Source organism: Coregonus clupeaformis, chromosome 17, assembly GCF_020615455.1.
Source record: "Coregonus clupeaformis isolate EN_2021a chromosome 17, ASM2061545v1, whole genome shotgun sequence".
Classification (NCBI taxonomy): domain Eukaryota; kingdom Metazoa; phylum Chordata; class Actinopteri; order Salmoniformes; family Salmonidae; genus Coregonus; species Coregonus clupeaformis.
In genome coordinates, this window is record NC_059208.1 from 9,967,291 (window position 1) to 10,106,727 (window position 139,437).

General features: G+C 44.1%; 3 protein-coding genes across 6 annotated transcripts; 2 read left to right on the forward strand and 1 right to left on the reverse strand.

Moving 5' to 3' along the window:
• Positions 1–13,785: 13,785 nt before the first annotated feature.
• LOC121585619 (replication protein A 14 kDa subunit) lies at positions 13,786–16,783 on the reverse strand. The gene is made up of 4 exons (XM_041901943.2): positions 16,567–16,783; positions 16,331–16,405; positions 14,373–14,484; positions 13,786–14,027 (listed from the first exon to the last, which is right to left on the reverse strand). The coding sequence occupies exons 1-4, from the start codon at positions 16,660–16,662 to the stop codon at positions 13,945–13,947; spliced, it is 366 nt and encodes a 121-aa protein (XP_041757877.1). The 5' UTR covers positions 16,663–16,783; the 3' UTR covers positions 13,786–13,944.
• Positions 16,784–17,592: 809 nt separating this feature from the next.
• LOC121586570 (UBAP1-MVB12-associated (UMA)-domain containing protein 1) lies at positions 17,593–26,916 on the forward strand. 2 transcript variants are annotated; one of them, XM_041903355.1, is made up of 6 exons: positions 17,593–17,723; positions 17,885–17,913; positions 18,011–18,113; positions 21,324–21,344; positions 24,233–24,318; positions 25,872–26,916. In XM_041903355.1, the coding sequence occupies exons 3-6, from the start codon at positions 18,029–18,031 to the stop codon at positions 26,175–26,177; spliced, it is 498 nt and encodes a 165-aa protein (XP_041759289.1). In that variant the 5' UTR covers positions 17,593–17,723; positions 17,885–17,913; positions 18,011–18,028; the 3' UTR covers positions 26,178–26,916. The 2 variants fall into 2 exon arrangements, with proteins under 2 accessions (XP_041759289.1, XP_041759290.1); XM_041903356.1 differs by lacking the exon at positions 21,324–21,344.
• A 4,799-nt stretch (positions 26,917–31,715) lies between these two features.
• Positions 31,716–83,792, forward strand: LOC121586571 (glucocorticoid-induced transcript 1 protein-like). Of its 3 annotated transcripts, none has more exons than XM_041903357.2 (8): positions 31,716–32,575; positions 49,755–49,909; positions 63,054–63,143; positions 79,589–79,726; positions 81,694–81,843; positions 82,290–82,506; positions 82,715–82,835; positions 82,982–83,792. In XM_041903357.2, the coding sequence occupies exons 1-8, from the start codon at positions 32,173–32,175 to the stop codon at positions 83,310–83,312; spliced, it is 1,605 nt and encodes a 534-aa protein (XP_041759291.1). In that variant the 5' UTR covers positions 31,716–32,172; the 3' UTR covers positions 83,313–83,792. The 3 variants fall into 3 exon arrangements, with proteins under 3 accessions (XP_041759291.1, XP_041759292.1, XP_041759293.1); XM_041903358.2 differs by having other exon boundaries at positions 79,592–79,726; XM_041903359.2 differs by having other exon boundaries at positions 49,758–49,909.
• Positions 83,793–139,437: the final 55,645 nt, after the last annotated feature.

Below are 139,437 nucleotides of genomic sequence, written 5' to 3' on the forward strand. Positions count from 1 at the left end.
TGGCCAGAATTGAAGTCCTGTGTTGCTCAGTTGGTAAGAGCAGGACACTAGCTAAATCCAAGGTTGTGGCTTCTATTCCCACAGGGATTACAAAGGCCTACACTTACTAAAAATGTATGCACTGTACTGTGCTGTAAGTCGATTTGGATGAAAGTGTCTGCTCAGTGGCGTGTGGTGTTATTATTATTCAGTGTAGTGCTGTGAAAGCCATGCACTGTGAATGAGTACTGGGTCGGTGTCTGGGCTCAGTCTGGGTGTCTGGGCCAGGCTGTTAAACCAGCAGAGCCTGGCGGCAGGACCGATGCCAGCCCCGCCTCCACCGGCCAGGGAGTTTGGAGGGCGGCTTCCTGCCGTCTCTCCTGGTGCAGCGACTAAACATGCGACTGAGATAATGAAAGTCAAACAACATTAGACCGTATAGAAAACAACTCCACAGAGGCAGCAGGCTCTGATGGAGAGAAGAGGAATCTAACACAGGTTGTCTTGTCTCTCCATCAGTTGGGAGTCTGTCATCCAAGAGGCCAAAACACCAAATAGTGTTGTGACTAGACATGGGGGTGTGCTGTTCAACAGGGTCCAATGGTCCGAGTGTTGCTGCGGATATAAATATGGCAACATTTTAAAGGTTCCATGTTCTATCAGACACATTCTAAAGGTTCCATGTTCTATCGGCAACATTCTAAAGGTCTGTGTTCTCTCCGCAACATTCTAAATGTGCCATGTTCTATCTGCAAAATTCTAAAGGTTCCATGTTCTATCTGCAAGATTCTAAATGTTCTAATGAATAAGCCCTTGATAGGACTCGCAGTAGCATCCATGGTATTGCACTAGATAAATTCCACAGAGATCTTCCGCCAAGGCCTGTCATTTAGTGAGATGTGAAGCTGCAGAGAAGCCGGTGTGTGACATTTATTAATTATTTTTTTTACAGCATTTGCCTTGCAGTTTGTGTACAAGCACCACCGAGGCTTGGTTTTAAAACTGTAAAACTAAATTCAGCCGGCCTGAACTCTGGGTGTTCAGTATAATAAAAAAGAAGTGCTCAAAATGTACGGAATGTGACTTCAAAGTGTCACATATATCTGCAGCAGCAGCAGCAAGAAGAACTCAGGAGAGACAGTTTTACGCCCTTGGGTGCTCATACATGAGTGGCCTGAGGGTGTGTAGTTTTCCAGAACCCGCCATACTTGGATCATTTGTTAAACATGTGGCAATTTCAGCTTCAACTCCCTGTGGCAGTTTTCAGCTTCAACTTTGACTAGTTTGAGGGCTTCATGTGGTTGTATCAAACCTTTCAGATGGGTACCTGATAGGCATGATGCTGGGATAGATATGTGAAACTGGGGAAGAGGTTGTTTTAAACATAGTTCATATTGTATGATGGAGAGTCGTTACATTCATGGGAAAGAGCAACATGAAGTTAATAGAAGAAATGTCCACCTTGGTATGTAAACTATTAGCCTTTTTATTTAAAAAAAATAAAAATAAAGAGTTAGTCAGTCTCTCTATCTCTCTCTCTCACAGACTGTCTCTGACTGGGAAAAGCGATATCTAGTAAAAGTGATAGGCTATCAACTTAACAATCATGTATGTATCTACACTACCGGTCAAAAGTTTTAGAACACCTACTCATTCAAGGGTTTTTCTTTATTTTTACTATTTTCTACGTTGTAGAATAGTAGTGAAGACATCAAAACTATGAAATAACACATATGGAATCATGTAGTAACCAAAAAAGTGTTTAACAAATGAAAATATATTTTATATTTGAGATTCTTCAAATAGCCACCCTTTTCCTTGATGACAGCTTTGCACACTCTTGGCATTCTCTCAACCAGCTTCACCTGGAATGCTTTTCCAACAGTCTTGAAGTAGTTCCCACGTATGCTGAGCACTTGTTGGCTGCTTTTCCTTCACTCTGCGGTCCGACTCATCCTAAACCATCTCTATTTGGTTGAGGTCGGGGGATTGTGGAGGCCAGGTCATCTGATGCAGCACTCCATCACTCTCCTTCTTGGTAAAACAGCCTGGAGGTGTGTTGGGTCATTGTCCTGTTGAAAAACAAATTATAGTCCCACTAAGCCCAAACCAGTTGGGATGGCGTATCGCTGCAGAATGCTGTGGTAGTCATGCTGGTTAAGTGTGCATTGAATTCTAAATAAATCACAGACAGTGTCACCAGCAAAGCACCCCCACACCATAACACCTCCTCCTCCATGCTTTAGGGTGGGAAATACACATGCAGAGATTATCCGTTCACCCACACCGCGTCTCACAAAGACACGGCGGTTGGAACCAAAAATCTCAAATGTGGACTCCAGACCAAAGAACAAATTTCCACAGGTCTAATGTCCATTGCTCATGTTTCTTGGCCCAAGCAAATCTCTTCTTATTATTGGTGTCCTTTAGTAGTGGTTTCTTTTCAGTAATTCGACCATGAAGGCCTGATTCACGCAGTCTCCTCTGAACAGTTGATGTTGAGATGTGTCTGTTACTTGAACTCTGTGAAGCATTTATTTGGCCTGCAATTTCTGAGGCTGGTAACTCTAATGAACTTGTCCTCTGCAGCAGAGGTAACTCTGGGTCTTCTTTTCCTGTGGCGGTCCTCATGAGAGCCAGTTTCATCGTAGCACTTGATGGTTTTGGCAACTGCACTTGAAGAAACTTTAAAAGTTCTTGAAATTTCCAGATTGACTGACCTTCATGTCTTAAAGTAATGATGGACTGTTGTTTCTCTTTGCTTATTTGAGCTGTTCTTGAATGAGTATGTGTGTCCCCTGTAGCTCAGTTGGTAGAGCATGGCGCTTGCAATGCCAGGGTTGTGGGTTAGTTTCCCACGGGGGGCCAGTGTGAAAATGTATGCACTCACTAACTGGAAGTCGCTCTGGATAAGAGCGTCTGCTAAATGACTAAAAATGTAAATGTAAAATGTGTGTCCAAACTTTTGACTGGTACTGTATATCCATTTGGAAGTCCCCATTTGACATATCCATTGTAAATCTTCCATTCCTGTGGCGGTCCTCATGAGAGCCAGTTTCATCATAGCGCTTGATGGTTTTGCGACTGCACTTGAAGAAACTTTCAAAGTTCTTGACATTTTCCGTATTGACTGACCTTCATGTCTTAAAGTAATGATGGAATGTCATTTCTCTTTGCTTATTTGAGCTGTCCTTGCCATAATATGGACTTGGTCTTTTACCAAATAGGTATATCTTCTGTACACCTCCCCCTACCTTGTCACACACAACTGATTGGCTCAAACGCATTAAGAAGGAAAGAAATTCCACAAATTAACTTTTAAGAATGCACACCTGTTAATTGAAATGCATTCCAGGTGATTACCTCATGAAGCTGGTTGAGAGAATGCCAAGAGTGTGCAAAGCTGTCATCAAGGCAAAGGGTGGCTATTTGAAGAATCTCAAATATAAAATATATTTTGATTTGTTTAACACTTTTTTGGTTACTACATGATTCCATATGTGTTATTTAATAGTTTTGATGTCTTCACTATTATTCTACAATGTAGAAAATAGTAAAAATAAAGAAAAACCCTTGAATGAGTAGGTGTTCTAAAACTTTTGACCGGTAGTGTACAGTATGTCTGAACATGCCACAATATGCAGCTGTCCTGCCTTCCCCTAGGCTACTCCTCTCCTTTCCCACCCATCAAGAAGAAGAATATAGCAAGCAGCATATCGAATAATAGTACCACTATCAGACAATCATTACAGCTCTTGTGCCATTAAGCAATATTTTATTAATTTTTCATTTCAAAATCGAATACAATTTTATTTGTCACATGCTTTGTGAAATGCGTACTTACGGGCCCTTCCCAACAATGAAGACAGAGAAAATAGAGAAATAATAGAAAAGTAATAACACGTAATAATAAAAGTAATAATAAATACACAATGAGTAACGATAACCTGGCTATACACGGGGTATAGGTACCGAGTCGATGTGCAGGAGTACGAAGTAATTGAGGTAGATATGTACATATAACTAGGAATAAAGTGACTAGGATAGATAATAAACAGTAGCAACAGCGTATGTGATGAGTCAAAAAAGTTAGTGCAAAAAGGGTCAATGCAGATAGTCCGGGTAGCTATTTGGTTAACTATTTAACTAACTATTTAGCAGTCTTATGGCTTGGGGATAGAAACTGTTCAGGGTCCTCTTGGTTCCAGATTTGGTGCATCGGTACCGCTTGACGTGCGGTAGCAGAGAGAACAGTCTATGACTATGCTTCTACATCTGCATTGCTTGCTGTTTGGGGTTTTAGGCTGGGTTTCTGTATAGCACTTTGTGACATCTGCTGATGTAAAAAGGGTTTTATAAATAAAATGTGATTGATTGATTTATGACTTGGGTGGCTGGAGTCTGACCATTTTTAGGCCCTTCCTCTGACCACGCCTTGCATAGAGGTCCTGGATGGCAGGGAGTTCGGTCCCAGTGACGTACTGGGCCGTACGCACTATCCTTTGTAGCGCCTTGTGGTCAAATGCCAAGCAGTTGCCATACCAAGCCAGTCAAGATGCTCTCAATGGTGCAGCTGTATAACTTTTTGAGTATCTGAGGTCCCATGCCAAATCTTTTCAGCCTGAGGGGGAAGAGGCGTTGTCATGCCCTCTTCATGATTGTGTTGGTGTGTGGACCATGATAGATCCTTAGTGATGTGGACACCGAGGAACTTTAAGCTCTCGACCCACTCCACTACAGCCCCAAAAACAGGTATTCTATATGATGACTCGATTGAGAAATGAAACTCCATTGAGAAAAGCACAAACTGTATGGGGGAAGTGGAGGCTCCTCAGAGGAGGAAGGGGAGGACCATCCTCCTCAGTGAATTTCATACAAATTAAAATTGTAAAACATTTTTTTAAAGTTATCCTTTTTAGATAAAACCATACTAAATATATTCACATCACCAAATAATTTATTAAATCACACTGTTTTGCAATGAAGGTCTACAGTAGCCTCAACAGCACTCTGTAGTGTAGCACCATGGTGTAGCCAGAGGACAGCTAGCTTCCATTCTCCTCTGAGTACATCGACTTCAATACAACACCTAGGAGGCTCATGGTTCTCACCCCCTTCCATAGACTTACACAGTAATTATGACAACTTCCAGAGGATGTCCTCCAAACTATCAGAGCTCTTGCAGCATGAACTGACATGTTGTCCATTCAATCAAAGGATCAGAGAATTAATCTAGGACTGAAAGCATAAGCTACAGCTAGCTAACACTGCAGTGCATAAACTGCTGTGAGTAGTTAACTTAAAAGAGAGAAAGACAATAGTTGAACAGTTTTTAACAAATTAATTTCCTCCAAAATGAAGGAGAAACAAGAGAGATTTCATCATTTTTTTTCACTTTCAGTTTCACTTACTTAGCTAGAAAATGCAGCTAGCTAGTTTAGCCTACTCAAACACCCTGCTCAAACAGAGGGATGCTTTGTTAGCCTGCTGGCTATGACTATCCAACACAACACTGGAACTCTTCCAAGTCAAGGTAAGCTTTTGGTTTTACAAATGTATTGCCACCGGGGCCCACCGGTGTAATTGCTAAACTGCTAACTGACTATACAGTGAGGGAAAAAAGTATTTGATCCCCTGCTGATTTTGTACGTTTGCCCAATGACAAAGACATGATCAGTCTATAATTTTAATGGTAGGTTTATTTGAACAGTGAGAGACAGAATAACAACAACAAAATCCAGAATAACGCATGTCAAAAATGTTATAAATTGATTTGCATTTTAATGAGGGAAATAAGTATTTGACCCCCTCTCAATCAGAAAGATTTCTGGCTCCCAGGTGTCTTTTATACAGGTAACGAGCTGAGATTAGGAGCACACTCTTAAAGGGAGTGCTCCTAATCTCAGCTTGTTACCTGTATAAAAGATACCTGTCCACAGAAGCAATCAATCAATCAGATTCCAAACACTCCACCATGGCCAAGACCAAAGAGCTCTCCAATGATGTCAGGGACAAGATTGTAGACCTACACAAGGCTGGAATGGGCTACAAGACCATCGCCAAGCAGCTTGGTGAGAAGGTGACAACAGTTGGTGTGATTATTCGCAAATGGAAGAAACACAAAAGAACTGTCAATCTCCCTCGGCCTGGGGCTCCATGCAAGATCTCACCTTGTGGAGTTGCAATGATCATGAGAACGGTGAGGAATCAGCCCAGAACTACACAGGAGGATCTTGTCAATGATCTCAAGGCAGCTGGGACCATAGTCACCAAGAAAACAATTGGTAACACACTATGCCGTGAAGGACTGAAATCCTGCAGCGCCCGCAAGGTCCCCCTGTTCAAGAAAGCACATATATAGGGCCGTCTGAAGTTTGCCAATGAACATCTGAATGATTCAGAGGAGAACTTGTTAGGCCTACTGCTGCTAGGTAGCTCTCTCTCTGCTCTCCCCCTCCCCTCTGTCTGTCCTTGATTGCAGGAGTGAAGTCTGGTGTGCGGGAGTCAGGGTTCCAGCTGCAGTTCATTCACCATAATCACCTCAGCCTTTAAGACCCGGTCAAACTTTCCACTCATCGTCAGATCATAGTCAAGACGACCATATATTTGGAACCTGACTCCTGCCTCCGCTTCACTCCTGCCACCACCATCCTGCTCTCCATTACCGGACCTCTCTTTTGGACTCACCACGGACACTAGGACATTACGGTACCACACCTGCCCTGATCTGGATCTGTTACCCCTCCCTGTACCTGGACTTGCTCTTCCCATATATTTGGAAACCTGGACTTTGAACATTGTAAATAAACCTGTTAAAACTTCTCTGGCTTGGTGTACTTGTCTGCATTTGGGTTCTTATCCAGTTAAATCATAACAGTATGATCTGACCAACATGAACCCAGCAGACAGTAGCTCGGATACCACCCCAGAGTGCACTCAAATTTGGACTGCCATAGCCAATCAGGGCATTTTACTTGGCCAACATGATACCCTGTTTAAAACGATTGCTGAGGACAGTCAGGTGCTGCTTAATCAGGTTCAATTACTCTCCAATCAAGTATCTGCCCTTACTACCCCCTTCAGCCCAGATCAGAGAGCCTTTTGTTCCTGCTCCAGAGCGCTATGACGGGAACATGGGAACCTGTGGCGATTTTTTGACTCAATGCTCGTTAGTGTTTGAACAACAGCCCCTCACCTACGCCTCAGAAAGAGCCCGTATTGCCTACCTTATCAACTCTACTAGCGGTTCCGCTCGTGCCTGGGGATCCGCCGGTCTGGGAGAGTCAGTCGGACATTTGCAACGCTTACGTTGCCTTCACCACGGAGATGAGGAAGGTTTTTGACCACCCCGTACGAGGCAAGGAGGCTGCGAAACGGCTGTTTCTCTTCGGCAGGGGGCTCGTAGTGTGGCGGAGATGGCAGTGGAGTTTCGGACTTTAGCAGCAGTGAGTGGTTGGAATGACGAGGCATTACAAGGAGTGTTCATCAATGCTTTGTCTGAGACCTTAAAAGATGAATTGGTGTCATATGATGAATCGCCTACGCTGGATAATCTTATTTCACTCACTATCAGGTTGGATAATCGGATTCGGGAGCGCCGCCGGGAGAGGAGTGTTAGTTCCAAGCAACCTGTCTGTCATCAACAAACTCCTCCCTGCATCGTCCCTACGGAGAGAGCCGTGTCTTCCCGAGTCGATACGAGGAGGACTGAACCCGAAGCCATGGAGGTGGGTGGGTACGGTTGTCCTCAGAGGAGCGTGCACGTCGTATTCAGGCTCGGGTCTGCCTGTATTGTGGAGAAGCTGGTCATTTCGTTCCTTCCTGCCCAGTTCGTCCGGGGAAAAGGGCCGGCTCATCATTTATGGGAGAAGTTTTGGTGAGCCGAGCAGCGGATTCTTCCTCTTCTCCCCGCATTCTGCTCCAGGCATCCCTCCAGTGGCAGTCCCAGAATTTCTCTGTTAGTGCGCTGATTGACTCTGGTGCCGACGAAAGCTTTTGGATAGAGTGGGCTCAACAAATGGATTTGGAGACTGTTCCTATGGACTGTCCGCTGCAGGCTAAGGGTCTAAATGGACAATTGTTGACCCGCATTACCCATCAGACTGTTCCTGTTTGTCTTAGAGTGTCGGGAAATCATCAGGAGAACATTCAATTCCATATTATCGACTGCCCACAGACTCCCCTGGTCCTTGGTATCCCCTGGCTCATAAAACACAATCCACACATTGATTGGGTGACAGGTAGCATTGTTTCATGGAGCACTTTTTGTCATGTGAATTGTTTGTGTTCTGCTCAGACTCCTGCCAGTACTGTGCCTCAACCTCCACTGGAGTCCATGGATCTTTCCGCTGTTCCTGACGTGTATCATGACCTGGCATCCGTTTCTGCAAACACAGAGCTACTTCTCTTCCTCCTCACCGGCCTTACGACTGCGCCATTGACCTCCAGCCAGGAGCCCCGCTCCCCAGCAGTCGCCTGTACAATCTCTCCCGGCCGGAGACGGAGGCTATGGAGAACTACATTCGGGACTCCTTGGCGGCAGGTATTATGCGTCCTTCCTCGTCACCTGTAGGAGCGGGATTCTTTTTTGTTGCTAAGAAGGATAAGACCCTCAGACCCTGTATTGATTACCGTGGACTTAACAACATCACCATTAAGAACAAGTATTCTCTGCCTTTGATTAATTCTGCTTTTCCCCTCCTTCATGGTGCTACCATCTTTACGAAACTGGATCTACGAAATGCGTATCACCTGGTGCGCATTCGTAAGGGTGATGAATGGAAGACTGCCTTCAACACACCCTTGGGACATTTTGAGTATCGGGTTATGCCTTTTGGGTTGTCTAATGCCCCTGCTGTTTTTCAGGCACTAGTCAATGATGTCCTTCGGGACATGTTGAATCGGTTTGTTTTTGTCTATCTGGATGATATCTTGATTTTCTCAGAGTCCTCCCAGGAACATGAACTGCATGTGCGCCAGGTGTTGCAAAGGTTGTTGGAGAACAAACTGTTTGTGAAGATGGAGAAATGTGAATTTCATGTGTCTGAGACCTCTTTTTTGGGTTACATCATAGCTCAGGGGGAGCTGCGGATGGACCCAGCTAAGATCTCTGCTGTCACGGACTGGCCAGCTCCCTCTACCCGCAAACAACTTCAACGATTCCTGGGGTTTGCGAACTTCTATAGGAGGTTCATCAAGGACTACAGCCGCATTGCGGCGCCACTCACCGCTCTCACACTCCATCTCACGACCGTTCGCTTGGAATGAAGGGGCCGAATCAGCGTTCGAAGAACTGAAACATCGCTTCGCCTCGGCTCCCATTCTGATGCAGCCGGACCCCGACCGCCAGTTTGTCGTGGAGGTGGATGCATCCGACACTGGGGTAGGTGCAGTGTTGTCACAACGTTCTCCTGAAGATAACAAACTGCATCCCTGTGCTTTTCTCTCAAGGAAACTTTCTCAGGCAGAGAGGAATTATGATGTTGGAAATGTCGTGAACTGCTCTGCCGTTAAGCTGGCTCTCGAGGAGTGGCGACATTGGTTGGAGGGGCGGAACAACCCTTCATCGTTTGGACGGATCATAAGAATCTGGCTTACCTCCAGTCAGCGAAGCAGCTCAACCCCCGTCAAGCCAGGTGGGCACTATTTTTGGGAGATTCAATTTTTCTCTGTCTTACCGTCCTGGGTCACGCAACGTCAAGCCTGACGCCCTGTCTCGTGTTCATTCGGCTGTTGATACTGGTAGTAACCCTGAACCCATTTTGCCTCCTACCTGCAGTATTGCAGTCATCACATGTGACATCGAGGGGATTGTTAGACAGGCTCAACATCAGCAAGCTGACCCTGGGAGGGGTCCTCCTAACCGGATGTTTGTCCCTGAGTCTGCTCGCTCCCAGGTACTTCAGTGGGCTCACTCGTCTCCCCTTACCTGTCACCCTGGAGTTTCGCGGACCCTTGACTTTGTGCGACGGAAGTTCTGGTGGGCCACGATGGAGGCGGACACTCGAGCCTTCATTGCTGCTTGTACGGTATGTGCACGGGCAGTAAAAACTCCACCCAGGCCAGCGCTGGTCATCTACGACCTCTACCTATACCCAGCCGGCCCTGGTCGCATATCGCTATGGATTTTGTCACTGGACTTCCCCCCTCATCTGGTAAGACTGTCATTCTTACGGTGATTGATCGATTTTCTAAGTTCGCTCATTTTTTGGCCCTACCTAAACTGCCCACTGCCAGAGAGACGGCTGATATTTTGGTTGAACATGTGTTCCGCTCTCATGGTCTACCCACGGATATTGTCTCTGACAGGGTCCCCAGTTTGTCTCCCAGGTGTGGAAAGCTTTCTGTAAAGCTTTGGGCATTACATCCAGCCTGTCCTCTGGATATCACCCCCAGACCAACGGGCAAGCCGAGAGAGCGAACCAGGAGATGGAGACCGCTCTTCGCTGTGTCACTGGGTCTAACCCTGGGTCATGGAGCTCCATGCTCCCCTGGGTGGAATATGCTCATAACACCTTGACTAACGCTTCCTCTGGTTTGTCTCCTTTTCTGTGTGCTCTGGGTTATCAACCTCCCCTGTTCCCTTCCCAAGAGAGGGAACTTGCGGTACTCTCGGTGCAGTCCCACATGCGCCGCTGCTTCAAGGTCTGGAGGAAGGCCAGGGTAGCTCTGTCCCGAGCTTCCGCGTACATGCAGAGGCAAGCCAACCGTCACCGGTCCCAGGCTCCCGGTTACTCTCCTGGTCAAGAGGTATGGCTGAAGTCACGGGACCTTCCATTGAAGGTGGAGTCTAAGAAGATGGCGCCTCGTTTTATAGGACCGTTCAAGATACTGTCTATTGTTAACCCCTGCGCGGTTGAGCTACAGCTTCCTGCCTCCCCTACGGGTTCATTCCACCTTTCATGTTTCCCCAGATTAAGCCTGTGTCGGTTAGCCCTTTGTGCCCGCCCTCTCGTCCCCCCTCCTCCGCCCAAGATCGTGGGTGGGGGTCCGGTCTACACTGTCCGGCGACTTCTGGATGTTCGCCGCCGAGGTCGTGGTTTCCAGTACCTGGTGGATTGGGAGGGTTATGGTCCCGAGGAACGTTCCTGGGTGCCCAGGAGCTTCATTGTGGATCCTGATCTGGTCCGAGAGTTTCATAGGTTACATCCCGATAAACCCGTCGGCCGCCAGGTGGCGTCCGTAGAGGGGTACTGTTAGGCCTACTGCTGCTAGGTAGCTCTCTCTCGCTCTCCCCTCCCCTCTGTCTGTCCTTGATTGCAGGAGTGAAGTCTGGTGTGCGGGAGTCAGGGTTCCAGCTGCAGCTCATTCACCATAATCACCTCAGCCTTTAAGACCCGGTCAAACTTTCCACTCATCGTCAGATCATAGTCAAGACGACCATATATTTGGAACCTGACTCCTGCCTCCGCTTCACTCCTGCCACCACCATCCTGCTCTCCATTACGGACCTCTCTTTTGGACTCACCACGGACACTAGGACATTACGGTACCACACCTGCCCTGATCTGGATCTGTTACCCTCCCTGTACCTGGACTTGCTCTTCCCATATATTTGGAAACCTGGACTTTGAACATTGTAAATAAACCTGTTAAAACTTCTCTGGCTTGGTGTACTTGTCTGCATTTGGGTTCTTATCCAGTTAAATCATAACAGAACTGGGTGAAAGTGTTGTGGTCAGATGAGACCAAAATGGAGCTCTTTGCCATCAAATCAACTCGCCGTGTTTGGAGGAGGAGGAATGCTGCCTATGACCCCAAGAACACCATCCCCACCATCAAACATGGAGGTGGAAACATTATGCTTTGGGGGTGTTTTTTTGCTAAGGGGACAGGACAACTTCACCACATCAAAGGGACAATGGACGGGGCCATGTACCGTCAAATCTTGGGTGAGAACCTCCTTCCCTCAGCCAGGTTATTGAAAATGGGTGGTGGATGGGTATTCCAGCATGACAATGACCCAAAACACACGGCCAAGGCAACAAAGGAGTGGCTCAAGAAGAAGCACATTAAGGTCCTGGAGTAGCCTAGCCAGTCTCCAGACCTTAATCCCATAGAAAATCTGTGGAGGGAGCTGAAGGTTCGAGTTGCCAAACGTCAGCCTCGAAACCTTAATGACTTGGAGAAGATCTGCAAAGAGGAGTGGGACAAAATCCCTCCTGAGATGTGTGCAAACCTGGTGGCCAACTACAAGAAACGTCTGACCTCTGTGATTGCCAACAAGGGTTTTGCCACCAAGTACTAAGTCATGTTTTGCAGAGGGGTCAAATACTTATTTTCCCTCATTAAAATGCAAATCTATTTATAACATTTTTGACATGCATTTTTCTGGATTTTTTTATTGTTATTCTGTCTCTCACTGTTCAAATAAACCTACCATTAAAATTATAGACTGATCATGTCTTTGTCAGTGGGCAAACGTACAAAATCAGCAGGGGATCAAATACTTTTTTCCCTCACTGTATACATATTAAAGTTACTGCATGATTGTATTGGGTTTACAAACTTGTTACTAGTAGTTATATTAGCTATGTTGACTATGACGTTACTTTAACTAATATGGTGACAACTATGTAGGCTGTGTGTAGCAGTGATGATATGGTTTGGCTAGGAAAGGTTTCTTCACCTGGTCACATACAGCTGATGTGTTGTGCATTGAAGTCCACAAATGAAGGGAAAAGGTGAGAGGAGAGCACATAGATGCGAGAAGGAATACAACGTGGCTGCTATGAACGTGAACTGTGTTTAAGAGTGACCAGGGGTGTTTTCATTCCACCGATTCTGTTGAAAAACAATTCCTAAACAGAACAAAACAGGGATAAACATACCTGAATTTGTCTAATAGAAACTATATTTTTCAACTGTTGGACTAATGATTACACCCTATTTCAGCTAGATGCAGGCAAGAGTGTGCAAGGCGGTCCATGTGTCACTGTCTGTCACCTAATTTTCTCTCGACCTGTGTGCACCTACATTGTAATCTTTCATTCATAGGCTAGGTTGTAGCAACCTCATGATGGGTATAGGGAACATTTGAGTAACATGTAGTAGCCTAAACCTATCTATGTTACATTGAACTCGTTGAATGGAATATGAATGACAGTCATCCAATATGCTGTAATAGAAATAAGGCCATGCTCATTAAAAAAATTAATCGTCCTCCCTCGTCTTAAACGGCACTGACGGGCAGATCCTATAGACGAGAACATTACAATAACAATCTGAATATTACACTAGTGTTCACTGTCAATTGTGTATCTCAGATTTCAAGTCAAGAATGTGAACCATGCATTGATGTCATATTAAGAGAGCATTTGTCAAAAACAATGTGACGACCACAATCAAATCAAATCCCAACTCAATCCATGAATACGTTCCTGGGATACAATGAAACAGCAGCAACACAAAGTCTTGATGAAAGTTAACGTTCAGTTTATTGTGTGTGGGGAAACTTAACTTTTTGCTGATAAGTAGTGTGTTGCTGATGCTTATTTTAGTCCCTCCCTCACCACTTGGTAGCAGGGTAGAGGTGTGGTTACAGCAGTACAGTAGCTTGTGTTTAACATTCGTACCAACAGAGGGTACTGTGCTATAACACAGCCACACATGCAGTAGTAGAAAGCATTTCAATTCAGATTTGAAATACAGTATATATCAAATATCCTGAGAACGTAACTTGGTTGAGTTGAGATGTCAATAAAGTACAATTTAGTTGATGCTGATAATCTCAAACTCTGTATCATAGGTCATTTTGTGAGACTGGTGGTTTTATTTATGAAGATTGTTGTAATGACTAAACACAGACAAGTTAAAAGGCTTTTATTTTCTAAACGAAGAAAAATATAAAAAACTGTACATATCTATTTAGAACTCATATCGGGGTATATAAATAAAAAAAAGGCAAGACAAATGAGGTTCACGTTGACAATGATCTTTAGGAAGGAATGAATAAGTGCAAAGTGCTCATCCACTGGTGGCTATTTCAAATTGATAGTGCTGGGGGAAATCGTGGATGACTTTCAGGGCTTCATTGTACAGCTCCAGGTCTGGAAAGGACATAAAAAAGAACAAAATTATATTAGCTAAACCATTATAGATAGATCTGTAAAAAAAAAATGAAGTGACGTCAAACCAGCTAAACAGTCTTTGGCACGTTTAAAAGAACACTCTAGAGACACCATCATCAACAACAATAATTCAAATATTCCAAGACTACCACTACAGTTTCTCCCAAATCTGTGCTCTCCCTTGAGGTACACTGCCCACATTGGGAAGAAAGCATATTTGGTTGATTTTGTTGCAGGAAGTCACCCTGCTGTGTATAATGATGTCATTTTGAGTGTACCTTTGAGAACACATTCCCTTTTCCATAGGAGAGATTATGTACTTACCGAAAGGCATGCCTTTGTCTTCTCTGAGCATGTTGTATGCAGAGGCCATTATTGCCCCTTTGTTGGACACCACACCAACTACCTCCACCACCCCACTCAGCTCCTCATCAAGCTGGGAAAGAGAAACAATGTTACATCAGGCAATGCGCTAATGGACATACAGTGCATTGGGAAAGTACTCAGACTCATTGACTTTTTCCACATTTTGTTACATTACAGCCTTATTCTAAAATGGATTAAATAAATAAAAATCCTCAGCAATCTACACACAATACCCCATAATGACAAAGTGAAAACAGGTTTTTAGAAATGTTTGCAAATGTATTAAAATAAAACAGAAAAACCTTATTTACATAAATATTCAGACCCTTTGTTATGAGACTCGAAATTGAGCTCAGGTGCATCCTGTTTTCATTGATTATCCTTGAGACGTTTCTACAACTTCATTGGAGTCCACCTGTGGTAAATTCAATAGGTTGGACATGATTTGGAAAGGCATACACCTGTCTATATAAGGTCCCACAGTTGACAGTGCATGTCAGAGCAAAAACCAAGCCATGAGGTCGACGGAATTGTCCGTAGACCTTCGAGACAGGATTGTGTCGAGGCACAGATCTGGGAAGGGTACCAAAAAATGTCTGCAGCATTCAAGATCCCCAAGAACACAGTGGCCTCTAGCATTCTTAAATGGAAGAAGTTTGTAACCACCAATACTTTGTATTTATTTTATCCCAGCCACCGTCTCCGCAGGAGGCCTTTTGGTAGGCCGTCATTGTAAATAACTATTTGTTCTTAACTGACTTGCCTAGTTAAATCAAAAAATTTTTAAATTAAAAAACTCGGGGGAGAAGGGCCTTGGTCAGGGAGGTGACCAAGAACCCGATGGTCACTCTGACAAAGCTCCTGAGTTCCTCTGTGGAGATGGGAGAACCTTCGAGAAGGACAACGATCTCTGCAGCACTCTACCAATCAGGCCTTCATGGTAGAGTGGCCAGACGGAAGCCAATCCTCAGTAAAAGGCACGACAGCCCGCTTGGAGTTTGCCAAAAGGCACCTAAAGACTCTCAGACCATGAAAAACAAGATTCTCTGGTCTGATGAAACCAAGATTGAACTCATTGGCCTGAATGCCAAGCGTCATGTCTGGAGGAAACCTGGCACCATCCCTACGGTGAAGCATGGTGGTGCCAGCACCATGCTGTGGGGATGTTTTTCAGCGGCAGGGACTGGGAGACTAATCAGGATCGAGGCAAAGATGAATGGAGCAAAGTACAGAGATCCTTCATGAAAGTTTGCTCAGGACCTCAGACTGTAGCGACGGTTCACCTTCCAACAGGACAACAACTCTAAGCACACAGCCAAGACAACGCAGGAGTGGCTTCGGGACAAGTCTCTGAATGTCCTTGAGTGGTCCAGCCAGAGCCCGGACTGGAACCCGATCAAATGTCTGGAGAGACCTGAAAATAGCTGTGCAGCAACGCTCCCCATCATACATGACAGAGCTTGAGAGGATCTGCAGAGAGGAATGGGAGAAACTCCCCAAATACAGGTGTAACCAAGCTTGTAGCATCATACCCAAGAAGACTTGATGCTGTAATCGCTGCCAAAGGTGCTTCAACAAAGTACTGACTAAAGGGTCTGAATACTTATGTAAATGTTATTTCCGTAAAAAAAAAAAAAAAAATTAGCAAACATTTCTAAAACCTGTTTTTGCTTTGTCATTATGGGGTATTGCATGTAGATTGATGAGGGGGGAAAACAATTTACTCCATTTTAGAATAAGGCTAACATAAAGGGGTCTGAATACTTTCCGAAGGCACTGTGTGCCTTTGAAACTCAAGTACAACGTTCACTTTCAGTTTAATGATATCATGTTGTCATTGTCAGATCTTTTCATTCCTAGAAGATAGCTACTGTTCAACCAGTCTACTGTTAGTTACGTCTTGCAACTTTACTCACGGGCTCGTTGAGTTCCACTGACGCAGACTTCCCTTCTCCGTCCGAAAGAGTGAATGATTTTCCTGTTGGATGGACCTGTTAGACGACAAACAATGAATTGCGATTTTGTCACGCTAACTAACTACTTATCAAAGTAGCGAATTTCATTGCCATTTCTGGCTGTGTACCACCACTGCCATCCAATTTCTAGTGCTGAACTAACGTCGTTAGGCCCAATAAAAACACTAGCACATTACCTTCTCAACACGTCCAACGAAGCAAATCGGCATACTGATATATTGAGACAGCATAGAATAGTTTATTCTGGGTTTTGGTGACTCGAAAACTGCCATATTGAAAGATTTTGCCGTGGGCAACTTCAATTGCACCTACGATTGTGTCAGCCAAGTAAGCGATAGCGCGCGAAATATTTTGTTACAACGAGGTTTCTTCTTCTTCAGTGGGGTTTATCAGCGGTTGGCATCCAACGTTATGGTGCATTACCGCCACCTAATGTACTGTGGGCCAGAGACAGGGAGAAACTAAATCCTACCTGCCAGCCCCGTTGCTCTTAAAAAAGATAAAATATTTGAGACTATTTCTAATGACGTTCTACTCAATATACTCTTTAAACTAATTTCCTGTATCCCCTTCTCCCTCATACTAGATCTCATCCTCTCTCTTTCCTTCTGATACTGCCCACACTGTAGCAATACATGCTCCACGGTCTCTGTTTCCTGACAATAATCACACTTTCCTGTTGGATGCTTTCCTATCACATGTAATGTCTTATTCAACTAGCTGTGTCCCACCCTTAATCTTGTAAAAAATAGCCTCCTCTCTTCTGTCCCTTCCTGCCGTCCTCCCCTCCCCGACGTTCCTCTGTACTTGAAACAAATGCCTTCCCATATTATCTATATTCCACTGCTCCTGCCATCTCTGCACCATCACTGTATATATCCGTTTTTTGGCTCTGCCTTGCTCATTGAAACATCAACATCCCCACTACTAAGTGCTTATTTAGCCAGTACGACGACGTTTCCTCATTGTTCTATGATACATTCTTTCCCCGGACACAAGCTTATGTTAACTATGGTTGAAATGCTACATGAACGGATAATTTCATATAAATTAAACTTCAATCTTTTAAAGTGGAGCATAATAACCAAACACTAGATTCAAAGCGACAGATTGCGGTACAATCATTATAGAACTGATCAGAATTAGATGGTTCTCGATATTGTTTCTACACGGACCATTTACAGAACAGGAATTACCGGAAACACATAAGACAACAGCAACAACACACTTGGCTAACTACACGAAATCGAAGTAAAATTGAATAGATAATCTAACAATAACAAAATTGTATGTTAGTTTACTCGACTTTTTAACGAAACGAAAGACTGGTAGGGTAAGTAATTTTCTTTTGTTTGACGAAAACCTAGTTAACTAGAAGCTAGTAGGTCGTACGTGATATTTGATACTTTGGAAGCTACAAGATATCAAAGTGAAAGTCACTTTGTAACCAACTTGTATTCTGTTCTGATATTGCGATCTGTGATCAACTTTCAGGCATACTCCTAGGTTCTACATACAAAAAGGTAACAACAACATTATTTTTTTATGCATTTTCTCATTCCATGTGTCGTGATGATGTTGCCATATGCTTGCTAACATTTGTTTTTCTCGCCTTTGCAGATCTAGTAAGGAGTCAGTATGTTCAGTTTTTTCGGAAATCGTAATAAAGACTCTAACAAGAAGTCATCGTCAGAGGGAGGTACAGATGGGTTCGTGATAATAGGTGAGAAACAAATAATGAAACGTCAACCTGCTGACTTTTTTAAGAGTCAGAAATGTGTAGCTGCTAGAAACTTTGAGGTTTCAGGTCATCCTATTGCTCAGTAGGCTCTGCTCAGTTCCGAAACTACCACATTTACCCAACATCTAACAAGTTGGGCAGAACACACACATACATAAGGTAATTCTGTGATTGTTATTTAATCCATGAAATGTGTGGATTCCATAATGCTCTACTGGTTGTACCAATCTTGTTTCATAATTAAATGTCTCTAAATGGCCCCTGAGTGGCTGGGCCTCTCCTGGTCGCCTACTGATATCACCCAGAACAATGCTGTGGGGGTTGTGTGTCAGAGTTGCACACAATGACGTGTCAAGTGCTACTGTATTCTAAAATTGTATTTTAAATGTTTCAATGCACTTTTAGTCAATAACATCGGTCTATATTTTTTGTTTATCTTGTTATTTTTTACATTTCTACTAACAATTTTATATCAACAAGACTAAATCCTGAACCTCTACTTTGTAACACTAGTAAATACTATAAGCTTAAAAAACTGTTTCATTCCACATGTAGTTTTAAGTTCGTCACCAGCATTGAATAATGTCTTTCACCACTTCTTTGAGGCTGAGATGAACCTGAAATGAAAATAGGGAGTTGCGCATCATAGTTTCCTCATGCTCATGGGCGTAGTAATACGTCATAACAAGAAATTAGCATATGTTTATCATTTGCTCAAAACGATAATATAGGATTGCTACACGCTTTACTCAGAAATGAAGATAAATCCTGCCAATTTGAAAGGTCCAAGGCCACATAACCTCCTTTAGTACCTTTCAAAATCTAAGCCCCAAATAATGAAAATGTTATTGTTAGTCAGGAAGCTCCCTCATCCCTCTTTCCTCTACCAGTAAAGTGCAGTATAATTGGCTCTTTATCCCGTGGCTTTGATTGGGAGCGCTGCTGGTGGACCTGGGTTCAAATACTACTCCAAATAATTTCAAATACTTTAGCTGGGCTTGATTGCTCTTGCCCGGCTCAATGGAACCAATAAAGTAGTCGCAAAAGTGCAAACGCCGCCCATCGGGCGCTCCAGACAGGCTAAAGCTAACGGCTAAAGTATTTAAAGTGATTTCAAATGGTATTTGAACCCAGGTCTGGCTTTTGGTGAAGCAGTAGACACAGATGGTCAGGAGTTGTATGTTTCTCTTGGCAGACAGAAGAGCGCCAGTCTCAGAGCCAGCGTTTCTTCCCAGATAAAGGAGAAAGAGTCTGACTGAGCTCACAGACGTTTTAGTGTAAACCCAATGACTGTGCTCTGATCAAAGACGCCAATGATTAGAGAGACTGTGTGTTTCCTAAGGAAGGAAGGGCTCAGTCAGATGGCTGATGAAACTATGGAGTTTAAAAGGTGAAGCACCAAAACGGAATTAATAGATTTACTCTAGGTGTAATCAATGTTGATAGGAGTTGTTACAGAGCGCAAATCCAACAATGTAGGACTAGGCTTCAGTCAGAGTTGGGGTAGTGGCTTTCAATTCAAGTACAGTTAGGCTAGTTTGTTTAGTTGCATTGAATGAACATTCAAATATCATTTTCTGTGAGGATTTAAAAATATATAATTTTAAATAGTTTTTACTGTATAAACTGACATAAAATATTAGCTGTAAAGGGTAGCCATTACATTTGCCATCTGCACCACAGCCTCTTTCCACATTACGAGCTTTCCTGGTACTGATGGCTCCAGACCAAAGGGAGCAGATGTTCTTACAAAGCTGATCTGTCTGGGTCCGTATGGCAGGGGGCATATCATGTGCCACTCCACTACCCTTTCACTTCCCCAGCCAGCGGCCTGCCGGTTGGGTAGGTTAAGGCCGGGGCTGTGCTGTGGGAGAGAGCCAGCGGAAAATCCCAGTGGGCAGGGAACTGGGTGGCTGTCAGCCTGATCGTCTGTGGACCTTCTCGCATCCATCCACATTTAGTTATTCAGGCTGAGAGAAGTCCTCCTGGGGAAAGAGCGATAGGGAGAGAGAGCAAGGAGAGAAGGCTTTAAAGGGGCAGTGCAGTAAAAAAATTGTTTTCCTTAAATAAAATGGATATTTCAACACTATTATGTCGAAATAACACTCTGAAATTGTGAAAATGACGATAATGCCTTTTTTGTGAAAGAGCTATTTTTTTTAACACCTGGACTTTCAGCCTGTTCAGGTGAGATGGAAGTTTTTGGCCCACAGTATGATATCACAATCTGATCTGATTATTCTGACCAATGACCAGTCATTTTTTTATTTGCATTTGTATCCTCCCACATTGAAGGGGTAAGCGGGGTAGACTCTTGACATTCCTGTCCGCCAATCAGGGCTGTGTATATAACAATTTGTGTCAACACACCGACACAATCAGACTGAGCATTTCAATGGCAAAAGGATAAATAAATTATAAAAAAATATATTTGGAGTTATTTTCATTAAATAAACACACACAGTATAATTGTATTAGACACACAGTGACGATTTAAAAATAACATTATAAAGACTGCATGGTTGCTTTAAGGGAAAACAATCTGCATAGTCTACCCCTGATGCTAGATGGAGGGATGGTTCACATTTGTCAGGGGGTCATGGAGTCAAATCTCATTCTACCTCAGAAAATTAGCTATTACAATAACGTTTTTTGACAGGGTTTGTAGCATACATCAGGCGAATCTCTCTCCCCAGTCTAAGCTGTTCATTTGCAACACCTAATATTTTCTCCTCCATTCTGTTAGATGGAATCCAATGAGAAAGGATTTGTTTTATGATCTCAGAAGTCATCTCTGTGATCCAAGTCTAGGGCCTTCAGTCCCTCAAAGGCAGGGTGTGTGTGTGTGTGCACCCCTGCCTGCAGCTGACACTCTTGAGGAGTGGGCCTGGTTGACTGCTGAAGTCATGAGCAGCTGCCTGTGCCTCTTCTGGGAGCCCATATCCCTCTCTCACAGGCTCTTAACCCAGCCGACAGACAATAGCCTCACTTGTATTTGGATGGCTGTCAGTGTCTACAGTCTCACGACAGTTCCAAGGAGTCTCTTTCACTGACATCGTGTTCAAAGGCCTACACCCCCACACCACATTCATTTTAACCTTTGTTTTCAGCTGTTGCTTTTCCCTGTCTAAAGTCTTTATTTATTTAGCCAGGATAGTAGTCCACACAGTAACAATTGCCACTGTTTTCCAGGGAGTCCTAAAGTCATTGCAGGTAATGCAAGGATGGGTGTGCATGTGTGCATCATGCATGTGAGTTCATAAGTGTTTTTAGTAATTGATCACTGGTCGCTTAACAGAAGATTGTGACTTAACCCCTCCAGAAAATAAATGTGAGGCTACTAACAGTGTCCAGCATTAGTAGAGCTAGTTTGTTCTAGCCTATCTGTGCTGGCAAAGCTGTTTAAGAGAAGCCTGCTAGCCTGACAAGCTGCATGTCATTGACAATGTCCACGCTCTGAGCAGGTCACACAACTCCAGCACGAATCATGACATAACGTGATGTCATTGACAAGGTCCACACTGCACAGAGCAGGTCGATGCAGAATGTAATGTGCACCTTTTCATTCCTCTTCGCTTGATCAGCTCATGATCCAAGCCAGAACCTTAGGCCTCTCTCCTGACCTGACACTGTTTAGACAAGACTAAAAAATATATATATATACGTGTTTGCCAGTCCAGTTTCCACTGGCAGTTATCCAAACACACGAAGAGGAAGTCTTTTCATGATGTTGAATGTGAAAACATGCAGCCTTACAATAATGTGAAGTCAAGTACAACTGACCTAACCTGTCCTCTGCATCATAAAGCAGAGATTGTGTGTGTGTATATTTTCTTGCTTTAGCCTGGTTATCCCTCTCTCCTTCTGAAGGATTTCGTGAATGGGAGCGATAAACTCCTGCATGCTATTAAGCAGATGACGGATGCATACTCTGTGTTTACTGACTGAGAGAGAGCGGGAAGGAGGGGCCTGTGTCTAACTGACTGAGCCCAGAGACAAGGCCATGCCTGTACAATGCTGACGACACATAAAGAGGAGAATACAGGCTTACTTTACATGGCATTATTTAGATGCCCTTGTTGTCCTAGAGAACTTAAATATTGCACTGCTTGCTGTGGAATAATGTGTGTTCTGTAGGTGAGCAATGCCTACCATGTCAAGAATTCCTTCATAAATGTGGATGGAAATGTGGCCTAAATCTTGTGATGAAATTGTGGGAAGGGCTATTTTTGTACCTGTAGGACTAAGGGGGGCAAATCAAAGCTTTAAATTCAAGGCATAGAAGGAATTTATATTGCATACTTCTATGCCTCAAACATTGATGGAAATATGAATATGATAATAGTAAAGTAAGACAATAGACAAAATATTTTTATTTAAACAACATATTTTTAAGCTGCAATATGTATAACTTTTTGGGTGACCTGACAAAATTCACATTCACAATGTAAGTTCTAGATCTGTCATTCTCATTGAAAGCAAGTCTAAGAAACTGTAGATATGTTCTATGTGCAGTATTTCTATTGTTACATTTGGTTTTGTACACCAGCTTCAAACCGCTAAAAGAAAATACAATATTTTTGGATATCGAAAATGTATTTCACAGTGGTTTAGATGGTACAATTATTCTCTACACTATACTTGCTTGTTTTGTCACATAAACTGCAATTAAGCGAACCATTATCATTTTAGCTACCAGGAAATGACGGAGCGATATCTGCATAGTGCATCTTTTTAAATAAAAATAATCTGAATTTGAGGTTACTGAAGCTGAGAGACATTGTACTACTAGCTGATAGATCCCAAATTGATCCTGTGCAGAGTAACGTAACCTCTGTTTTATCATGGTGCTCTGGGCCTCAGTTCCCTCTCATAGAGATCATTTAACCCTCTATAGAGAGATACATTGGGTGACTGGAGACACACTGAGCTCAGATCAAAGGAATCTGGTGAGATCAGGGAGGATGACTTCATGCTGCAGAGAGAGTTCAGTCCCAGAGGAGAGGGGGAGTGAGGAGTGGAGACGAAAGAGAGGGAGAGAAAACAGGGAGGAGAGAGAGAGAGCGAGGGAGAAGAGGACATTGACAATGTGCAGTTAATTAGTCTAGTTACTAAGGCTCAGTAGTTCTCCCCCAGATGACATGATGCAAGAGGAATGGGTTTGGGAACATAGGCTAGGCTACACCAGAGAGAGGAATGGAGTTGGGAACATACTGTAGGCCATGCTACACCAGAGAGAGGAATGGGGTTGGGAACATACTGTAGGCTAGGCTACACCAGAGAGAGGAATGGGGTTGGGAACATAGGCTAGGCTACACCAGAGAGAGGAATGGGGTTGGGAACATACTGTAGGCTAGGCTACACCAGAGAGAGGAATGGGGTTGGGAACATAGGCTAGGCTACACCAGAGAGAGGAATGGGGTTGGGAACATACTGTAGGCTAGGCTACACCAGAGAGAGGGATGGGGTTGGGAACATACTGTAGGCCATGCTACACCAGAGAGAGGAATGGGGTTGGGAACATACTGTAGGCCATGCTAAACCAGAGAGAGGAATGGGGTTGGGAACATACTGTATGCTAGGCTACACCAGAGAGAGGGATGGGGTTGGGAACATACTGTAGGCTAGGCTACACCAGAGAGAGGAATGGGGTTGGGAACATACTGTAGGCCATGCTACACCAGAGAGAGGAATGGGGTTGGGAACATACTGTAGGCTAGGCTACACCAGAGAGAGGAATGGGGTTGGGAACATAGGCTAGGCTACACCAGAGAGCTGCAGGCATGCTCTGGTCCACATAGTGCTCTGTGGAACAGTATTACTGTGTTACTAACTTTGTTAATGCTGTGTAATCCATGAATGTGATCAGAACGCCACTCCACTCGTTAAACCACATCTAATCACCCAATTGACCTGGTTTTCCTGAAGAAAGAAAAAATACACCAATCGGGCTAATCACTTCTGTTATGAAGACCACGGGGCAAGTAGGCCATTGTAGACGGGGCTAGTAGTGGGTCGCATGCATGTATTTTGATGAAGAATCTAGTCCTAGGCCTGTGGTGTATAATGACAGAATATCTTTTGGGTTTTTTTCTCTCCAGGAGAAACTGTGGAAGAACAGAGGCAGAAGATCCAAAACGTGAACATCAGCAAACCATCATGTAACGTCATTGTGCAACCATCAAAGGTGATAGTATTTTATAACCGGGGGTAGCGCTATGCCGATGGGGTGTCATTTAGGACACAACCTGGGTTGTGTTACTCAAAACTGCCAAGTGGTTCGTCTCGCAAATGTGCTCCTCAGTACCAGGAAACACAACTGTTGTAGACTTAAACAGCAGTGAGACTGACTGACTGTGTTACTAACTGCACAGAGTTTCCTCTACTTCTGTCTGGCCTGGCTCATCCTGTCTTCATATAATCTGCCTACAGTCTGCTGCTGCTGTGTTGGTGACAGATGCTGAGTGGCATGGGTGTGATCCTGTAAACACACACACACACACAAAGGCTTGCGGACCAACGCATGCCACTATCATTCAGCACGCTCCATCGCCGCTACACTGGGTCTGGACTGGAGTCTGGCCATATGGTGGCTGTAGAAAAGCTCTATTATGTTGTTGCTAGTTCTCTGTTTGATCTGGTTGGTCCTACTAGTCCTTGATGTCGCCTGTGGTCATTATTATGGGTTTAATCAAGGCCTGTGTGTGTGTGTGTGTGTGTGTGTGTGTGTGTGTGTGTGTGTGTGTGTGTGTGTGTGTGTGTGTGTGTGTGTGTGTGTGTGTGTGTGTGTGTGTGTGTGTGTGTGTGTGTGTGTGTGTGTGTGTGTGTGTGTTGAAGCGTAAGCTGCATATGGTGACATGGCACTGCAGCTTGGCTCCCATTCAATGAGTGCGAGCTACAGTGCTTTGCCCTCATGTTGCACACACAGGAAGTTCTGACGCACCCTTCACCTAAGTTACAGACCCTTCACCTACATACTGTACAGACTCCTACCTCCACCAATATAAACCTGTCGTGCTTCACACACTCACCAGTGTTATGGGCAATATCTGAAAAACAAGGAGGGACAGATGGCAGGACCACTACCTACAGTTTTCAGTAATGGTTATTACAACCACAATAGTGATTAAGATGTAAGGTTACTTTATATGTGAAGTGCTAGAAGTCATGAAAAAGAAGGAAAACCCCAAACACTGCTTGGTGTTCATGCTCCCAGGTGAGTCCTCGTCACCACCGTGTTTGAGAGAACAAACACTCAGTCATTTAAGGATGTTTCCGTGGTTACGTCCCAACCGAATGCTCTCTTAATTGGAGAGGAATAAGCCATTTCCTGTATTTTCTCTGCATTTAGGCTTTCATTCCAAGGCCCAAAGCACAGCTTAAGTCTCAAATCTAGCACTTTATGTGTACACCAACTCCCTTTGAATCAACGAAGTCAGTTGAAGTGTCAAAATAGCAGGCCTATAATATGGTAGACACAGGAAAGAATAATTGTATTGTGTGATGCTTGTGTTTAGTAGTACACTTGCTGGTTGAGTTGCTAAGGTTACGGTTGGGGACAGCACCCTAGTGACTTCCTTCTGTGGATGTTGAAGAGCTCTGAAACCTCGTCGGCGTCAATCTGTTTTCACGTTTGCCAAAAGTTAGCCACATTTTGTGTTCCTTGTTTTTTTGTGTAGCCTACACTTGTTTCTAAATGCAATGTCTGAAGGTGGACATTTTCTCACCTCTTCTCCTTAGTCCTCCAGTGCGACACCTACCCAGGCCCACCACTCTCCAGCCCCTGCTCCACCTCCCGTGATCGCGCCATCACCAGGGCATATGTGGAAGCCCCCGGCGCCCATCGTGGAGGCCCCCCCGTCTCTCCCAGAGCTTCTAGGAGATGTCCCATTCACCCTGGCCCCCCATGTTCTGGCCAAGCAGACAGGGGGTCCCGGGTTCCCCCTCTTCTCTGAGATGCTGATGTCCCCCCAAGACATCAACCACAACCTGGCCTCCTTCAGCTACGACTTCACCCTGGAGAACTCTGTGCTCTGTGACCATTGACCTGTAGATAGTCTACTTACTGACTGTATGACCGCTGAACTTGTGATCTGTCAACCTCCCCTCCAATACCAGCCCTATGTCAACCCTGGGTCGTGTTCATTAGGCAGCAAACAGAAGAAAACTTACTGAAACAGGGCGGGACTACCTGGGCTTGTCCAATAAGAAAGGCCTGTTTTTGTTTTCCTTTGCAAAGTGTTTAGCTACGTGTGCCCTACTGAACACGACCTTGGACTGTCTTGGCTCGTTACCATTCAGGTTTAGTTTCAGTTCTATGGGGCTCTGTCTGAGAATGGTAGTACTATAATTAATGATAAACCTGGTTATGGTGATGATCAGAGTTAGAAAACAGGTGTGAGTCAGTTGGGGTCAAAACTGCACCTGCCGGCAGTGATGTAGGTTACACACAGTATGTAGCTAGATGAGTACACAGAGTTCCACCATTAAGATTGTAGACTACTAGTTCAGTAAGGTGAGTCACTTGCTGATGCATATGTCATAGTAGTGCTGGTTCACTGTTTTAAGAACTTGCCAGTGTGTGTATTTCAAGAGCGCTAGCTTCACGTCTGATAGGCATGCTTCATCATAGCTGTGGCTTTCGTTGAACAGAGTCTGGGTCTGTAGATTCACCTGTTGTTTCTGTTAGTTTAGAAGTCACTGATTGACCTTTGGGTTTGCACTAATGTACGTACGAGACAGATTTCAGATAGTTTTCTAATCTTATAAAGGAAATTACACATCATATTCTTTATCTGGTTATGTTTTTTACCCTGGTGTCAAATCAAATTGTATTTATAAAGCTCTTTTAACATCCGCAGATGTCACAAAGTGCTATACGGAAACCCAGCCTAAAACCCCAAACAGAAACAATGCAGATGTAGAAGCACGGTGGCTAGGAAAAACTCCCTAGAAAGGCAGAAACCTAGGAAGAAACCTAGAGAGGAACCAGGCTCTGAGGGGTGGCCAGTCCCCTTCTGGCTGTGCCGGGTGGAGATTATAACAGTACATGACCATTAAGGCCAGATTTTTCTCCAAGATGTTCAAACGTTTATAGATGACCAGCAGGGTCAAATAATAATCACTGTGGTTGTAGAGGTTGCAACAGGTTGTCCTCACCTTTGCCAATGAAGTTAAGAATGCTTTAACAAGACATTTCCAAAAACTTTTGTGTAGCATAAGCATTTCTATAGAGAAACTATGTAGCTTTTTGATTACATATTTAAAATGTAAGAATATATATCCCCTATTTTTCAACATTTATTATCAGGACTCACTCGATATGGTTACTCTTATGTGGCCTTCCTCTGTTGATCATCTTCAGCATGGCTCTAATGAATGTATCATCATGTGTTGTAACTTCCCAAACATTGTATTTATTGTTATTTATTCTGTTTTTGAACAAACCAAGTTTCTCCCAGTCTTCATGGCACAGTTCAGATTTGACAGTGTTTCAAGGTATCCTGTCCCGTATACTGCATTGCACACTGGTGAACAAATTATCTTGTGAACACATACACATTCAGTTACCTCTGACTGCTGTACAAATGTGAGAGTGCAAGAAAATACCAATTATATTTAGTTAAAATACTTTTTAGGACTATTATTTAAAGTAAACTCCTTATGAGTTGTTAACTCATAAGACAACCACTCAAGAATCTGAAAAGATGGCTCATAAGTTGCTCTGTTATTTTCAATGCAATGTCGTGGTATTCCACATCATGTGAAATCATCCACAGAGGCTGTGTTTACACACACAGCCAAATTTTATATATATATATATATATTATTTTTTTGATCAGTTCTTTTGCCAATAATTGCGCAAAAAAATCTGAATTTGGCTGCCTGTGTAAACGCAGCCTTAATACTGTATACATTATGAAATGTTTGGGATTTACCCTTTCTGGAAAATCCTTTGCTGTGCATAGCAGGAAACCAAGTTTATTTCTATCCGTTTGTGTTAAACGATACTGTGGATTTTCCCAGGCCTCTTCCTCTCTTTGTAATTCAATCACTGACCTAACCATGCATTTTGTTTTTTTGGTTTCACTGGCGTGGAAGGCTACAGTCGTTTGCTTTGTATTTTGGTGGGGGTTTGAGTAACTTAGTTTGTTTGGTTTACTTGGATGTATTTTGGGGGTTTGTTACGGTGTGGTTCATTTATGTGGTTGTTGTGCATGTTTGCTATTAACAAGATCTTGTTTTTATTTATCTTGTCCTGCTGTTTTTTTGTTAATTTTAACTGAGGGGTTTCTCTAAAGATGGTTGACCTGTAAAAGTATGAGTACTGTATTTGTATTAGTAGTAGCTAGTACATAGGAAATACAGTGTATTTGGAAAGTATTCAGACCCCTTGACTTTTTCCTCATTTTGTTACGTTATAGCCTTATTCACAGAATACCCCATAATGAAAAACGGAAATATCACATTTACATAAGTATTCAGACCTTTTACTCAGTACTTTGTTGAAGCACCTTTGGCAGTGATTACAGCCTCAAGTCTTCTTGGGTATGACGCTACAAGCTTGGCACATCTGTATTTGGGGAGTTTCTCCCATTCTTCTCTGCAGATCCTCAAGCTCTGTCAGGTTGGATGGGGAGCGTCGCTGTACAGCTATTTTCAGGTCTCTCCAGAGATGTTCAATCGGGTTCAAGTCCGGGCTCTGGCTGGGCCACTCAAGGACATTCAGAGACTTGTCCCGAAGCCACTCCTGCGTTGTCTTGGCTGTGTGCTTAGGGTCATTGTCCTGTTGGAAGGTGAACCTTCGCCACAGTCTGAGGTCTTGAGCGCTCTGGGGCAGGTTTTCATCAAGGATCTCTCTGTACTTTTCTCCGTTCATCTTTCCCTCGATCCGGACTAGTCTTCCAGTCCCTGCTGTTGAAAAACATCCCCACAGCATGATGCTGCCACCACCATGCTTCACCGTAGGGATGGTGCCAGGTTTCTTCCAGATGTGACGCTTGGCATTCAGGCAAAAGAGTTCAATCTTGGTTTCATCAGACCAGAGAATCTTGTTTCTCATGGTCAGAGACCTTTAGGTGCCTTTTGGCAAACTCCAAGCGGGCTGTCATGTGCCTTTTACTGAGGATTGGCTTTTGTCTGGCCACTCTACCATAAATGCCTGATTGGTGGAGTGCTGCAGAGATGGTTGTCCTTCTGGAAGGTTCCCCCATCTCCACAGAGGAACTCTGGAGCTCTGTCAGAGTGACCATCAGGTTCTTGGTCACCTTCCTGACCAAGGCCCTTCTCCCCCGATTGCTCAGTTTGGCCAGGCGGCCAACTCTAGGAAGAGTCTTGGTGGTTCCAAATTTCTTCCATTTAAGAATGATGGAGGCCACTGTGTTCTTGGGGACTTTCAATGCTATATAAATTTTTTGGTACCCTTCACCAGATCTGTGCCTCGACACAATCCTGTCTCGGAGCTCTACGGACAATTACTTCGACCTCATGGCTTGGTTTTTGCTCTGAAATGCAGTGTCAACTGTGGGACCTTATATAGACAGGTGTGTGGCTTTCCAAATCATGTCCACTCAATAGAATTTACCACAGGTGGACTCCAATGAAGTTGTAGAAACATCTCAAGGATGATAAATGGAAACAGGATGCACCAGAGCTAAATTTCGAGTCTCATAGCAAAGGGTCTGAATACTTATGTAAATAAGGTATTTCTGTTTTTAACTTTGTATACATTTGCAAGAATATCTAAAAACCTGTTTCTCTTTGTCATTATGGGGTATTGTGGGTAGATTGAGGAAAACAATTCATTTAATCCATTTTAGAATAAGGCTGTAACGTAAGAAAATGTGTAAAAAGTGAAGGGGTCTGAATACTTTCCGAATGCACTGTATGTCGTTATTGGGTTAAAGGATATGTTTTACATGCGATCTCCCCTACTTAACTGCTTCTGTTTTCATAATGCTAGTACCTGAGCATCAGCCAAGTGTTTGCACATTATCCTGATATCAGGTACTCAGTGTTGGGGAAGCTACTCTGAAAATATAGTTTACTTCACATTGGAAGAAGTTAAGTTACACTAAAGCTACCCTTAAAAAATATATTGTTTACTTAACTAAAGTTACTTTCAAAAGTAGTTCACTACATCCAAAGTCCTTTATTATCATATGTAAATCTGAAATGTCATAGACAACAAATTGCAAGAACAGATCACTCTGTAGTCAGATGTTTAAAGAATATGTAATTGATCCTATTAATCACAACAACAACAAAATTCAAGTGAGAATTAGGCAGGTCTTATGCTAAAAAATAAAGGAAATTATTGCCTATTTCACCCATATTTTATTTTTGGAAAAAGAGTAGAGTGTAATTCCAGTAGCTACCTACACAACTAAATGGCAAAAAAGTAATTAACTACTGAAAACACTACCTTGATTTGAATTTAGTTAAAGTACCACCAAGCTACTGCAAAATGTAGTTAAATTACAAGTTGAACTACATGTACAGTACTTCACTACTCCCCAACATTGCAAGTACTGTAAATTCTAATTGATATTAAGAGTTATGGAGGATGTTACATGCAATAGTACATCAGGTAAACCTCTGAACATGCAGTTGTGTGTTCTTTGAAAATGTAGCCTACCTCTGAAGAAGTTTGAATGGCACTTTAAAAGTACACCATTTTACCTTGTGGTATATCTGCCAAGTTTACACACCCTTATTCTGAACCCTGTCTTCAACTTTACTTCCTTTTCAGTCCTTGTCCAATGCCTTTTAACATTTATTTTGGTTCAGTATCCTCTTTGTGTTTCAATTGTATATGCATTTGATTGTGAATCAGCTATGCATAATCTTTTTTGTTTGAATGTGGGTGAAAGAACTGCCTCAAATTTGTACAAAAGCAGACTATTAAAAAAAGATGTAAAATCTATTGTGATGATTCTTGTCTTGTTGTATGGTGAAAGTTTACTACTGTAATAAATGTGTGTGTACAGCAATATGTGGATTTTTAGTATGGATCTAGGTACAATATTTTTTATCTTTAAACTGTGCAGTGGTTGTTTCAATTTACTCAAACGTGTCATTGACGATGACTGGTCTAATGCGGCGTTGAAAACAACTACGAACTCGGGGAAAAAACTAGCTCCGACTGTGAAAAATCGATTTGAACGGTCATCCAACTCGGAATTCCAACTCGAGAACTCGGCATATTTCTAGAGCGCTACATTCTGACCTGAAGATCACTGACGTCATGATTTGACCTAATTTTTCCGAGTTCCCAGTTGTTTTTCACGCGGCATTAGAGTAACATTGCAGTTGTCAACAGAAACCCAGACGACCTTTATTTTTTGCTGAAGATTCTGCACCACCCACTTCTCTGATATTTAACTCTGCATCAATCGCTTGCTCGAGAGCAGTCTACCTTCAATCTTCAGCAAACTTCAATGAATCGATTGCTGGATGCTTAGACTGTGGCCAATGACCTCGACCTTCCAGTATTATATTGACCAATCAGAGCTTTACAGTGAGGGATTTTGCCCCGCCCCGATCTGTCAACCAGTAGTTTTGACAGGAATAACACAGGAAAGGGGGTTGCGTGTTGCAAGACAGACAACACTGAGACAAAACTAGCAAGCTATGTTGTGACTTGCGCTTTTATAAGTAAAGTTCGTGGTTTAAGTAGGTTTGGTTCAATATGAAGGTGTTTAATTGAGAGTTTTTCGAGAATCCATACTTGTTCGAACACTTCAAAATTGACAAGTAGCAGAAAAAGTGCGAAAATGTAGCTAGCTAAGCTAATTGGGAAGCTTACTAACTGAACTCAACTGGACTTTTACAAAAACAAATGTTCTAGCTAACTTTTGGGGGAAAGTTGGTTACCAACTTGCTTTGTCATGTCACATTTATATATTTGAGCAAGCCAACGAAAATACTCTCAGGGAACTTTGAAAATACTTTCAGGTAACTTGAGGCTTATTCAAGATTTGTACTTTGTATTTTTGCCAAGTTTGTCAACTGGAAGAGTTGCACTGTGGCAATCAACATCATGTCAACAGCATCATCAGCAACCAATTCAACCCAACAGCAGCAACAGAGGGTCAAGCGCAGCGGTGACGGCTCCCCAACTATCATCTTTCCAGCCGGCTGCAGCAACGGCAACACCACCACGATCCGGTTGCAGCCTATTCGTGCCACGGTGCCGTACCAGCTCTTGCGTGGAAGTCAGCACAGCCCAACCCGCTCCTGCTCCTCTTTATTCATAGTCGCGAGCAATACAGGACCGACGTCGACGTCCCGTTGCAACAGTCCCGGCAGCCCGACGCAGCTGCTGCTCGAGAATCCGGTTGGAAACGGCTCCGTGGAGGGCAGGCTGGTCGCAAGGCAAAGACGCTCGCCGCCGGACAGCAAGAGCTCACCTGAGCGGTGTCCGAACTCGCCTGTTTTCAAAGGTGCGGTAGTACCCTCTTGTCCATAATTTATTGCATCCAAAGCTAAGTATGCTAGCTGTTGCTATAACTAGCAAGCTAATTGGGTCAAGCTAATATTATTTTGCTCAACATTGTGTGTTTATAAGCCCATATAGCAAATAACATACATTGCTAACCCTGAAAATGCTGTAATTTATTGCGCATGTAGTAGTATGAATGATTATGCACCCAATAGCCAAATGTTGTCATGTTAAAATAATGAATTGGCATCGAGGGGATACTTTGAAACCATACATATGCATATTAACTATGTTGTTTAATTTTCAAACAATTGCTTTGGGCTTTCGATTTATGTCTCCGTGGCTATTATATTATTATGGTGATGATGCAGTTACTGTACCTCCAGCCAGCGCGCGCCAGTTAAGATAAATACGGGTTACATTTCTAGAATACTGGCAACGGCAACCACATATTGGACATGTTAAAATGATTAAATAAATACCGATCATGATTAGTGTGACATGTTCATTTATTTAGGTATTTTCTCAGAAATGTACGCTTGTTGACCGGCGCGAAGGAATGGAAAAAATTACGTTGTTGAGGGAAGGTCGCGCGCTTAAGGCAACACTGGGGCCTAGCAGGAGCGAGCGCATCTCGAGATGTAAACACGATGATTATATTGCAAGTGCTGCTTCTGCTCGTTGCAAATAGGTTTTTCTAAAGCAGCAGTGTTATTTGACACCTTACAGGAGAGTACAATTTACTCCATTTGACAGATGAGTAAATACATCCATCGAAGAGGTGGAATGCTATTAGGGAGTGCTATTCTTTCCCAGCACTTATGATGGCATGGATTCTAGAAGAGGTAGAGACAGGGTATTCCAATGCATTTTTCTAGCCAACAGGTCCACAATATGCTGTCTCTATTCACCCTCTTTCAAAATAGGAGACTCCAATAGCCTAGGTGTGCAATGCAAATTCTGCAGGTCTAGTAGTACTGTCTGCTGGTAGTACTACTGCTTTGACAATGGGATACCATGGCCCAGAACCCCTAGAAAGCCTTGACCCTTGACCTTTCTCTGTGTCAAGCCAGAGATGATGGATGCAATATGGTGAGGTCACTGGTGACCAGAGGTTCTGCATATTTTAGGTGCAGGGCATTGGACAGGGGGCACCACGACTGGGGTTGAATTCCATTCCGCATTTCAGTGCACAGAATGGAAAAGCACCCCTAAATGAGCCGTTTTATCATATAATCTCATATGATATTCAAAAGGCTAGATTTCTCAGCTTGGTAACAGTTTGTCGTCTGTACTGTAGTCATTTTGAATTAGTGGACAGGTCAAACATGTAGGCTCTAGTCTCCTCCAAATAATGACAAGTGACAACCACATGAAATAGTGAAAGTAATTTGATAATATTGATGTCCTCTGTGTTAGTATGCTGCGCTTGTGCAGTCATTGTTGGCAGCCCTATGTGCTATGCAGTCATTAGTACTCATCTATTAACAATATTCTGTTCCTACATTAGCATTGAGGTAGTGCCTTGGGTCCTGTGTGTGTTGGTTATGCAGCATGCACAAGTCTGTGCAAAAATGTTGTTTGTTTGATAATGGGTGACAGGCAGGTCTGTTAGGAGACAGGCTGTTCATTCCTTCCTGCTCACACTGGTTGGTCACTGCTGAAAGTGTTCCGTTGTTCAGGCCATGGCGACATATTCTGACGTTCCATCACATTACCTTTTAAAGTGGAAATTTGAAACTTTTTGGCGACTGACCAAATTCACATAGAAATGTGAGTTATATATCTATCATTCAACTTGAAAGCAAGTCTAAGAAGCGGTAGATCTGCTCTATGTGCGCTATTTCTATGCTTCCCGTTCTTAAGTTTTGTTTTTGTTGTCTTTTCATTTCAGTTTTGTACACCAGCTTCGAACAGTTGAAACAACAATATTTTTGGTTATGGAAAATATACTTCACAGCTGTTTAGATGGTACAGTGATTTTCTACACTATACTTGCTTATTTTGTCACATAAACTGAAATTAAGCGAACTAGTAGAGTTTAAGCTACCAGGAAATGGTGGAGCATTTACTGCATAGTGCAACTTTAAGCATGACGATGATGTCATCTAGCTTATATGAACCAAAAATATAGGAAGGTGTTTAAAACCATCTGTTTGAAGTTGGCTGACACTGTCAGTTCTGTGTTGGAGTAGAGACAGGCCTAACTCTCATTGCTACAGGGGTGTTATGTTGAGGCATTGATTCTGCACTGCTGCAACCTAACTAAAATATGTTAGAGACATGCTGCTTGCATTTCCATAGCATATTGAATCTGGCTCATATCCCATTATGTATAGAAGAATCAATACCTTGTTGTACAAATGGAGGATTCGTGAGACGAGAAGTGGTGAAGCTGTAAAGTTGTGCCGTTATGGTTTCAGGTCTTTAAGCGTATAGCTTGTAAAGCAAGCTTGTAGAGGACTGTAGGCTGGGAGTGATTTAGAATACATAACTCTGGCATGAACAGCTTTAATGGAGAAAATGAAACCGTTTTATCTTCAGGTAGTAAGTGGGGTGGGGGGGGTTCTGTGCCTGTCAAGTTATGAACAGTGGGACAGTGAATATGTTTACGTAGGTGTTATCTAATCTAATATATGTTCCTTTTGACACTTGAAGTCATTAACTACAAGGGACTTCTTGTGAACTCTCTCCAGGTATAACTTCAGAGAGAGAGGGTTGTAAACTACGCTGAAAAGTGTTTGTGTGTGTGACGCATCAGTTAATTAGCCAGTCCACTACGCACTCGTGAAGCTGGAAAACAAAGTCAAGGCAGCTTCCTGTAATAGGCTTGGCATTAAAGGAACACAACACAACAACAACCACCTACTTCCTGATGAAAGGATCCAAACTGCAGATCTGTGAGCTACGTCCTATATTAAGCTAGTGCACTACTTTTGACCAGAGCCACAGGCATCCAAAATGGCACCTAGTTTACTACTTTTGGACAGATCTATAGGGATCTTTCATGTAAAGTGCCTGTTCTGCTAGTGACAGTCTTTCTGTGACCCTGTGCTGAACCATCAGACAGATTTAAAGTGAGAGTGGGATTATGACTGATTGAACAGGTGACATCATCACCTCGAACAGTGAACACAACCGGTCTCTCTTCGAAACTACAATATGGTCAATGTTGCCTTTAAATAGTAAGGGGTTGAATGAAAGAGTTAGTTGTGCAGATAGAGATGGATTGCGTATCTTGTGTGAATGCTGTGCATTCAACCTCTGGCAACACAAAGACTGTGGGTTCAATTCCTGCAGGGATCACATGCAAACTCAAAATATATGAACTCTCTACTGCAGGTGGCTTTGGATAACAGCGTCTGCTAAGTGGCATGTATTATTATATTATTAACCCCCTTTGTAAACCTTTCAACACTGTTCGGATACACAGTAAGAGTGATTTCATCTACACCATTATTTAAGAACTATAATTTTGAATAATCGCATACTTTTCTGTCACAACTGTCAAATAAGTGTCCCATAGCTTCTACATCAAAGGCTAAGCCTATATCTTGGCTAGAGAAGCTTGTATCTGTGACCAGACCCAAATGTTAGGTTATTTCAACTCATTCCTTCTATTGTTTACATCTCAATTTTTGGTCTGGCTGAAAATCATTGAAATCGCCGGAAAGCATATACACACAGGGCATCATTCCAAAGTGGGAATATGTGTTTTTCTTTATTTTTTGTTGGTATGATGATGGGAGCTCTCAATGTAGAGGCAGGAAGTTCAGTTTCCAAAATAGTTGTTTAGCTGAAGTTCTTATCCAGAGCCACTGATTTTATAGCTGGTTTGTATGTATAGGCCAGAGATCGGCAATAATTTCCATGGGAGAGTATCATCAAAACTTTTGGAATGGAGCTATCTTGGCCAGTTTCATTAAATCATTCAATGTTTAGGTTAGTTGTTGTTTTAGTCACATTAAGTCACATGTAAGTAGTCACATAATGTAAACCTGTGAATGGTCATGCTATAGTCAATATGCTATAGAAATTGAGTCCATAACGATATTAGGGTTATTGAATGACCTGAGACTGATGGTTATTGCATGTTTTAGCTGTTGTTTCTGTCACATATGTAACCTAGGCCTAAACCTGTGACATTGTCCTGTTATTACAGGTGTTCCATATGTAAGCATGTGTTCCCTCAAACATTGTTCTGGTATGATGTGGGAGAGTTTCTCTGTCATTCAACACCATTCCTTTCTCTCTGTTTATTCCCCTGGTAATGGTCCATGCCTCACCATTGTTCAGCATCTTAGGGTTAACTGCAAGGTTGCACTGTGCATTTATGAGCGTGTCAAAGGCTATGGTATGGCAATTTGTGTTATTACTGTAGGTGTTAGCCTATGGCCTGAGGAGAAAGTATGTAGGCTTAGAACAGTCTTTGTAACTGTCATGGCTTCATTAGTAGTAGGCCCTGAATAGTACTGTGTTTTTGTAACTGCCATGTGGCTTTATTTAAAAGGATTACTTATAGTAGACCTATTCCATATAGTATCGTATTCTATATTTTCCAGCTCTGTTTAACTATTATTTTTTAAAACTGACTGCAGGTTGGCCTAGCATGGGAACCAAGCAGATTTGACTACGTTTCTATCGTGAGAGCAGCTGTCTGGCTGGCTCTCTATCTAAACCTTGTGAAACCTGACTGTAACCATTAGTCCAATGTAACCATTGGACTTTATTTTGATAAGGTCCCCTGAAGAGCTCAGTTTATATGTTTAGTCTTTGATATCTGACTGGTGCCGTTGGTTTTCTAACCTTCCGCGTGACAGTGTGTCACACTACCTAGCTTTGAAGAAGACATCGCAATGTCTGTTTTGAACATTTGCATATACAGTACCAGTCAAAAGTTTGGGCACACCTACTCATTCCAGGGTTTTTCTTTATTTTTACTATTTTCTACATTGTAGAATAATAGTGAAGACATCAAAACTATGAAATAACACATGGAACCATGTAGTAACCAAAAAAAGTGTTAAACAAATCAAAACATGTAATATTTTATATTCTTCAAAGTAGCCACCCTTTGCTTTGATGACAGCTTTGCACACTCTTGGCATTCTCTCAACCAGCTTCACCTGGAATGCTTCTCCAACAGTCTTGAAGGAGTTCCCATATGTGCTGAGCACTTGTTGGCTGCTTTTCCTTCACTCTGCGGTCCAACCCATCCCAAACCATCTCAATTGGGTTGAGGTCGGGTGATTGTAGAGGCCAGGTCATCTGATGCAGCAATCCATCACTCCTTCTTGATCAAATTGCCCTTACACAGCCTGGAGGTGTGTTGGGTCATTGTCCTGTTGAAAAACAAATGATAGTCCCAGTAAGCGCAAACCAGATGGGATGGTGTATCGCTGCAGAATGCTGTGGTAGCCATGCTGGTTAAGTGTGCCTTGAATTCTAAATAAATCACTGACAGTGTCACCAGCAAAGCACCCCCACACCATCACACCACCTCCTCCATGCTTCATGGTGGGAACCGCACATGCGGAGATCATCCGTTCACCTACTCTGTGTCTCACAAAGACACGGCGGTTGGAACCAAAAATCTCAAATTTGGACAGATTTCCACCGGTCTAATGCCCATAGCGCTTGATGGTTTTTGCGACTGCACTTAAAGAAACTTTGAAAGTTCTTGACATTTTCCGTATTGACTGAACTTCATGTCTTAAAGTAATGATGGACTGTCGTTTCTCTTTGCTTATTTGAGCTGTTCTTGCCATAATATGGACTTGGTCTTTTACCAAGTAGGGCTATTTTCTGTATACCACCCCTACCTTGTCACAACACAACTGATTGGCTCAAACAGATTAAGAAGGAAAGAAATTCCACGAATGAACTTTTAACAAGGCACACCTGTTAATTGAAATGCATTCCAGGTGACTACCTCATGAAGCTGGTTGAGAGAATGCCAAGAGTGTGCAAATCTGTCACCAAGGCAAAGGGTGGCTACTTTGAAGAATCTCAAATATTACATATACAGTTGAAGTCGGAAGTTTACATACACCTTAGCCAAATACATTTAAACTCAGTTTTTCACAATTCCTGACATTTAATCCTAGTAAAAATTCCCTGTTTTAGGTCAGTTAGGATTTTTATTTATTTTATTTCACCTTTATTTAACCAGGTAAGCCAGTTGAGAACAAGTTCTCATTTACAACTGCGACCTGGCCAAGATAAAGCAAAGCAGTGCGATAAAAACAACAACACAGAGTTACATATGGGGTAAAACAAAACATAAAGTCAAAAATACAACATATAATATATATATACAGTGTGTGCAAATGTAGCAAGTTATGGAGGTAAGGCAATAAATGGGCCATAGTGCAAAATAATTACAATTAGTATTAACACTGGAATGATAGATGTGCAAGAGATGATGTGCAAATAGAGATACTGGGGTGCAAATTAGCAAAATAAATAACAATATGGAGATGAGGTAGTTGGGTGGGCTAATTTCAGATGGGCTGTGCAGTGATCGGTAAGGTGCTCTGACATCTGATGCTTAAAGTTAGTGAGGGAGATAAGAGTCTCCAGCTTCAGAGATTTTTGCAGTTCGTTCCAGTCATTGGCAGCAGAGAACTGGAAGGAATGGCGGCCAAAGGAGGTGTTGGCTTTGGGGATGACCAGTGAGATATACCTGCTGGAGCGCATACTACAGGTGGGTGTTGCTATGGTGACCAATGAGCTAAGATAAGGCGGGGATTTGCCTAGCAGTGATTTATAGATGGCCTGAAGCCAGTGGGTTTGGCGACGAATATGTAGTGAGGACCAGCCAACAAGAGCATACAGGTCACAGTGGTGAATAGTATATGGGGCTTTGGTGATAAAACGGATGGCACTGTGATAGACTACATCCAATTTTCTGAGTAGAGTGTTGGAGGCTATTTTGTAAATGACATTGCCGAAGTCAAGGATCGGTAGGATAGTCAGTTTTATGAGGGCATGTTTGGCAGCATGAGTGAAGGAGGCTTTGTTGCGAAATAGGAAGCCGATTCTAGATTTAACTTTGAATTGGAGATGCTCAATGTGAGTCTGGAAGGAGAGTTTACAGTCTAACCAGACACCTAGGTATTTGTAGTTGTCCACATACACTAGGTCAGACCCGTCGAGAGTAGTGATTCTAGTCGGGTGGGCGGGTGCCAGCAGCGTTCAATTGAAGAGCATGCATTTAGTTTTACTAGTGTTTTTAAGAGCAGTTGGAGGCTACGGAAGGAGTGTTGTAAGGCATTGAAGCTTGTTTGGAGGTTTGTTAACACAGTGTCCAATGAAGGATGTATACAAAATGGTGTCGTCTGCGTAGAGGTGGATCTGAGATTCACCAGCAGCATGAGCGACATCATTGATATACACAGAGAATAGAGTCGGCCCAAGAATTTAACCCTGTGGCAACCCCATAGAGACTGCCATAGGTCCAGACAACAGGCCCTCCGATTTGACACAGGATCACCACTTTATTTTAAGAATGTGAAATGTCAGAAAAATAGGAGAGAGTGATTTATTTCAGCTTTTATTTCTTTCATCACATTCCCAGTTGGTCAGAAGTTTACATACACTCAATTAGTATTTGGTAGCATTGCCTTTAAATTGTTTAACTTGGGTCAAACGTTTCGGGTAGCCTTCCACAAGCTTCCCACAATAAGTTGGGTGAATTTTGGCCCATTCCTCCTGACAGAGCTGGTGTAACTGAGTCAGGTTTGTAGGCCTCCTCGCTCGCACACGCTTTTTCAGTTCTGCCCACACATCTTCTATAGGATTGAGGTCAGGGCTTTGTGATGACCACTCCAATACCTTGACTTTGTTGTCCTTAAGCCATTTTGCCACAACTTTGGAAGTTTGCTTGGGGTCATTGTCCATTTGGAAGACCCATTTGCGACCAAGCTTTAACTTCCTGACTGATGTCTTGAGATGTTGCTTCAATATATCCAAATAATTTTCCTTCCTCATGATGCCATCTATTTTGTGAAGTGCACCAGGCCCTCCTGCAGCAAAGCACCCACACAGCATGATGCTGCCACCCCGTACTTCACGGTTGGGATGGTGTTCTTCGGCTTGCAAGCCTTCCCCTTTTTCCTCCAAACATAACGATGGTCATTATGGACAAACAGTTCTATTTTTGTTTCATCAGACCAGAGGACATTTCTCCAAAAAGTACGATCTTTGTCCCCATGTGCAGTTGCAAACCGTAGTCCGGCTTTTTTATGGCGGTTTTGGAGCAGTGGCTTCTTCCTTGCTGAGCGGTCTTTCAGGTTATGTTGATATAGGACTAATTTTTACTGTGGATATAGATAATGTTATACCTGTTTCCTCCAGCATCTTCACAAGGTCATTTGCTGTTGTTCTGGGATTGATTTGCACTTTTCGCACCAAAGTGCGTTCATCTCTAGGAGACAAAACGCGTCTCCTTCCTGAGTGGTATGACGGCTGCGTGGTCCCATGGTGTTTATACTTGCGTACTATTGTTTGTACAGATGAACGTGGTACCTTCAAGCGTTTGGAAATTGCTCCCAAGGGTGAACCAGACTTGTAGAGGTCTACAATTTTCTTGCTGAGGTCTTGGCTAATTTCTTCTGATTTTCCCATGATGTCAAGCAAAGAGGCACTGAGTTTGAAGGTAGGCCTTGAAATATATCCACAGGTTCACCTCCAATTGACTCAAATAATGTCAATTAGCCTATCAGAAGCTTCTAAACCATGACATAATTTTCCTGAATTTTCCAAGCTGTTTAAAGGCACAGTCAACTTCGTGTATGTAAACTTCTGAATTATAAGTGAAGTAATCTGTCTGTAAACAATTGTTGGAAAAATTACTTGTGTCATGCACAAAGTAGATGTCCTAACCGACTTGCCAAAACTATAGTTTGTTAACAAGAAATTTGTGGAGTGGTTGAAAAACGAATTTTAATGACTCCAACCTAAGTGTATGTAAACCTCCGACTTCAACTGTATTTTGATTTGTTTAACACTTTTTTGGTTACTACATGATTCCATATGTGTTATTTCTTAGTTTTGAAGTCTTCACTTTTATTCTACAATGTAGAAAATAGTAAAAATAAATGAGTAGGTGTGTCCAAACTTTTGACTGGTACTGTATATCCATTCCTTTACAGTTTTTCCCCCTTGTTCGACAGGGATTTACACATCGTTGCATCAGATATTATCAAACTGATGTTTGTTTTTCTCGTTCCCTTATGTTGATATTAATGCTTGTTTTGCCAACTATGACAAAAGAGGGAGTGTTTTAGATGACCTTTATTTGTGACAGATGTTTTCAGTTCCCTAGGCCAATGGTAACATGTCTGTGTATGTATGTTCTGTGTAGCTTTTTCCCTATACTATGTCACTTTTTGGAAAAGGTCAAACACACACCTTGTTCTGACCTGGACTGAAAGAACTCTCCTAAGGTGGTTGGTGTAGTTTGTTAGTCATTGAATACCTACGTAACGCAAAGGCCTAGGAATGAGGAGGCACATGCAAACTCATATTTACACACACACACACACACACAGACAGACACATGCGATCTGTGACAGCACCTGGCAGAGTCATGCTCCTCTCTCTCTTTCATCTGCTCTCAGGAAACTGGAAAAATAACTGGGAGCGAAAGGTGTATGTGCCAGGATGCAAGACACCTAATGTTGTAGGTCTATAGGACTAGAAGAAGCCTGTCCAGTAGACCTAATGTTGTGGGTCTACTAGGCCCTAGGACAAGCCTGCACATCTCGGTGGAACACTTTATCCGTTTGGAGCTCAGACCGGTTCCACCTAGCCTCATCATGAGCAATAATCTTCTATGTGTCACTTCCTAGTGTAACTAGGCTAACCATTACAGACACAGCCCGAGGCTGCAGAGCTGGTGTGAGGAAGGCCTACACTCTTAGAAAAAAGGGTGCTATCTAGAAGCGGCTGTCCACATAGGAGAACCCTTTGAAGTAGTGTTGTCACGATACCAGGCCAACTATCATGATACCGCGGTACAAACATTCTGAGTGGCCTAGCGTCCTGTTCGCCCGGTCCCACCGACGCTTGTTCCTGTTTTCTAAATGTTATGTGCATGTGCTACACAAAAAAACATGTCACTGATATTCACACTTCTAACCAGTACAACACATAGAATTTAACTTCACACTGTTCACTGTATAATAGATACTGAATAGAATGGCTGATTTGCTCATATTTGCAAAGGCCTACCTGTGATTTGGCTGGAGGAATGGGAGGAAGGAATATACATGAAGAGTGATCTGCATGTCACTGTGGCAGTAAGGGGAAAACACTGCATGAAACCCTCTTTACTCTTCAGTAAGCACACAAACGCACACACTCTTCCTCACACACTCTCTCTGTTTCCCTCTCATACTTACACCACACTCTCTCTCTCTCTCTCTCTCCCACAAACACATACACACTGCTCCCAACTTTAAAAACGTTAGGCACCAAACATAATTTAAGAAATAAATTGATTTTTGATATAGTTTAGGCCTATATGAATCCTACCTTTGAAGCGCTTGTCATGAGTAGCAGACCGTTTCCCTTTCTTCCTGTGCCAATCAAATTAGCCTAGACCTACTGTCAAGTTACCAGGTGGTTAGCTAGCTAGGTAACATGGCTGAACAACATTGTTTGTTATCAAACCAATAATTAGTGACCCGGGATATATATAATATATATAATTTAAAAGGGCCCGCGACATGGTTTGTGAAATTATATCAAATGTGCTTGAAATCGCGCAGGAAGAAAAAAGGTAGCTCTGGTAATATGAGTCATATATATTTTTTGCCGTTTTGAGCTAGAGACAAGTCGTTTTCATTGCTGTAAAGCTGCAAGCATGCCTGTTGCGAATCTGTTTCCCCTCTCTGGCACTGATGGGTGACAGCGAACTTGCAAAGCCTACTCAGACTGCCCTGTGGTCTTATACCAGGGAGGGAATATACAATGTATCAAACTATGCTCACTCTGCTCCAATGTATAAAATGTACAAAATGTAACAGAAGACTTATCAGGGACTGCATCACCACTCGCCATCACGGCTAAATTATAAATAAAAAACTGATGGAGGAAAAGATGCGCAGGAGGAGTGGAAGGAGAGAAGCAGGTGAGTGATGGGTGGAAGGGGATGCAGCTGGCAGGTTACAGCTGCCACGTGATATGCGCATGAAAGTGAAGTGGACATTATTGGACTGGCGCAAACAAGAGAATAGTTGCTGTTGCTTAAATTTTTTTACTGAATTTATTTAAAAAACTGACTTTATAAACATTTTATAAGATTCGCCAGCTGGTTTTTTAGATCGGTAGGGCTGAAAAATATGGTAGTATCATATGAAACGGTACTATGGTATTCAAAAATGTGGGTATCATAAGGATCATGACGTTTTCGTACTGTGATATTACCGTGGTTCCAATATACCGTGCAACACTACTTTGAATAACCTTTGTTGGTTCCAGGTAGAACCAATTTGGGTTTCATGTAGAACCCTCTGTGGAAAGGGTTCTACATGGAACCCAAAACGGTTCTACTTGGAACCAAAAGGGGTTCTTCAATTCCGGTCCTGGAGGGCCGAAACACCTCTGTTTTTCATCCTCTCCTTCTAATCAGGGGCTAATTCAGACCTGGGACACCAGGTGAGTGCAATTAACTACCAGGTAGAAATAAAAAACAGAAGTGTTTTGGCCCTCCAGGACCGGAATTGAAGAACCCTGTCCTATGGGGACAGCCGAAGAACCCTTTTAGGTTCTAGATAGCACAGTTTTTTTCTAAGAGTGTAGTAGAACAACAAACATTTAAATGATTAAGTTACAACATACAAATCAAATGATGAAAAGTCCAATATGTTTGAAGAGAAGTGTGTTAGGGCTGCACGATATGGGCAAAATATTTGTATAATTTTACTAAATTGCAATTGCGATTTGACTTGCAATATACAGTGCATTCGGAAAGTATTCAGACCCCTTGTCTTTTTCCATATTTTGTTACGTTATAGACTTATTCTAAAATTGATTAAAAATAATGTATTTTCTCATCAATATACACACAATACCCCATAATCACAAAGTGAAAACAGGTTTTTAGAAATTTTAGCAAATGTATTTAAAATAAAAAACATACCTTATTTACATAAGTATTTAGACCCTTTGCTATGAGACTCGAAATTGAGCTCAGGTGCATCCTGGTTCCATTGATCATCCTTGAGATGTTTCTACAACTTGATTGGAGTCCACCTGTGGTAAAATTTAACCCATTTTAGAATAAGGCTGTAACGTAACAAAATGTGGAAAAAGTCAAGGGGTCTGAATACTTTTCGAATGCACTCTATATATCAAAACACTCGGGTGATCTGTTGGAATCATAGAAATATAATTATTTATATTAAAAAGCAAAGTGGAAAGCAGCATCCTTTTTGTTTGGAATAATCTGATCACTGCATTTGACCTAACAGAACAGCATGCAAACGTATAGTGAATCTAACAGCGAGGAGGAGGAACTGCGCTGCTTGATTGACATGCTTGGTGTGTGTGGGAAGCAGCCGCAAGAGGAGCAAAGACTGGAGTAAACTATAAAAATGGACGTTTCACACGGCTGAGTGGAGTTTCAAAATATTGCATGCGATGTGGATCTCTTGCGATATGGATATTGCACATTGTAATATTGCAATTTTGAATGAGAATTAGATTAATTGTGCAACCCTAACATCCAAACAAGTGTTAAAATGCGACAATTCTAAAGCTTCCCAGAGCTTTTGTGTTTAGTCTGAAAAAGACCAAGCCAGACAACCAGATATGCTGATTTAGCTTTCTGAGAAGAAACACAAGCAGCATCTTTTGAGAAGAGCTCTGCGTATTATTTCCTCTTTCTTACTTCCTGTTCTTCTTCAGACTTCTGCCGACCTGATACAGCTAACTGCTGCTTGACATAGTGTGTCAGATCACAGCCAAGGCCTTATTATTAGTTCCCTCAGAATGTACTAGTGTAGTCCAGTGGATTTGCCCCAGGTCACCCTGCCCTGTGCCTTTTCTCAGTGGACTTTGATCCGACTAAGGCCTACAGGGCTTGTCAGTCAGCTCAGGGGCAGGGTAAGGGGGCCCGCCGCCTTAAGCCCACCTAGTACACTTAAGGACAAAACACTGCTGTGCTAGGTTCTTTGAAAAACATGTCAAATGCTTCACTCAAAACCTGCGATCATAGCCGTACATTGAGGTTTTGCAGCACAGAAAAATAAAATATAAACATTTACTCAATATTTCCTAGTTATGAGAGGCTTCAGCATAGATCAAGTCCTCCATAAATCAGAGGTGTTACGGTACACAGCACCAGTCTGTTTCATGTCATACTGGAATGTTGTTCTTAGAAACCTGGCCTGTTTGGTCAACTTTGCTGAAGGCCTATATATACATTAGCTAGTACCGTGTGAGTTGAAGCCTTTTGCTTTTGAAAATTCTAGCCCCATACAAGGCCACAGGGTTAGGAGGGCTTAAATATTGTTGTTTCTATCACACACACACACACACACACACACACACACACACACACATACACACACATACACACACACTACCAGTCAAACGTTTTAGAACACCTACTCATTCAAGGGTTTTTCTTTATTCTTTTTATTTTTTTTTACAATTTTCTACATTGTAGAATAATAGTGAAGACATCAACACTATGAAATAACACATATGGAATCATGTAGTAACCAAAAAAGTGTTAAACAAATCAAACTATATTTTATATTTGAGATTCTTCAAATAGCCACCCTTTGCCTTGATGACAGCTTTGCACACTCTTGGCATTCTCTCAACCAGCTTCATGAGGTAGCCACCTGGAATGCATTTCAATTAACAGGTGTGCCTTCTTAAAATAATGTAGTTCCTTCTTAATGCGTTTGAGCATATCAGTTGTGTTGTGACAAGGTAGGGGGTATTCAGAAGATAGCCCTATTTGGTAAAAGACCAAGTCCATATTATGGCAAGAACAGCTCAAATAAGTAAAGAGAAACAACAGTCCATCATTACTTTAAGACATGATGGTCAGTCAATACGGAACATTTCAAGAACTTTGAAAGTTTCTTCAAGTGCAGTCGCAAAAACCATCAAGCGCTATGATGAAACTGTCTCTCATGAGGACCGCCATGATGAAACTGGCTCTCATGAGGACCGCCACAGGAATTGAAGACCCCGAGTTACCTCTGCTGCAGAGGATAAGTTCATTAGAGTTACCAGCCTCAGAGATTGCAGGCTAAATAAATGCTTCACAGAGTTCAAGTAACAGACTGTTCTCAACATGAACTGTTCAGAGGAGACTGTGAATCAGGCCTTCATGGTTGAATTGCTGCAAAGAAACTACTACTAAAGGACACCAATAAGAAGAAGAGACTTGCTTGGGCCAAGAAACAAGAGCAATGGACATTAGACCGGTGGAAATCTGTCCTTTGGTCTGGAGTCCAAATTTGAGATTTTTGGTTCCAACCGCCGTGTCTTTGTGAGACGCGGTGTGGGTGAACGGATAATCTCTGCATGTGTATTTCCCACCGAAAAGCATGGAGGTGTGGGGGTGCTTTGCTGGTAACACTTTCTGTGATTTTATTTAGAATTCAAGGCACACTTAACCAGCATGGCTACCACAGCATTCTGCATCGATACGCCATCCAATCTGGTTTGGGCTTAGTGGGTCTATCATTTGTTGTTCAACAGGACAATGACATAACACACCTCCAGGCTGTGTAAGGGCTATTTTACCAAGAAGGAGAGTGATGGAGTGCTGCATCAGATGACCTGGCCTCCACAATCCCCACACCTCAACCAAATTCAGATCTTGGGATGAGTCGGACGGCGAGTGAAGGAAAAGCAGCCATCAAGTGCTCAGCATCTGTTGGAACTCCTTCAAGACTGTTGGAAAAGCATTCCAGGTGAATCTGGTTGAGAGAATGCCAAGAGTGTGCAAAGCTATTATCAAGGCAAAGGGTGGCTATTTGAAGAATCTCAAATATTAAATATATGTTGATGTTTTTTTAACACTATTTTGGTTACTACATGATTCCATATGTGTTATTTCATAGTTTTGATGTCTTCACTATTATTCTATAATGTAGAACATAGTAAAAATAAAGAAAAACCCTTGAATGAGTAGGTGTTATAAAACTTTTGACCAGTAGTGTACAGTCGTGGTCAAATGTTTTGAGAATGACACAAGTAAGTATTGGTCTTCACAAAGTTCGCTGCTTCAGTGTTATGAGATATTTTTGTCAGATGTTACTATGGTATACTGAAGTATAATTGCAAGCATTCCATTAAGTGTTAAAGGCTTTTATTGACAATTACATTAAGTTTATGCAAATAGTCATTATTTGCAGTGTTGAATCTTCTTTTTCAAGACCTCTGCAATCAGCCCTGGCATGCTGTCAATTAACTTCTGGGCCACATCCTGACTGTTGGCAGCCCAGTCTTGCATAATCAATGCTTGGAGTTTGTCAAAATTTGTGTGTTTTTGTTTGTCCACCCGCCTCTTGAGGATTGACCACAAGTTCTCAATGGGATTAAGGTCTGGGGAGTTTCCTGGCCATGGACCCATAATGTCGATGTTTTGTTCCCCGAGCCACTTAGTTATCACTTTTGCCTTATGGCAAGGTGCTCCATCATGCTGGAAAAGGCAATGGTCGTCACCAAACTGTTCTTGGAAGGTTGGGAGAAGTTGCTCTCGGAGGATGTGTTGGTACCATTCTTTATTCATGTCTGTGTTCTTAGGCAAAATTGTGAGTGATCCCACTCCCTTGGCTGAGAAGCAACCCCACACATGAATGGTCTCAGGATGCTTTACTGTTGGCATGACACAGGACTGATGGTAGCGCTCACCTTGTCTTTTCCAGACAAGGTGTTTTCCAGATGCCCCAAACAATCGGATAGGGGATTTATCAAAGAAAATGACTTTACCCCAGTCCTCAGCAGTCCAATCCCTGTACCTTTTGCAGAATATCAGTCTGTCCCTGCTGTTTTTCCTGGGAGAGAAGTGGCTTCTTTGCTGCCCTTCTTGACACCAGGCCATCCTCCAAAAGTCTTCGCCTCACTGTGCGTGCAGATGCACTCACACCTGCCTGCTGCCATTCCTGAGCAAGCTCTGCACTGGTGGTGCCCCGATCCCACAGCTGAATCAACTTTAGGAGACTGTCCTGGCGCTTGCTGGACTTTCTTGGGTGCCCTGACGCCTTCTTCACAACAATTGAACCTCTCTCCTTGAAGTTCTTGATGATCCGATAAATGGTTGATTTAGGTGCAATCTTACTAGCAGCAATATCCTTGCCTGTGAAGCCCTTTTTGTGCAAAGCAATGATGACTGCACGTGTTTCCTTGCAGGTAACCATGGTTAACAGAGGAAGAACAATGATTTCAATCACCACCCTCCTTTTAAAGCTTCCAGTCTGTTATTCTAACTCAATCAGCATTACAGAGTGATCTCCAGCCTTGTCCTCGTCAACACTCACACCTGTATTAACGAGAGAATCACTGACATGACGGCAGCTGGTCCTTTTGTGGCAGGGCTGAAATGCAGTGGAAATGTTTTTTGGGGATTTAATTCATTTTCATGGCAAAGAGGGACTTTGCAAGTAATTTCAATTTATCTGCTCACTCTTCATGACATTCTGGAGTATATGCAAATTGCCATCATCAAAACTGAGGCAGCCGACTTTGTGAAAATTAGTATTTGTGTCATTCTCAAAACTTTTGACCACGACTGTACACACACACCAGACAGTGTTGCTAGACCAAACACACAGCCCTTGACCCAGATCCTCAGGTCCCAGTGAGCCTGGAGAGAGCCTTGTGTGTGTGTGTGTGTGTGAGGTATTTTTATCAGGTTTTGCCTCACCGTGAGGGAGGACTGGCTGGGCTTCTCCAAGGGTAACCAAGTCAACCTGCAGTCTCTGACAACAACACAGTGACATTGTTGTCTCAGTCTGCATCCTCACAAATTGCCTCTAGAAAAGAGATTGTGGGGATTGCTTCTGACTGTACAGAATGTGAAGGTGGATTGGCATAGTAATCTGATCAGTTGTGAATAGATTATAAAGCACAAACGTATTGGACTGGATCAGGCATTGTCTTTTGAGAGCCTCCTCAATTAAAATGTCTCTCTCTCCCCCCTCCAGTAGAGAGGTCCAAACCCCAGCTGCAGGTGCGTAACTCGGGAGCCATCCGGCGGACTTCCTCCCTGGGTACCATCACTGGCCCCTACCTCACTGGCCAGTGGCCTCGCAACCACCATGTGCACTACCCCTCGTGCATGAAAGATAAATCAACTCAGGTAGGGGCCTCCTCACTTCCAGTCCCCCTACCCTACCCTTCATGTTTCACGCTTTGTTCGGTCCCCCTACAGAGATTAATGCATGTGGCATTTAATTCAACAAGAAAGAACTGACGATATTCCAGCTAGAAGAAACTAGATTTTTTGTTATCTCTGGTTTATTGATTGCTCTGGTTTGCTGATCTGCAGAGTTTGATCTGCAAAGCATGCTAGTTTTGAACTAGCACACTGAGGTGAAGGACAGGTAGGATCTTAATTTTACATACTGTGCCTTCGGAAAGTATTAACACCCCTTGACTTTTTCCACATTTTGTTAGGTTACAGACTTATTCAAACATTTATTAAATAGTTTTTTCCCCTCATCAATCTACACACTATTTTCAGGTCTCTCCAGAGATGTTAGATTGGGTTCAAGTCCGGGCTCTGGCTGGGCCACTCAAGGACATTCAGTCTGAGGTCCTGAGTGCTCTGGAGCAGGTTTTCATCAAGGATCTCTCTGTACTTGGCTCCGTTCATCTTTGCCTCGATCCTGCCGCTGAAAAACACCCCCACAGCATGATGCTGCCACCACCATGCGTCACCATAGGAATGGTGCCAGGTTTCCTCCAGACGTGATGATGCTTGGTATTCAGGCCAAAGCGTTAAATCTTGGTTTCATCAGACCAGAGAATCTTGTTTCTCATGGTCTGAGAGTCCTTTAGGTGCCTTTTGGCAATCTCCAAGTGGGCCGTCATGTGCCTTTTACTGAGGAATGGCTTCCATCTGGCCACTCTACCATAAAGGCCTGATTGGTGGAGTGCTGCAGAGATGGTTGTCCTTCTGGAAGGTTCTCCAATCTCCACAGAGGAACTCTAGAGCTATGTGAGAGTGACCATCAGGTTCTTGGTCACTTCCCTGACCAAGGCCCTTCTCCCCCGATTGCTTAGTTTGGCCGGGCAGCCAGCTCTAGGAAGAGTCTTGGTGGTTCCAAACCTCTTCCATTTAAGAATGATGGAGGCCACTGTGTTCTTGGGGACCTTCAATGCTGCAGAATTTTTTTGGTACCCTTCCCCAGATCTGTGCCTCGACACAATTATGTCTCGGCGCTCTACAGACAATTCCTTCGACCTTTGTTTGTGCTCTGACATGCACTGTCAACTGTGGGACCTTGTATAGACAGGTGTGTGCCTTTCCAAATCATGTCCAATCAATTGAATTTAATACTGGTGGACTCCAATCAAGTTGTAGAAACATTTTAAGGGTGATCAATGGAAAGAGGATGCACCTGAACTCAATTTAGAGTCTCATAGCAAAGGGTCTGAATACTTATGTAAATAAGGTATTTCTGTTTTTTATATTTTTATAAATGTGCCAACATTTCTATAAAAAACTGTTTTCTATTTTAGAATAAGGCTGTAACGTAACAAAATGTGGAAAAAGTCAAGGGGTCTGAATACTTTCCGAAGGCACTTTATATTGTCACAGCAAAATAATCCTGCAGCAACAGGATTTGAACATTTAGACCACAATGTTTATTAATCTGTGGTTAGGCTATGAGCTTGCCGGAAATTTCGCAGCAACAAAAGTGATCAAATTAACATCACCGTAGGGAAGTGGGCTCTTTCAAGTTACTAGTGGCAGTCCAGTTTGTACAGTACTCAGTCACTGATTCACTTACCCACACAGATATGAATTAGCCTCTGTTGCCCTCTTTCACTGGTCTACACACCCTGTTTCCACCAGTCACTTTGACGTTTACCACCTACGCATCTGTGGGCCTGTCTAGCCTTACTATAGATTAACTAGCCTGGCTCTCTGTATTAACCTGCCTGACATTCTTTGTATTGACCAAGTAGGCCCTGGGCGTCATGGCAGCACATAGGTGTCATTGTGGAGAACATGTGAGCGCCTGTCTGTCTGTGTGACACACTGCTTCTGCTTGTCAGAGGAAGTCAACTGTTTGTACTGTACCACGTTGCTGCCAATCCAGCTGCGGCTGGAATTTTCCCTTCCTCCTCCTTGTCATTCTCCTCCTCCTCTTTCTCCTTCTTCCACTCCTCAACTTTTCCTCGTTCTATTCTGTAATTCTCACCCATTGGGTCTGTGACCTAGAATGTTCTCCTCCTCCCCCTTGTCTTCCTCCTCGACTTCCTGGTCCTATTCTGTACCGTGCTGTGACCTGCAACCCCCACACCATCCTTCCACGTTATGACAGACATGCCCAAACACATAGCACTAAGATTATGCCGAGAGCAAGAAGTATTTGTATTTATTATGGATCCCCATTAGTTGCTGCCAAGGCAGCAGCAACTCTTCCTGGGGTCCAGCAAATTTAAGGCAGTTATACATTTTAAAAGCATTACAATACATTCATAACAGATTTCACAACATATTAAGTTTGTGCCCTCAGGCCTCTACTCTACTACCACATATCTATAACACAAAATCCATGTGTGTATAGTGCGTATGTTATTGTGTGTTTGTATGCATGTGTCTATGTTTGTGTTGCTTCACAGTCCCCGCTGTTCCATAGGGTGTATTTGTATCTGTTTTTAAATCAAATTTTACTGCTGGCATGAGTTACTTGATGTGGAATAGAGTTCCATGTAGTCATGGCTCTATGTAGTACTGTGCGCCTCCCATAATCTGTTCTTGACTTGGGGACTGTGAAGAGACCTCTGATGGCATGTCTTGTGGGGTATGAATCGGTTCATTCAACATGTCAATACCTCTCATATACAAGTAGTGATGAAGTCAATCTCTCCTCCACTTTGAGCCAGGAGAGATTGACATGCATATTATTAATGTTAGCTCTCTGTGTACATCCAAGGGCCAGCCGTGATGCCCTGTTCTGAGCCAATTGCAATTTTCTTAAGTCCCTCTTTGTGGCACCTGACCACACGACTAAACAGTAGTCCAGGTGCGACAAAACTAGGGCCTGTAGGACCTGCCTTGTTGATAGTGCTGTTAAGAATGCAGAGCAGCGCTTTATTATAGACAGACTTCTCCCCATCCTAGCTACTGTTGTATCAATATATTTTGACCATGACAGATTACAATCCAGGGTTACTACAACATTTACATTTACATTTACGTCATTTAGCAGACGCTCTTATCCAAAGCAGTTTAGTCTCCTCAAATTAATCAATTACCATATTATTCATTACAAGATTTAGTTGAGGTTTAGGGTTTAGTGAATAATTTGTCCCAAATACAATGTTTTTAGTTTTTGAAATATTTAGCACTAACTTATTCCTTGCCACCCATTCTGAAACTAACTGCAGCTCTTTGTTAAGTGTTGCTGTCATTTCAGTCACTGTGGTAGCTGACGCGTATAGTGTTGTCATCCGCATACATAGACACACTGCCAGTGGCATGTCGTTAGTAAAGATTGAAAAAAGTAAGGGGCCTAGACAGCTGCCCTGGGGAATTCCTTATTCTACATGGAAATTGTTATAGAACACCCTCTGTGTTCTGTTAGACAGGTAATAGACTATGATCGACAATGTCCAAAGCCGCACTGAAGTCTAACAAAACAGCCTCCACAATCTTTTTATCATCAATTTCTCTCAGCCAATCATCAGTCATTTGTGTCAAGTGCTGTGCTTGTTGAATGTCCTTCCCTATAAGCGTGCTGAAAGTCTGTTGTCAATGGATCTGGTCAAACACCATTTTTTCCAAAAGTTTACAAATGTTTGGTAACAGGCTGATTGGTCGGCTATTTGAGCCAGTAAAGGGGGCTTTATTATCAGGTAGGGGAATAACTTTTGCTTCCCTCCAGGCCTGAGGGCAGACACTTTCTAGTAGGCTTAAATTGAAGATATTGCAAATAGGATTGCTCAGTAATTTTCCATCCAAGTTGTCACACCCCAGTGGCTTGTCATTGTTGATAGACAACAATAATTTTTTCACCTCTTCCACACTTACTTTACGGAATTCAAAATTACAATGCTTGTCTTTCATAATTTGATCAGATATACTTGGATGTGTAGTGTCAGCGTTTGTTGCTGGCAGGTCATGCCTAAGTTTTATAATCTTGCCAATGAAAAAATCATTAAAGTACTTGGCAATATCAGTGGGTTTTATTATGAATGAGCCATCTGATTCAATGCATGATGGAGCAGCGTTTGCCTTTTTGTCCAAAATTTAATTTAAGGTGCTCCAAAGCTTTTTACTATCATTCTTTGTACAGCCAGACCTATTTGCTATTTATTTTGCTTCATCCCTCTCAACCATACAGTTTTTCAATTCCTCATCAATCCACAGGGATTTAACAGTTTTTACAGTCATTTTCTTAATGTTAGTGCAGGGTGAGCTGCACACAGTGGACTTCCTGCTAGGGCACACCACCTCAGTGCTAACAGTATAACTCTGGTTCATAGGCATATGATTACTGCATACAATAGCTGTAGGATCAGCAGAGGCATTCAGGGAAGTAAGAGGGACATAAATTAGGTTACTTACATTGTGTCTTCCAATGCCCCTGGGATAATGTATATTTGCTGAAGCATTATGACTCAGCGACACAATGGTAGGGATTAAATGAGCTGGTCTTGGGTCATTGATAAGTCAGTGTCTCAATGCAGCCTTATAATGCTGTGAAAGGATCCTGGAACCCAAATGATTTGGGTGGATCCCATCCTCCTTATAATACAAGCTTTGTTTCCAGAAGGTATAAAATGGTCAATAAATGTTACACCCACAGAGCTGCAATAGTCTTGTAGTCAGTTATGGAGGGCTAAAAGTCTGCTGAACCGTTAAATTCCACGATTTAGGGAGGGCAGAAGGCCAGATATTAGGGGGCATTTGTTGGTGTCAAGTAGTGACCCAATCAGTTCTTTAAAATCCATCTTTAGCTGTTCCGAGCTGCCCTTCATAATGTCATTCGACCTCACATGAACCATGACAGTATCAGCCCCCGATGACCTCCTACATCCTGTTTTTACTGCTCGGCAACCAGGGCCTAATAACCTCCTCAGCCCATCCAAACGCCATATTGCTAGATCATCTCAAAAACCATATTACTGCGGAGTCAACCTGACAGCCGGTTTACTGTATGAATCAACCTGACAGCCGGTTTACTGTATGAATCAACCTGACAGCCGGTTTACTGTATGAATCAACCTGACAGCCGGTTTACTGTATGAATCAACCTGACAGCCGGTTTACTGAATGAATCAACCTGACAGCCGGTTTACTGTATGAATCAACCTGACAGCCGGTTTACTGTATGAATCAACCTGACAGCCGGTTTACTGTATGAATCAACCTGACAGCCGGTTTACTGAATGAATCAACCTGACAGCCGGTTTACTGTATGAATCAACCTGACAGCCGGTTTACTGTATGAATCAACCTGACAGCCGGTTTACTGTATGAATCAACCTGACAGCCGGTTTACTGTATGAATCAACCCGTCCATTCCACTTTTCCTTCACTTCAGCTCTTTGTCCACATGCATGGAAAAATCTGCCATATCCACATGTGCAGTACGGACCTGCTCTCGTCCTCGGCATCGGATCAAGGTTTATCCATGGCTTGTGCCATAAAGACACCTTTCATATGCCGAACAGTCCGAACCCTAACCAACGGAAAACCTGGAATTTCCCTTTGGAGTGTTTGTTCATTGACAGAACACATGCAGGGCAGGGATCGGTATGCGGTCACACATGGTCCATTGTAAGAGGAGAGGATATGGTGTGTCTGTGTGCGTGTGTGTGTGTAACTCTCTCTGTGTGTGTACTCCCCCTCCTCTTCTCTTTAAAGAGGAGATGAAAAAGGCTATGTTCAAAGCTTTCTCTCTCTATTTCCTGCCTGGCTTGGTGATGGTGTTGAACTGATTACAGAAGACAACCTTTGAAATGTGAAGTCTCCACAGATTAATAGAATAACTCAGCTCACCATTTTACAATATTTACTACCGCTTCCAGCTACAGCACTGGCCTAGCACTTCCATTGGCCCTTACAGTGTATATTCTCGGATGCTTTGATGAAGGCATAACTGCCAAAAATAAAAAGGTGAAATGAGGTGACGTATTCTACACAAAAAAACAAACCATTTTGGAGAGCCGCCATTTCCCAATGTTCTTGAACTTGGGATTTCATTCTGTCTCTCTCGCTCTGTCTTTCTTTATTCCCTCTCTCTTTCTTTATTCACTCTCTTTGCCCTCTTGAAAGCAGACACACAGAGCTAGGACTATTCTTTGTCACAGCACACACTCTATTTAATCCCTGTCTGATGCCTGCCATGTGTTGAAAGAGCCTGGCAATATACAAGATGGCACTGACAGACATGGTCGCCCTGTTTCTAGCTCCTAGCCAACTTTGCAGTATATATGTTTTTTGTGTTATTTCTTACATTATTAGCTCCGAACATTTCTTGCATTATTACATAACATCCGAAAATAACTTTGGGATATTACGTCCACAGTCACTCATCAGAAATTCGACTTCCCTGCCTCGAGGCAGTTCCATTCATCCCGGGGGCTGCTCCAAGACACCGTCGCCTGAGAAGAGGAGTGGGCTCCTAGTCAGACTCAGGATGCGTGCATACCATCCACCGCTTCCAAGTATATTACTCGCTAACGTTCAGTCCCTGGACAATAGACAAGCTCAGGGCGAGGATCTCATTCCAGCGAGACATCAGGGACTGCAACATACTCTGTTTTATGGAATCATGGCTCTCTCCGGATATACTGTCCCCATTCATTCAGCCAGCAGGGTTCTTCACGCATTGCGTGGACAGGAAGAAATAACTCTCTGGGAAAAAGAAAGGTGGAGTTGTATCTTTCATAATTAGCTACTCATGGTGTGATTGTGGTAACGTACAGGAACTCAAGTCCTTTTGTTCTCCCGATCTGAAATACCTCACCATCAAATGCCGACCGCATTACCTCCTGAGAGGTAATCATCGTCACAGCCATGTATATTCCCCCCAAGCCTACACCGTGACGTCTCTCAAGGAACTACACTGAAATTTGTGCAAACTGGAAACTGCATATCCTGAGGCTGCATTTATTGTAGCTGGGTACTTTATTAAGGCAAACGCTACCGAAGTTCTACACTACATGACCAAAAGTATGTGGACACTTGCTCGTCGAACATTTCATTCCAAAATCATTGACATTAATATGGAGTTGGTCCCCCCTTTGCTGCTATAACAGCCTCCAATCGTCTGGGAAGGCTTTCCACTAGATGTTGGAACATTGATGCGGGGACTTGCTTCCATTCAGCCACGAGCATTAGTGAGGTCGGGCACTGATGTTGGGCGATTAGGCCTGGCTCGCAGTCAGTGTTCCAATTCATCCCAAAGGTGTTAGATGGGGTTGAGGTCAGGGCTCTGTGCAGGCCAGTCAAGTTATTCCACACCGATCTCGACAAACCATTTCTGTATGGACCTCGCTTTGTGCACAGGAGCATTGTCATACTGAAACAGGAAAGGGCCTTCCCCAAACTGTTGCCACAAAGTTGGAAGCACAGAATCATCTAGAATGTCATTGTATGCTGTAACGTTAAGATTTCCCTTCACTGGAACTAAGGGGCCTAGCCCGAACCATGAAAAACCTCCCCAGATAATTATTGCTCCTCCACCAAACTTTACAGTTGGTACTATGCATTTGGGCAGGTAGCGTTGTCCTGGCATCCGCCAAACCCAGATTTGTCCAGATGGTGAAGCGTGATTCATCACTCGAGAACGTGTTTCCACTGCTCCAGAGTCCAATGGCGGCGAGCTTTACACCACTCCAGCATACGCTTGGCATAGTGCTTGGTGATCTTAGGCTTGTGTGCAGCTGCTCGGCCATGGAAACCCATTTCATGAAGCTCCCGACGAACAGTTATTGTGCTGACGTTGCTTCAAGAGGCAGTTTGAAACTCAGTAGTGCGTGTGGCCACTGAGGACAGACGATTTTTACGTGCTATGCACATCAGCATTCGGCGGTCCCGATCTGTGAGCTTGTGTGGCCTACCACTTTGCGGCTAAGCCGTTGTTGCTCCTAGACGTTTCTACTTCACAATAACAGCAGTTGACCGGGGCAGCTATAGCAGGGCAGAAATTTGATGAACTGACTTGATAGAAAAGTGGCATCCTATGACGGTGCCACATTAAAAGTCACTGAGCTCTTCAGTAAGGCCATTCTACTGCCAATGTTTGGCTATGGAGATTGCATGGCTGTGTGCTCGATTTTATACACCTGTCAGCAAAGGGTGTGGCTGAAATAGCCGAATCCACTAATTTGAAGGAGTGTCCACCTACTTTTGGATCTATAGTGTATCAACAGATCTCCTGTGCTACTCGCGCATCGAGCACTCTTGACCATTGCTACTCCCCCTTCCAAGACGGCTACAAGGCCCTCCCCTGCCCTCCCTTAGGCAAATCAGATCACACCTCAATTTTGCTCCTCCCCTCCTGTAGGCAGAAACTTAAACAGAAAGTACCCGTGGTAAGGACTGTTCAACATTGGTCTGACCAATCGGAATCTATGCTTCAAGATTGTTTTGATCACGCGTACTAGGAAATAGTCTGAGTTGCCTCTGAGAATAGTATCAACGTATACATTGACTCAGTGACTGAGTTCATCAGGAAGTGCATGAAGGATGTTGTTCCCACTGTGATGATTAGAACTTATCCAAACAAAAAAAACGTGGATTCGTGCAAACCTGAAAGCGTGAACCACCGCATTTAACCACGGCAATGTGACTGGGAACATGGACATGAGACGTATGTGGCAGGGACTCCAGACAATCACGGATTATAAAAGGAAAGCCAGCCATGTCGCGGACACCAACGTCTTGCTCCCGGACACGCTAAACACATTCTTTGCCCGCTTCGAGGAAAACACTGAGCCGCCGACGCGGGCCACCGCCGCTCACGAGGACTGTGAGCTCTCATTCTCCGTGGCATTGTAAGACATTTAAGCGTTTTAACCGTCGCAAGGCTGCCGGCCCAGATGGCATCCCAAGCCGCATCCTCAGAGCATGTGCAGTCCAGCTGGCTGGAGTGTTTACAGACATATTCTATCTCTCCATATCTCAGTCTGTTGTCCCCACTTGCTTCAATATGTCCACCATTGTTCCTGTACCCAAGAAAGCGAAGGTAATTGAAATAAATGACTATCTTTCCGTAGAAGTCACTTCTGTTATCATGAAGTGCTTTGAGGGGCTAGTTAAGGATCATATCACCTCCATCTGTCCTCGACACCCTAGACCAGGATTCCCCAACTGTTGGCCCGTGGATGGTTTTATTTGGCCCCCCAAGTTTTATGAGCAAAAAATAAATACAATTCCCACTCTATGTATGCATGTACAGTTGAAGTCGGAAGTTTACATACACTTAGGTTGGAGTCATTAAAACTCGTTTTTCAACCACTCCACAAATTTAGTTTTAACAAACTATAGTTTTGGCAAGTCGGTTAGAACATCTACTTTGTGCATGACACAAGTAATTCTTCCAACAATTGTTTACAGAAAGATTATTTCACTTATAATTCACTGTATCACAATTCCAGTGGGTCAGAAGTTTACATACACTAAGTTGACGGTGCCTTTAAACAGCTTGGTAAATTCCAGAAAATGATGTCATGGCTTTAGAAGCTTCTGATAGGCTAATTGACATAATTTGAGTCAATTGGAGGTGTACTTGTGGATGTATTTCAAGGCCTACCTTCAAACTCGTGCCTCTTTGCTTGACATCATGGGAAAATCCAAAGAAATCAGCCAAGACCTCAGAAAAAGAATTGTAGACCTCCGCAAGTCTGGTTCATCTTTGGGAGCAATTTCCAAACGCCTGAAGGTACCACGTTCATCTGTACAAACAATAGTACGCAAGTATAAACACCATGGGACCACGCAGCCGTGATAACGCTCAGGAAGGAGACGCGTTCTGTCTCCTAGAGATGAACGTACTTTGATGCGAAAAGTGCAAATCAATCCCAGAACAACTGCAAAGGACCTTGTGAAGATGCTGGAGGAAACAAGTACAAAAGTATCTATATCCACAGTAAAACGAGTCCTATATCGACATAACCTGAAAGGCCACTCAGCAAGGAAGAAGCCACTGCTCCAAAACCGCCATAAAAAAAACAGACTACGGTTTGCAACTACACATGGGGTAGAGCACGGCGCTTGTAATGCCAAGGTAGTGGGTTCGATCCCCGGGACCACCCATACACAAAAAAAAATTTATGCACGCATGACTGTAAGTCGCTTTGGATAAAAGCGTCTGCTAAATGGCATATTATTATTATTATTAAAGATCGTACTTTTTGGAGAAATGTCCTCTGGTCTGATGAAACAAAAATAGAACTATTTGGCCATAATGACCATCGTTATGTTTGAAGTATCTATATCCACAGTAAAACTAGTCCTATATCGACATAACCTGAAAGGCCGCTCAGCAAGGAAGAAGCCACTGCTCCAAAACCGCCATAAAAATGCCAAGACTACGGTTTGCAACTGCACATGGGGACAAAGATCGTACTTTTTGGAGAAATGTCCTCTGGTCTGATGAAACAAAAATAGAACTGTTTGGCCATAATGACCATCGTTATGTTTGAAGGAAAAAGGGGGTTGCTTGCAAGCCGAAGAACACCATCCCAACCGTGAAGCACGGGGGTGGCAGCATCATGCTGTGGGGGTGCTTTGCTGCAGGAGGGACTGGTGCACTTCACAAAATAGATGGCATCATGAGGAAGGAAAATTATGTGGATATATTGAAGCAACATCTCAAGACATCAGTCAGGAAGTTAAAGCTTGGTCACAAATGGGTCTTCTAAATGGACAATGACCCCAAGCATACTTCCAAAGTTGTGGCAAAATGGCTTAAGGACAACAAAGTCAAGGTATTGGAGTTGCCATCACAAAGCCCTGACCTCAGTTACACCAGTTCTGTCAGGAGGAATGGGCCAAAATTCACCCAAATTATTGTGGGAAGCTTATGGAAGGCTACTTGAAACGTTTGACCCAAGTTAAACAATTTAAAGACAATGCTACCAAATACTAATTGAGTGTATGTAAACTTCTGACCCACTGAGAATGTGATGAAATAAATAAAAGCTGAAATAAATAATTCTCTCTACTATTATTCTGACATCTTAAAATAAAGTGGTGATCCTAACTGACCTAAGACAGGTAATTTATACTAGGATTAAATGTCAGGAATTGTGATAAACTGAGTTTAAATGTATTTGGCTAAGGTGTATGTAAACTTCCGACTTCAACTGTATGTATGTATGTATGTATGTATGTACACTACCGTTCAAAAGTTTGGGGTCACTTAGAAATGTCCTTGATTTCGAAAGAAAAGCTAATTTTTTGTCCATTAAAATAATATCAAATTGTTCAGAAATACAGTGTAGACATTGTTAATGTTGTAAATGGCTATTGTAGCTGGAAACTATTGATTTTTAATGGAATATCTACATAGGCGTACAGAGGCCCATTATCAGCAACCATCAGTCCTGTGTTCCAATGACACGTTGTGTTTGCTAATCCAAGTTTATCATTTTAAAAGGCTAATTGATCATTAGAAAACCCTTTTGCAATTATGTTAGCACAGCTGAAAACTGTTGTGCTGATTTAAAGAAGCAATACAACTGGCCTTCTTGAGACTAGTTGAGTATCTGGAGCATCAGCAATTGTGGGTTCGATTACAGGCTCAAAATGGCCAGAAACAAAGAACTTTCTTCTGAAACTCATCAGTCTATTCTTGTTCTGAGAAATGAAGGCTATTCCATGCGAGAAATTGCCAAGAAACTGAAGATCTCGTACAACGCTGTGTACTACTCCCTTCACAGAACAGCGCAAACTGGCTCTAACCAGAATAGAAAGAGGAGTGGGAGTCCCCGGTGCACAACTAAGCAAGAGGACAAATATATTAGAGTGTCTAGTTTGAGAAACAGATGCCTCACAGGTCCTCAACTGGCAGCTTCATTAAATAGTACCTGCAAAACACCAGTCTCAACGTCAACAGTGAAGAGGCGACTCTACTCTTGTCTCTATTATAAGTGGGAATATTTGAGAACAAAGATTTCCAAAAATAAAAATTACTTAGCTGATATCCTGGTGTTTTTACAGTCTTTTATGACCAACAATAATACAAAATAATAGTAATATATAACTTTTTTTGGGTGAATTTTCTTTGTTGCACCTGAGCTCAATTTCGAGTCTCATAGCGAAGGGTCTGAATACTTATGTAAATAAGTTATTTCTGTTTTTTTATTTTTAACACATTTCTAAACATTTCTAAAAACCTGTTTGTGCATTCTCATTATGGGGTATTGTGTGTAGATTGATGTAAAAAATAAATAATTTAATCCATTTAAGAATAAGGCTGTAACGTAACTGTGGAAAAAGTAAAGGGGTCTGAATACTTTCCCAATGCACTAGTCAAGGCTCTTCCTATATAAGTACTGCTGTACACACCTTTTCTATTCATATACTGTTCATTCTGTCTATTTCACACCATTTTATATATATTCCAGACTCTGACATTGCTCGTTCTGATAATTCTTATTTCTTTCTTTTTATTTTGGGGATTTGTGTGTGGCGTTAGGTATTACTGCACTGTTGGAGCTAGAAACATAAGCATTTCGCTGCACCCGCGATAACATATGTGTATGCGACCAGTAACGTTTGAATTACTTTCTTCTCATTTCCTTTTACGCTTGTCTTCCTCCTCCTCTTGTCTTTCTCCTTTTTTCTCTCAGCTCCAGTAGCAGACCAGGGGTAACCAAGGGATGAAACGAGGGCTTCTCTCTCTCTCTCGTTGATATAATTTATTAATCACAGTAGCTGAGCCTGCAGCATTTAGAGGCCTCTCCTTGTTCTATTATGCACTGACACACTCAACAGAGCACTTGTGGCTAGTTGAAGCTCAATTTTAGATATTGTTATACATGATGTATGCACAGCAAGTCATTCATGTCAAACCTACCACTACTGCATGGTAGAGAGACCAAGTTCACATAACTGTCTGAGGTTTTGTGTCGCAATGGCGAATCTGAAATGGCATAGTAGTGCACTGCTTAGGCTGGGGCCAAGGCCCCCTCTCCCAGGCTGCAGTCTTTTATTCTCTACCATGATGATGTTGATGATTGACATGGCGAATGAGAATAAGAGGTTGGTAATTAGATAATGATATTATTGGTTGTTTCCTTGTTGTTTTCAGACACCTGGATGTTGGAGTGAAGAAACAGGAGAGAAGAAGAGCAGACACCAGCGCTCGGCATCTTGGGGCAGCGCCGACCAGCTCAAAGAGGTAAACACTCACTCACGCTTGCGTATGCATGCACGACACACACACACCACACTAATACATGTCATAAGAAACCTTAACCATTCGTAAGAAACTTGCAGCACTTTCCTAATGACCATTGGACCGAGGTGTTCTCAAATCAACAATGACAACATACTGTACAGTAGGCCTCCATGTAAAACTCATTCAATCTGTTATCCTAGCACACTGTGCGTCAGTATCTTGCTGTCATCCTCCTTTAACCCAGACCTAGATTCTGCCAGGTTGAGATGACTTGAAGTTGACATGACAACTAGAATGTCATCAGTCAATGGGAAACTGCCTACGATCTGCCATGACATGCCATCTCGCTCTCGCTCTCGCTCCACACGGTGCCACCTTCTATATATAACGTCCTGAATGACTTCTGCATGCTCAGGGCTTGTCTGTTCTAATGCTGGGTGTCAGAGCCGTAGCGTAGTACCGGGCCGGGCGGTCGTTGTCTTATCATCCCCTCTCCGCTCCACCCTGGTGCTATATGGCCACAGGCAGGGAGGAGGCAAATAATACTATCTATCTCACCCTCAACTAACCAGAAACTTCTCCTCACAGCAACCAACCGCCAGTCCAGCCATAACCCAACAGGCACTTTATTGACAGGAAAGACAGCCAGGCAGACCTGAGATTCCTCTATCTTTCAGCCTCTCTCTTTCTCTGCCCTTTCTGTCTCTGTCTATCGCCCTGTCTCCTCTCTCTCTCTCTCTCTCTCTCTCTCTCTCTCTCTCTCTCTCTCTCTCTCTCTCTCTCTCTCTCTCTCTCTCTCTCTCTCTCTCTCTCTCTCTCTCTCTCTCTCTCTCTCTCTCTCTCTCTCTCTCTCTCTCTCTCTCTCTCTCTACAATTCATAGGGCTTTATTGGCATGGTAAACATATGTTTACATTGCCAAAGCAAGTGAAATATACAATCCAAAATGAACAGTAAACATTACACTCACAAAAGTTTCAAAGGAATAGAGACATTTCAAATGTCATATGGCTATGTACAGTGTTATAACAATGTGCAAATAGTTTAAGTACAAAAGGGAAAATGAATAAACATAAATATGGGTTGTATTTACAATGGTGTTTGTACTTCACTGGTTGCCCTTTTCTGGAGGCAACAGGTCACAAATCTTGCTGCTGTGATGGCACACTGTGGTATTTCACCCAGTAGATATGGGAGTTTATCAAAATTGGATTTGTTTTCGAATTCTTTGTGGGTCTGTGTAATCTGAGGGAAATATGTGTTTCTAATATGGTCAAACATTTGGCAGGAGGTTAGGAAGTGCAGCTCAGTTTCCACCTCATTTTGTGGGCAGTATGCACAGCCTGTCTTCTCTTGAGAGCCAGGTCTGCCTAGAGCGGCCTCTCTCAATAGCAAGGCTATGCTCACTGAGTCTGTACAGTCGTGGTCGAAAGTTTTGAGAATGACACAAGTATTGGTCTTCACAAAGTTCGCTGCATCAGTGTTATGATATATTTTTGTCAGATGTTACTATGGTGTAATTAAAAGCATTCCATAAGTGTCAAAGGCTTTTATTGACAATTACATTAAGTTTATGCAAAGAGTCAATATTTGCAGTGTTGACCCTTCTTTTTCAAGACCTCTGCAATCCGCCCTGGCATGCTATCAATTAACTTCTGGGCCACATCCCGACTAATGGCAGCCCATTCTTGCATAATCAACGCTTGGAGTTTGTCAGAATTTGTAGGTTTTTGTTTGTCCACCCGCCTCTTGAGGATTGACCACAAGTTCTCAATGGGATTAAGGTCTGGGGAGTTTCCTGGCCATGGACCCATAATGTCGATGTTTTGTTCCCCGAGCCACTTAGTTATCACTTTTGCCTGATGGCAAGGTGCTCCATCATGCTGGAAAAGGCATTGTTCATCACCAAACTGTTCTTGGATGGTTGGGAGAAGTTGCTCTCGGAGGATGTGTTGGAACCATTCTTTATTCATGGCTGTGTTCTTAAGCAAAATTGTGAGTGATCCCACTCCCTTGGCTGAGAAGCAACCCCACACATGAATGGTCTCAGGATGCTTTACTGTTGGCATGACACAGGACTGATGGTAGCGCTCACCTTGTCTTCTCCGGACAAGGTGTTTTCCGGATGCCCCAAACAATCGGAAAGGGGATTCATCAGAGAAAATGACTTTACCCCAGTCCTCAGCAGTCCAATCCCTGTACCTTTTGCAGAATATCAGTCTGTCCCTGATGTTTTTCCTGGAGAGAAGTGGCTTCCTCGCTGCCCTTCTTGACACCAGGCCATCCTCCAAAAGTCTTCGCCTCACTGTGTGTGCAGATGCACTCACACCTGCCTGCTGCCATTCCTGAGCAAGCTCTGCACTGGTGGTGCCCCGATCCCGCAGCTGAATCAACTTTAGGAGACGGTCCTGGCGCTAGCTGGACTTTCTTGGGCGCCCTGAAGCCTTCTTCACAACAATTGAACTTCTCTCCTTGAAGTTCTTGATGATCCGATAAATGGTTGATTTAGGTGCAATCTTACTAGCAGCAATATCCTTGCCTGTGAAGCACTTTTTGTGCAAAGCAATGATGATGGCAAGTGTTTCCTTGCAGGTAACCATGGTTAACAGAGGAAGAACAATGATTTCAAGCACCACCCTCCTTTTAAAGCTTCCAGTCTGTTATTCTAACTAAATCAGCATGACAGAGTGATCTCCAGCCTTGTCCTCGTCAACACTCTCACCTGTGTTAACAAGAGAATCACTGACATGTGTCAGTAGGTGCTGTAGGTGGGTGTGGTGCTGGAATCAGGCGCAGGACGCAGAAAATAAGTCCAAAAGACTTTAGTGAAGGCACAAACAAATACACGAGCCAAAAGCCCTGAGGCGAGAAACTCCGCACGCAGGCGTAAACAAAAGGGCGCACTAAACATGTGCGATAAATACTCTCCTTACAGAGGAGGAAAGCTACAAAGAGCAAACGGTATACTGTAGAGCACAAGCACGACAGCGAAACAATCACACACAACACCTGACTAACACAACGAGAACTTATAGGACACTAATGACGCTAAACGACAACAGGTGTACAATTCCAGACAAGACCAAACGAACATAGAAACATACAACGGTGGCAGCTAGTATTCCGGAGACGACGAACGCCGAAGCCTGCCCGAGCAAGGAAGAGAGGCAGCCTCGGCCGAAACCGTGACAGTACCCCCCCTTGACGCGCGGCTCCAGACGTGTGCCGACTCCGGCCTCGGGGACGACCAGGAGGACGCGGAGCAGGGCGCGTCGGGTGACTACGATGGAATTCTGTCAGGAGAGACGGGTCCAAAATGTCTCTCCTCGGCACCCAGCACCGTTCCTCCGGGCCGTACCCCTCCCACTCCACCAGATATTGGAGACCCCCCATCCGACGTCTCGAATCCAAGATGGACCGCACGGAGTACGCCGGTGCCCCCTCGATGTCCAATGGGGGCGGAGGAGTCTCCTTGATCTCATTTTCCTGGAGTGGGCCAGCTACCACCGGCCTGAGAAGAGACACATGGAACGAGGGGTTAATACTTTTATACTCAACAGGTAGTTGTAATCTGTAACACACCTCGTTCAATCTTCTCAGGACTTTAAACGGCCCCACAAACCGCCGACCCAGTTTCCGACAGGGCAGGCGGAGGGGCAGGTTTCTGGTAGAGAGCCAGACTCGATCACCAGGTGCGTACACCGGTCCCTCACTGCGGTGGAGATCGGCGCTCGCCTTTTGACGACGGAGGGCCCGCTGCAGGTGGACGTGTGCAGCGTTCCACGTCTCCTCCGAGCGCCGCACCCACTCATCCACCGCAGGAGCCTCGATCTGGCTCTGCTGCCAAGGTGCCAGAACCGGCTGGTAACCTAACACACATTGGAAAGGGGTTAGGTTAGTGGAGGAATGGCGTAGGGAATTCTGGGCCATTTCTGCCCAGGAACGTACCGTGCCCACTCCTCCGGCCGGTCCTGGCAGTATGATCTAAGAAACCTACCCACATCCTGGTTCACACGTTCCACCTGCCCATTACTCTCCGGATGGTAACCCGAGGTGAGGCTCACCGAGACCCCCAACCGCTCCATAAAGGCTCTCCAGACTCTGGAGGTAAATTGGGGACCTCGATCAGACACAATATCCTTGGGTACCCCGTAGTGCCGGAAAACATGGGTGAATAGCGCTCGGCGGTCTGTAGGGCAGTAGGAAGGCCCGGCATAGGGAGCAAACGACAGGCCTTAGAGAACCGGTCCACAACGACCAGTATAGTAGTATTCCCCTGTGAGGGAGGAAGGTCAGTGATGAAGTCCACCGAGAGGTGAGACCATGGTCGTTGTGGAACGGGCAGGGGTAGTAACTTACCCCCTAGGCAGATGTCTAGGCGCCTTACACTGGGCGCACACCGAGCAGGAGGAGACATAAACCCTCACATCCCTCGCCAACGTGGGCCACCAGTACTTAGCACTAAGGCAGTGCACTGTCCGGCCGATACCAGGATGTCCAGAGGAGGGTGACGTGTGAGCCCAATAGATCAATCGATCCCGAACCTCGAGCGGAACGTACTTCCGACCCTCCGGGCATTGAGGTGGACTAGGGTCGGTGCGCAACGCCCGCTCGAGTTCAGCATCGACCTCCCACACTACCGGTGCCACCAGACAAGACTCCGGCAGTATGGGAGTGGGCTCCACGGACCTCTCCTCCGTGTCATACCGCCGAGACAGTGCGTCTGCCTTACCGTTCTGTGACCCAGGGATGTACGCGATCTTAAATACGAACCGGGTCAAAAACATATTCCACCGCGCCTGGCGAGGGTTCAGTCTCCTAGCTGCCCGGATGTACTCCAGGTTACGGTGGTCCGTCAAAATGAGGAAAGGGTGTTGAGCCCCCTCAAGCCAGTGCCTCCACACCTTTAGGGCCTGTACCACGGCTAACAGCTCCCTGTCCCCTACGTCATAATTTCGCTCCGCCGGACTGAGCTTCTTGGAATAAAAAGCACAGGGGCGGAGTTTAGGTGGCGTGCCGGACCGTTGCGAAAGCACGGCTCCTATACCGGCCTCTGACGCGTCCACCTCTACCTGAAATGGTAAAGAGGGATCCGGATGCGCCAGCACCGGAGCCGAGGTAAACAGGTCCTTCAGCCTCCCAAACGCCCTGTCCGCCTCGGCTGACCACTGCAAACGCACCGGACCCCCCTTCAAAAGAGACGTTATGGGAGCTGCCACCTGTCCAAAACCCCGGATAAACCTCCGGTAGTAATTCGCAAACCCCAAAAACTGCTGCACCTCCTTCACAGTGGTTGGCGTTTGCCAATTCACGCACGGCTGACACCCGGTCTACCTCCATCTTCACCCCTGACGCAGACAACTGATAACCCAAAAAGGAGACCGACTCCTGGAAAAACAGACACTTCTCTGCCTTGACATACAGGTCGTGCTCCAACAGCCTCCGCAACACTCGGCGCACCAGAGCCACATGCTCGACTCGGGTAGACGAGTACACGAGAATGTCATCTATGTACACGACCACCCCCTGCCCCTGCATGTCCCTGAATATCTCATCCACGAATGATTGGAAAACTGAAGGAGCGTTCATCAACCCGTATGGCATGACAAGATACTCGTAATGGCCCGAGGTAGTACTAAAGGCTGTCTTCCATTCATCGCCCTCCCTAATGCGCACCAAGTTGTACGCGCTCCTGAGATCTAATTTAGTGAAGGAACGCGCCCCATGCAATGACTCCGTCATGGTCGCAATCAGCGGAAGTGGATAACTGTACTTCACCGTGATCTGATTGAGACTACGGTAATCAATGCACGGGCGTAACCCTCCATCCTTTTTCTTCACAAAAAGAAACTCGAGGACGCAGGGGGAAGTGGATGGCCGTATGTATCCTTGTCTCAGAGATTCGTCTATGTAAGTCTCCATAGCTCTCTTCTCCTCCTGAGACAGAGGATACACATGGCTCCGTGGGAGCGCAGCTCCTGCCTGGAGGTCTATCGCACAATCTCCCTGCCTATGGGGAGGCAACTGCGTAGCCCTCGACTTACTGAACACAATAGCCAAATCCCCATACTCAGGGGGAACGTGCAATGCGGGCACCTGGTTTGGACTCTCCACCGAGGTAGCCCCTACGGAAACGCCTAAACATCGACCCACACACTGGTCAGACCACTCCATCAGAGCCCTCTCCTGCCACGAAATAGACGGGTTATGGATACTCAACCAGGGCATGCCCAGCACCACCGGATACGCAGGCGAGTCGATCAGAAATAGCTGGATCATCTCCTGATGACCCCCTGCGCACACATCCTAAGTGGCGCCGTGACCTCCCTGATCAAGCCCGATCCCAACGGACGGCTATCTAGGGCATGAACGGGGAATGGGACGTCAACAGGAAGAAGGGGAATCCCTAAATCTAAACAAAATGTCCTATCAACAAAATTCCCAGCCGCGCCTGAATCTACCAGCGCCTTATGCTGGGAATGAGGTGCTACCTGTGGAAAACGCACAGGTATACAGAAGTGCGCAACAGAGAGCTCTGGGTGAGTGGGGCGCCTACTCACCTGGAAGGACTCCCCAGTGCGGGGCCTGTCGTCTTCTCCCCTAGGAGGCTGTCCCCAGCACCTAGCCGCGGTGTGTCCTCCACGGCCACAGTTGGTGCAGGAGACGGGCCCCCTCGTACTCCGACCCCTCCTCTCTCTAGCGCCAGCGCCCCCAATCTCCATGGGGCTCGGCTCGGAGGCGCTGGAGGGTGAAATGGACGGACCTCCCTCGGGACGTCCGCGGGTAGCCAGCAGGGTGTCCAGCCTGATGGACATGTCGACTAACTGGTCGAAAGAGAGACTGGTGTCCCGACAGGCCAGCTCCCGACGGACGTCCTCACGTAGACTACAGCGGTAGTGATCGATGAGGGCCCGCTCATTCCACCCTGCATCCGCCGCTAGAGTACAGAATTCTAACGCGAACTCCTGGGCACTCCTCTTCCCCTGCCGGAGGCAGAACAGACGCTCCCCCACCGCTTTCCCCTCCGGTGGATGGTCAAACACCGCCCTGAAGCGGCGGGAGAACTCAGCGTATGTGACGGTGGTAGCGTCTATCCTCCTCCACTCGGCGTTGGCCCATTCTAACGCCTTGCCGGAAAGGCAGGAGATGAGGGCGGACATGCTCTCGTGTCCCGAGGGCGCCGGGTGCACGGTGGCCAGGTAAAGCTCCACCTGGAGAAGGAAGCCCTGACACCCGGCAGCGGTCCCATCGTAGGCCCTCGGGAGCGAGAGTCGAATTCCCCTGGGTTCCGGAGCGGGAATGGGCTGACTGGCTGATGGTGATGGCAGGGAAGGTGGAGTTGGGGGTGTCCCTCGGGTCTCCCAGCGTTGGAGTGTGTTGATAACATCCTGCAGGGCGGTCCCGATCCGCAGGATCTGGTCATTCTGCTCCCGGACCCGATCCTCCAACGTCTCCTGTGCTGCTGCGGCTCCTGCTGATTCCATTCAGAATGTTGTGTGATTCTGTCAGTAGGTGCTGTAGGTGGGTGTGGTGCTGGAATCAGGCACAGGACGCAGAAAATAAGTCCAAAAGACTTTAGTGAAGGCACAAACAAATACACGAGCCAAAAGCCCTGAGGCGAGAAACTCCGCACGCAGGCGTAAACAAAAGGGTGCACTAAACATGTGCGATAAATACTCTCCTTACAGAGGAGGAAAGCTACAAAGAGCAAACGGTATACTGTAGAGCACAAGCACGACAGCGAAACAATCACACACAACACCTGACTAACACAACGAGAACTTATAGGACACTAATGACGCTAAACGACAACAGGTGTACAATTCCAGACAAGACCAAACGAACATAGAAACATACAACGGTGGCAGCTAGTATTCCGGAGAAGACGAACGCCGAAGCCTGCCCGAGCAAGGAAGAGAGGCAGCCTCGGCCGAAACCGTGACAACATGATGGCAGCTGGTCCTTTTGTGGCAGGGCTGAAATGCAGTGGAAATGTTTTTTGGGGATTAAGTTCATTTTCATGGCAAAGAGGGACTTTGCAATTAATTGCAATTCATCTGATCACTCTTCATGACATTCTGAAGTATATGCAAATTGCCATCATCAAAACTGAGGCAGCAGACTTTGTGAAAATTAGTATTTGTGTAATTCTCAAAACTTTTGACCATAGTCAAAGCTTTCCTTAATTTTGGGTCAGTCACCGTGGTCAGGTATTCTGCCACTGTGTACTCTGTTTATCGCCAAATAGCATTCCAGTTTGCTCTGTTTTTTGGTAAATTCTTTCCAATGTGTCAAGTAATTATCTTTTAGTTTTCTCATGATTTGGTTGGGTCTAATTGTGTTGCTGTCTTGGGGCTCTGTGGGGTCTGTTTGTGTTTGTGAACAGAGCCCCTGGACCAGCTTGCTTAGGGGACTTTTCGCTAGGAATAATCTCTCTGTAGGTGATGGCTTTGTTATGGAAGGTTTGGGAATCGCTTCCTTTTAGGTGGTTGTAGAATTTTACGTCTCTTTTCTGGATATTGATCATTAGCGGGTATCGGCCTAATTCTGCTCTGCATGCATTATTTATTTAACTTTGTACACGGAGGATGTTTTTGCAGAATTCTGCATGCAGAGTCTCAATTTGGTGTTTGTCCCATTTTATGATTTCTTGGTTGGACCCCAGACCTCACAAACATAAAGGGCAATTGGTTCTATAACTGATTCAAGTATTTTTTGCCAGATCCTAATTGGGATGTCGAATTTTATGTTCCTTTTGATGGCGTAGAAGGCCCTTCTTGCCTTGGCTCTCAGATCATTCACAGCTTTGTGGAAGTTACCTGTGGTGCTGATTTAGGCCAAGGTAGGTATAGTTTTTTGTGTGCTCTAGGGCAATGGTGTCTAGATGGAATTGGTATTTGTGGTCCTGGCAACTGGACTTTTTTTGGAACACCATTATTTTTGTCTTACTGAGATTTACTGTCAGGGCCCAGGTCTGACAGAATCTGTGTAGAAGTTCTAGGTGCTGCTGTAGGCCCTCCTTGGTTGGGGACAGAAGCACCAGATCATCATCAAACAGTAGACATTTGACTTCAGATTCTATAAGGGTGAGGCCGGGGGCTGCAGACTGTTCTGTTCTGTGTCCCCGAGTGGCGCAGTGGTCTAAGGTACTGCATCGCAGTGCTAGCTGTGCCACTAGAGATCCTGGTTCGAATCCAGGCTCTGTCGTAGCCGGCCGCGACCGGGAGACCCATCGGGCGGCGCACAATTGGCCCAGCGTCGTCCAGGGTAGGGGAGGGAATGGCCGGCAGGGATGTAGCTCAGTTGGTAGAGTATGGCGTTTGCTACGCCAGGGTTGTGGGTTCGATTCCCACGGGGGGGCCAGTATGAAAAAAAAAATTATATATATATAAAATAATAATGTATGCACTCACTTAACTGTAAGTCGCTCTGGATAAGAGTGTCTGCTAAATGACTAAAATGTAAATGTAAAAATATAGTGCCCTCGCCAATTTGTTGATATATATGTTGAAGAGGGTGGGGCTTAAACTGCATCCCTGTCTCACCCCACGGCCCTGTGGAAAGAAAGGTGTGTTTTCCTTTGCCAATTTTAGCTGCACACTTGTTGTTTGAGTACATGGATTTTATTATGTTGTAGGTTTTTCCCCCAACACCGCTTTCCATCAGTTTGTATAGCAGACCCTCATGCCAAATTGAGTCAAAAGCTTTTTTGAAATCAACAAAGAATGAGAAGACTTTGCCTTTGTTTTGGTTTGTTTGTTTACCAATTAGGGTGTGTAGTGTGAATACATGGTCTGTTGAAGGGTAATTTGGTAGAATTGCTCTCTCTCTCTCTCTCTCTCTCTCTCTCTCTCTCTCTCTCTCTCTCTCTCTCTCTCTCTCTCTCTCTCTCTCTCTCTCTCTCTCTCTCTGTGTTTTCTCTCTCCCTCCCTAGTTTAGCAGAGGGAGAACAGTTAAGATAGTAGTGCTCAGGCATGTTCCTTAGTAGCAGTAATGGAGCTTGGAGCTGTAGTGCAGAGGTTGAGGTCCCCTTCAGTTACACCATGATTGTTTGTAGGCCTATATAACCTCAAAAGAGATCCCAGGGTTGTTAAGTGACCCTAATCCTAATCTTATAGACCTCACTATTTACCAACACTTCCTCTCACTTAACTCTTGTTATGTTCTTATTTCCTCAGCGTTACATAGGATGTACTCACTCTACTTTAAACACTGTGTAAATTGCTGCCCAGCCCAGCTGAATGTCTTAAAACTCTCACACACACACCGTAATGTCGCAGAGACAACATGTTTGTTGACTTACCATGTAACGCTGCCGCACAATGAACACATTCATACTCTGACTGGGTTTTCAGTTAGCTTCTGTTTACTAGATGTACTAGCGGTATGTATTTTTAAGTGAATCGCTGGGAAAGTATAGGGAGAGGAAGAGGAAGAATATGTGACCGACCGGCTCGATTCGGTCTTATGTAGCAAAATGAAATTGTGTTTTTTACATTGGATAAAAGTAGAGACTCAGAGCTAGAAAATGGCATATCATACACTACAGTTGAGGAACAATGGGAAAGTAATTCTGCTTTGAAAGTTACTCTTGACCCTGATCTCTCTTTTGACGAACATATCAAGACTGTTTCAAGGACAGCTTTTTTCCATCTACGTAACATTGCAAAAATCAGAAATTTTCTGTCCAAAAATGATGCAGAAAAATTAATCCATGCATTTGTTACTTCTAGGTTAGACTACTGCAATGCTCTACTTTCCGGCTACCCGGATAAAGCACTAAATAAACTTCAGTTAGTGCTAAATACGGCTGCTAGAATCCTGACTAGAACCAAGAAATTTGATCATATTACTCCAGTGCTAGCTTCCCTACACTGGCTTCCTGTTAAGGCAAGGGCTGATTTCAAGGTTTTACTGTTAACCTATAAAGCGTTACATGGGCTTGCTCCTACCTATCTTTCCGAGTTGGTCCTGCCGTACATACCAATACGTACGCTACGGTCACAAGACGCAGGCCTCCTAATTGTCCCTAGAATTTCTAAGCAAACAGCGGGAGGCAGGGCTTTCTCCTATAGATCTCCATTTTTATGGAACAGTTTGCCTACCCATGTGAGAGACGCAGACTCGGTCTCAACCTTTAAGTCTTTACTGAAGACTTATCTCTTCAGTAGGTCATATGATTGAGTGTAGTCTGGCCCAGGAGTGTGAAGGTGAACGGAAAGGCTCTGGAGCAACGAACAGCCCTTGCTGTCTCTGCCAGGCCGGTTCCCCTCTCTCCACTGGTGTTCTCTGCCTCTAACCCTGTTACAGGGGCTGAGTCACTGGCTTGCTGGTGCTCTTTCATGCCGTCCCTAGGAGGGGTGCGTCACTTGAGTGGGTTGAGTTACTGACGTGATCTTCCTGTCTGGGTTGGCGCCCCCCTTGGTTTGTGCTGTGGTGGAGACCTCTGTGGGCTATACTCGGCCTTGTCTCAGGATTGTAAGTTGGTGGTTGAGGATATCCCTCTGGTGGTGCGGGGGCTGTGCTTTGGCAGAGTGGGTGGGGTTATATCCTTCCTGTTTGGCCCTGTCCGGGGGTTTCTTCGGATGGGGCCACAGTGTCTCCGGACCGCTCCTGTCTCAGCCTCCAGTATTTATGCTGCAGTAGTTTATGTGTCGGGGGGCTGGGGTTAGTTGGTTATACCTGGAGTACTTCTCCTGTCTTATCCAGTGTCCTGTGTGAATTTAAGTATGCTCTCTCTAATTCTCTCGTTCTCTCTTTCTCTCTGAGAACCTGAGCCCTAGGACCATACGTCAGGACTACCGGGCATGCTGACACCTTGCTGTCCCCAGTCCGCCTGGCCTTGCTGCTATTCCAGTTTCAACTGTTCTGCCTGCGGTTACGAAACCCCTACCTGTCCCAGACCTGCTGTTTTCAACTCTTAATGATCGGCTATGAAAAGCCAACTGAGAGACCTGAGCCCTAGGACCATACGTCGGGACTACCGGCCGTGGTGACTCCTTGCTGTCCCCAGTCCGCCTGGCCTTGCTGCTATTCCAGTTTCAACTGTTCTGCCTGCGGTTATGGAACCCCTACCTGTCCCAGACCTGCTGTTTTCAACTCTTAATGATCGGCTATGAAAAGCCAACTGAGATTTATTCCTGATTATTATTTGACCATGCTTGTCACTTATGAACATTTTTGAACATCTTGGCATGGTTCTGTTATAATCTCCACCCGGCACAGCCAGAAGAGGACTGGCCACCCCTCATAGCCTGGTTCCTCTCTAGGTTTCTTCCTAGGTTTTGGCCTTTCTAGGGAGTTTTTCCTAGCCACCGTGCTTCTACACCTGCATTACTAGCTGTTTGGGGTTTTAGGCTGGGTTTCTGTAAAGCACTTCGAGATATTAGCTGATGTAAGAAGGGCTATATAAAATAAAATTGATTGATTGAATTGATTGATAAACTTGTAACTGCACTTTTGAGAAAATTGCCCTTGAATGTTTTGGTACACCTACTGGAGAGCTCTTCTTTGTCCCATTCAGTATCATTCACACCCTCTTAAGCCTTAGACCCACCCATCTCTTTAAGGATCTGCAGATAGCTAACTAACTAGGTTCAATGTTAGCTAGCTAGCTAACATTATGCTATAACTAGCAATGCAAATGGCTCTGCGATACGAATAATATTACTACACAGGTCATACACGTAACGTTAGTGATCCAGCCAGCCAGCTAGCTAGCTAGCAGTATGGATTTAACTTGCAATGAAAACGACTTTCTGACAACATTTACATTTACATTTTAGTCATTTAGCAGACGCTCTTATCCAGAGCGACTTACAGTTAGTGAGTGTATACATTATTATTATGTTTTTTTTTTTTTCATACTGGCCCCCCGTGGGAATCGAACCCACAACCCTGGCGTTGCAAACACCATGCTCTACCAACTGAGCTACATCCCTGCCGGCCATTCTCTCCCCTACCCTGGACGACGCTGGGCCAATTGTGCGCCACCCAATGGGTCTCCCAGTCGCGGCCGTCTACGACAGAGCCTGGATTAGAAATGTATAATATTTGAAAATGTAGCTAGCTAGACTCTCTTACTCGTATACATGGATGAACGCTTCTCCCTCTCTGTCACGGATGCCATGGTTGCCCTTAGTTTGAAGATGTAATCTGGCGACAGGTGTTTTATATAACAGCCTTCTGTGTTCTCTTTTCAACTCCATCCGCATATTTGTAATCAAACGCCAGAATTTTCTCCATCTCCTTAGCTCTCATACTCTGCTTCCACCGGGCATTCCACTGACTTCAAAGCTCGGTCCTCCCGAAAGTTCTTCGTGATATATTTCAAAAAAGCTGTGTTAGAAAGGATTACCTAGACATACTGACTAGCTCATGTCATGGACAGAAGCGTGCTACATGGCAGACCTATTCAAACTCATCTCTAGGCATGTCCAGCCGATCCATTATCTCAGCCAATCATGGCTAGCGGGAAGTTTCCTTTCTTTTTCCGTGGCTACACCATCTAGGCTCGTAATTTAACAATTTTATTCGTATTTACAGATGACATACAAGTTTGTTATAAGGCACATGAAAGTTCACATGTTCCAGAAGGCATTTCTCCCAAAAAAAGCATTTTGATAAAAAATAATGTTTACATTCAAATGCCTCTCCTGTGAAGTAGTGACACGTGACATAAGCCTAGTTTCTTGAAACAAGTCACATATAAGCGCTTGAGTGAGTTTGCAGTATGTGTGTTTGAGTTGGTGTATTCAGGAGTGATGTTGGTGCTGGAATAAAGCAGTCGAGCAACACTGATTATATTACATGTAGGCTTTTCTTTCTTCGCTATCTTTCTTTTGGGCCCAGCATCATATATAGGAGAGATTTGTGATGTGTCTATTATCGCGTACTGATTCTTGAGTTATCTGGAAAGCTGACTAACTGTTGAGTGCACCAGGTCCACTATGGCTAAAGAAAGTGGATCACATATCAGCCCGTCCATTCAGACAGAGCCTCCTTTGATAAGCCCCTGTTAGGCTGGGTGTTTGTGTTGTGTTGCTATAGTAAAATGACTTGGTGGAAGAGGACAAGTTGAAGGACGGTTTGTGTAAATGCATTGTGAAAATAGCATGTGTTGCTGGTGTAAGAGGTGACCTGTGTTGTGTTGCTATAGTAAAATTACTGCAATGACTGAGCCTACAATGACTTCTGTGTAAAGGCACAGGGAAAATAACATGTCTGGGCTTGTCCGGTCTGGTAGTGAGATGCTACATACATAACATTTTGCAGATAGATTGTGGGTTCTATCAAGGTAATTTTTGCATCATTTCCAATCCCCCATATATATTCTTACTAATCTGCTGGAGAACCAGTTTGTATTTAAATATACATTTTGTATAACTAAAGTCTTTAGTGAGAGGTTCAATTCTTTAACATTTAATAATTGTAGCCCTCCAAATTCATATTAATTATATAAATAGGCCCGTTTAATTTTATCTTACTTGCCGTTCCAAATAAAGTCAACATGTTTGCTCATATAATTTTAAAAACAAGTCATCCGGTGTAGGCAGGCCATCAGTAAATAGGTAAGCTGGGATATGACTAAAGAATGAATCAGGGTGATTTTTACACAAATGGACAAGGGTTTACCTTTCCATGGTAGCAAGATCTTATCTATTTTTGCTAACAGAGTATGTCCACTTCACCATCAGACAATTTTATTTGTAAACTACACGGTAATGTAAAAGTTGTGTTTTTTATTGATCCAATACGTAATATGGTACATTTATCATAGTTCGGTTTGTAATCCAAAGAGGTTAGAGAAATGATCTAGATCCTCTGAGGCTGTGCAGGGATCCATATTGTGCATTTAAAAGAAAACATGAGTCATCAGCATACAATGACACTTGAAACCCTACCTCTTTAAGGAATACCTGGAATAGTATAACAGTAATCCTTCTCCCCCCCTCCCCCACCCCACCATAAAAATAAATAAAAAAGGAGTGGTTGTCCCACTGGCTATAAGGTGAATGCACCAATTTGTAAGTCGCTCTGGATAAGAGCGTCTGCTAAATGACTTAAATGTAAATGTAATGACCTTTGTTTAAGGCCCTGGATTTCTAGCCCCTTGATATTACTGTTCTATCTGGTTTTAATAGCTAACATTTCGATGGCAATAATAAATAGATATGCCGATATTGGACAACCTTGTTTTACCCTCTTGACAGTTTAATACTTTCTGAGTAGCCATTATTGACTATTTTACACCTGGGGTTAGGTATTGGACAACCTTGTTTTACCCTCTTGACAGTTTAATACTTTCTGAGTAGCCATTATTGACTATTTTACACCTGGGGTTAGGATTGACTATTTTAAGCAACTGTTCATCTGATTTGCCATTAACTGTACTGTGCTTCTATCTGACATACGAAAGGCCCCCACATGTCTGAGAATTCAAAAGAGTCTTTTGGCAATTGGAACTTCCCTCTGTGGGCTAATATGGATGCAAAATGATAAAGACAAACATTTGGGTCAAATATATACCTAGACAGGGTCAAAGATATACCTAGAGCTACACAGGACAGGGTCAAAGATATACCTAGAGCTACACAGGACAGGGTCAAAGATATACCTAGAGCTACACAGGACAGGGTCAAAGATATACCTAGAGCTACACAGGACAGGGTCAAAGATATACCTAGAGCTACACGACAGGGTCAAAGATATACCTAGAGCTACACAGGACAGGGTCAAAGATATACCTAGAGCTACACAGGACAGGGTCAAAGATATACCTAGAGCTACACAGGACAGGGTCAAAGATATACCTAGAGCTACACAGGACAGGGTCAAAGATATACCTAGAGCTACACAGGACAGGGTCAAAGATATACCTAGAGCTACACAGGACAGGAGTTCTAGCCCTTTAGTCATTATTGGTCAGAGCACAGGGGATTCTCAAACCAGATAAGGAAGCCAATACATAGTCATATCTTCTGTTAGATGCACAGCTTAGCACAGTCTGTGGGTCTTTCAAAGGTTTGAACAGCACCATGCAAATGAAATATATCATAAATGGCCTTTTATGATGCGTTTGCATACTCTTCCTTTAGCTATTAGATCAATGACTAGCCTACCAGCTAGTCTCCTTTTAGATGTACCTAGGGACTGCACAGCAGCTCCAGCTATACATGTAATCTGATTCATTCATTACTGGAGCTGCCTGCCCTGAGCTATGGCGACCCCTGGGGGATATATGGGGTTATGTCAAAAACGTGAGACAAAAGAAGTTAATCTGTTAACATGTTACTATTCCTTTCTCTCTCTTTCCAAGTGTTTATTTTCTTTCTCTTTGTCTCTCTGTCTTTCTCACTCTCCCTCTCTTCTCTTCTTCTCCCTCTCTCCACTTCCTTTCCTCCCCCTCCTCTTCCTCCTTCCTTTCCTCCTCCTCTGTTCTCCTCAGCAGATAGCCAAGCTCCGGCAGCAGCTGCGTGGCAGTAGTAAGCAGCAGCAGGGAGGTCGTCTGTCTCAGTGTCAAAGAGACAAAGACAGCCTGTCTCCTTTACAGGGACCTATCAACATCACGGCCAACCAAGCACAGGTAAGGCACACTACTGCCATCCAGACCTGAGTTCATATATATATATATATATATATATATATATATATATATATGTGTGTTATATTATATTATAATATATACATACAGTTGAAGTCGGAAGTGTACATACACCTTAGCCAAATACATTTAAACTCAGTTTTTCACAATTCCTGACATTTAATCCTAGTAAAAATTCCCTGTTTTAGGTCAGTTAGGATTACCACTTTATTTTAAGAGTGTGAAATGTCTGAATAATAGTAGAGAGAATGATTTATTTAAGCTTTTATTTCTTTCATTACATTCCCAGTGGGTCAGAAGTTTACGTACACTCAATTAGTATTTGGTAGCATTGCCTTTAAAATTCTTTAACTTGGGTCAAACGTTTTGGGTAGCCTTCCACAAGCTTCCCACAATAAGTTGTGTGAATTTTGGCCCATTCCTCCTGACAGAGCTGGTGTAACTGAGTCAGGTTTGTAGGCCTCCTTGCTCACACACACTTTTTCAGTTCTGCCCACAAATGTTCTATAGGATTGAGGTCAGGGCTTTGTGATGGCCACTCCAATACCTTGACTTTTTTGTCCTTAAGCCATTTTGCCACAACTTTGGAAGTATGCTTGGGGTCATTGTCCATTTGGAAGACCCATTTGCGACCAAGCTTTAACTTCCTGACTGATGTCTTGAGATGTTGCTTCAATATATCCACATAATTTTCCTTCCTCATGATGCCATCTATTTTGTGAAGTGCACCAGTCCCTCCTGCAGCAAAGCACCCCCACAGCATGATGCTGCCACCTCCGTGCTTCACCGTTAGGATGGTGTTCTTCGGCTTGCAAGGAACCCCCTTTTTCTTTCAAACACAACAATGGTCATTATGGCCAAACAGTTCTATTTTTGTTTCATCAGACCAGAGGACATTTCTCCAAAAAGTACGATCTTTGTCCCCATGTGCAGTTGCAAACCGTAGTCTTGGCATTTTTATGGCGGTTTTGGAGCAGTGGCTTCTTCCTTGCTGAGCAGCCTTTCAGGTTATGTCAATATAGGACTCGTTTTACTGTGGATATAGATACTTTTGTACCTGTTTCCTCCAGCATCTTCACAAGGTCCTTTGCTGTTGTTCTGGGATTTATTTGCACTTTTCGCACCAAAGTACGTTCATCTCTAGGAGACAGAACGTGTCTCCTTCCTGAGCGGTATGACGGCTGCGTGGTCCCATGGTGTTTATACTTGCGTACTATTGTTTGTACAGATGAACGTGGTACCTTCAGGCGTTTGGAAATTGCTCCCAAGGATGAACCAGACTTGTGGACGTCTACAATTCATTTTCTGAGGTCTTAGCTGATTTATTTTGATTTTCCCATGATGTCAAGCAAAGAGGCACTGAGTTTGAAGGTAGGCCTTGAAATACAGCCACTGGTACACCTCCAATTGACTCAAATGATGTCAATAAGCCTATCAGAAGCTTCTAAAGCCATGACATCATTTTCTGGAATTTTCCAAGCTGTTTAAAGGCACAGTCAACTTAGTGTATGTAAATTTCTGACCCACTGAAATTGTGATACAGTGAATTATAAGTGAAATAATCTGTCTGTAAACAATTGTTGGAAAAATTACTTGTCATGCACAAAGTAGATGTCCTAACCGACTTGCCAAAACTATACCTTGTTAACAAGACATTTGTGAAGTGCTTGAAAAACAAGTTTTAATGACTCCAATCTAAGTGTATGTAAACTTCCAACTTCAACTGTATATTATATATATATATATATATATATATAATCTGTCAAATACTTTAGCGGTATGCGTGATTTAGCTTGCTGGGCGGAATGGAATCAATGCAATCGGACCAAAAGTGCAAACCCAATACGCCAGGGAAGCTTAATCACAAAAACTCTGCCCTGCTTAAAATATGTGTAATGTTGAGATGTTGTTTTTGAATGTCTCGGCGGTTGTGTCCCTGGGCCCTACAGTGGTCCTGCATGTCTACGTCGTCCCAGATGTCCAACATGACGGTGTCCAAGCCCTCCATCACCAGAGTGCCCAGCAGCATGGAGGGAATCAACCACGAGCTGGAGAAGGTCTTCATCAGAGACAACAACGGAGAGAAGGAGGAGCTCAAGGTTGGGGGACGGACTGTTAGATTCATGCAATCACATATTTACAATATACACTCTCACACAATACTAGCGGTGGCCACTCGCAGTCAAGCATGACATCAGTCATGGGCTGGATGTGTCAATGTGTAGTTCATACATGTATACTTTATAAGCAGAATTACTGTCTTAACTCAATTAGCCACAAAATCCCTAGTTTGAAAGTGACTGTTTTCTCTACATTTAGAGCTTGCAAGAAAGGCATTTCACTGTACTTGTGCACGTGACATTAAAACTTGAAACTTTAAAATCGTGTGTCTGGAGGGGACTAAGAAGACACGCACACAACCACTCATGCACCTGCTGTGTCACTGTAAATGCTATTACTTGTAGTACTCAATGAAGAAACATCTCTCTCACTTGCTCTCTCTCTTTTTTTTCTTCACTCCCTGTCCTCCCCCGCCCTCCCCCAGGTGTTGGAGGTACCAGACGGGCGGCGAGCCCCCTTCCCCCCCCAGCAGCGTAGCAGCAGTACCCGTAGCGTGGACACACAGACCCCGTCTGCCCCCGGCCGCTCCAGCAGTAGTTCCAGCCTGTCCCCCTGTCCCTCTCCCGCCTGCCCCCCGGGGTCCGGCTCACACGGGGGGAGCCCTTACTCCACCGACGATCTGCTCTACGACAGGGATAAAGGTAGGATTGTCAGGATGCTCTCTCAGACCAGGGGCAAGGCCTCTATTTTCCATTGGACATCCTGTCGTTGTGCCTTTGAGCAAGGCTCTGAACTCCTAACGTGGAATGTGTTTGTGTCTTGTCCGGGGGGTTGGCAGTAGGGCAAAAGGCAAATGTAATCTTATTTTCTGACTGTTTCTGACCATTGTCTCTGTCTCTCTGTCTACAGACAGTGGCAGTAGCTCTCCGCTGCCTAAGTTTGCCTCGTCTCCTAAACCCAACAACAGCTACATGTTCAAGAGAGAACCACCAGAGGGCTGTGAGAAAATCAAGGTGTTTGAGGAAATTAGGTAAGTACAGAAAGAGACCAGAGAGCTTTTAGGATCTTTTTTATTGCACTAAATTTTCCAAGTTGTTGATACTGAACGTCAGTTACGCATACATGTCATGAAAAGAGTTAACACACCGTCTCTTACTTTTACATTTGTCTGTCCAGCTCCAGGCAGTCAGCGTCCGTCCCTCTCTTCTCCTGCCCCGACAAGAACAAGGTCAATTTCATCCCCACCGGCTCCGCCTTCTGCCCTGTCAGACTGACCCCCGGCACCCTGCACCTCTCTGTGACCTCTCACCCCGACGACGACCCCGAGGCCGGCCCCAGCTCAATGACATCAGCATTCTGCCGCGTCCTCCCCACTCAGGTCCACACCTCCACCAGCACAGACGACGCTCCCACCCCCGAGGAGGCTGCCACTGCAACGCCCACATCGCCCCAGCAGGGGGAGCCACAAGAGACTGCCCCCCAGACAGATTGCCTGGCCATCAGCTAGACCTGGGCAGAGCTGGCCTCTGACACATGGTTCTGGTTCTTATTATTATTATGAATAAAATGATTATTACTCCCCCACTATCATCATCATCACTGAAGTCCGGTCTCCTTTGCTAAAGGACCTCCCCTCCCCTCCTCTTCTCTCTGTCTCTGCTGAACCCTACACACTCTGCATGGCGTAGCATTAGCAACAATGTCCCCGACAACAACAACACAATGGTGCAAACAAAGACAAGTCTCCCATATGTTCCTAGCGTATTCCTAAAGCACTGTTCCTGTCAAGGATAGACATAATGATCTTTAACAGCATGTAAAAAGAAGAGATGCTGGACGCTGTCATTGGGTGGATGGGAAGAAAATTAGACTCTTTGGATGGGGGGCATGCATTTTAAACCAGTAGTGTGTTTAAGATTAAAGACATGCTCCGGTACTTTGGCGACTAAGAAAGTTTTTTTTAAACCTCCTGCTTTGGGCTGGATGTGTCAATGTGTATTTCATACATGCATAATCTATGAGCAGAATTACTATCTAACCTCAATTAGCCACGAAATCCCTAGTTTGAAAGCGACTGTTTTCTTGAAGTTGTGCAGCACCATTTTCTCTTCATTCACCCCACGTGGGCCAACCCCATAGCAATTACAGTTCTAGCCAATGAGCTTCAGCCCCTCACATTTGAGTGACAGCTAGCAAGAGGCCTGCCCAGCGTTATCCAATGAGGTTGCAGAGCGGGCGCAACTGCTGAGTGAGTGAGTGACACACACCGAGGGAGAGAGAGAGAGACACACACTTTGAGAGAGAGAGACACACAGAGAGAGAGACTCACACAGAGAGAGAGAGAGACACAGAGAGAGAGAGAGAGAGAGGGTTTTCGGGGACCAATTTTGGCTTGTGACTGCTACTTTCAGAACTACTGGCTTTAAAGTATACAAAAGTACCGGAGAATCTCTTTAATTTATGTGTTATTGTGTTCTGTTTTGACTTTCTCCACAGTATGAAAAAGCTCTATACACCATATTACACACATTATATATCTTATGAAAAGAAAAAAACAACGCTTGTTTAAATTGAAAACGATCTATTGCTGTGTTATGTTATGTACAGTATCATAGAAAAAACTAAACATATTCAGGATTTATGTTTACACAATCCAGGTTATGTTTCTAAACCTCCTTTGAAACATGCAATGCAAAACCAGAAAATAATAATCAAAAAAGTGGGGAAAAAGACATAACTTAAAGAACAGTGTCCATTGCATCTGGCCTTTCTTCAGGTATATATCACAAACAGAGTCTAAACTCAGGTAATTTGGAATGTATGCCCATATTCCATGACACAGATTGACTCAGTTCTGACTGCATTTCCTCGTTGAAACAGAAGAGATCACTCTATTTCCTTTGCTTTCTCTCATTCCAGATTCCATTCCAGAAATTCAGAACCTTTTATTCCCCCTAGACATTCCATGGTGTTATGATGTGCTGTCCCAAGACTTGACCTGTGCTTGGCTGACAGCAGAGGATAAAGGTTTACTGTGTGGTTAGGTGTCTTGGTTGCCTTTATGAGTGACTAGTAACCAACCAGGCCCACTGTGAGAGATAACGGCTGTGCTTGTTGAGACGAGTTCTAACATGCTTGAGAGAAGTCTATAATGGCTATGACTGTCAACGCCTGACAATTCTGTGTGGTCGTCGGACCCTCTGCAGCCGTTGTGCTGTGGTCAAGGTCAGGTAGCAACTTCAGTGTTCAACTTCAGGTCAGTCTTGGTTGACTGGCCCTAGTCAAGTCCTGGCCTGCAGTAACATCACATAAAAGAAGACCATAAAACGGTTGTGTGAGAGTGTATATTGGTTACATTCAGGTGATATCCAATCTGAGACTGTTTAAATATTCAATAGACAACATAATTATGCTTTACTATTGATTCATAAGACATTCCATGAGATTCTAGCTAGTTGGGGGTCGAGAAGGCTCATCAAGTCATGTCCAAACGTTCATCTTTATGCCCTCAGGTGCACTGGGTTTGAGGTTTGATTAGAGAGGAGCTAGTTGGTTTATTCAATCTGCAGAATTGGTAGATGTTTCATCTTTGGATTAAAAGAAAATGGATAAACTGTCCTGATCCTTATCCAATTCATGTCTTTCTGAAGTTTAATGCTTTATCATGTCATGAGTAATTATTGGCATCATCGTCATCAATGGAAGCAATTCTCCTATGAGCCTCCCAAATTTTGATTCTGCGCACAATAATTCACTCTGCAGATTTGTCTGTAACATAATTCTTGCAACGAACACAACATAACATGCCCACCTGTACATTATTCCTTTATAAAGACATTCAAGTCAAAAGATAAAACGTAATCAGAAACATTATTTTGATATGCTTATGTGCTTGTGGAATTCCTGTCTGCATTGATACTCTTGTTCATCTTGTTAGATATACTATATGACTTTAAAAAAGATCAATGCAATGTTGATGTTGTTTTTAATAATTCAGCACCTTATGATCAAGATGACTAACATACATTAACTATGTGGCATTGGTTAACTATGATGTGTGCAATAATAGACAAGATGTTGGTGTCCGTTGGGTCAGATATGTTTCGCTTCTTCTTCACCACTCTATTTTCTTCACTCTCGTTCCTTTGGTTTGGAGTATAGAGCCAAATCAGCACTTAAGCCAGATTCACACTATAGGGCTGACCCATACTGTACTGTGCTGGCTAGGATATTTTATTTTCCAGCATGGTTCCAGCAACTATGATGGATGTGTAACCAGGCTAGCTCGGCTTTGCTCGGCCCAGTTTGTCTCAGTAGTGTGAAAAGCCTAACAGTGTGTTGAGAAAGGCATTAATCGACACGAACCAGCGCTGGAATCATGTCACCAGAGCACATAGATTTTGGCTAGCAGGTCATCAGTGTTCATCAGCTCTTCCAATCAGCTCGCTCCTCATTGGACCTGTGGGGTCAAAGGTCATACACAAACACAATAAAATGATTGGTTGTTGATGTGACTGAACACTTTGTGTGCTGTTGTGACCATCATTGATTGTGTGCAAGTTATAGAAGGAGGAGAGTGTGTAAGGCACAGGAGGCTGCTGAGGGGAGGACGGCTCATAATAATGGTCGGAACGGAGCAAATGGAATGGCATCAAACACCTGGAAACCATATGTTTGATGTCTTTGATACCATTCCACCCATACCGCTCCAGCCATTACCACGAGCCTGTTCTCCCCAATTAAAGGTACCACCAACCTCCTGTGGTGTAAGGGACCATGACTGTTTTTGACCTGACATTGAAGAGGAAACAAGACTAAAGAAACAGTCAGAAACACATTTTAGAACAACAATACCCCAGCGGTAGAAAGATGAATACAAAAATGTTCCTGTGTACAACAACCAACCACACTAACATAACTTTGAATGTGATCCTCTACTCTCTCACCTCTGTATTAGTAGAGACCACTGTTGCAAGATTAGTCCATAGGTAACATCTAGAAAAAAGCATTTATAGCATTTGGGTTTCCTCTGTTTTGCTCACGATTCTCTTGGTGTGTGCTCAAAGATGTTATTGGAGAGTGTTGTTAGGCGATGAGTGTGCTTACCAAGTCTACATGACCTTTAGCTACTGATGCCATGCCACACCTATTGTTTTTTGTGTAATGGACAGCCGTGTGTGGCTTATGATTCATTTGTATTTTTATCAACATAGAGATCTCGTGTCTTATTTAAATAAAGTTATTAGCAGAACCAAAGCACATCCTTTGCAGCTGTGTGTGAATGACAAATGACAGATGCATACACACTTTTTTTCTGAGGTCCACTTATACTGTTTATTTCAAACATTTTACAAGTATATATCATATACATACCTTTTGTAAAAGCATACACTATCAGACACCTTTATTTATTTTCACAACCAGGTAGATTAAGACTTTATGTACAGTATATTGTCTAGCCATCTTTGAGGGGTCACTATGAAAAAGCGGTGTCAGTAGAGCGCTCTCTAGTGATAGAAAGGGGAACTATAGAATAGATTGTACTTGATCTCAAACACATTACTCTCAATAAACCATTACAGTACTGTACACCATACCTGGCACCTGCATTCCAATAAATACCTTTCTGATGTGTCTGGAAATTAAACAACTCTAATCATTTTAATTCTTTCAATTAATAAAACGTTTAAGCCTGTAAAGTGACATTTCCCCCCCAAGTGCTCGCCTTGAACTGTGGTAACTAATATTTTCCACCTTGAATGACATTTTAACGAGACACGTGTGAAGCCGCCGCCGGCTTCACACGTGACCCTAGAAGTTGGTGTTTTTGTGTGCATTTGTGCGTGTGTGTGTGTGGTAGGCCTCTATATCATAAACTACAACGAGAATCAAAATTCCGGCAACGATGGCATGAGCGCCGCCTGCTTTCTCGACAGAGCGCGGCCTTCCTTAGCCTACCCTAAGCTCTGCTATGTAAGACTCAGACATAAAACTGCCTGACAGATGTAAATCTTCAACATTCAGCCTTTCTCTCTGTCTGTCAGAGCTTTAGATACACCCTTCTCTACGATGGCAGGAAAGTGAGAATTTACTTCAAACAATCTCCTGTATGCTTCAGGGTAGATTCTGGAATCTCAATAAAGACATACTGCATCAATGATGCAACATCTTCCTTACTGAGGATGATTGATTGATTAATTGATTGATAGAGGGTGAGGAAGAGGGCGCATGTGAATGGCTAAAGGGTTGAGTAAAAAAAGGGTGGGGGGGGAAGAAATATCAGTAGAGGTGATCTACACCTTTTGAGAGGTAGTAGGTCAAAGGCGGTGAATGTATCTCATGTATCTGACATAGACCATAAAAAAAGAAGAAAAAGTCACCCGCCTTATATTTGCCAAGAGTCTCTACGGTGAAAAGTGCAACCTTGACAAGATAAATGTTGCCCTACAGCCATTAGTTAGTAGGTGACCATGGCTCAGCTGTCATAACGAGGGGAAAGGAGGGAAGGTTACTGTTTCTCTCATCTCCTCCTAGGAACACAGCGCCAACAAGTACACCCCCATCCGGGCGTCACCCCTACCGCTTTACTCTAATCCCACCCTGCACCCCACTCTTTGAGAAACATGCATAATATAGCTCTTTCGTAGCTGTGGCCTTGAGGAGTATAGGAGTGTTTATAAAGTGACTGAGGAGCAGTGTACAGGGTGCCGTACAATACAGTACAGGCTACAGAAAAGCACTGTTACATGGACTGTAAATAGCCTCAATCAAACACATTATGGAGGCTGAAACATGCATAATGTTAAGTGGATGACAGTGGGTCATGGCTCGGTTTTATTTGGATATATCCAAACTTCGATTTAGTCTGAAGTATTTAAATGAAGACACTCAGGAATTAAGTCTTATATCTTTACTTTAAATAATAAATGTTGGTCTACATGCATACATACCAACTGACATCATATATTACAGAATATAGGACATTAAATGGGAAGTTTAACGTGGAACTTGAGACGTAGAGTACCAGTCAAAAGTTTGGGCACGCCTACTCATTCAAGGGGCTTTCTTTATTTTTACTATTTTCTACATTGTAGAATAATAGTGAAGACATCACAACTATGAAATAACACATATGGAATCATGTAGTAACCAAAAAAGTGTTCAACAAATCAAAACATATTTTATATTTGAGATTCTTCAAAGTAGCCACCCTTTGCCTTGATGACAGCTTTGCACACTCTTGGCATTCTCTCAACCAGCTTCACCTGGAATGCTTTTCCAACAGTCTTGAAGGAGTTCCCACATATGCTGAGAACTTGTTGGCTGCTTTTCCTTCACTCTGCGGTCCAACTTATCCCAAACCATCTCAGTTGGGTTGAGGTCAGGGGATTGTGGAGGCCAGGTCATCTGATGCAGCACTTCATCACTCTCCTTCTCAGTCAAATAGCCCTTACACAGCCTGGAGGTGTGTTGGGTCATTGTCCTGTTGGAAAACAAATGATAGTCCCACTAAGCGCAAACCAGATGGGATGGCGTATCGCTGCAGAATGCTGTGGTAGCCGTGCTGATTAAGTGTGCCTTGAATTCTAAATAAATCACTGACAGTGTCACCAGCAAATCACCCACACACCATCACACCTCCTCCTCCATGCTTCATGGTGGGAACCACACATGCCGAGATCATCCGTTCACCTACTTGGAACTCTGCGTCTCACAAAGACACGGTGGTTGGAACCAAAAATATCAAATTTAGACTCATCAGACTAAATGACAGATTTCCATCGGTGTAATGTCCATTGCTTGTGTTTCTTGGCCCAAGGAAGTCTCTTCTTCTTATTAGTGTCCTTTAGTGGTGGTTTCTTTGCAGCAATTCGACCATGAAGGCCTGATTCATGCAGTCTCCTCTGAACAGTTGATGTTGAGATGTGTCTGTTACTTGAACTCTGTGAAGCATTTATTTGGGATGCAATTTCTGAGGCTGGTAACTCTAATGAACTTATCCTCTGCAGCAGAGGTAACTCTGGGTCTTCTTTTCCTGTGGCGGTCCTCATGAGAGCCAGTTTCATCATAGCACTTGATGGTTTTGGCGACTGCACTTGAAGAAACTTTAAAAGTTCTTGAAATTTCCAGATTGACTGACCTTCATGTCTTAAAGTAATGATGGACTGTTGTTTCTCTTTGCTTATTTGAGCTGTTCTTGAATGAGTATGTGTGTCCCCTGTAGCTCAGTTGGTAGAGCATGGCGCTTGTAATGCCAGGGTTGTGGGTTAGTTTCCCACGGGGGGCCAGTGTGAAAATGTATGCACTCACTAACTGGAAGTCGCTCTGGATAAGAGCGTCTGCTAAATGACTAAATATGTAAATGTAAAATGTGTGTCCAAACTTTTGACTGGTACTGTATATCCATTTGGATGTCCCCATTTGACATATCCATTGTAATACAAATGCAGTCTCAAAATCCAAGCAGAATGTTAGTTTTGATCCTTTGAGTACAGGATACTGGCTTCTCTTAAGGCTTTGCATCTTGAACCATATACAGTGCATTCGGAAAGTATTCAGACCCCTTTACTTTTTCCACATTTTGTTACATTACAGCCTTATTCTAAAATTGATTAAATTATTTCCCCCCCTCATCAATATACACACAATATCCCATAATGACAAAGCAAAAACAGGTTTAAAAAAAGAAAAAGTATTCAGACCCTTTACTCAGTACTTTGTTGAAGCACCTTTGGCAGCGATTACAGCCTCTAGTATGACGCTACAAGCTTGGCACACCTGTATTTGGGGAGTTTCTCCCATTCTTCTCTGCAGATCCTCTCAAGCTCTGTCAGGTTGGACGGGGAGCGTCGCTGTACAGCTATTTTCAGGTCTCTCCAGAGATGTTAGATCGGGTTCAAGTCCAGGCTCTGGCTGGGCCACTCAAGGATATTCAGAGACTCCTGCGTTGTTTTGGCTGTGTGCTTAGGGTCGTTGTCCTGTTGGAAGGTGAACCTTCGCCCCAGTCTGAGGTCCTGAGCGCTCTGGAGCAGGTTTTCATCAAGGGTCTCTCTGTACTTTGCTCCGTTCATCTTTCCCTCGATCCTGACTAGTCTCCCAGTCCCTGCCGTTGAAAAACATCCCCACAGCATGATGCTGCCACCACCATGCTTCACCTTAGGGATGGTGCCAGGTTTCCTCCAGACGTGATGCTTGGCATTCAGGCCAAAGAGTTCAATCTTGGTTTCATCAGAGCAGATAATCTTGTTTCTCATGGTCTGAGTCCTTTAGGTTTCTTTTGGAAAACTCCAAGCAAGCTGTCATGTTCCTTTTACTGAGGAGTGGCTTCCGTCTGGCCACTCTACCATAAAGGCCTGATTGGTGGAGTGCTGCAGAGATGTTTGTCCTTCTGGAAGGTTCTCCCATCTCCACAGAGGAACTCTGGAGCTCTGTCAGAGTGACAATCGGGTTCTTGGTCACCTCCCTGACCAAGGCCCTTCTCCCCCGATTGCTCAGTTTGGCCGGGCGGCCAGCTCTAGGAAGAGTCTTGGTGGTTCCAAACTTCTTTCTTTTAAGAATGATGGAGGCCACTGTGTTCTTGGGGACCTTCAATGCTGCAGAAATGTTTTGGTACCCTTCCCCAGATCTGTGCCTCGACACAATCCTGTCTTGGAGCTCTACAGACAATTCCTTTGACCTCATGTCTTGGTTTTTGCTCTGACATGCACTGTCAACTATGGGAACTTATATAGACAGGTGTGTGCCTTTCCAAATCATGTCCAATCAATTGAATTTACCACAGGTGGACTCCAATCAAGTTTTAGAAACATCTCAAGGATGATCAATGGAACCAGGATGTACCTGAGCTCTATTTTGAGTCTGATAGCAAAGGGTCTGAATACTTATGTAAATAATATACGGTATTTCAGTTTTTTATTTTGTATACATTTGCAAGAATTTCTAAACACCTGTTTTCGCTTTGTCATTATGGGGTATTTTATGTAGATTGATGAGGAAAATTGTTTATTTAATCCATTTTAGAATAAGGCTGTAACGTAACAAATTGTGGACAAAGTAAAGGGGTCTGAAAGCTTTCCGAATGCACTGTACCTCTTAACAGGTTTAGGCACGTAATTCAAGGGACGCATTGAAGGCGAAGTTATGTAGGTCTTACAATTTCAAACATTTGGAATTAGAATTTGTGTTTTAAAAGCAATGAAAGGAATTTTGGATGACATAAAAAAAGATATATATATATATATATATATTCATAATTCAAAAGGAACAATGATTTGTACTATTTGTATCCATTAGGTGGCAATATAGGACCAAAAAAGAGTCAACTAAAGCTATATTTTGGTGTTCAGAGCTATCTAGAGAACATAATATTAGATCCTATGAGATTTAAATGATATTAAAATGTAGAATAGGGTTTATTTAAAATGCCTCTGAAAATATAATACAGTCATAATATATAATGGAATGGTGCAAATATCATGTTCATTAAGAAATATAATGTTCATTTTAAGCATGCAATTTACATTATGACAACACATCCGTTCTATCTGCTAATATTCAAAGTAATGCATGTCATCTAGGCATTAACATAGCATGAGATCACAAAGTAAAAATGGCATTTACTATGATATGAATGATTTCTCAGAGTTCTTACTTGATTGAACACACAGCAAGCAGCCTTTTTTTTTAACAGAGAGAGAACTCAATTTGGCCCTGTTTCAATTCTGGCTAATCGGCTTTCAGACAAACTACATTCTCTGAGCTAATCTCCACCTCCCACCAGCCTTACTGGGAAACATGGAACAAAGGTAAGACTCTTTCTTTTAAAATCACATTATGGAGCAAAAAGCCTCTTGTAATCCTCTGTTTTCTGTCTGTCTTAGTAGTGTTGTTGTTCCCATATTATTCAAAGCCAAAATTTCATGCATAATAATACTAATCTGTCATTATAATAAAGAACCAATGGAACAAAGCTAATACAGTGAGGTTCTATCAAATCATTGACTACCAATATTAGTCATACAGTATGTGATAGGTCTATGTAGCATGATCAATTGATGTACTCAATCTACTTGCATTACAACAACACACAAATGCTACAGCCAGAGATTCAAGTGGCAACAACACCCTCCTCACATTCATTTACTGAACTGTAACACTTTACTTAAAGCCTACAGGTCAAATGCATTATGATGCTGTTTTAATGTATTATAAAGCCTTATACATGGTTATAACAAATTATAAAGCATTATACCTGCACAAAGTGTTGTAGACTAAACGTGGCAGAGATGAGCAGAGACAGGCAGACAGGTTAGTTTCCTCTTCACACCCAGAGCAATCAGCTCCCCAATTACTGGCTAGTTAGTGAGAGCTGGCCCCAATCAGAGCCCTCTTCACCCAACCAATCAGCACTCAGGACACAGAGTCCAGGCTTAGAGGTTAAACCCACACTTCCTCACTTTAGTGTTTGTCTATTCTCACACTGAGATAGTCCAGTAGATAAGCTCAAACATTGATCGCTTTGGTATAGAAGCATGAAAAAAAAGACAAGTTTGCCCATTTTCATGCTTGTATAGCAAAATGAACAATATGGTATTCTTTGGAGCTTATCTACTGGACTTACTGAATACTGACAAAGTACTTCTGTTAGTATGCTGTGCTTTAGTAACATGGATATGCTTTACTTTACTTGATGGGTGTTTGTAAGGGTGGTACTTTACATACAAAATGAAGACAGAATGCTAATTCATGTTCAAATTGGAATAAACATAATTTGTCTGTAAACACAATTACCACCAATATTTTCTGTAGATTTAATTGCATTGCTTCAAGGCTTGAATAACCCCCATCAGAGCCCACTGTTGCATTGATACCCGGGCCACAGACAGCTCTATCTGTCACGATCGTTAATAGACTGGACGGACCAAGGCGCAGCGTGATAAGCATACATGTTTATTTAAACGAATAAACACATGACAAAAACAACAAACGAAACGTGAAGTCCAAGGTAGCACACAAACATACCATAACACGGAACAAGATCCCACAACTAACTAGTGCCAAAAAGCTGCATAAGTATGGTCCCCAATCAGAGACAACGAGCGACAGCTGCCTCTGATTGGGAACCACACCGGCCAACATAGATCTACACATTCTAGATCTAAAACATAGAAAATCCAACATAGAACATAACCACAATGAATATACACAACAAGGAAAATCACACCCTGACTCAACAAATAAGAGTCCTCAGAGTCAGGGCATGACACTATCAATTCTATGAAACCTATCAAATATCAATTGCCACATTGTGAAATCAGTCAAAATGTATTTTATGAATCAGGAAAACTCAGATATGAGTCAGTCCATGCTCTCAAGGGACAGTAGTCATGGCAATGGATGGAAAGGGGAAGAACAGGACTTCCAGTCTCAGCTTTATTGTGTGTCTGTCCCATTGTGTTCAACTGGACAGCAGGCAGATCCCATGGATGTCACAATGTGTTCAACTGGACAGCTCTCCCCTTCTCTCCCCTTCTCTCTCCCTCTCTCCCCTTCTCTCCCCTTCTCTCTCCTTCTCTCCCCTTCTCTCCCCTTCTCTCTCCTTCTCTCTCCTTCTCTCCCCTTCTCTCTCATTCTCTCCCCTTCTCTCTCCTTCTCTCCCCTTCTCTCCCCTTCTCTCTCCTTCTCTCCCCTTCTCTCTCCTTCTCTCCACTTCTCTCCCCTTCTCTCCCCTTCTCTCTCCTTCTCTCCCCTTCTATCCCCTCTCCCCTTCTCTCCCCTTCTCTCCCCTTCTCTCTCCTTCTCTCCCCTTCTCTCCCCTTCTCTCTCCTTCTCTCCCCTTCTCTCCCCTTCTCTTCCCTTCTCTCCCCTTCTGTCTCCTTCTCTCTCCTTCTCTCTCCTTCTCTCCCCTTCTCTCTCCTTCTCTCCCCTTCTCTCTCCTTCTCTCTCCTTCTCTCCCCTTCTCTCTCCTTCTCTCCCCTTCTCTCTCCTTCTCTCTCCTTCTCTCCCCTTCTCTCCCCTTCTCTCCCCTTCTCTCCCCTTCTCTCTCCGTCTCTCTCCTTCTCCCTGTGAGCCTATCCCATTGTTCTCTCTGTCTTTCAAACGGACATCTAAAACGCTACAATGATCAAACAAAATAATCAACTGGCCTTTTGTTTTAGCAGCCGTTTCAATAGGAGGAAATAAACGGATGGTAATGAAGCCTTATCGTATTCAGTTCAGACGTTCAGGGTGCAGAGAGATGTGATTATTCTGCCAGTCTGTTAGAATCGTCCAAAAGCAAGCTTTTCTCTCTATTGCCTTGCGACCAGGAGGAGTTTTGAAGCCAGCTGTCTACCATCCAGCACATTCTAATACTCAAGTGTTTTTTTTCTCTCTCACGACTTCACCTAAGGCTGTGTGACTATGAGAATCCTATTACATTGGTTGCTCTCTAACGTTGCAGAGACACTGTAGAAACGTAGTATGAATGTTGGGGGCTTGTCAGCTGGCAGGAAGGAGGGGCAGGGGGATACTGCCATGCCATGGCATCTACTGTGCCTTTCGTTTTGTTCCAGGCCAAATCATTCCCTGAAAGGCTCTGATGGCTCTCATTGTGTGGCTGAGAGAGAGGAAGCCACACTGGCCAACAGGAGGGTGAGCTTTTTACCAGCCATGACAGACAGGTGTCAGACTGGCCAATGTAATGACAGCCTTTTCCCAGTCATATGATCGACAGGCAAATAGGACATGATGATGCTCAAAGACAGGTGTCAAACAGTGTGATGGATTAGAATCAAGGCATCTTTTTTACCTGTCCGCCATATGTATCAGTCTACTGTCAACCAGTCTAAATACAGATGAAGAGGATGTAATGAAATGATGATTTGGATAGATGACACGTAGGCAGAATTCAGTCAACTGCAGATAGTGGTTTGATAGCATTTTCAGATTCTGCTTTTTGGTGTCTCACCTAGTCAAAATGTCCACAGGAGACATTTTGATGAAGTCAGAATAATGCCCTGTGAGAGTGAATATCCGGGGTGTAAATTGTTCTATTAGCCAACCTATGGTGTGAGATGTGTTTGTGTGAGAGAGAGGTGTCTATGAGAGAGAGGAGGGGTGATGAGCCTGAAAAAAGCCTTATTTAAATGGAGCGCTTCGCTAGGGAGATTACACCAACGGATGTGTGTAGGACACGCTCCGCTCATGGATAGAGAAACCAGAGGAATGGAAGATAAAGAGAGACAGAGAGAGGTGGAGATGGAGAGAGGGAGAGAGCGAGAGAGACCAGAGGAATGGAAGATAAAGAGAGACAGAGAGAGGGGGAGATGGAGAGAGGGAGAGAGAGAGAGAGACCAGAGGAATGGAAGATAAAGAGAGACAGAGAGAGGGGGAGATGGAGAGAGGGAGAGAGAGAGAGAGACCAGAGGAAAGGAAGATAAAGATGACAAACTGAGGGAAATTACCAGCTAGCGTACCTTTAGCCTATCGCTATCGCCACACCGCAGAGCTGGAGGTGAAAGATAGAACAGAACGGTAGTAAAAACGCAGGGTAAAGAAGAACGACCCTTCACAATATTATACACAGAGAGCAGGGCTAAGCATCCGTATCTGTCGGCAACACCACGACAACCACTCTCACCTTAAATGGGTGTTTTTCTTCACTGTCAGCTTCTGTGGAGCTTGGTGTGGGTAAGAAAGCGTGGAAACAGCATTGTGGGATTGGAGGAGCTACCCTGGACTATATTACATCCTCATGACAGGGATATCACTTAATGTAGGTAACAACACAATGTAATATACAGTGGTGTGAAAAAGTGTTTGCCCCCTTCCTGATTTCTTATTTGTTTGCATGTTTGTCACACTTAAATGTTTCAGATCATCAAACAAATGTAAATATTAGTCAAAGATAACACAAGTAAACACAAAATGCAGTTTTGAAATGAAGGTTGTTATTATTAAGGGGAAACAAAATCCAAACCCACATGGCCCTTTGTGAATAAGTGATACAACCTAATAACTGGTTGGGCCACCCTTAGCAGCAACAACTGCAATCAAGCGTTTGCGATAACTTGCAATGAGTCTTTTACAGCGCTGTGGAGGAATCATGGCCCACTCATCTTTGCAGAATTGTTGTAATTCAGCCACATTGGAGGGTTTTCGAGCATGAACTGCCTTTTGAAGGTCATGCCACAGCATCTCAATAGGATTCAGGTCAGGACTTTGACTAGGCCACTCCAAAGTCTTAATTTTGTTTTTCTTCAGCCATTCAGAGGTGGACTTGCTGGTGTGTTTTGGATCATTGTCCTGCTGCAGAACCCAAGTTCGCTTCAGCTTGAGGTCACGAACTGATGGCCGGACATTCTCCTTCAGGATTTTTTGGTAGACAGCAGAATTCATGGTTCCATTTATCACAGCAAGTCTTCCAGGTCCTGAAGCAGCAAAACAGGCCCAGACCATTACACTACCACCACCATATTTTACTGTTGGTATGATATTTTTCTGAAATGCGGTGTTTCTTTTACGCCAGATGTAATGGGACACACACCTTCCAAAAAGTTCAACTTTTGTCTCGTCAGTCCACAGAGTATTTTCACAAAGGTCTTGGGGATCATCAAGATGTTTTCTGGCAAAAATGAGACAAGCCTTAATGTTATTTTTGCTCAGCAGTGGTTTTCGTCTTGGAACCTTGCCATGCAGGCCATTTTTGCCCAGTCTCTTTCTTATGGTGGAGTCATGAACACTGACCTTAACTGAGGCAAGTGAGGCCTGCAGCTCTTTGGATGTTGTTGTGGGGTCTTTTGTGACCTCTTGGGGTAATTTTGGTCGGGCGGCCACTCCTGGGAAGGTTCACCACTGTTCCATGTTTTCGACCATTTGTGGATAATGGCTCTCACTGTGGTTCGCTGGAGTCCCAAAGCTTTAGAAATGGCTTTATAACCTTTTCCAGACTGATGGATCTCAATTACTTTCTTTCTCATTTGTTCCTGAATTTATTTGGATCTCGGCATGATGTCTAGCTTTTGAGGATCTTTTGGTCTACTTCACTTTGTCAGGCAGGTCCTATTTAAGTGATTCCTTGATTGAGAACAGGTGTGGCAGTAATCAGGCCTGGGTGTGGCTAGAGGAATTGAACTCAGGTGTGATAAACCACAGTTGAGTTGTGTTATAACAGGGGGGGCAAACACTTTTTCACACAGGGCCATGTAGGTTTGGATTTTGTTTTCCCTCAATAATAACAACCTTCATTTCAAAACTGCATTTTGTGTTTACTTGTGTTATCTTTGACTAATATTTAAATTTGTTTGATGATCTGAAACATTTAAGTGTGACAAACATGCAAACAAATAAGAAATCAGGAAGGGGGCAAACACTTTTTCACACCACTGTACCTGTGTGTAAAAGTGTGCATGGAGAACAACAGTTTAGAAACCTTTAACAACTACACCTTTAAAGACTACACATACAAAATGTTAGGGTAAGCAGACAATTAGGATTCTGGTTTGATTCATTATTGAAAAAAGTTTACATGGGCCTGCTCTGCTTAGTGTGTGTGATTTATTATGTGCAGAAACTTTTACCACAAATGGAATTTGTCAATATCTGTCTTGAAGACTACCCTGGCATGAGTTACCAGTCTATGGTCTGTCATCATGAATAAATACAGAACTATATGGTTTTTGCAAGCCTTGCCCTCTTATAGTATAGTATTAGTATATGTATAGTATAGTATAGTATAGTATAGTATAGTATAGTATAGTATAGTATTGGTAAAGTACAATATAGTATTGGTAAAGTACAATATAGTATTGGTAAAGTACAGTATAGTATAGTATTAGTACAGTACAGTATAGTATTAGTATAGTTTTGGTATTAGTATATTATTGTATTAGTAAAGTATGGTATAGTCATAACCATGTCATAATATGTCATAACAGCTGACATAACTTGTCATAACCTGTCATAATATGGTCATAACACTGTCATGACCCATATATTTACACCTGTTGTGACATACAGTATATTGTGTTATTTTATGGCTAGTTTTGACACATACATAAGAGTGTCAAAACCCATATTTATTTAAATGTGTTTTTTCCCAGCAAAGAAGTTGACTTTCGTTTGAAAGTTTGTTTTTTAATTATTTTGTTATTGTTGTTATGAATTCTTTAGAGTCATGTTTTGTTTTCATCATATTTTAAATAACCTGTAGAAAATACACTTTATGACACTGTCATGAAGCATTATGACCATCCTGTGTCACTTTACTTGGACTAAGAAAATGCACTTACTGACACTGTCAAGAAGCATTAGGACCATCCTGTGTCACTTTACTTGGACTAAGAAAATACACTTTATGACACCGTCAAGAAGCATTATGACCAGCATAGTCATATATGCCAGATAGGCCTATCACGTACATGCTCTTATGTCAGTCATCAGTCAAAAAGAGGGTGTTTTGTCCTGTTCCTGAAATCTGCTCCTGTATTCATCCCAGTCATCCCTTGCAATTACAATGATAAATTAATGTTCAATTTCAGAAAATGTTACATAACATAAACATACTGTTGACAAGTAGTGTAATGGAATGTTTTGCCTTGTGTGGTAGGTTTTGTGGGTTTTGACACTCTTAGTTGTCATTACCAGCCATAAAATAACGCAACATATTTATTTTAATTTTCTTTAACCCTTATTTTACCAGCTAAGTTGACTGAGAACACATTCTCATTTACAGCAACGACCTGGGGAATAGTTACAGGGAGAGGAGGGGGGATAAATGAGCCAATTGGAAGGTCTAAATATATGTGTCATGACAGTGTTATATTATGACAGGTTATGACAAGTTATGCCAGCTGCTATTACATACTATGACATGGTTATGACCATGCCATAACGTGTTATAACGCTGGGTGTCAAATAAAGTGTTACCTAGTATGGTATAATATAGTATGGTATTAGTATAGTATAGTATAGTATAGTATAGTATTAGTATTAGTATTATTATTAGTATTAGTATTAGTATTAGTTATAGTATAGTATAGTATAGTATAGCATGGTCTATGCTCCTGTCCACTCCCACCATAGACTCTAGCATGGCATGTGGTAACACAGTACATAACTCAAGCCAGAGTTAGCTGCCCAGGCCAGGGTTGACAGGACTGTCTTTCCTAATCTGTTAATATAATAATAGTTTGTGATTGTAGCCCTACCTGGATAACCAATCCTCAGCCCTGCGGCTGGCCTCGGCGGTGGGCTGTCAGGCTCCAACTAATTCAGTGATGAATCGGAGAAATTGTGTATTTTACAACCAATGGAATGAGCTCTGGTGGTGCGGCCAGGAGCAGCGCGAGGTGGTGGGAATGCTACAGGAGCGGTATGGGGAGCAGTCGGGAGCAGCAGGGGGAACAAACGGCTCATAAACAAGCCCTCCTTGACAGATCAGCCAATTCATGGAAATGTAGGAACAACCATTAACTTCACTTGTAAAACTAGAGATGACCTTTAAATATGTGCAGAGAGAGCCGAGCTGGTGTGCCGCTATGGGCTCTGGCTCTGGCTAGAAGGAGATTATTATAGATTTCTTCAGCTTTTTTCAAAGGAGCTCGCTGTTTTATCTGCATCACTGCATGGCGATGAAAAAGTTATGTTGCACTTTGGAGGGCACTGAAGTATCAGCCTTTCCAATACTGTAGTCTAAAAGGGTAGGTTAAGGTAGAGTAGACACAGTGACAAACATAATGTAAACTGGAATGACGTTTACTCTCAGTACACTCATCAAATCACAGGTGTACAGCTGTTTTGGTGTACAGCTGTTTTGGTTCTTTTAAGAGTAGTTAAAACTCTGAAGATGAAGTCAAGTCTATTTGTAGTGGCAATGGTGGTGTCTGTTGTCCGTGCGTGCATGCGGGCTTGCGTGTGAGCATGTATTATGTCATGTTTTTCAGGAAGAGTAGCTGCTGCTTTTGCAACAGCTAATAGGGATCCTAATAAAATAAACAATAACTCTCTGTGGCATTCTATAACTATCTCCACCTCCTAACAGAAACTCAACCACTTATCTGTCTAACCAGACTGGAAATATATGCCTCAGGGACCAACATCTCTACCCACACTACTCATACCTCATACTGCAGCCCACCTCATGAACTTTGAAAAGCACCACCTCTCATATCAGCACCTGAGCAATCAGCACCTGATAAATCAGCACCTGACTAATCACAGCTGTAAAACAAGCAGCCAGGAGCCAATTATATGGAATGTGATCCATGCATCCGTCCAACATGGGAGATATTTCGAATGAGAAAGTTGTCAGTTTCCTTCACTCTCTCAATCTTTTCTACCTCTCTCTTTTCTCTCTCTCTCTCGTTCTATCTTTCTCTTCATGCACGCACACACGTACACACACACACACACAGAACAGCTTCATTAGATTTACACCAAATTAGTCAAATTACTTGTGTGGAGTGTTTGGCATGGGAAGGAGGTGGAAACAGTGATAACCCACACCCTGAGCGATTGAACTATGTATGAGTGTTGAAGGGTTTTTATGCCGGGGGTGTGATGTGGACCCCCTTCTCTTCGAGAGTCAATCAGACGGCCTATTTTTAGAGGTTGTGAGTAGGCGCGGCACTGTCGGGCCAGCAGATGGTATTTGGGAGGGTGTGTGTGTGAGACTGGGGGAAATTTACAGCAAACAGATCCGTTATCAAAGACAGGTCATGTAGAGAAGCTAGAACCCCACGTTGCCGCTGCGATTTAATAACAGCGCTCAGGCAAACGGCTGGCAGCAGGAAGACTAAAGTGAGACAGAGTAACCTCGTCATGACTCTGAGACTCTGCACACACACACCGGCTAGTATAGCTGCATTATGGCAGCATACTATAGCTCCCTTAAACTAGTCATATGTCAACTAGGGAACTTGGACAGATAGGGATAGCTATAGGCAATGAGGCATTGCAAGCCTCTGAGATGCACAGAAACAAGTATAAGGCTGTATTAAGGCAACACAGGTTCTAGAACTATGTGAATGAATTAATGTGGATAGCTTGGGCTAACTTACTACAGGAACAGACCATGGGCCTTTGCAAGACTCTTCCAGCAAGGACTTAAGGATGTATGTAACCTTTAAAGTATATGACCAAAAGGGCTGCATAACATGGAACTTAACTGTTGAAAGCAGTTCAGGGAATTGAAATGTGTCTGTTATTGAGAGGATACAGAGAAGACATATTGACCAATAGACAGAGGGAAAATAGAGAGAGATGTAGACTAAGATAAGGAGAGCAGAGACAGAGAGAGAGGAGTATCAATCTGCTGATATAAATCATATTTTGCTGCTGTGTGCTGTGTAGACGCAGAGGGCATTGGCACTCACTCACTTTGAGCTCTAGCATGATAACTCGGTAGCTTTTTTTCTCAGCACCATTTAACAGTACACAAACAAGTAGGTATTTACGTACAATTAACATTGTGAAACTGTTATTACACAGTAAGAACAGTGCAGTACAGTATGAAAGCTTGTTAGTTTATTTGGGATTCATTGCTGCTTTCTTGCTGAGGGAAGCTAAAGCAATAGGGCAGGAGAAGAGAAGAAGGAGAGAAGAGAAAAGAGAAAAGGAGAGGAAGTGGAGAGAAAAGAGAACAGGAAGTGGAGAGAAAATAGAACAGGAAGTGGAGAAAAAAGAGAACAGGAAGTGGAGAGAAAAGAGAACAGGAAGTGGAGAGAAAAGAAAAGAGGTAGTGGAGAGAAAAGAAAAGAGGAAGTGGAGAGAAAAGAGAAGAGGAAGTGGAGAGAAAAGAGAACAGGAAGTGTAGAGAAAAGAGAACAGGAAGTAGAGAGAAAAGAGAAGAGGAAGTGGAGAGAAAAGAGAAGAGGAAGTGGAGAGAAAAGAAAAGAGGAAGTGGAGAGAAAAGAGAAGAGGAAGTGGAGAGAAAAGAGAACAGGAAGTGGGGAGGTGACATAAGTCATGCTGCTGTCCTTGGTGGAATGAGGAAGATGGCGTTTGGTGGTGTGGCGCGCTGCACAGTGTCCTCTCTGAGGTGACTGCTTTATGTCCCTGCAGGAGATAGTGTTTCCTAAATGACAAAAACACACACGCGCGCGCAAACACACTCCAGCCTGCATTTATCAATCAGCTTCCTGAAGGCCATCTGCTGTGTGTGTGTGTGTGTGTATGTGTGTATGTGTGTGTGTGTGTGTGTGTGTGTGTGTGTGTGTGTGTGTGTGTGTGTGTGTGTGTGTGTGTGTGTGTGTGTGTGTGTGTGTGTGTGCTTGTGGACAGTACATTTTGTACAGTATGGATAGACGACCATAGAAATAGACATAGAACAGATGCTTTGACTCTGGGCCTACTGTGGTGAAGGAATGATGTCATGTTGTACTCTTACAGAGGTAGTTCAGACACATTTGAAAATTATTTTTACATACCTTGAAAGTCCACAATCCACAATTTGTCTTTGTACTTAGCTACAGCCACCTCTGGATATTCGTTGGCTATGAATTATCAGGATTATAGATCTAAGGTCAATTTCTTTCCTGTTGCCTTTTTGTGAAAAATAGAATTGCATAAAAGGATTAAAAGAGTGTACCTGCTACAACAGATAACCACCATAAATATTGCTCTTATTATCTGCTTCATCTGGATATAGGGCCCATTACCGGACAAGGCAGCGAGTGAATGTGGCCCTGGGCGACACACACACACACACACACACACAACACTCACACACACACACAACACTCACAGGTATGTGTATATGGTCCTGTGTAGCCTGTTTGTGTCTGTGTGAATTACACCAGTCATAAAGCTGTAATAGGAACACTATCAGTAGGCTGTATCTGGATGGCCTTGTACCTCACGGTATTTACCTTTTTATGTGGTTGTAAATTTGACAGGTAGCACCAAGGACAGAACCTCTTTCCTGGTGTCGCTCCTTTAGTACCTTTGCCATTGGACAAAAATATTTCTATAAACATCAGAGCTGACATTTTATGGCATAACCAAGCCTGTGTGAGTATGAAGCACACCTCTAAACACAGAGCAATACACTGTAACTGAGATAGATTTTTTAAAAAGTATAATTTGTCGTCCTTTCTTTGGAATTCTGCAAGCATGGCGAAAAGGTTTAACTAATATTCTTCCCAGTCTTTTGTCAACATAAACTGGATCTTACACAACCATTACACAACAGACAGAAACTCCTGCCTAACTGTAAATAGATGAGAATTTTTACCCTGTCTTCTTCTTCCTCCGTGTTCTAATCTAACAGCTCCTTGTTCTAGCTGTCACAACAACCAGGTATCAGAATAAACTAGTGTGTGTGTGTGTTTGTGTGTGTGTGTGTGCGTTGAGTGAAAATTGAGCTCTGCTTTCGTCTGACTTACGTCCCAGCGTACTGTACACTCAGTCCCTCTCATTTCTGATTTACACCGACCTGTGTGTGTGTGTGTGTGCTTGTGTGTGCGCGAGTCATTAACGTGGCTGTGTGAAGAGGGAGACTTGATGGTGTCAAGAACCTTTTCAGGAGTTTCTCTCATAATGAGTGTCTTCATCCGCACGCACGCACACGCGCTCACAAACACAAACACAAACAAACACACACAAACACACACACACACACTGAGCAATAAAGAGGGAGAAAGACTGTCATAACACGGTAAGACTGGAAAAGGTCACCCAAGCACCTCTTCCATACTGAGATGATATCTTAGGAATTATCCGCAGCAATTAAAACTGAGAGAGAGGGAGAAAGAGCGAGAGAGTTGAAGGAAAGAGAAAGAGTGTCACGCTCGTCGGATATAGAGGACCAAGGCGCAGCGTGGAAGGTGAACATATTTATTTATTAAATGATACACGAACAAAACAACAAATCGATACGTGACGTCCACAGGTGCAAAACACAAACCAACACGGAACAAGATCCCACAAACACTGTGGGAAAACCACCTGACTAAATATGGTTCCCAATCAGAGACAACCAGCAACAGCTGATACTCGTTGCCTCTGATTGAGAACCACTCTGGCCAACATAGATATACAAAAACTAGACTAGACACAACGAGCACAAAACATAAACTCTACACACCCTGGCTCAACTTAAAAGAGTCCCTAGAGCCAGGGCATGACAAAGAGTGAGAGAGAGAGAGGAGAGAGCGGAAGGAGAGAGAGGAAGAGAGAGAGAGAGAAGGAAGAAAGAAAGAAAGAAAGAAAGAAAGAAAGAAAGAAAGAAAGAAAGAAAGAAAGAAAGAAAGAAAGAAAGAAAGAAAGAAAGAAAGAAAGAAAGGAAGGAAGGAAGGAAGGAAGGAAGGAAGGAAGGAAGGAAGGAAGGAAGGAAGGAAGGAAGGAAGGAAGGAAGGAAGGAAGGAAGGAAAGAAAGAAAGAAGGAAGGAAAGAAGGAGAGAGAGAGCAGAGGGAAATATTCAAATCTCCTTGTAAATGTCACAGAGCCACTTAAGTAAATCTTTACTGTAATATCTCCAGAGCAAACTGACTGGATATTAGTCATACTGCTGGGGTGGAGTGTGTGTGCAGAGGCATCATGCCCATAGGGGGCACAGGGGCATATGCCCCCTCCATTTTTGTGTATTTATTTGTTGTTTCTCTACATTGAGTATACCAAACATTAGGAACACCTTCCTAATATTGAGTTGCCCCCCCCAGAACAGCCTCAATTCATCAGGGCATGGACTCCGCAAGTTGTCGAAAGCGTTCCACAGTTGTGGATGCTGGCCCATGTTGACTCCAATGCTTCCCACAGTTGTGTCAACTTTCTTGATACACACGGGAAACTGTTAAATGTGAAAAACCAAGCGGCGTTGCCCCGTTCAAAGGCACTTATATATTTTATCTTGCTCATTCACCCTCTGAATGGCACACATACACAACCCATGTCTCAATTGTCTCAAGGCATAACAATCCTTCTTTAACCTGTCTCCTCCCCTTCATCTACACCAATTGAAGTGGCTTGACCTAGTGACATCAATAAGGGATCACATAGCTTTCACCTGGATTCACCAGGTCAGTCTATGTCATTGAAAGAGCAGTTCTGTTCTTAATGTTTTGTATACTCAGTTTATGTGTATTAGTGATGCGCCGGGTTGACTCATAACCCACAGTCCCCGTGGTTATATCCGCAGGGTGGACGTGTTTAGGGTCATTAAATATTGTGCGGCTGAAGGGCGTGTTGGTGGCGGGCGGTTTGACTAAAGAGAAAACAATACAGTACATTCGGAAAGTAATCAGACCCCTTCACTTTTTCCACACTTTGTTACATTACAGCCTTATTCTAAAATGGATTAAATAATGTTTTTCTCATCAATCTACACACAATACCCCATAATGACAAAGTGAAAACAAGTTTTTAGACATTTTTGCTAATTTATTAAAATTTTTAAACCGAAATACCTTATTTACACAAGTATTCAGACCCTTTGCTCGGAGACTCGAAATAGAGCTCAGGTGCATCCTGTTTCCATTGATCATCCTTGAGATGTTTCTACAACTTGATTGGTGTCCACCTGTGCTAAATTCAATTGATTGGACATGATTTGGAAAGGCACACACCTGTCTACATAAGGTCTCACAGTTGACAGTGCATGTCAGAGCAAAAAGCAAGCCATGAGGTCGAAATAATTGTCCGTAGAGCTCCGAGACAGGATTGTGTCGAGGCACAGAAAAATTATGCAGTATTGAAGGTCCCCTAGAACACATTGGCCTCCATCATTCTTAAATGAAAGATGTTTGGAACCACCAAGACTCTTCCTAGAGCTGGCCGCCTGACCAAACAGCATTCGGGGGAGAAGGGCCTTGGTCAGGCAGGTGACCAAGAACCCGATGGTCACTCTGAACAAGATTCTCTGGTTTGAACTCCAAGATTGAACACTTTGGCCTGAATGCCAAGCGTCACGTGTGGAGGAAACCAGGCACAGCTCATGACCTGGCCAATACCATCCCTAAGGTGAAGCATGGTGGTGGCAGCATCATGCTGTGGGGATGTATTTCAGTAGCAGGGACTGGGAGACTTGTCAGGATCGAGGGAAAGATTAACGGAGCAATGTACAGAGAGATCCTTGATGAAAACCTGCTCCAGAGCGCTCAGGACCTCAAACTGGGGCGAAGGTTCACCTTCCAACAGGACAACGACCCTAAGCACACAGCCAAGACAACGCAGGAGTGGCTTCGGGACAAGTCTCTGAATGTCCTTAAGTGGCCCAGCCAGAACCGGACTTGAACCCGATCAAACATCTCTGGAGAGACCTGAAAATAGCTGTGCAGCGACACTCCCATCCAACATGACAGAGCTTGAGAGGATCTGCAGAGAAGAATGGGATAAACTCCCCAAATACAGACGTGCCAAGCTTATAGCGTCATACCCAAGAAGACTTGAGGCTGTAATCGCTGTCAAAGGTGCTTCAACAAAGTACTGTGTAAAGGGTCTGAATATTTTAGTAAATGTGATATTTCACAAAAAAATAAAAACATGTTTTTTAAGAAATGTAAAATAAAACTGTTTTTGCTTTGTCATTATGGGTTATTGTGTGTAGATTGATGAGGGGGGAAAAACTATTTAATAAATTCTAGTATAAGGCTGTAATGTAACAAAATGTGGAAAAAGTCAAGGGGTCTGAATAATTTCGGAAAGCACTGTACCTTAAACAAATCCATCAATGTATAATTCTTCTGCAATTTATATCTACAGGCGACATTGAGGTTTTTCTTTCATTATTTTAGGCTATCGGGCATTAGTGCATAAGCCTAAACTTTAGGGCTCAACAGTACATGCGCCAAATAGCCAATAGTGTTGCCATGTTTGCGGTTTTCCAGGCAAATTGGGCTACTTTGAAAACAATGTCGCGGGTGAAAATGTACTGGTCGCGGGTTGCGGGTTTTTGGGCTATTTCTATGTTGCACCGCGGTTGCCATGGCATTTCTCAAAAAATATATATATTTCACTGTGACTTGCTGCTGACTGTCAGGCAGTGAGGCAGGCTGTTGCTGTGTGAGTGAGTGAGTGGTTAGGAGGGCCGGAGGGGTGGGTGTATGGGGGATGATAAGTGCCAGAATTAAGCCTTTCCCAGAAGGTCCGAGCTATTCGGAATCCTTGGTATGTCCCTACCTCAATCAAGTATAAATGTAAAATGGTTAAGTGTGGTGTTAGTTAAGAGTTATAGTTTAGGGTTCAGGGTAGGGAGGTCCCAAGGAATCCAGATAGCTGTGACCGTTCATAGAGTGAGAGATGGGCACAGTATTTGAGAGCTCGCCGGCGACACAGACATAATAAAAAAAAAAAATTACATACTGTTTTTACAAGCGGCAGACGCGATTTTCAAGAGTGTCTGCCCCAGATAGTTTCCTTAGAGACTATGAAAATAATTACCAAGTTGTCTTTGATCCGATTGAGCAGTAAATAGGCTATATTTAAGTTGTGATATCGTTAGGAAATATTTAGGCCTACTGTGTTGATAAGGCAAATTTGGTTTATTTGAAAATAATTACTTTTTGTTGATAACGAGTTGATAACGTATTGTCGAAAGCACATAGGCAATGTTATTTACTGTGTCGATAGGGGAGTAGGCTAGTGTACAATACTAACGTAATTTGATGTGTTAGTATTTATTTCATGGATGAATTAAATAGTAAATGAAAATATGCACACGTGGTGCTATAGGATATATACATATTTTACATTGTAATACACTACCCCTACATGCCATTATACTATAGGATATATACATATTTTACATTGTAATACACTACCCCTACATGCCATTATACTATAGGATATATACATATTTTACATTGTAATACACTACCCCTACATGCCATTATACTATAGGATATATACATATTTTACATTGTAATACACTACCCCTACATGCCATTGTGTGCTGGAGCTATGGGTTTATTTTTCCACTGTCACTAGGCCTACACATTCACACTCAAACTGAATTGAATGGGGGATGCATAACTACTTCTCACTGAAGAAGGGAAACGAGGTACAACATACAACTTCGATCGAAGACCCTAAAATCATGCCTGACAAGACCAATGAAATCATAACGGTATCCTAATATAGTGAGGATACAGGAGTAGCCTATTCTACAATAATGTAACAGTATGTGCTAGTATTATTTATCTAATTGATCAATGAAATTGTAAATGTGGATGGGTACGCTACTTCATTCAATAATTACGGTATTGTACAAGGTAGATACAGGAGTAGCCTATTTAGTCTACAATAATAATGTCATTGAATGTGCTATAGTATAATTTATTTCATTAATGAATGAAATTGTAAATGGAACTAATTTCTAAATCTATCTTTCTTTTAGTCAAGAAGTGATGTGCCAGAGCAACCAATCAGCGTCACTGCAGCTGTTCAGCCCACCACCCCCACTGCTCTCCCTCCACAAGCAACCACATCCTCTTCTCCTGTTCAACTAATTTGTTGCCACACTGAAAAGGACTGTACATACATACCCCTGTGCCCATCTCATTGCAACATGATCCATCCAAGGCCTCAGCTGGATGCCTAAAATGTGAGAAATGTAAACAAGATGCTACAGTTGTGTGTAGGTGTGTGTGTGTGTGTGTGTGTGTGTGTGTGTGTGTGTGTGTGTGTGTGTGTGTGTGTGTGTGTGTGTGTGTGTGTGTGGATGGAGTTCCATGAAAATAAATGAGAAGATGGCAAAGGAGATAGTGATGAGAGTGAGAGCATACAGTATGAAAATAAAGACCCCTTGGGATCTAAAATGAGTGTGGGGTGCCCTCTTGTCTCCTTTTTGTCTGTTTGAGGATACTACAGTCACCCCTGGTTTTCACTAACATATATACGCTACCAGTCAAAAGTTTAGACACACCTACTCATTCAAGGGTTTTTCTTTATTTTTACTATTTTTTACATTGTAGAATAATAGTTAAGACATCAAAACTATGAAAAAACACATATGGAACCATGTTGTAAACAAAAAAGTGTTAAACAAATCAAAATATATTTTATATTTGAGATTCTTCAAATAGCTACCATTTTCCTTGATGACAGCTTTGCACATTATTGGCATTCTCTCAACCAGCTTCACCTGGAATGCTTTTCCTTCACTCTGCCGTCCGACTCATCCCAAACCATCTCAATTGGGTTGAGATCAGGGTATTGTGGAGGCCAGGTCATCTGATGCAGCACTCCTGTGGCTCATCCTCCTTGACCTGCCACCACACCCCCAGTACTCTCTCCCTCTCCCTCTCTCTCTCTCTCTCTCTCTCTCTCTCTCTCTCTCTATGTGTGTGTGTGTGATTGTGTGGGCGGAGACAGGTGTGCTGGAGTCAGAGCAGATCCCCACCAGCTGCAACCTGTTCCATAATCAAGACCTTTACAAATACTCAGTCCTGCCACTTCCACAATGCCAGATCGTAATCTCTGCTCAGTCAGTCTACAGTTCTAGCTGTTTGTTACTATTGAGATCCTGTTATCCTGTTGTGCTGGTTTTCCTTGCCTCACGCTGTTTTCCTCTCGGCTACAGTTCTGCCCGCTCCGACTCTGGTCCCTGTCTCCCACGTCTCGGCATCCTGCTACTCTGTCCTGGATTCCCCACTCTACTACTCCCTTGGATTCCCCTCCGGACCTGCTCACCCTGTCTCAACCCCCCTCGCTCCAGCCTCAGCCTCCGCACCTGGTTTCCAGCAGCTTCCCCAGACCTGCACTCCATCTTCCCCCTGTTTCAATAAATACCTTTGTTACTTCATCCCATTCTCCTCATCTGAGTCTGCTCTTGGGTTCCCCTGTTCCACTCCGTGTAACACCAACACCATCATTAAGTTTGCATACAACTCAACGGTGGTAGGCCTGATCACCGACAACGATGAGAAGGCCTATAGGGAGGAGATCAGAGACCTGACGTGAGCAAGACAAAGGAGCTGATCGTGGACTACAGGAAAAGGAGGGCCAAACAAGCCCCCATTCACATCGACAGGGCTGTAGTGGAGCGGGTCGAGAGTTTCAAGTTCGTTGGTGTCCACATCACCAACAAATCATCATGGTCCAAACACACCAAGAAAGGAGACTGAAAAGATTTGGCATGGGTCCCCAGATCTTCAAAAAGTTCTACAGCTGCACCATCGAGAGCATCCTGACCGGTAGCATCACCGCCTGGTATGGCAACTGCTCGGCATCCGACCGTAAGGCGCTACAGAGGGTAGTGCGTACGGCCCAGTACATCACTGGGCCAACCTTCCTGCCATCCAGGGCCTATATACCAGGCAGTGTCAGAGGAAGGCCCAAAAATTGGCACAGACTTCAGTCACCCAAGTCATAGACGGTTCTCTCTGCTACCGCATGGCAAGCGTTACTGGAGCGCCAAGTCTAGGTCCAAAAGGCTCCTTAACAGCTTCTACCCCTAAGCCATAAGACTGCTGGAACAATTAATCAAATGACCACCTGGACTATTTGCATTGACACCCCCATGCATAATCACTTTACCCCTACTTACAGTGGCTTACGAAAGTATTCACCATCCTTGGAATTTTTCCTATTTTGTTGCCTTACAATCTGGAATTAAAATGGATTTTTGGGGGGTTTGTATCATTTGATTTACACAACATGCCTACCACTTTGAAGATACAAAATATTTTTTATTGTGAAACAAACAAGAAATAAGACAAAAACTGAAAACTTGAGCGTGCATAACTATTCACTCCCCCCAAAGTCAATACTTTGTAGAGCCACCTTTTGCAGCAATTACAGCTGCAAGTCTCTTGGGGTACAGTGAGGGAAAAAAGTATTTGATCCCCTGCTGATTTTGTACGTTTGCCCACTGATAAAGAAATGATCAGTCTATAATTGTAATGGTAGGTTTATTTTTATTTATTTATTTTATTTAACCTTTATTTAACCAGGTAAGCCAGTTGAGAACAAGTTCTCATTTACAACTGCGACCTGGCCAAGATCAAGCAAAGCAGTGCGATAAAAACAACAACACAGAGTTACATATGGGGTAAAAAAACATAAAGTCAAAAAATACAACAGAAAATATATATATAAAGTGTGTGCAAATGTAGCAAGTTATGGAGGTAAGGCAATAAATAGGCTATAGTGCAAAATAATTACAATTAGTATTAACACTGGAATGCTAGATGTGCAAGATATTATGTGCAAATAGAGATACTGGGGTGCAAAAGAGCAAAATAAATAACAATATAGGGATGAGGTAGTTGGGTGGGCTAATTTCAGATGGGCTGTGTACAGGTGCAGTGATCGGTAAGGTGCTCTGACAACTGATGCTTAAAGTTAGTGAGGGAGATAAGAGTCTCCAGCTTCAGAGATTTTTGCAATTCGTTCCAGTCATTGGCAGCAGAGAACTGGAAGGAATGGCGGCCAAAGGAGGTGTTGGCTTTGGGAATGACCAGTGAGATATACCTGCTGGAGCGCAGACTACGGGTGGGTGCTGCTATGGTGACCAATGAGCTAAGATAAGGCAGGGATTTGCCTAGCAGTGATTTATAGATGGCCTGGAGCCAGTGGGTTTGACGACGAACATGTAGTGAGGACCAGCCAACAAGAGCGTACAGGTCACAGTGGTGGGTAGTGTATGGGGCTTTGGAGACAAAACGGATGGCACTGTGATAGACTACATCCAATTTGCTGAGTAGAGTGTTGGAGGCTATTTTGTAAATGACATCGCCGAAGTCAAGGATCGGTAGGATAGTCAGTTTTACGAGGGCATGTTTGGCAGCATGAGTGAAGGAGGCTTTGTTGCGAAATAGGAAGCCGATTCTAGATTTAACTTTGGATTGGAGATTCTTAATGTGAGTCTGGAAGGAGAGTTTACAGTCTAACCAGACACCTAGGTATTTGTAGTTGTCCACATACTCTAGGTCAGACCCGTCGAGAGTGGTGATTCTAGTCGGGTGGGCGGGTGCCAGCAGTGTTCGATTGAAGAGCATGCATTTAGTTTTACTAGTGTTTAAGAGCAGTTGGAGGCTACTGAAGGAGTGTTGTATGGCATTGAAGCTCGTTTGGAGGTTTGTTAGAGTGAGAGACAGAATAACAACAAGAAAATCCAGAAAAACGCATGTCAAAAATGTTATAAATTGATTTGCATTTTAATGAGGGAAATAAGTATTTGAAACCCTCTCAATCAGAAAGATTTCTGTCTCCCAGGTGTCTTTTATACAGGTAACGAGCTGAGATTAGGAGCACACTCTTAAAAGGAGTGCTCCTAATCTCAGCTTGTTACCTGTATAAAAGACACCTGTCCACAGAATCAATCATTCAATCAGATTCCAAACTCTCCACCATGGCCAAGACCAAAGAGCTCTCCAAGGATGTCAGGGACAAGATTGTAGACCTACACAAGGCTGGAATGGGCTACAAGACCATCGCCAAGCAGCTAGGTGAGAAGATGAAAACAGTTGGTGCGATTATTCGCAAATAGAAGATACACAAAATAACTGTCAATCTCCCTCGGCCTGGGGCTCCGTGCAAGATCTCACCTCGTGGAGTTGCAATGATAATGAGAACGGTGAGGAATCAGCCCAGAACTACACGGGAGGATCTTGTCAATGATCTCAAGGCAGCTGGGACCATAGTCACCAAGAAAACAATTGGTAACACATCACGCCGTGAAGGACTGAAATCCTGCAGCACCCGCAAGGTCCCCCTGCTCAAGAAAGCACATATACAGGGCCGTCTGAAGTTTGCCAATGAACATCTGAATGATTCAGAGGAGAACTGGGTGAAAGTGTTGTGGTCAGATGAGACCAAAATCGAGCTCTTTGGCATCAACTCAACTCACCGTGTTTGGAGGAGGAGGAATGCTGCCTATGACCCCAAGAACACCATCCCCACCGTCAAACATGGAGGTGGAAACATTATGGTTTGGGGGTGTTTTTCTGCTAAGGGGACAGGACAACTTCACCGCATCAAAGGGACGATGGACGGGGCCATGTACCGTCAAATCTTGGGTGAGAACCTCCTTCCCTCAGCCAGGGCATTGAAAATGGGTCGTGGATGGGTATTCCAGCATGACAATGACCCAAAACACATGGCCAAGGCAACAAAGGAGTGGCTCAAGAAGAAGCACATTAAGGTCCTGGAGTGGCCTAGCCAGTCTCCAGACCTTAATCCCATAGAAAATCTGTGGAGGGAGCTGAATGTTCGAGTTGCCAAACGTCAGCCTCGAAACCTTAATGACTTGGAGAAGATCTGCAAAGAGGAGTGGAACAAAATCCCTCCTGAGATGTGTGCAAACCTGGTGGCCAACTACAAGAAACGTCTGACCTCTGTGATTGCCAACAAGGGTTTTGCCACCAAGTACTAAGTCATGTTTTGCAGAGGGGTCAAATACTTATTTCCCTCATTAAAATGCAAATAAATTTATAACATTTTTGACATGCGTTTTTCTGGATTTTTTGTTGTTATTCTGTCTCTCACTGTTCAAATAAACATTTACATGTACATTTTAGTCATTTAGCAGACGCTCTTATCCAGAGCGACTTACAGTTAGTGAGTGCATACATTATAATTTTTTTAATTTATTTTTTCATACTGGCCCCCCGTGGGAATCGAACCCACAACCCTGCCGTTGCAAACGCCATGCTCTACCAACTGAGCTACATCCCTGCCGGCCATTCCCTCCCCTACCCTGGACGACGCTGGGCCAATTGTGCGCCGCCCCATGGGTCTCCCGGTCGCGGCTGGCTACGACAGAGCCTGGATACGAACCAGGATCTCTAGTGGCACAGCTAGCACTGCGATGCAGTGCCTTAGACTGCTGCGCCACTCGGGAGACATAACCTACCATTAAAATTATAGACTGATCATGTATTTGTCAGTGGGCAAACATACAAAATCAGCAGGGGATCAAATACTTTTTTCCCTCACTGTACATTTTACATTTACATTTTAGTCATTTGGCAGACGCTCTTATCCAGAGCGACTTACAGTTAGTGAATACATATTTTTTTAATACTGGACCCCCGTGGGAATCGAACCCACAACCCTGGCGTTGCAAACGCCATGCTCTATCAACTGAGCTACATCCCTGCCGGCCATTCCCTCCCCTACCCTGGGCCAATTGTTCGCCGCCCGGTCGCAGCCGGCGGCGACAGAGCCTGGATTCGAACCAGGATCTCTAGTGGCTCAGTTAGCACTGCGATGCAGTGTCTTAGACCACTGCGCCACTCAGGAGTACGTATGTCTCTATAAGATTGGCACATCTAGCCACTGTGATTTTTGCCCATTCTTCAAGGCAAAACTGCTCCAGCTCTTTCAAGTTGGATGGGTTCCGCTGGTGTATAGCAATTTTTAAGTCATACCACAGATTCTCAATTGGATTGAGGTCTGGGCTTCGACTAGGCCATTCTAAGACATTTACAGTTGAAGTCGGAAGTTTACATACACCTTAGCCAAATACATTTAAACTCAGTTTTTCACAATTCCTGACATTTAATCCTAGTAAAAATGTCTTAGGTCAGTTAGGATCACCACTTTATTTTAAGAATGTGAAATGTCAGAATAATAGTAGAGAGAATGATTTATTTCAGATTGTATTTCTTTCATCACATTCCCAGTGGGTCAGAAGTTTACATACACTCAATTAGTATTTGGTAGCTGTAACGGTTTCGGCCGAGGCTGCTCCTTCTCCTTGTTCGGGCAGGCTTCGGCGGTCGTCGTCTCCGGAGTACTAGCTGCCACCGTTCTTTGTTTTTGATGTTTGTTTGGTTTGGTCTGTTTGGTACACCTGTTCTCGTTTAGTGTTGATTATGTGTCCTTTAAGTTCTCGTTGTTTCTGTCATGTGTTTGTGTGTAGTTGTTCTTTTGTCAGCTGGAGCAGTCAGTACATTTTTCTCTATTTGTTTTGTTTATAGAGAGTCCGCACTTGTTGTGCGCGTTTGTTGAATTTAGCTCGTTTACGCAGTGTGCGTAATTTTCTCGTGCATCCGGCTCTGTTTTGTAGCCGTGTCATTTTGTCTTGACTAAAGACTTTTGGACTAAGCCTCTGTGTCCTGCGATTGATTCCTACACCACATCCACGCCTTCTGACAGAACTACACACCTTTCATGGAATCAGCAGGAGCAGCAGCAGCGACCGAGTCATGGGAGGAGCGCGTCCGCGGACAGGATGACAGGATAGCCCAAATCACAACCGCTCTGCAGGGAGTGATGAATACCCTGCATCGACTGGAGACCAGTTGGGTACCCGCGCCTCCTCCTACGTTACCACCATCACCGGTCAGTCCGTTCGTCCAAGCTCCGGAACCCAGTGGGATTCGGCTCTCGCTCCCGAGGGCGTATGATGGCACCGCTGCCGGGTGTCAGGGTTTTCTCCTACAAGTAGAACTCTACCTAGCCACCGTACACCCGGCGCCCTCGGGACACGAGAGCGTTTCCGCCCTCATCTCCTGTCTCACCGGCAAGGCGTTGGAATGGGCCAACGCCGAATGGAGGAGGATAGACGCCGCGACGATCACCTATGCGGAGTTCTCCCGTCGCTTCAGGGCTGTGTTCGACGATCCACCTGAGGGGAAAGCGGCGGGAGAGCGTCTATTCTACCTCCGACAGGGGAGGAGGAGCGCCCAGGAGTTTGCACTGGAGTTCCGGACTCTAGAGGCAGATGCAGGGTGGAATGAGCGGGCCCTCATAGACCACTTCCGATGCAGCCTACGGGAGGACGTCCGTCGTGAGTTGGCTTGCAGGGACACCACCCTTACGTTTGACCAGTTGGTGGACATGGCCTTTCGTCTCGACACCCTGCTGGCTACCCGCGGACGTCCTGAATGGGGGTCGTCCATTCCACCCTCCAGCACCTCCGAGCCGAGTCCTATGGAGCTCGGGGGTGCTGGCGCTAGAGAGGAGAGGAGAAGGAGTCCGAAGGGGGCCACCCCCTGTACCAACTGTGGCCGTGGAGGACACACTGCGGCTAGGTGCTGGGGGGGGTCTCCAAGGGGACGAGACGGCAGGCCACGCACTGGGGAGTCCTTCCAGGTGAGTAGGCGCCCCACTTACCCAGAGCTCTCTGTTGTGCACCTAACCATACCTGTTTGTTTTCCACAGGTTGCACCTCGTTCCCAGCATAAGGCGCTAGTAGATTCAGGCGCAGCCGGGAATTTTGTAGATCGGAAATTTTGTGTAGAGTTAGGGATTCCTCTCCTTCCTGTCAACAATCCTTTCCCTGTACATGCTCTAGATAGCCGTCCGTTGGGATCGGGGTTGATTAGGGAGGTCACAGCGCCACTTAGGATGGGGACGCAGGAGGGTCATGAGGAGACTATTCAGCTATATCTGATCGACTCTCCTGCGTATCCGGTGGTGCTGGGGCTTCCCTGGTTGATGACCCATAATCCCTCTATTTCGTGGCAACAGAGGGCTCTTAAGGAGTGGTCTGCCCAGTGTGTGGGGCGATGTCTGGGTGTTTCCGTGGGGGCGACCTCGGTGGAGAGTCCAAACCAAGTGCCCGCAATGCACGTTCCCCCCAAGTATGAGGATTTAGCACTTGTGTTTAGCAAGGCGAGGGCGATGCAATTGCCACCACATAGACAGGGGGATTGTGCGATAGACCTCCAGGTAGAAGCTGCGCTTCCGCGGAGCCATGTGTATCCTTTGTCTCAAGAGGAGAAGAGAGCTATGGAGACTTATATAGCCGAGTCTCTGAGACAGGGATACATACGGCCCTCCACTTCCCCTGCGTCCTCAAGCTTCTTTTTTGTAAAGAAAAAAGATGGGGGTTTGCGCCCGTGTATTGATTACCGCAGTCTCAATCAGATTACTGTGAAATACAGTTATCCACTCCCTCTGATTGCGACTATGACGGAGTCATTACACGGAGCGCGGTTCTTCACAAAGTTGGACCTCAGGAGCGCCTACAACTTGGTGCGCATTAGGGAGGGAGACGAATGGAAGACAGCATTTAGTACCACCTCGGGTCATTACGAGTATCTCGTCATGCCATACGGGTTAATGAATGCTCCTTCAGTCTTCCAATCCTTCGTAGATGAGATCTTCCGGGATATGCAGGGGCAAGGAGTGGTCGTGTACATTGTGACATTCTGGTGTACTCTTCTACCCGAGCCGAGCATGTAGCCCTGGTGCGCCGAGTGTTGAGGAGGTTGTTGGAGCATGACCTATATGTCAAGGCAGAGAAATGTCTGTTTTTCCAGGAGTCTGTCTCCTTTTTGGGTTATCAGTTGTCTGCGTCAGGGGTGAAGATGGAGGTTGACCGAGTGTCTGCCGTGCGTAATTGGCAAACCCCAACCACCGTTAAAGAGGTGCAGCGGTTCTTGGGCTTTGCGAATTACTACAGGAGGTTTATCCAGGGTTTTGGACAGGTGGAAGCTCCCATAACGTCCCTTCTTAAGGGGGGTCCGGTGCGCTTGCAGTGGTCTGCTGAGGCTGATAGGGCTTTTGGGAGACTGAAGGACCTGTTTACTTCGGCTCCGGTGCTGGCGCATCCGGATCCCGCGCTACCATTCCAGGTCGAGGTGGACGCGTCTGAGGCCGGTATAGGGGCCGTGCTCTCGCAACGGTCTGGCACGCCACCTAAACTCCGTCCCTGTGCTTTTTACTCTAAAAAGCTCAGCCCGGCGGAGCGAAATTATGACGTAGGGGACAGGGAGCTGCTAGCCGTGGTACAGGCCCTAAAGGTGTGGAGGCATTGGCTTGAGGGGGCTCAACACCCTTTCCTCATTTTGACTGACCACCGGAACCTGGAGTACATACGGGCAGCTAGGAGACTGAACCCTCGCCAGGCTCAGTGGAACATGTTTCTGGCCCGGTTCGTATTTAAGATCACGTACATCCCTGGGTCCCAGAACGGTAAGGCAGACGCCCTGTCCCGGCGGTATGACACGGAGGAGATGTCCGTTGAGCCCACACCCATACTACCGCCGTCTTGTCTGGTGGCACCGGTGGTGTGGGAAGTCGACTCCGAAATCGAGCGGGTGTTGCGTACTGATCCTAGTCCTCCCCAGTGTCCTGTGGGTCGGACGTACGTTCCGTTCGAGGTTCGGGATCGACTTATTTATTGGGCTCACACGTCACCCTCCTCTGGACATCCAGGTATTGGCCGGACAGTGCACTGCCTTAGCACTAAATACTGGTGGCCAACGTTAGCCAGGGATGTGAGGGTTTATGTTTCCTCCTGCTCGGTGTGTGCCCAGTGTAAGGCACCCAGACACCTGCCCCGGGGTAAGTTACAACCCCTGCCCGTTCCACAACGACCCTGGTCTCACCTCTCGGTGGATTTTGTTACAGACCTTCCCCCCTCCCAGGGGAATACCACCATCCTGGTCGTTGTGGATCGGTTCTCGAAGGCCTGTCGTCTCCTTCCCATGCCGGGGCTCCCTACTGCCCTACAGACCGCTGAGACTCTATTCACTCACGTCTTCCGGCATTACGGGGTACCCGAGGATATAGTGTCTGATCGAGGCCCCCAGTTTACCTCTCGAGTCTGGAGAGCGTTCATGGAGCGCTTGGGGGTCTCGGTGAGCCTTACCTCGGGGTACCACCCGGAGAGCAATGGGCAGGTCGAACGGGTAAACCAGGATGTGGGTAGGTTTCTGAGGTCGTATTGCCAGGGCCGGCCGGAGGAGTGGGCGAGGTATGTTCCCTGGGCCGAGATGGCACAGAACTCTCTTCACCACTCCTCCACCAAACTAACTCCTTTCCAATGTGTATTAGGGTACCAACCGGCTCTGGCACCTTGGCATCAGAGCCAGATCGAGGCCCCTGCGGTGGATGAGTGGGTGCGGCGCTCGGAGGAGACGTAGAACGCTGCACACGTCCATCTGCAGCGGGCCATCCGTCGACACAAGGCGAGCGCCGATCTCCACCGCAGTGAGGGACCGGTGTACGCACCGGGAGATCGAGTCTGGCTCTCGACCAGAAACCTGCCCCTCCGCCTGCCCTGCCGGAAGCTGGGTCGGCGGTTTGTGGGGCCTTTTAAAGTCCTGAGGAGGTTGAACGAGGTGTGTTACAGGTTACAACTACCTATTGATTATAAGAATATTAACCCCTCGTTCCATGTGTCTCTCCTCAGACCGGTGGTAGCTGGTCCACTCCAGGACTGTGAGATAGGAGAGACTCCTCCGCCCCCGCTGGACATCGAGGGGGCTCCGGCGTACACAGTTCGGTCCATCCTGGATTTGAGACGTCGGATGGGGGGTCTCCAATATCTCGTGGAGTGGGAGGGGTACGGTCCGGAGGAGCGGTGCTGGGTGCCGAGGAGAGACATCTTAGACCCGTCTCTTCTGACTGAGTTCCATAGTGGTCATCCCACGCGCCCTGCTCCGCGTCCTCCTGGTCGTCCCCGAGGCCGGGGTCGGCGCACGGCTGGGGCCGCGCGTCAAGGGGGGGGTACTGTCATGGTTTCGGCCGAGGCTGCTCCTTCTCCTTGTTCGGGCAGGCTTCGGCGGTCGTCGTCTCCGGAGTACTAGCTGCCACCGTTCTTTGTTTTCGATGTTTGTTTGGTTTGGTCTGTTTGGTACACCTGTTCTCGTTTAGTGTTGATTATGTGTCCTTTAAGTTCTCGTTGTTTCTGTCATGTGTTTGTGTGTAGTTGTTCTTTTGTCAGCTGGAGCAGTCAGTACATTTTTCTCTATTTGTTTTGTTTATAGAGAGTCCGCACTTGTTGTGCGCGTTTGTTGAATTTAGCTCGTTTACGCAGTGTGCGTAATTTTCTCGTGCCTCCGGCTCTGTTTTGTAGCCGTGTCATTTTGTCTTGACTAAAGACTTTTGGACTAAGCCTCTGTGTCCTGCGATTGATTCCTACACCACATCCACGCCTTCTGACAGTAGCATTGCCTTTAAATTGTTTAACTTGGGTCAAACATTTCGGGTAGCCTTCCACAAGCTTCCCACAATAAGTTTGGTGAATTTTGGCCCATTCCTCCTGACAGAGCTGGTGTAACTGAGTCAGGTTTGTAGGCCTCCTTGCTCGCACACGCTTTTTCAGTTCTGCCCACAAATTTGATATAGGATTGAGGTCAGGGCTTTGTGATTGTCACTCCAATACCTTGACTTTGTTGTCCTTAAGCCATTTTGCAAGTATGCTTGGGGTCATTGTCCATTTGGAAGACCCATTTGCGACCAAGCTTTAACTTCCTGACTGATGTCTTGAGATGTTGCTTCAATATATAAACATAATTTTCCTTCCTCATGATGCCATCTATTTTGTAAAGTGCACCAGTCCCTCCTGCAGCAAAGCATCCCCACAGCATGATGCTGCCACCCCCGTGCTTCACGGTTGGGATGGTGTTCTTCGGCTTGCAAGCCACCCCCTTTTTCCTCCAAACATAACGATGGTCATTATGGCCAAACAGTTCTATTTTTGTTTCATCAGACCAGAGGACATTTCTCCAAAAGTACGATATTTGTCCCATGTGCAGTTGCAAATCGTAGTCTGGCTTTTTTATGGCGGTTTTGGAGCAGTGACTTCTTCCTTGCTGAGCGGCCTTTCAGGTTATGTCTATATAGGACTTGTTTTACTGTGGATATAGATACTTTTGTACCTGTTTCCTCCAGCATATTCACAAGGTCATTTGCTGTTGTTCTGGGATTGATTTGCACTTTTCGCACCAAAGTACGTTCATCTCTAGGAGACAGAACGTGTCTCCTTCCTGAGCGGTATGACGGCTGCGTGGTCCCATGGTGTTTATACTTGCGTACTATTGTTTGTACAGATGAACATGGTACCTTCAGGCGTTTGGAAATTGCTCCCAAGGATGAACCAGACTTGTGGAGGTCTACAATCTTTTTTCTGAGGTCTTGGCTGATTTCTTTTGATTTTCCCATGATGTCAAGCAAAGAGGCACTGAGTTTGAAGGTAGGCCTTGAAATACATCAACAGGTACACCTCCAATTGACTCAAATGATGTCAATTAGCCTATCAGAAGCTTCTAAAGCCATGACATCATTTTCTGGAATTTTCCAAGCTGTTTAAAGGCACAGTCAACTTATTGTATGTAAAATTCTGACCCACTGGAATTGTAATACAGTGAATTATAAGTGAAATAATCTGTCTGTAAACAATTGTTGGAAAAATTACTTGTGTCATGCACAAAGTAGATGTCCTAACCGACTTGCCAAAACTATAGTTTGTTAACAAGAAATTTGTGGAGTGGTTGAAAAACGAGTTTTAATGACTTCAACCTAAGTGTATGTAAACGTCCAACTTCAACTGTAAATGTTTCCCCTTAAACCACTCGAGTATTGCTTTAGCAGTATGCTTAGGGTCATTGTCCTTCTGGAAGGTGAACCTCCATCCCAGTCTCAAATCTCTGGAAGGCTGAAACAGGTTTCCCTCAAGAATTTCCCTGTATTTAGCACCATTCATAATTCCTTCAATTCTGACCAGTTTCCCAGTCCCTGCCGATGAAAAACATCCCCAAAGCATGATGCTGCCACCACCATGCTTCACCATGCTACACTGATGGTGTTCTCAGGGTGATGAGAGGTGTTGGGTTTGCGCCAGACATAGCGTTTTCCTTGATGGCCAAAAAGCTCAATTTTAGTCTCATCTGACCAGAGTACCTTCTTCCATATGTTTGGGGAGTCTCCCACGTGCTTTTTGGCGAGCGCCAAACGTGTTTGCTAATTTTTTTCTTTAAGCAATGGCTTTTTTTCTGGCCACTCTTCCGTTAAGCCCAGCTCTGTGGAGTGTACGGCTTAAAGTGGTCCTATGGACAGATACTCCAATCTCCGCCGTGGAGCTTTGCAGCTCTTTCAGGGTTATCTTTTGTCTCTTTGTTGCCTCTCGGATTAATGCCCTCCTTGCCTGGTCCGTGAGTTTTGGTGGGCGGCCCTCTCTTGGCAGGTTTGTTGTGGTGCCATATTCTTTCAATTTTTTAATAATGGATTTAATGGTGCTCCGTGGGATGTTCAAAGTTTCAAATATTTTTTTATAACCCAACCCTGATCTTTACTTCTCCACAACTTTGTCCCTGACCTGTTTGGAGAACTCCTTGGTCTTCACGGTGCCGCTTGCTTGGTGGTGCCCCTTGCTTAGTGGTGTTACAGACTCTGGGGCCTTTCAGAACAGGTGTATATATGCTGAGATCATGTGACAGATCATGTGACACTTAGATTGCACACAGGTGGACTTTATTTAACAAATAATGTGACTTCTGAAGGTAATTGGTTGCACCAGATCTTATTTAGGGGTACATAGCAAAGGGGGTGAATACATATGCACGCACCACTTTTTCCGTTTTTTTGAATTTCTTGAAACAAGTAATTTTTTTCATTTCACTTCACCAATTTGGACTATTTTGTGTATGTCCATTACATGAAATCCAAATAAAAATCCATTTAAATTACAGGTTGTAATGCAACAAAATAGGAAAAATGCCAAGGGGGATGAATACTTTTGCAAGGCACTGTACATGTACAAATTACCTCGACTAACCTGTACCCCCACACATTGACTCGGTACAGGTCATTATTGTTACGTTATTGTGTTTATATATATATATTTTAGTTAGTTTATTTAGTCAATATTTTCTTAACTCTATTTTCTTAAAACTGCATTGTTGGTTAAGGGCTTGTAAGTAAGCATTTCACGGTAAGGTCTACACCTGTTGTATTCGGCGCATGTGACAAATCAAATTTGATTTGATTTGTATATGATTATTGCCGCTAGGGGGAGCTGTGACATCAGTGGAGTACGTTAGTGAGATCGGGTCTTGGAGGTTTATCTCAAATCTTGGAGAATGCCTACTACTGAAAACTAACGTTTCTCCGTCTCATCATTTTACCCTATTAATTTAGGTATGTAATGTGCAAAAGTGCAATATGACTCTCAACATATTGAGGTAACATGGTTACCTACATAGTCCATGAGTTTGGTGATGTTTGAAGGCAATTGAATGGAGTTTTAACAGAGTGAAAAACTGGTTGGTATTTTCCCCAGTGTAAGTAATGGAGGTTGGCTAGGTTGCTAATGGTTTACATGTAAGAGAAGAGATTAAGATGGCGTCCGAACTTTCTATATATTTTTTTCAACAACGTTTTAGATCCTATTTGTTTTATTTTCTATGAACAAAGGCTCAGTTTAGTTTAGGTAATATATGTAAATATGTGATGTCACGATAAAATGTGTTAGTGTTAATATTTGTACGAAAATAGCGTTTAACAGTTCGCTAGCTTGATGCTAACCAAATGTAGCTTGGCTAAACGCTAGTTAGCTCTAGGCTAGTTGGTTTCAGTCAATGTTAGCGGTTAATAATGTAATGGTTGTAGCATTATTTCGCATAGGTCTCCAGTAAAGTTTTTTCGAAATTGCCACTGATAGTACAGTGAGTTATATATAATGTGAATGTGTACAGTCGTGGTCAAAAGTTTTGAGAATGACACAAGTATTGGTCTTCACAAAGTTTGCTGCTTCAGTGTTTTTAGATATTTTTGTCAGATGTTACTATGGTATAATTACAAGCATTCCATAAGTGTCAAAGGCTTTTATTGACAATTACATTAAGTTTATGCAAAGAGTCAATATTTGCAGTGTTGACCCTTCTTTTTCAAGACCTCTGCAATCCGCCCTGGCATGCTGTCAATTAACTTCTGGGCCACATCCTGACTGATGGCAGCCCATTCTTGCATAATCAATGCTTGGAGTTTGTCAGAATTTGTGGGTTTTTGTTTGTCTACCCGCCTCTTGAGGATTGACCACAAATTCTCAATGGGATTAAGGTCTGGGGAGTTTCCTGGCCATGGACTCAAAATGTTGATGTTTTGTTCCTCGAGCCACTTAGTTATCACTTTTGCCTTATGGCAAGGTGCTCCATCATGCTGGAAAGGCATTGTTCGTCTGTCAGAAGAACCGAGGTGGATGTGGTGGAGGAGTCAGGCGCAGGACACAGAGGCTTCGTCCAACAGACTTTACTAGTCAAAAGTGCAAAAATACAATACACGGCCTCGAAAACAAACAGAGGCGAGTGAATACGTAACCATGCGTAAACACTAAACAAACAAACAGAGCGTCAACACGCAGCTCCGAAATACAGGCAGACAACAACACACAATCTAACCTATACAAAACAGGGAATTTATAGGACACGTAATCAGAACACAAACAGACACAGGTGTACAAGACAGACCAAAGCAATCACACCACGAAACATTCAACGGTGGCAGCTAGTACTCCGGGGACGGCGAACGCCGAAGCCTGCCCGAACCAGGAGGAGGAGCAGTCTCGGCCGAAACCGTGACAGTACCCCCTCCTTGATGCGCGGCTCCAGCCGTGCGCCGACCCCGGCCTCGGGGACGGCCAGGAGGACGCGGACCCGGGCGCGTGGGATGCCCACGGTGGAACTCAGTCAGGAGGGATGGATCTAGGATGTCCCTCCTAGGCACCCAGCACCGTTCCTCCAGACCGTACCCCTCCCACTCCACGAGATACTGGAGACCACTCATCCGGCGCCTCGAGTCCAAGATGGTCCGGACCCTGTACGCCGGGGCCCCCTCGATGTCCAAAGGGGGCGGAGGGGTCTCTCCTATCTCATCTTCTTGGAGTGGGCCAGCTAAAACCGGCCTGAGAAGAGACACATGGAACGAGGGGTTAATATTATTGTACTCAATAGGCAGTTGTAACCTGTAACACACCTCGTTCAATCTTCTCAGGACTTTAAAGGGCCGAGTTTCGAGTCGAGAGCCAGACTCGATCTCCCGGTGCGTACACCGGTCCCTCACTGCGGTGGCGATCGGCGCTCGCCTTTTGTTGACGGATGGCCCGCTGCAGATGGACATGGGCAGCGTCCCACGTCTCCTCCGAGCGCCGAATCCACTCGTCCACCGCAGGGGCCTCGATCTGGCTCTCGTGCCACGGTGCCAGGACCGGCTGATACCCTAAAACACACTGGAAAGGTGTTAAATTGGTGGAGGAGTGGCGGAGAGAGTTCTGGGCCATCTCTGCCCAGGGGATATACCTAGACCCCTCCTCCGGCCGGTCCCGGCAATAGGACCTCAGAAACCTACCCACATCCTGGTTGACTCTTTCAACCTGCCCATTGCTCTCTGGGTGGTACCCCGAGGTAAGGCTCACCGAGACCCCCAAGCGTTCCATGAACGCCCCCCAGACTCTGGAGGTGAACTGGGGACCTCGGTCAGACACAATATCCTCGGGGACCCCATAGTGCCGGAACACGTGGGTAAATAGGGCCTCGGCGGTCTGTAGGGCAGTAGGGAGACCCGGCATTGGGAGGAGACGACAGGCCTTGGAGAACCGATCCACAACGACCAAAATGGTGGTATTCCCTGGGAAGGGGGGTAGGTCGGTTACAAAATCCACCGAGAGGTGGGACCATGGTCGTTGTGGAACGGGCAGGGGATGTAACTTACCCCTGGGCAAATGTCTAGGCGCCTTACACTGGGCGCACACCGAGCAGGAGGAGACATAAACCCTCACATCCTTAGCTAACGTTGGCCACCAGTATTTCACGCTAAGGCAGTGCACTGTCCGGCCAATACCTGGATGTCCAGAGGAGGGTGATGTATGAGCCCAATAAATAAGACGATCACGAACCTCGAGCGGAACGTACGTCCGCCCCACAGGACACTTGGGGGAGTAGGGTCGGTACGCAGTGCCCGCTCGATTTCCGATCGACCTCCCCATACCACCGGAGCCACCAGACAAGACTCCGGCAGTATGGAAGTAGGCTCAATGGCCCTCTCCTCTGTGTCATACCGCCGGGACAGGGCGTCTGCCTTACCGTTCTGGGACCCTGGGATGTATGTGATCTTAAAAACAAACCGGGTCAGGAACATTTTCCACCTAGCCTGACGAGGGTTCAATCTCCTAGCTGCCCGGATGTACTCCAGGTTACGGTGATCAGTCAGAATGAGGAAAGGGTGTTGAGCCCCCTCAAGCCAATGCCTCCACACCTTTAGGGCCTGGACTACAGCTAACAGCTCCCTGTCCCCAACGTCATAATTGCGCTCCGCCGAGCTGAGCTTCTTGGAGTAAAACGCACAGGGGCGGAGCTTAGGTGGCGTGCCGGACCGTTGTGACAGGACTGCCCCAATACCGGTCTCGGACGCGTCTACCTCTACTTGGAATGGTAAAGAGGGATCCGGATGCGCCAGCACCGGGGCCGAGGTGAACAGGTTCTTCAGTTTGACAAATGCCCTGTCCGCCTCAGCTGACCACTGCAAACGAACCGGATCCCCCTTTAGCAGGGACGTAATGGGAGCCGCAACCTGTCCAAAGCCCCGGATAAACCTCCGGTAGTAATTAGCAAAACCCAAGAACTGCTGCACCTCTTTTACAGTGGTTGGAGTTTGCCAATTATGCACGGCCGACACACGGTCTACCTCTATCTCCACACCAGACGCGGACAACCGATAACCCAAAAAGGAGACGGACTCCTGGAAGAACAGGCATTTCTCTGCCTTGACATACAAGTCATGCTCCAACAGTCTTCTCAACACTCGGCGCACCAGGGCTACATGCTCGGCTCGTGTAGAAGAGTACACTAGGATGTCGTCGATGTACACTACTACACCCTGCCCATGCATGTCCCGGAAAATCTCGTCAACAAAGGATTGGAAGACTGAAGGAGCATTCATTAACCCGTATGGCATGACGAGATACTCGTAATGACCCGAGGTGGTGCTAAATGCCGTTTTCCATTCATCCCCCTCCCTAATGCGCACCAGATTGTACGCGCTCCTGAGATCCAACTTTGTGAAGAACTGCGCTCCGCGTAACGATTCTGTCATAGTCGCAATCAGTGGAAGAGGGTAAATGTACTTAACCGTGATCTGATTGAGACTACGGAAATCAATACACGGGCGCAAACCCCCGTCCTTCTTCTTCACAAAGAAGAAACTTGAGGAAACCGGGGAAGTGGAGAACCGTATGTATCCCTGTGCCAAGGACTCGGCTATGTAAGTCTCCATAGCCGCAGTCTCCTCTTGAGACAGGGGATACACACGGCTCCGCGGAAGTGCCGCTCCTGTTTGGAGATTTATCGCACAGTCCCCCTGTCTATGAGGTGGTCCTCATACTCAGGGGGAATGCGCATTGCGGGCACTTGGTTCGGACTCTCTACCGAGGTCGCCCCTTAGGAAACACCTAGACATTTCCCTACACACTGGGCAGACCACTCCATAAGAGCCCTCTGTTGCCACGCAATGGTAGGATCATGGGCGCTTAACCAGGGAAGCCCCAGCACCACGGGGTACGCAGGAGAGTCAATCAGATAAAACTGAATGATCTCCTCATGACCCCCTGCGTCGTCATCTTAAGTGGTGCTGTGACTTCTCTGATCAGCCCCGACCCCAACGGCCGGCTGTCTAGGGCGTGGACAGGAAAGGGGGCTTCTACCGGCCGAAGGGGAATTCCTAACCTATAACAAAATGCACGATCAATAAAATTCCCAGCTGCTCCTGAATCTACTAGCGCCTTATGCTGGGAATGAGGTGCCACCTGTGGAAATCTCACAGGAATACTCATGTGACCAACAGAGAGCTCTGGGTAAGTGGGGCGCCTACTCACCTGAAATGACTCCCCAGTGCGTGACCTGTTGTCCCCTCTCCCAGGAGACCCTCCCCAGCACCTGGCCGCGGTGTGTCCTCCACTGCCACAGTTGGTGCAGGGGATGGCCCCCCTCGGGTTCTCTCTCCTCCTCTCTCTAGCGCCAGCACCCCCGAGCTCCATGGGAATCGGCTCGGAGGTGCTGGAGGGTGGAATGGACGAACCCCACTCGGGACGTCCGCGGGTAGCCAGCAGGGTGTCGAGACGGATGGAGATGTCTACCAACTGGTTGAAGGATAGGTTGGTGTCCCTGCAGGCCAGCTCACGACGAACGTCCTCTCGTAGGCTACACCGGTAATGGTCGATGAGGGCCCTCTCATTCCACCCCGCATCCGCCGCTAGAGTCCGGAACTCCAGGGTGAACTCCTGTGCGCTCCTCTTCCCCTGTCGGAGGTGGAACAGACGCTCCCCCGCCGCCTTTCCCTCAGGTGGGTGATCGAAGACAGCCCTGAAGCGGCGGGAGAACTCTGCGTAGGTGATGGTAGCGGCGTCTATTCCCCTCCATTCGGCGTTGGCCCACTCCAACGCCTTGCCGGATAGACAGGAGATGAGGGCGGAGACGCTCTCGTATCCCGAGGGCGCTGGGTGTAGGGTAGCCAGGTAAAGTTCCACCTGCAGGAGGAACCCCTGACACCCGGCTGCAGAACCGTCATATGCCCTCGGGAGCGAGAGCCGAATGCCCCTGGGTTCCGGTGCTGAGAGAGGAGGACTGGCCGTTGGTGATGGGATGGTGTAAGAAGACGTGGGCACCTCCCCAGTAACCAACCGGCGCAGAGTGTTGGACACCTCGTCCATGGCGGACCCAAGTTGCCGGATCATGGTGTCCTGATAGCTGATCCGTTCCTCCAGCGACTTGGGTGTCGCAGCTGCTCCTGCTGACTCCATGGTTGGTGTGTTGTTCTGTCAGAAGAACCGAGGTGGATGTGGTGGAGGAGTCAGGCGCAGGACACAGAGGCTTCGTCCAACAGACTTTACTAGTCAAAAGTGCAAAAATACAATACACGGCCTCGAAAACAAACAGAGGCGAGTGAATACGTAACCATGCGTAAACACTAAACAAACAAACAGAGCGTCAACACGCAGCTCCGAAATACAGGCAGACAACAACACACAATCTAACCTATACAAAACAGGGAACTTATAGGACACGTAATCAGAACACAAACAGACACAGGTGTACAAGACAGACCAAAGCAATCACACCATGAAACATTCAACGGTGGCAGCTAGTACTCCGGGGACGGCGAATGCCGAAGCCTGCCCGAACCAGGAGGAGGAGCAGTCTCGGCCGAAACCGTGACATCGTCACCAAACTGTTCTTGGATGGTTGGGAGAAGTTGCTCTCGGAGGATGTGTTGGTACCATTCTTTATCCATGGCTGTGTTCTTAGGCAAAATTGTGAGTGAGCCCATCCCTTGGCTAAGAAGCAACCCCACACATGAATGGTCTCAGGATGCTTTACTGTTGGCATGACACAGGACTGATGGTAGCGCTCACCTTGTCTTCTCCGGACAAGCTTTTTTCCGGATGCCCCAAACAATCGGAAAGGGGATTAATCAGAGAAAATGACTTTACCCCAGTCCTCAGCAGTCCAATCCCTGTACCTTTTGCAGAATATCAGTCTGTCCCTGATGTTTTTCCTGGAGAGAAGTGGCTTCCTCGCTGCCCTTCTTGACACAAGGCCATCCTCCAAAATTATTCGCCTCACTGTGCGTGCAGATGCACTCACACCTGCCTGCTGCCATTCCTGAGCAAGCTCTGCACTGGTGGTGCCCTGATCCCACAGCTGAATCAACTTTAGGAGACGGTCCTGGCGCTTGCTGGATGCCCTGAAGCCTTCTTCACAACAATTGAACCTCTCTCCTTGAAGTTCTTGATGATCCGATAAATGGTTGATTTAGGTGCAATCTTACTAGCAGCAATATCCTTGCCTGTGAAGCCCTTTTTGTGCAAAGCAATGATGACGGCATGTGTTTCCTTGCAGGTAACCATGGTTAACAGAGGAAGAACAATGATTTCAAGCACCACCCTCATTTTAAAGCTTCCAGTCTGTTATTCTAACTCAATCAGCATGACAGAGTGATCTCCAGCCTTGTCCTCGTCAACACTCTCACCTGTGTTAACAAGAGAATCACTGACATGATGTCAGCTGGTCCTTTTGTGGCAGGGCTGAAATGCAGTGGAAATGTTTTTTGGGGATTAAGTTCATTTTTATGGCAAAGAGGGACTTTGCAATTAATTGCAATTCATCTGATCACTCTTCATAACATTCTGGAGTATATGCAAATTGCCATCATAAAAACTGAGGCAGCAGACTTTGTGAAAATTAATATTTGTGTCATTCTCAAAACTTTTGACCACGACTGTAGATGTATGGTGACTGCAGGTTTGGATGAATGGACCAACCAGACCCTCAAGACTGCCATGGGCAAGTCCCTTGACGGGTACAAGGAAGGGTGGGAGGACAACCTGAAGGTAATTATCTTTACACACAACAGCAGCGTCCAGGCCTCCAGAGTACTCACCCTATCACCTGCTGTACGGACGGGAGCCGCAGTTGTTTACTGGGGTAAACGATGCAATTGTATATATAATTATTGCATATACTGTAGTATAAAAAATGTGTGATTGACTTAGTGTTGTTTGTCTATTACTATTTTTGTATAACATACTTTGAGATCACTGAAACTCCACCTGATGGCCCAGGGGTTTCTCCAAATAGTAAATCTCAAGGCTAACCACTGGGTCACGTTAAGTAACCTCTGCTTTCATGTAGGTACTGTTAAGGTATATAACTCCAGAGGTCATGACACCACCCTGGAGTTTCTCTCACAACTCATTTCTCTCATCTTTTACAGGGACCGTCCCTTACCTCTGTGGTGGAAATTCTAAAAAATGGAGCAATTCAACAATCACTCAAACAGTTGTCTCTCTCCTTTTATAGAAAGTACATCCTCTTATCTGTGTGACAGTTAGCAGATGTGCAGAAACAGGGCCGGGGAACAGAGTTGTAAAAAGTAATTTAGCTCATCTGTGCAGATCAAGATAGCTGATATCGCCACCATTCTCTGTTCCTCCCTGCAATTCCCACATATCTAAATTCCTGCTGATTGTAAACACAGGAGGTCACATACTGTGGTCGCAACCAAACGGCTCATAAATCTGTACGCTCAGATTTATGACTAAGTCACACAAGACAAGTTTGTATCAGTACAAAATACTAGCATATAACAATGGACAATTCTTTAAGTAAAACACATCATAGTATGTCTAATTAAACAGCATAGTATGTAATTAATTAATTTCCTCCACACCTCCATCACCAACCCCACTGACATATAAAACATTACAGACAGGTATCCTTTCTTTTCTGTCTGCCATTAACCTTATTGCATGTCTAACCAAACATTTAAATTAAATCATTCAATAACTGTATTTTTACACACCTGATCAACCTGTAACCTGTGTGTTTGCTTGTTTACGTCTGTCTCCTACCCTGTTCCCTCTACTCTGCTCCTGTTCTCCAGGACCTAGGGGTTCTGCCTAACACCCAGACATGGATCCACCTGATGTCCTCCATTACCAACCACCTCCAACTTTTCATTACATCATCTACAGCTACTGTTATTGTCATGTTGTCATTATCTGCTAAGAAAGAGCAAGAAAGCTATCATACTGGGCACATAATGTGAGATACACAGATTAACTAAAAACACTAGCACTGCAAGCACTCAGAACAAAGAGAGCAGCAGTGCCTGGACTTTGCAGTCTCCCTCTTCGAGTCCTCCTTCCGAGACTGACTGCCTGTTGAGAACAAGTGACAGGCTGAACCTCCCATCCACACAGCACACACCTCCTCTCTATTCCACACACCGAAATTCAGTATTTCAGTCTATGATTGCCATGTGAATGTACCAAAAAAATATCAACGTTTATATATTTAAATCTTAAATATTGCCAGATTGGATTTCACAGCTGTTTCACAAGGTGTTCATTATTGTAAATTTTAACGTATCCCTTGATGGTATTTGTTAGTTCCACATTATTCATTGTTGTATCCTAGGACCTACAATATATATATATTAAACCACAAGGGTGTACTAATGAGCTATGATTTAAAAAAAATCATAATAGAGGACTACTGAAATTATATTATTTCAGTGTAGATAAGGGAAGTTTAAAATGAAAACATGCCAGCCAGACAAGCCAGTATATGAATCCAATGTATTTGCATATGAATGGAGTGGAAATTAGCTGACCTTGTGAGCTGTAAGGTAAGTAACATTCATGTGTGGGAGTGCATCGAAATGATATTATTTTTTACCCCGATGACTGTTTATTCATAAAAAGCAGAAGATGGTAAATAACATTAATCGCAATGGTTAGCCTATGCAAATTAATAGGAAAACATTAAACACTTATTAATAGGACTACATTTAGCCTAATTGGTAACAAATATAACGTGGGGAAAAGTCAGGATCCTAGAGAGGCTATTGTTTGTCAAATCCAGATTAAATATAGGTCTGTGTATCAAATCTGTAGGCGATTGTGGGCTAAATCAATGACTAACAGCTGAAATGTTTAAGCTTCATGGTCTGTGATCAAAACAGGCTGGGGTGTTTTCGGTTCCGTTTAGGCTAAGGTTATGCATAAGAACACAACTGCACTGAAATAAATAGCCTGATTCAATGCGAATCTCCTGAATAAAAAAGTGTTTATCTGTTAACTGTTTGGTCTATGGATAGACCCATACTGATTCTATCTTTTTGGTATTTTATCAAGACCTCATCTATAACTTCAAATAATCGTAGTTACATTTAGAGCGACTTCAAATAGGTGCATTCACCTTATAGCCAGTGGGATAACACTTTATTTTTTTTTTTTTTTTTTTTTTTTTTTTTTGGAGAAGGATTACTTTATCCTATCCCAGGTATTCCTTAAAGAGGTGGGGTTTCAAATGTTTCCGGAAGGTGGTGAGTGACTCCGCTGTCCTGGCGTCGTGAGGGAGCTTGTTCCACCATTGGGGTGCCAGAGCAGCGAACAGTTTTGACTGGGCTGAGCGGGAACTATGCTTCCGCAGAGGTAGGGGAGCCAGCAGGCCAGAGGTGGATGAACGCAATGCCCTCGTTTGGGTGTAGGGACTGATCAGAGCCTGAAGGTACGGAGGTGCCGTTCCCCTCACAGCTCCGTAGGCAAGCACCATGGTCTTGTAGCAGATGCAAGCTTCAACTGGAAGCCAGTGGAGTGTGCGGAGGAGCGGGGAAGGTTGAACACCAGACGGTCTGCGGCATTCTGGATGAGTTGTAGGGGTTTAATGGCACAGGCAGGGAGCCCAGCCAACAGCGAGTTGCAGTAATCCAGACGGGAGATGACAAGTGCCTGGATTAGGACCTGTGCCGCTTCCTGTGTAAGGCAGGGTCGTACTCTCCGAATGTTGTAGAGCATGAACCTACAGGATCGGGTCACCGCCTTGATGTTAGCGGAGAACGACAGGGTGTTGTCCAGGGTCACACCAAGGCTCTTCGCACTCTGGGAGGAGGACACAACGGAGTTGTCAACCGTGATGGCGAGATCATGGAACAGGCAGTCCTTCCCCGGGAGGAAGAGCAGCTCCGTCTTGCCAAGGTTCAGCTTGAGGTGGTGATCCGTCATCCATACTGATATGTCTGCCAGACATGCAGAGATGCGATTCGCCACCTGGTTATCAGAAGGGGGAAAGGAGAAGATTAGTTGTGTGTCGTCAGCGTAGCAATGATAGGAGAGGCCATGTGAGGATATGACAGAGCCAAGTGACTTGGTGTTATTTGGTGTGACTTGGAGTTAATCATTGTTCTAGCCTAGATCGCTTTATATAATCTGGACCGTTGTTTTTTCTAAGGCAAAGCAAAGAAGGGGTAGCATATGCTTTTTGCCCATCTCTATAACAAGGGTTAGGCCTATATCCTCACATACCCCCTCAATTCAAGCCCTGCTTTTAACCATAAGACATCTCCACAGAAATGTACAGCCTAAGGATTGCCTGGTGACAGTGATTGTGTCTATTAAACCGGTACATTTGTGGTAAACTGGTAACTCTGGGGGAAAAACGAGGTTGAATCATGACATCAGTGATTTTGAGGTCAGAGAAAGATGCCTGAGTTTCTGAATTGGAATTCTGCGGTGGATCACCGTTCAAAACTATTTTTCCCAGTCTGCACTTGTTTTTTTCAGAGTTCCCAGTAGTCTTGAACACACCTGGAGTCGAAAGTCAGAGATTGCCGAGTTCCAAGTTGTTTTGAATGCGCCACTAGAGACCTAGGCTCCCTTATTTCTGAATAGGGTTACCTCCAACAAAGAAGCCCTTGTGTCCGTATTGATTTGAGAAATAGGCATATCTACACAGTAATGCCTTACCTCCATAACTTGCTACATTTGCACACACTGTATATATATTTTCTGTTGTATTTTTGACTTAATGTTTTGTTTTACCCCATATGTAACTCTGTGTTGTTGTTTTTATCGCACTGGTTTGCTTTATCTTGGCCAGGTCGCAGTTGTAAATGAGAACTTGTTCTCAACTGGCTTACCTGGTTAAATAAAGGTTAAATAAAAAAATAAAATAAGAAAAATGGTGGCTGGCTGCGATATCAACTAGCCTAATAATTTTTGTATTGAGGTGATATGCCTATTTTAGCTAAATCGACAAATGAAATTGATTAGATTACTCATGGTGAGATCTTTAATAATAAACTAAACAGACACTTAAACTAACATGTGACATGTAAGTGTCACGTATATATGACGTGAAAGCATGATGTACAAGTAGATGTCATGTAGACATTTTTAAGGCGTTCATGGTGAGATCTTTCATAATAAACTTACAAGCAAACTGACACGTGACATGTCAGTGCAACGTTATGGGACATGAACACTATGTCTCCTTGACGTGTATGTGTCACGTGACATGAACGCATAGGCAGTTTGATGGCTTCGAAAAAAACTTGTCTCCATGGACAGACAATGTAAATTCATAGCAGAATTTTATGGCGCTAGGAAGACATTAGGTAACTTGGTGAGAGCTATCAGTAGCTTCACAACGCTTAATTCTGGCACGAATCACCCCCCATATGGGCGTGGGCGTGTGTGTTGAGTGAGCACTACAGTTATTGGCTGAGTCACGTGAGCGAGAGGAGCGAGAGCAGCACACGCGCACGTTGTGACAACTTTTTACCAGTTGTAGGTAGGCTATTTAGATTGTCATTATGGAGACACCTATTTCCAAACCTTTTTCCATACAACATGTTAATACGCTAGAACTGATGCATATCAAGAAATAATGGAGACAAAGCACTGGAAAACGACTTTGGGCGCACTAGAAGGAATTACATAAATCCTCTAGGAGGTGGTTTAAACTGCATTCTAATGTTGACTGCTTAAAGGAAACGGTATCAAGCGAAGTGCTTTATGCATGCTCAGTTCTTGGGTATCGGGGGCTGCCCGTGTGGAAATTTTGAAATGGAAGTTATGGAACTCCCTGGCGTGGTTATTTTTATGGGATAAAGTCTTCAATGAAACTGACATTAGGCTACATGTGGAGAATTATATATTTGCCTCTGTTGGCCATCAAGTAGCCTATTAATGCATATGCCACTGTAGGCTACCATTTGATACAATAAATATGTTGAAATGACGATATCACTAGAGTAATTGGAAATCAATTTGTGCCACTTGTGTAGCCTACCTGTAGCTGGCAAACCAATTTAATAAATAGCCTATAACTTCAGTTTATTGTTGTTGTAGCCTTGTGTTATTATGAACGCATTAGATTGATGGTAACTGTAGTCAGTTTAGGCAACAGGTAAAACAAATTCGAAAAAATAAACACTGGCTGTTGTTGACAAGCATATTCAGTTCATATACATATTATTAATATTTAATTCAGTGATTGAAATGATGACCCCATCCTCAGTAGCCTATTCCAGTAGGCTATTGGGAAACACAAGCACTTCTTATTGCGAAATCGCCTTGCTCTTCACATTGAATAAATGAGTCTGTTAATTTGAACTAAGCAAGCTGCTAAATCGTTCAGTTTACATCTTGCCTACATCTTGTCTAGGCTACTGTAGACTATCTGAAATTAGATGTAGGCCTATCAGGGGCTATAGGTTACCTGCCTTTATCCAAGCAAACTATGGCAAAATGTAATTAGAATCATAAACCCAGATTTTAGTCTGTAGCCTATGCCTATTGAAATGAAAGGTCAATCTCGCAAATAGGCCATTTATAACGGTTTGTAGTCTTAACATCTGGCACATAATAACAGCACAATTGCCAGAAAATAACCTAACATTAGTTTTTTTTATATTCATCTACAGTGAGGGAAAAAAGTATTTGATCCCCTGCTGATTTTGTATGTTTGCCCACTGACAAATACATGATCAGTCTATAATTTTAATGGTAGGTTTATTTGAACAGTGAGAGACAGAATAACAACAAAAAAATCCAGAAAAACGCATGTCAAAAATGTTATAAATTAATTTGCATTTTAATGAGGAAATAAGTATTTGACCCCTCTGCAAAACATGACTTAGTACTTGGTGGCAAAACCCTTGTTGGCAATCACAGAGGTCAGATGTTTCTTGTAGTTGGCTACCAGGTTTGCACACATCTCAGGAGGGATTTTGTCCCACTCCTCTTTGCAGATTTTCTCCAAGTCATTAAGGTTTCGAGGCTGACGTTTGGCAATTTAAACCTTCAGCTCCCTCCACAGATTTTCTATGGGATTAAGGTCTGGAGACTGGCTAGGCCACTCAAGGACCTTAATGTGCTTCTTCTTGAGCCACTCCTTTGTTGCCTTGGCCGTGTGTTTTGGGTCATTGTCATGCTGGAATACCCATCCACGACCCATTTTCAATGCCCTGGCTGAGGGAAGGAGGTTCTCACCCAAGATTTGAAGGTACATGGCCCCATCCATCGTCCCTTTGATACGGTGAAGTTGTCCTGTTCCCTTAGCAGAAAAACACCCCCAAAGCATAATGTTTCCACCTCCATGTTTGACGGTGGGGATGGTGTTCTTGGGGTCATAGGCAGCATTCCTCCTCCTCCAAACACTGCGAGTTGAGTTGATGCCAAAGAGCTCGATTTTGGTCTCATCTGACCACAACACTTTCACCCAGTTCTCCTCTGAATCATTCAGATGTTCATTGGCAAACTTCAGATGGGCCTGTATATGTGCTTTCTTGAGTAGGGGGACCTTGCGGGCGCTGCAGGATTTGAGTCCTTCACGGCGTAGTGTGTTACCAATTGTTTTCTTGTTGACTGTGGTCCCAGCTGCCTTGAGATCATTGACAAGATCCTCCCGTGTAGTTCTGGGCTGATTCCTCACCATTCTCATGATCATTGCAACTCCACGAGGTGAGATCTTGCATGGAGCCCCAGGCCGAGGGAGATTGACAGTTCTTTTGTGTTTCTTCCATTTGCGAATAATCGCACCAACTGTTGTCACCTTCTCACCAAGCTGCTTGGCGATGGTCTTGTAGCCCATTCCAGCCTTGTGTAGGTCTAAAATCTTGTCCCTGACATCCTTGGAGAGCTCTTTGGTCTTGGCCATGGTGGAGAGTTTGGAATCTGATTGATTGATTGCTTCTGTGGACAGGTGTCTTTTATACAGGTAACAAGCTGAGATTATGAGCACTCCCTTTAAGAGTGTGCCCCTAATCTCAGCTCGTTACCTGTATAAAACACACCTGGGAGCCAGAAATCTTTCTGATTGAGAGGGGGTCAAATACTTATTTCCCTCATTAAAATGCAAATCAATTCATAACATTTTTGACATGCGTGTTTCTGGATTTTTGTTGTTGTTATTCTGACTCTCACTGTTCAAATAAACCTACCATTAAAATTATAGACTGATAATTTCTTTGTCAGTGGGCAAACATACAAAATCAGCAGGGGATCAAATACTTTTTTCCCTCATTGTAAGTGTTTCTTGCTTAGAGATTTCGAGATCCTCTGTCCAACTTTCATCACTCAAACTCTCCTGTTGGATTTATCTATAGTTATGCACATGCGCAAAGGGGATTTATTTACAATTTTAACCTGCGTGGTTCGAGGCCTGAATGCTTAATTTTTTATGTATTATTTTTTTAGCCTTTATTTATACAGGTTTTTCTCATTGAGATAAAATCTATTTTCCAAGAGAGACCTGGTCCAACAGCAGCAGGGGGAACAAAGTTTCAGACAAAACTACTTACATACACTAACACAACATTGAACAAAACTATAGACACACATACAGTACAACAATTACATATTACGTAAAGAAACACGAATGTCATAACTAAAAAACAACTGTCCTAAGGACAATTACACTCTTCTATGATATTTACATCGATGAAGTGTTTAAACTCCACCAACGTGACTAGATCATCACATTTTAAAATGTTCAGGAGAGAATTCCAGGACCACGGAGCTGAGTAACTAGAACTATTTCTACCATGCCCTGTTCTAATTCTTGGTACTGTTAAAAGCAAATGAGAAACGGACCGTAATTGATATTTATTTACTGACCTGATTAAAAAAGAACAGAGATAAAGTGGCATTTTACCCAGTATGGCCTTATAAATCAGTGAATACCAGTGTTTAAGCCTACACAAGGTCAATGACGACCAGACAACGGCGCTGTAGAGATCATAATGATGTGTTAGATGTTTCTGATTGGTGATGAATCTGAGGGCCGCATGATATACTGAATCAAGTGCTCTCAGGGTAGTGGTTGAGGCCTACATATACAGTTGAAGTCGGAAGTTTACATACACTTAAGTTGGAGTCATTAAAACTCGTTTTTCAACCACTCCACAAATTTCTTGTTAACAAATTATAGTTTTGGCAAGTCGGTTAGGACATCTACTTTGTGCATGACACAAGTCATTTTTCCAACAATTGTTTACAAACAGATTATTTCACTTATAATTCACTGTATCACAATTCCAGCAGGTCAGACGTTTACATACACTAAGTTGACTGTGCCTTTAAACAGCTTGGAAAATTCCAGAAAATGATGTCATGGCTTTAGAAGCTTCTGATAGGCTAATTGACATCATTTGAGTCAATTGGAGGTGTACTTGTTGATGTATTTCAAGGCCTACCTTCAAA

Excerpts from the sequence above, each read along its gene's own strand:
- LOC121585619 (XM_041901943.2), bottom strand. The coding sequence starts at position 16,662 with ATGGCAGTTTTCGAGTCACCAAAACCCAGAATAAACTATTCTATGCTG. Across the intron at positions 16,406-16,566 it reads TCGTTGGACGTGTTGAGAAG|GTCCATCCAACAGGAAAATC; the intron begins GTAATGTGCTAG and ends GTCGTCTAACAG. Across the intron at positions 14,028-14,372 it reads AGACAAAGGCATGCCTTTCG|ACCTGGAGCTGTACAATGAA; the intron begins GTAAGTACATAA and ends TGTCCTTTCCAG.
- LOC121586570 (XM_041903355.1), top strand. The coding sequence starts at position 18,029 with ATGTTCAGTTTTTTCGGAAATCGTAATAAAGACTCTAACAAGAAGTCA. Across the intron at positions 18,114-21,323 it reads AGATGGGTTCGTGATAATAG|GGAGTCCTAAAGTCATTGCA; the intron begins GTGAGAAACAAA and ends ACTGTTTTCCAG. Across the intron at positions 21,345-24,232 it reads GAGTCCTAAAGTCATTGCAG|GAGAAACTGTGGAAGAACAG; the intron begins GTAATGCAAGGA and ends TTTTCTCTCCAG.
- LOC121586571 (XM_041903357.2), top strand. The coding sequence starts at position 32,173 with ATGTCAACAGCATCATCAGCAACCAATTCAACCCAACAGCAGCAACAG. Across the intron at positions 32,576-49,754 it reads GAACTCGCCTGTTTTCAAAG|TAGAGAGGTCCAAACCCCAG; the intron begins GTGCGGTAGTAC and ends TCCCCCCTCCAG. Across the intron at positions 49,910-63,053 it reads TGAAAGATAAATCAACTCAG|ACACCTGGATGTTGGAGTGA; the intron begins GTAGGGGCCTCC and ends TGTTGTTTTCAG.